The sequence below is a fragment of the Ciconia boyciana genome, chromosome 6 (genome assembly GCF_034638445.1).
Source record: "Ciconia boyciana chromosome 6, ASM3463844v1, whole genome shotgun sequence".
Classification (NCBI taxonomy): Eukaryota; Metazoa; Chordata; class Aves; order Ciconiiformes; family Ciconiidae; genus Ciconia; species Ciconia boyciana.
This window is the reverse complement of record NC_132939.1, coordinates 68,222,289-68,349,700: the sequence shown is the minus strand read 5'-3', so window position 1 is coordinate 68,349,700 and position 127,412 is coordinate 68,222,289. Positions and strand designations below refer to the sequence as shown.

Genomic DNA, 127,412 nt, shown 5'->3' with positions numbered 1-127,412 from the left:
GTCGTTTCAGTATCAGCCCTTCCTGCAAAGCACACAAGGCTAAACGCCCCTGCCACATCCGAGCTGCTTAAAGATTCCTTTCCCAACAGTATCTCACCTTATACAAAGCACAGAGACAAACTGAAGGACCCTTCACGGTCCCGTAGCATTAAAACTTGTGGAAATACTGGTGAAGCGTAGTGGTGGCATCCCTGGAACACGCTGCCGTGAGACGGCAGCTGGGAGACAAACCGTGTTTGCTTTGGAAGCGGTCTGTCCTTCTTTGCAAATAGGTCTAACCATTTCCTTACCGAAAGCATGCCTAGCAATGCTGAAAGTACATTCATTTATTTTTAAACTGAAGTATTGGTTACTTAAAAGTAATTATGAATGTGAAAATAATTTCTGACAAATCCTGCAGCATTAAACATTCTGGAAAGTTATCGGAGCAGAATATTGGCATTTTCAGACTGGAAACTGCATGCTCCTCATTTGGCCTTTCAGCACGACAGAATGGGAGCGGGATGAAAAGGTGGAAAGATAAAACGGCTGTGCACATTTCGGAGGGCTCTTATCCTGCAGAGATTTTTGCCATTTTGCATTTCCACGCCGATTCACAACGGGAAACACCAACCCCGGGAGCCGGCGGGGGAGCCTGCTCCTGCCCAGCCAGGCTCCCGGCGACCAAGCGCAGGGCTTGTGGCAGCCCCACGGCAAACCGCGGCGACGGGGAAGCCCCACGGCCCCGGCGTGGGCTGGGCTCGGCAGCGCCGGCCAACTCAGCACCCAGGTTTCATCAGCACCACCGCCCTGGGACCGCGTCCATTTACGCCAGCTCAGCCTTTGCCCGCCCCCATCATTCACGATTGCCTTTTCCACTGGTGAGGGTTAATCGAAATTGTCTCTGTCCCCAGCCTGCTGGGTCCTTACCCTGCAAAACCTGAATATTTGGAGTTCAGAAACCTCAGTGCACGTTAGTGACTCAGTTCTGAAAACCCAGGCTGTGAAAATACACCAGAGACAATGTGGTCTGTCAGCCTCTTCCCAGTGGTAGCACAAACTCGTTTCCAGTTTTGGGTAGGGGTGAGAGACAGCAGTAGACGCAAAAATATCACAAATTCAAAATCAGCAGAGCTGCTCTCCTTTCCTTTTTCCCGTGGCTTCGGGTTCCAACCAGTCTGGGCTTTGCAGGCAGAAGGGTATGAACACCACCACAGAAAACCAGAATTCAACCCCAGTGTGATTTCTCTGTTCGAGAGATTCAAGGGTTCAGTGCTGGCAAACCGGCAACCTAAATGCCAAAGCCTTTTATTCCCCCACATAATCCATACTATACATATTCACCTAAGAAAAGGTAGGAAGAGCAACAAGCACTGAAGGCACTCAGAATATGATCCCAAACTTGCTGAAGACCTTTCCTTCAGCGGGGTTGGGATCTGGCTGTTAGAGGAGTAGCATAAGCAGGACCACATTGGTAGCTTGAGGTGGTCTGACACATTACCAGTGATACTGTACCAGAGAGAAAAAAATCTGGATTCATAAGGCACTGGGTACGATTAATTTCTACTTGACACAGCTATTATGAGTTCAAAACCCAAGCTAAAGGAGCCTTCTTATAAACTGAAGTAGTAAAACCCAAAAACCTGAGATGCTTTGGCACAAACACGCTTGAAAATCGTGTTTTAAAGTGGAAGTCACGGATCTTCTTTATCAAGGGGTGCGGTGAAATGGTAAGACCCTTTAAGTAGCTGCTCTTTAAGTATGGGACCACTCTGAGGTGAGATACTGACTTTCCAGCAGATATTGAAAGAGCCATAGAAGCAGCAAGAACAACAAATTAGACGTGGGGTCCTTGGAGCTCGAGCCCCTGGTCAGGGCTGCAGTCTGCAGAGAAGTTTGCACTTCACCTCTCCCATGCCCATGCTTACAATCAACGAGGCACCAGGGAGCGGCAGAGTAGCTGCAAGAAATGGTATTTTATTTAAGAAACAAAGAGAGAAGTTAATCTGTGGCAGATGCCCGCAGAATTGTCAAATGAAACCCCTTCTCTTTGGATAAATCAGCGAGGATTTCGAAACCACAAGGGATTGCTTCTGGGACATCTCATGTTTGCAGGGGACTCGTTGACTTGTCACTCTTGAAGGGGAAGGATTGGCCAAGGCCTGCTAGTCCAGAGCTGCTGCAACCGCAGCTGGGGAGACGGGGCCTTTTGGGGGGAAAAAGCTGATGTTGGAATTTGCTTTCTGATGGGACCAGAGAGCACTAACCTCCAGGGCGATCTGGAACTTGCACAGCCAGGCATTTCTCTCCATGTATTAGGACTTCTCCTCTTATTCCTTGGAAGAGGAGACGACGTCAACCCACTGTCAGCATCAGGAGCTGTGCATGCAGTTTTAAGTGCTTCTGCAATGGCATGCAGAGAAACACAAAACATCGTGACAGCTATAGCGAAGTGTGGGTCAAATGGGCCTCAAGGGATGCAGGAGGATCCCAACGAGCAAGGATCCAGTGTTGGGAGAGGCCAGCCCAGATCCACTGCTCACTAACGTGCCAAAATTCATTGACAACGACAGGAAACGCTCAGTCCCAGCGTTAAGCTGACTGATGGAAGACACAAACGCAGTGAAGAGACAACATGCAAACCCATCCTGAAAGCTGAACACATCCATCTGGGCTTTGCTGGCATTGAGCTTTCAGGAGAAGTCTCCGGGATCACGGCGGGAATATGTGCCCGGTTTCAAATGGGTTTCAAAGTTTCCACTTTAAGTCTTGCGGATGCACAGGCCGTGCTCAGACAAGCAGTCTTGAAGCAAGCTTCAATTCCAGTGGACAGAAATCAAAGCAGAAACGGAAGCCAAAGGCTTCAGAAGAGCCTTGAGTGCAACAGGTAAGAGAGAAGCTGTACTAAGAAATACCTATGGAAGAGGGAGGGAAAAGCTAAACCAAGAGAAAGTTTGATTTTGTGGAAAATGGTTATTAAATGCAGATCAAACATGGAATGCAAGCAAAATGTCAGGCTGAAGTCCATCCGATAAACCAGAAAATGGGATTGTCACACGGGTGACATTTTAAAACAAGATTTTAAAGCTTTTTGCAAGATCAGCCAAGACAATAGGCACGGACTCTGGGGAAGCAATGAAAAGCGGTTGCTACAATTGCAGATGGAGAGCAACCAGTAAGAGAATGCTTGGAAAACTGAAAATAACTCAGTATGTGTCGCAGTCTATTACTGGGTCTTGGTGTGTAAAAGCTTACTGAACCCCTGACGCTCACTGAAGATGTATGGCAGAGACTGAGGAGGTGACCCTGTAAAACACCATGGGTCAATCACCTGCAGTCCCACTTCAGCAGAAAAAAATGATGTGCGGAGGCAGAAACCTAATCTCCAAGCTAGTAACGGAAAACCGGGAAACAACGACTTTCAAATAAACTTGCTGGGCAGAGGGCACACAAATATACATTAACTATCTAACTGCAAACAGCTGACGTAGTGATTCATGAACTCAACTTGGGGAAAAAAAAAAAATCAATCCCCAGCAATGTAGCCATGGGCAGAGTCAGCTCGACTGACAAGCGGCATGGGAAACGAGCACCAGGACAACAGAAAACCATGACGGAGGAAGAGGTGGCAACCAGGCGTAATATATATATGAGAATGTGAAACATGCTTCAGTTCAGCCTAATAATACTAATTAGGAAAGGAGATAAAATAATTGACGTTGGCCAGCTAGACTATCACAGTAAAATAAAGCAAAGGGCCTCTAACTCCAGAAAGATGGGCAATAAAAGCAGAGAGAGCGCATATACAGGGGAAGGGAGGTTGTGCTAAACCATGACGGAATAATTAGGAGCACAGGAATGGAATTCAGTAAAAAGAGGGGGGGGGGGGGGAAAGCTGATTATCTGCAAAAATGACCTCGCAGCAAAAAAACTGTAAGCGTCAAATTTGGACAAAGTACTCAAGGACAAGTTTCAGAAAACAGCTCAGTATCAGTCAGAAAACTGACAACAGCGCAGTACATTCCCTTATCTCGGTTTCTCAAGAAAAACCACCAGTCAACATGGCTTATAAAGCTAAACATCATTCCTGCAGAAGAAAACAAGTCAGTAATTGGAAGCCAGGTCGTTCCAGCTCTATATTGTGCCACAGACCATCTGACCAGAAAGTTTTAAGCGTGAAATTTAGACTCTAGCATGCAGAGACGTGACCCTACTTGAATCTTTGCTACACTGCAGAATAGAAAGGGGGCAACCCTTTTTCTAACAACTTCAAAATTCAATTATCAAATAGTATTTCATCTTTGCAGGAGGAGAAGAGATCTTTTTGGAGGATTAAAAAGATGAAAGTCTGCCCACAGCATGCTGAACATCTTTGCATACACGTTAGAATAAATCTCCATTTATTCTTTCGAGGTGTGTTTTATCTTTGTAATTACACTTGGAGATTAGGAGATGCTCCATGAGGTTACAAATTAGAACAGAACCATCTATCCATCCATTAACTCAGGAAAAATGCGAAGCGATGAACAGGTCTTGGTCCGTATTATCCCTTCTCCTACCAGCGATATGGTTTACTTCTCAGCTCTGTCTTCCCCCTGATTTACCAAGGGGTACGTACATAAAAGTGGGATCTCCTCCGTTGTGTAGAGCAGTCTGCAAGCGCCAGCATGTTCCGATGCGAGGGGAACAGCTATTCCATAAATCTGAAACATGTTCTGGACAACAGCGGAGTTTACACAGACCACAAGAATTATAGGAATTAACCCCCTTTTGTTTACAGAGTTTAAAAAGAGATCTAGTGTAGATCCAGTCGTGTAAGGGGATATCACAGCAGTGACACGATCCAACTCGAGAGTACTGAAACACAAACCACGCACATTTGGAAATGTTTTGCGTGTTCTAAGTATAAAAGGAGATTCTCCTTTTATGTTTAAGTTCTCCTAATTAGGAAGAGCTGATTAAACAACTTATCTGGAAAGCCGGCAATGCAAACAAAAGCCTGTTTTCTGGAGCAGAAGTGTCAAGCTTCCTTCTCTTAGAGGGTTGATTTTAATTTTTTCGGATTGTTCATCAACCAAGGTAAACACATCAGGCAGGAGAGTTACAATTCACCAAGGCTAGATGGATTTTTTCAGAGATCCACACTGAAGCATGGTCTTTTATATCGCCTGAACATCTTTCTTTGTGACTGCTTCATTGCATTGACAGCAGTGCTCTTTCTGGCATCGTCTTCCCTTCCCATTCCCCTCCACTCCTCTTCCCTTTTTCTTTGCATTGTTTTTTCCCCTTCATAATTATTCCTAAATCTATAACCCCAACATACAGGCCTAGCTCCCAGTTCCTTCCCCATTGCACCATGGACTGGGGAAAAAAGCAACAGCCCGAGTAATATTATTTGGGAGAATAATATTCTCTCTCCCCCCAGAATTTCAGAAAGGGACGTCTGGGTGGTTTCCACATCTCCGAGCCACCGGCTGAGGCTGTCTGCTGGTGTGAGCTGATGTTGTCACATCTGTTTACACTGAGAACACCGCTATTCACCAACACCACAGCCTGATTTTTTTTTTTATAAACAAAAGTTTACATTCTGCAGCTTCTACATATACCATACAGATCATAAATACCTCAGCCAGTGGCAGCTCAGAGGCCATGTATCTGACACTTCTACTCCAGAGTTTTAAAATCTCAGCAATGACCTTTTAGTGTTTCATTTGGAGATTACTCCCTTTCATCACAACACTTCTCTCTTGACTTCTCCTGAATTAGTTTCAGATACAAATCTAATCTAAGCTCTGGCATTCTTAGGCCTCACCAAGTTTATTTTATGCTGCTCTCTTTCCTCTTGATAGGTTCCTTGCGCATAAATATACATACGTTTGTATACAAACGCGCACACACAGATATACATTTAATAACAGTAAGCAAAAGAGAGCTGGAGCCTCTGCAAACCAAGTCTAATGTGAAGTCAAAACCTTCCTGTGCCTGAGAAACACTTGGGACCTAAAAAGCAAAGGCAGTTACTTACCTTTGAGAAGAACGTGACCGATGTCATTTGTGTGAAACCACAAATATTTATTTTTAATGAAAAAATACTTAAAGTGTGCCACAGTGTCCATATATTCATTTGAATAGTAGTACAAAGATATGTATTTCTGAGAAAAAGTCTTAACACTGTAGAAAATAAACGTGGTTCTTAAATTATGTCAAAAGAAACCAGTAAAAAAGTAATGTTTTATACACTGGAATAAAATGAAACGATTAGAGATAATAATAAATTATAATTACAGTATTTCAAATATTTGCTTCATGCTTTTTTCAGCATTAGTTTCTAAATGTGTCACGTATAATACGCCCTCGGAAGCCAGCAGTCAGAATGGTCTTTCAATGGTACTGTGGATAATAGGATGTGGAGCTGAATAAAGTCCTAGAAAAATGACACCACCGTTTGTTATTTACTGATACATAAAACATCAGAACATGGCAGTTTTAGGTTTGTATCTAACATATACTTTTCGTTAATGGAAATTAATTTTGTGTGGTTTTTTTTGTTTTTTTTTTTAATCAACTAATCTTTTATACTTTAATGAACTAAACAGCAATTATGGTCATTAACAAGTATGTCGCCCAAGCACACCGCACAACCGTGCTTACGGGATGCTACACGTCGTATTGGCTTTTTGTACAGTCAAAGTTAACAAGAATTTGGAATCATTTCAGGTCTAATTAAGCACTGCAAAATGTTTAAAACTATAAAGTGCCTTTAAATACAAATCATTTTTGCTCTTTAGAAATAGGAAAAAATCCAAACATGCACTTAAAACCTGAAACCTCCATGCCATACATACTGCAGTTCAACGGTAAAACATCAGTTTTGTGCCATTTGTTTTAAAATTTCCTTTCCCATCCCGCCCCATCCCTAGTCAAAAATTCAAATGGTGTCTAAATTGGATTTGTCGGTATCTTCTTGGTCGTGTTTGTACATGAAGGTTAGAAGGAAAAGAGCAATATCCAGAGATGACCAGTAGGCAGTGTGCGATGTGACTGCGGACCAGTATCTGCTCTCCACGAGACCTTCCCTGAGCTCGAAATCAATCCTGTGCTCCAGTTCCACTAGAAATGGCACAAGAAACAAAAACGTTGTTAGAATTGTATGTCAGCAGAAGAAAAAACACTGGCATGTTCTTCCAGCAGCTTTGGATTCTACTTGCTGTATGTAAAATGCACGTAATAGCTCGGTGTTTACATTGAACAGTACGCTCACCTAAGTCAACTGTGATTTTTAATAATATGTACATACATTTTTATGCACATGCATTTAGCATAAACCTGACCTAAGAGCGGTGCTTGGTTCAGGGGGAAAAAAAACCCCAAACCCTAAAGCTTGGAAAAAGCTGGCATTTTTTAAGCAGCTGTTTTCCTTACAGTAACTATATAAATAAATTTATTTATGCTTCCTTACGATGACTACACAGAAGCACCCAGCAAATGTTGAGGCCCCATTAGGAAACATTGACTTTCAGAAGGTGGATGCTCAGAACTTTCTGAAATAAATGGACTTCTCACATCTTTAGCAGCTATACAAGGAGACTACACCCAATATTATAAGCCCTTTCTGAAAACCAGCCGTCCCTACACAGCACTAGCCCTTTTCATTTCCAGATTATTCCAAATATATTTCAGCAGCTCTCCTTTCATTTGAATGGCTGCTTTGATTAATACCACATTCAAAGCAATTTTCACTGCATGTTTAACTGGGCCAATGGCTAACCTATTGTTAAGGCCCTTTAGCGGTTAGAAAAATCTCTACAAGGAGCAATAGAATAAAAAGGACAAAACTAAAAGCCTGCCTAGCTACAAAAGCCAAAACCCCATATTGAGTAAAAAATGCAGCCATTTATCAAAGCCAGTTTCAAGGAATTTTAATTCTTGGCTCAAAGAGCGCATAAAGGGAGCATCGCACAAGCGCCGCCTCGGCAGTCGCGGCACAGCAGCGCTCGGGGAACGACGCGGCTTCGTCCTTTCACAGGAGCATCGCGCCCCTTTGCCAAGGCAGCAAGGAGAGGGAGTCAGAGCCTTCGAACACCAGGAGACGACCGCAGTCATTTCCACTAAGACGCGTATATGCAAAACCCAGTCGCCCCGCAGGAAGGACGCCCCAAACGACTCCCTCGCCCTCTGACGAGAGGCCGTTACAGGAGCTTGGGAGGCAGCCAAACCCCACCGCAAGCCGTGCGGTGCGGCCGCCCTCTCAGAAGCAAATACTTTGGCGGTGGATTGCATCATTCAGCTTGCAGCCTCGCTGGCCTCCGCTCTGCGTTCTCCTTCTATGGAGCAGGGACGGGCTTTCAGCAAGAGAAGGATGCAGGAACCGTGCAGAAGGCTCTCGACGTGCCAACCCCCCCCCCCCCCGAAAGGACCTCATCGGCAGCTCCGCAGTGTTCACTGTTGTGCCGCTCTATTTTCCTCAAGTTTAAAACAAAGTCTCTGTCCTCAAATACTGACTCAGACAGGTTTATCTGTTGAAATTAGCAGTGATGAACAGGCAGCAATGCATCATGTGAACACTATCACAAGATACAACATACTTGTGACTCCTTAGATTGCAAAAACCCCCGCCTTGCAACACTGCCAATGAGAAGTTTAAAAATAAAATCAAGTATGCATTTCTGTAAAGGAAGTACCTATACTTTTCCAAAAAAACGGCTGCTAAAATGGCACTTTCTGTTCTGAGTTGTTCAAATCAGGACAAGGGCAGCTTCTGTTTCCAGTCATACCTACCTTTAAATCCAGATTTGCTTCAGAATTGCAAATGTATGGGGAAATGGAAATAAATCCATTTTATGATAAATGGTGAGTGGGATTCTCTGCAGCAAGTACATTGCTTTTCCTGGTGGGAGTCTACAAACTACTGATATGCAGACCTCATTAGCCAAAACTCATACATGCATATATATGTGCAAGTGGTGTACGTGTATGTACAAACACATACACAGATAAACCTCCTTTAAAAGAAAAAAAGCATAAAAGGGAGAACAAAGAGCCAGTCCTTGGACAGTCTTAAGAGATTCAAAAAGCAGGCATGGATTCGATATTTATCGCTTTAGAGCAAACCAACAAAATCACACAGTGGCCTACGTTGTTATGGTACTTCCAGCCACCCACAACACACGGATGCAGCCCACGGAAGGTCTGGTTTCCGTGGGGTTTGTGAGGTGGACTCGTCACTAACCGGTGGGTTCGAGAAAGCCCGAGCTGCTGTGCGGCAAAGGCGGCGTCCCAACGGTTGTGGCCTTCTTGTCGTCCCCCTCGGCTCCATCTTTTCCGGTCTCGAGCGTCTGCGGGGTGGTTGTACTAGATCGACCAAATCTCGAAAAAAGCATCCCGCCGAGGCCCTTTCCAATACTCGCAGCTCCTGCGTTCAGCACGGAGAGAAAAAAAGCAGCACGGGCAGCTAAATCAAACTGCAAATTAAAGTCGCTGTAGCACGCATCAATTAGAGTTGAGTGACAGACGAAGGAAAACACTATTCATGCTTTTCTAGGGTGGGAACAGCTTATCTGACTTCAGTGTACACTGTTTATCGTGAGACTAATCTAGCGTACAAGCAAAGGTTATAAGTTGGAAACTGTAGTTACGGGAACAGAAACACATGAGAACACTTCTGCAGCAAGAAATCTGGTACTTTTACGGATATGTTGTAATCCCTCTTTCATAAAAATTTTAAGATGAAGACAAAAAGGCTTTGTAACAATGTTAGTACCTTCTGCACTTGAGAATGCCATCAGGACATTTAAGACACCCCTCCATTAAGGGTCCTTATGTTGGCATAACCCTTACAGATGTTTAGAAATGCTATATCATCCTTGAAAAGGACTATTTTGGTTGCTCAGGAGGAGGGATGTAAAAGTTAAGAACAGATCTGTGATGTTTTCTCCCGACTTTGCTGCCACCTTATGGATGTGACATTACAGCTACTATAGTAACATGGCAAAAAGCAACCCCGCTTTGAAATACCGCCTATTTCCACTTAAGGACTAAACTGTTTTTATATACTTTACTTATTTGATTGGGAAGATTCCTGGCACTAGATCACATTAGCCTTCTTCCAAATTCCACAGAGAGAGCTAAAGAAAAGCCTTGAGTCAACAAAAACTGCAAGTGCATGCTCAAATATAAGCTCCAAGTGAAAATGAATTTAAGCTCAGTTAAACCAGGGCTTATTTTGAATCAGAAAGCCAGAAGGGGACAGACTTCTTATTAAAACAGCCTGAATTTCCTATTGTAAAATCATGAGTTAAATGGAACTGTAATAGCTTACATAGAGTGATTTTTCTCCTATTTGTCAATACCAGAAAATGTAGTCACCAAACAAGCTTTAATTTTTTTTTTTTTTTTCCCATGAAGTAGAATGGAAACTATTAAATCACCAGGATGTTACTTCAATAAGGCAGACAACAATAAAGCAGCAACAGCATAAACTCCGTGACCCGCATCCTCTCCCTGCAAGCCTTGACTCCGGTGTACGTAAACCATCTTTTCTTCAAAGTAAATGTCAGCTGGGATTGAAACAAGCCATATACCTATACAGAACAAACTGAAACAGCTAGGGATAGCTGGCTTACGGTTGCACCTCAAACAGCAAAGCTCTACAAGAAGGTCCTATTAAAAAAAAAAAAAAGACATAAAGAACAATTACCTAATATACTCGCTTTGCCTATGTTTGTTATAGACTCCCCGTAGTGGCGTCGAACCATGACTGGTGAAGTAGTTGGGCTCGGTACAGTTGAAACACTTTCGCTATCGGTAACTGAGGTAGGTTCTTTTGTTGGGTTGAGAAAACTTGGCTTCATATGCTCATAAGGTAGAGGGTTTGCGGTGTTGTACCAGTGGATCTGGACAGGCGAAATGTTGCTGTAGTGTTTCAGAATTAAAGGTTCTAATCTATAGGCCTGCAAGAGTAATTCAGAAAAGAAAATCCTGACTGTCGAGACTGAAAAAAAATCACATTCCCTTCCCATACAGAGTCCTCTTCAACCTCAAATCCAAAATATCTGTAACGAGTGAAGCCTAGAAAGTGAGAGAATGGCGGCGTTATGTTCTGGCTCACTTTTATTTTCACAGCCTAGAAGATATATTAGCTGCCTAGTTGCTCGTGCACTCAGGTTTGCACATTTCCCTGCAAGACTTCTACTACACGTTGTTACGAACACACCAGTTACGGTTAACCGATGTCTGCTGTTACGCATGGACAGAGCAAACTTTATATACAGTTAAACTGATTCTGCACAACACAACAGAGAGGGAGGAGCTGGCTATGTAAACATTTTATTTGATGACTCTTCATTGATCCCTGTGCAAACCCTGAATTGGTGTGCTTATTAAAAAAATCATTTTTCTATTGATTCTTTATTTGTCTTTGTTTACTTAGACGTAGAAAAGCTTTCTGCTCTTCTTTATCTTAAAACTAGGTAAAGTTACTGTTTGCAGAGTGGGACCACAGACTGCAGCCTGACCGATCATCCTAGATGTCCCAGGAAAATTCTGGTTTTGGAGTAGCTGGAGCTGAACAAGATCTTGAGATGAGCAGAACCAGCGTGTTTGGATTGAAGTCTGAACATACTCAGTTTCAGGTAGAGTTTAAACACAAAAGTATCCCCAAATTACTCTTCTACAGCAAGCATGAAATCCCAAATCACGCTTGCATCAAAGAAGTTGCGAAGGTGATGCAGACCAAAGGTCCAGCATCCTGCCTTTGATAACAGCGAACGCTGGCTGCCTGTGGAAGAGTAGAAGGACGGGGCAAAGCTATACCAAACCCGCCCTCCAAGTACTATCCCACTAACAATCTGTTACTCTGGACCCCTTGGGAAAAAAACACTGTCTTTGTTTTTCTACAGTATCTTGTAAACTGCTCGTGAAGCCTTTTTTAACAGCAGCAGTATCTTTGGACAGATGATGTTTAATGCAAGTCAGCAAGTTAAACACAAGTTGGAACTTGACTGAGAAGGATTATTTCTTATCTCTTTGCAAAAAACAACAAAAAAGGCAGAGTAATCATGAATCTTATGCTTATTAATATGAAAAGAGAAGCAAAGTATATGGTATTTAAGGCAATTATTTGTAGAAACTGTTATTCTACAGTTACAAACCCCAAGACATTGTAGAATAATCAACAAACAAATAGTCCTGTGCTGGAACACACTTGCGTTGATTCACACGCTTTGAAGATCGCACATTATCACACAGCTGATGCTTAAAAATAGACAAGGTAAAAGCTTGCAACTGCAATTAAAACTCACCACTGGATCTGTTGGATGAAAAATATTTAGTAAGCGGTTACAAATTGTTCTGGGCAGAATATGATCTTGACTACCGCTGTTTCCTGGACGGATGCCACGCAATGCCAAAAACACTGCTAATGGAGATCCCATACAGAAGAAATTCTCAACCTAAGGAGAGATTTCATCCACGTTAATAAGGACGGAAATAATGTTTTGTAACATGGCTGGATTTGGTTTCTCTCTTTCAACTCATTTCTCAGTTTCAACTGAGGGACTACATGTATTAGTAAGTTAAAAGGGGGAAGACCACTATAACATACATACTATAGCATGAAGGTTACGTTTCCCATTTCCCTTCGCTGTGAGAAGAGAGTTGCATGTTGTGGTGCTACATAGTTGGAAAACTGAAAAATAAGTTGGATATTTGAACTGAAAGAGGTCTACCAACACTGGAAAGGCTGGAGTGAGAAGAATTTGGAAGACACTAAAGAAATGTGATGAGTTTCACAAGATTAAGTCTGATTTCTCATAAAACTTCCCAAAGCTTACCACAGCTCCTTAATCTTACCCTAACCAAGTACTCCATGATTTGTTTTGCTACACGCACCCATTGATGAAGTAGAAACGCAAGCCACACTGAGTGTTAAAGACAACCTAGAGAATACTGACAGCGGTCACACACACATACAGGCTGGTGTTATGCACAACCTCTTAAAAACACCTAGTGTTAAGTGAACAGAATGTTGCTCATCAAAAGTGCCACCACGTCACACGTCAGGAACCACTACCCAGGACAGGTACGGCACGCCGAGCGACTCTGCGGGCTACTCTCACGCCGACCAAAGCTACCGTGACTTTGCTCTGAAAGCACAGCCTCTAACACCGAGAGGCGATTGAGTAAACCTGAACTGCAACTGCTAACCCATCTGACAAAGGTCACTGAACATGCGGCAGTGGTAACGACTTTTGGTCACTACCAACCTGGGCCGGGATGCAACAGTGACCTAGAGGTGAATGGCTTCGTATCCCATTACCAATCCTCAGACATCGTCTCCTAGAAACATCAAACGTAAAACTCTGTAGTCAAAAAGATTTTCATAAGTGAAAATTACTTTTTAGCCTTCAGAATGTTTTCTTGTAAGAAAAATTAATTTTACCATTATCAGACCTTCACTGCGACTTTCCCAATAGTAGTGCCCAGTTTGCAGGGCACTACAACTGAGGAACTCCCAGTGTGCTGCTACTTAACCAGCAAGAGAAATTGCTGCATTCTTGCTAAGCGCATGTGGAGGACGCTTGGATTCCCATGTGCCTTCGCTATATGTCAGCGCATGGAGCGAGGGTGTAGAAATAATGGTCCATTTCATCTGTCAGATTCCAGCACTGCACAAGACATTCCTCCTCCTCTGACTTGGCACTGGTAGCCCACGTCTTCCATCCAGAAGAATGCGCAAGTCCCAGATCAATGGAAAAAAAAAAATAATCCAGGTCTTCAGCAAAGCTATTCAATGTCATATGCTGCAAAGCACTGCTCTGTCATCTATATCGTTACTCTAGTCTAGATTATAAGAAAGCTGCTCTCCTTTCTTAAAATCGAGCTTTACAGAGCCCCTTACATTTTTGCGGCTCGGTCAAAAAGCTTTCTCATCTTCAAATACAACAGAAACAGATATTCACAGTGCAATCCTTTAAACTGAATAAGTAACCTTTAACCGTGTCCATCTGACATTCCGGTGTGGAGCGCCTGGAGTACACAGTTGCAGTCCTCCTGCTTTAGAAAGAAATCAGAAAGGGACTGCCAGCTTACACTGGCTAGCAGATGCTTAAAAGACGTTTTCATGAATTCACCTTAGGCCACTACAGACTAGGCAAAAATCTCAAAAGGTAAATCATTCCAGTGCTTACATGGTGCATGGCTTTTGTTCCATTGTTTCTATTGATAAACACAGGATTAACAGTGTCCACAGAGAGATGCTTTCTTCTTGGAGGCCACTGTTCTTTGCTATGTCTTTTCTTACAAGCTCAAGCCTTTCAACGTGGTCTTCCAGCTCTGGAAATGTTTACAAAGGCAAAGTACCAATTGGTGGGTACCTTAACGGGTGGCACCAGACCAATACCAAAGCAGTGAACACTAAAAATCAAAAGTAAGTCTTCCAAAAAGAAAGTCCTTTAAATTGCAGCCATTAGACTCTCAGTGCTGTTGCAAAGTGGCTGAAGAGAAGACTGACGTGCCATGAAACCTACTGGGAATAGAGGACTAAAATCTTTCTAAGAAACATTTATTAATTTTGGTGTTTCTCCTAGAAGCAGGAGTGGGGTACTTCACATATATTCCTGTAAATGTTTAACAACAGAGAAGAAATGTTTAAGAACATGATCTTTCAGGATAGCACTTTTCTCCTGGGTATGATTCATAAACGGAAGACTTAATGAATTTATTTGTATTTTAAGCAGAAGCTGAGCCAAAGAGTCATCCATTCAACTTAAGACTGCACTATTTTCAGAATTTAAAAAAAAAAGCTGAATAAGCCAACAGAAGTGAGGCAGCATAGCTCTTTTGTGCATAGGTAAGTGTGGGGGACAAATGAACGTGTTTAGTGGTGATGTTAGAACAGAAGACACAGAAGGTGATTACAGTTTATGTTTCTGTGCTGCTTTTCAGCCTGGAGGATCCCAAACATCTTCCCAGAGCGAGGAAATACAGACCTCTGCAGCAGCCTCTACCCGTTCCTGCCCCCAGGAACGTTCTGCAGCCTTAGCGGACAACGGGAACAGAGACTCGTCCCAGTACTACACAGGGAATTTAACTGGGCGGTTGTGTGTTGAACTACTACGGCACATTTCTGCATTCAGTTAAAAGGCTTCCTCCTCTCAGATAAGGCTGCACGTCAGCATCCCATTAAGCTCTCATAGTTCTTGTACACGTGGTAAATCACTAGTATCTTAGAAATAATTTGTGATGGTTGTTATCAACATTGACATCACTGTCAGATGATGCTACATAGAAACCACAAGGTCAAGTACAATCTGGAGCTTCTTCCAGAAGAGTTTCTGTAACCTTGGGTGAATGAGGAGTGCTAAGGAATCCTAAAGCACTTTGGGCCAGCACAGTGTCAGGTCTAGATTTAAATGAATTTCCTTTTCAGTACTAGGCAGCAACTGCGGTATATCCTGCCCTCCTCTTCCCCACCATGATTGAAAATCATCCTACAACACGGTTATTTTCACGCACCACAGAGTCATAAAGAGGTAGGTATCGCACCATTCCCCATGTTTTCATGTTCTTCAGCCCCTTTAGCCTTTAACTCCAATTCCTCCTATGCAGCTGGCAGGGAGAAGGCTGCCCTTCTAAGCTTTACATTTACAATGGGGTGTTGGCTTTGCTTTTAACCCACGCAGGTCCTAATGATTTAGCAGTTCATTCAATTGTGCCATCTAAGGAGAAGTAGAGAAAAGCACGCCATAAAGATACCTCATCCTCAAGTTCTCATTCTGATGGCTTGTTTGATACATTATTAGAGTACAAGACACTCCATATCTTCAAGGGTTTTTTTTTACGTCCCCAAAGGGTCAGTCAAACACAGATCATTTCCTCTAATATTAGATAACAGCCAAGTTAGCTGCTGTATTTATTCTTGCCTTGCCAAAAGCTACCTTTGTGCTTGCTCAACATCAAGCAAGCGTAACTCTTCTTAATGTAGGAGAAGTGACTTTCTCCCATCCTGGGAAGCTTAATCTGTTTCAGTCCATAAAAGAGGCAACACATTGACAGTGGCTAGCCTTTTTCATTACAGCTGTACATGCCCATTCCGTGGTGTAATAACAGCTTAAGGAAACCAGTGACCAAAGACTCCAGTGTCCTGCATCGCACAGACCAAAGTAATTTCTGGATCAAGCACGTATGGTGAATAGCAACTCATGATCAAACCAGAGCTCTGGCCTGCCATGAAGAGCCAAGGTGCAGGTAGTCGGTACCTACAAAGCGGTTACTTCTCTTTCAACAAGCTAGTCACCCTCAGTAAGCTGGACTGGCTTGCTGATGAGCAATCGCGTTTCAATCATCCTGTTGAAATCCTGCCTTGGCAGAAGCGCTTTGCCATCACGTTCATGGAAAGCCTGTCTCAGGCATGGTACTCAAACGATGGGAGTCACTAGTGTAAAGCTTCACAGAAACAAAACACCTTCCTTTCAGTAAGGGTAAGAAAAAGGATGTAGTGCAATGGAAAATTACAAATTACCTAGCAGTAATTTGGATTGATACAGTCCTCTTTGCTTCCCCCTTTCTTTTCCCCTCCTTTCCTGCTCCCTCTAAAAAGCATCTGTTCAAAAAAATCTTCAGTTTAAACACAACTGAGTGAAGAATAATCTTTCACAGAGCTGGAGGAGTATCAGCCTGACTCCAGCTTCCTTGATGGGAGAGATAATAGCACGATACATGCTTTTAAGCAGTGATGAAAAGGAGAAGGCTATGACAAATTGAATTATGGTTAGTTTCCTCTTTTTTTATGGCTCAAGATTGACCTTGGCTTCTAGGAGTCCTTCTGAACTCAGAAGGAAAGAAAAATGCCAAGCTAAGAAACAATAATCTATTTTCTTCTCATCTATCACGTCACATTTTTACGGTTTAATATTTCAGGATATAGTCAAGCAAGTAGAAAGTAGTGTTGCACATCCCACCGAGAAGCTAGAAAAAGCCTTTTCCCAATGATATGAAATCGTAGCAATTTATACAGCTGAATAGCAAGCAATCTATTTCATGAGACAAAGTAACTTGTGCTAACTGTCAAACCAGTGTAATTTGGAAGGAAAATCCACTGCTGGAGGAAATTCAATCAGATTTGCTCAGAGATGTGACATGTTAGAAGTAGTCCCCAAGGAAAATGGATTAGCCAACAAAGTAGAAGTGAAATTGTTTAAGATACGTGATTAATGTAATTTGCCAAACGGCTTTCACCTTCCCACAGAGTTGTACGTGTGTGTGTAATATATTAATAATCTATATACAGGTTTCTATATTTACATATAAACATATATATTTGTAATAAATAGTAATATATGAACACAGTAACATGTTTACACACACGTACACACACTTCAACTAATACATTAAAATTACTCTACCAACATCATGTCTAGGGACATGATTAAAAAAAAGTAAGTAGAATAACTCATATTGCAGATATATTTTTATAGCAAGTAGAACATTCAGTAAAACCCCCTCGAACATACATACCTTAAATTTTAAGACAGGTGGTTTTGATATGGTGGATGCCTTTAACTCGTGTAACCTCTCTTCTATCTCTCTCAACCTAGAAAATAGAGATCTTTCTGAGATCCAATAAAAAATGTAGCTTTAACCTCTCTGATCCAAACAGGCATTCCTGTGGGGTCCAACAGTTTTGTCTGCTGGGAAGAGAGAGTGATGGCGTCAGTATTTCTTGGAGGCAGCCCAATTGATTAAGAATGAAGGTAGGTGAAATCCTGTTTCTCTGACCACAGAAGGAATCAATCAAGACATGACAGTCTCCTTGTTCACCACCCCAAGCATCTGCCCACCCTCCCTCCTTAGGAGTAAGTGACTCACCTCCTGTTTCCTCGGTGTTTTAGCAACCAAATCACCTTTTTTTTAAAAAAAAAAACAAAAAAACAAAAAACCAGAGCCACAGGAAACTCCACGGCCCAAGCATTATGGAGTTCTGTATGGTGGTGGAATATCTGGAGGACAGTGTCCCACCCTTTCAACTATCATTAAAAAAGGTTGTTCACCTGTTCTTCTAGTTAGCCTGAATTAAAAAAGAAGCTACAATATACAGCACCTCATATGGACTGGTAAAACTGTCCAGCCCCAGCACTAGAGCATGATGCCCTCTTCAGAGCAGGAAAACACCATCTCCTCAAGTTCCACAAAAGCATTATGGAAACAAATATGCTAAGCTTAACCTCTGCTACCCTGGTTAGAAAGAAGCAAGTCTGGAGCTGAAACTTCCCAAAGAGCAGTACTTTCAAAAAGTTTGTATGCTTTAATGAGCATGATTCAGTCTTAAAAAAGAAGGCATGCAGAATTATTGACTCTTGTGAACCCTTGTCGAAGGGTTTTGATACACAACCTCACATGCTGTACGTATGTTATTTTACAATGTAGAATATTTATACATGCTACGACACACCCTACTCAGGCATAAGCATTTCTGGAAATCCACTACGTGTTTGCCATCTTTAAAACACTAGAAATCCAGAAGTTATAGCATGTCAGTAGTATATTTTCTATTATTTCAGACTGAATTGGACTAAGATGGCTCACGAAATGGAGAGCCACTCCAGCTACACAGAAGTGCCGGTGTCAAATGATACTTGGCTGACTGTGGATGCAACCCGAAGCACTTCAGAGCATGCTTAAGGAGCTGGAGCATGAGTGTGAAGATGGTAATTTTTCCCTGATCATATGCTAGTGATATGCCTGAAGGGTCATCTTACCACTGGGCAACTTCATTAGGTTTCTTACTTCCCTTCTCTCAGACAGATTGCACTTTATCCAGCCTTGCAGCTGATAGAGATGCCCTGTACCAATCCCTGACTACCCACTGTCCTGGTTTCAGCTGGGGTAGAGTTAATTTTCTTCCTAGTAGCTGGTATAGTGCTGTGTTTTGGGTTTAGCATGAGAATAATGTTGATAACACACTGATGGTTTAGGTGTTGCTGAGCAGTGCTTACACTAGCCAAGGACTTTCCAGCTTCCCATGCTGTGCCAGCGAGGAGGCGCACAAGAAGCCGGGAGGGGGCACAGCCAGGACAGCTGACCCCAACTGCCCGGAGGGCTATTCCATACCATACGGCGTCATGCTCAGTATAGAAACGGGGGAGTTGGCCGGGGCACAGCAATCGCTGCTCGGGGGCGGGCTGGGCATCGGTCAGCGGGTGGTGAGCGGTTGCATCACTTGTTTTTCCTGGGTTTTGTTCCTCTCTCTCTCTCTTGTTGTTTTTCTTTTCGTTACAATTTATTATTATTATTATTTTATTTCAACTATTAAGCTGTCCTTATCTCAACCCACGAGTTTTCTTACTTTTGCTCTTCAGATTCTCTCCCCCATCCCACCGACGGGGGGCTGGGGGGGTGAGCGAGCGGCTGCACGGTCCTTGGTTGCCGACTGGGTTTAAACCGCGACACACACATACTGATTTCAAGCACTGCAGGAGATCTGATGCTATATTAATGCTTCCAAAGTACCGCCAATACTAAGATAGGTTTCAAAAAGGAATCGAAAAGAACTGTGATCATGATTTATCCTCACCTCCCACTGGAAAGATCGAAGCTGAAACTACTATGATTAGATTCTCTATCTACGGGTGTCTCATAGCACCTCAATATTCAGGTTAGAACAGGAAAGTCACCGTAACACTGTGGAGACATCACGATGATCTGCAAGGTCCCCTAACACTGAGAACCTCTACCAACGCTTGCAAGGTGCTGAAACTGAGATCCAGTTTGTCACAGTGGGCAGTGCTGCTTCACGCTCCCAACAGCATGAACGCTTCTAGATGGCAGCAGGAAGAAGCTGGGAAATGATCCGCGGCAGAGTAGTAACCCCACAAACCCAATCACAGCAATTACAACAGCTGTATCCAGCTGGTGGAGCTCAATTTCCAAGCTGAGCCTAGGAAAAAACTTCTCATTTTCCTCTAGAAACTTAGGAATTCCACTGCTCAGGTTCTGCTCAGTATTACAGCTCACTGCCCACCTGCAAGCTACTTAGTTGTGCTTCTCCTCAAGTATCTGGAAGGCTAATGGCCTGACCTTCTCCTTTCTTCCTGGCTATGATCTGCTCCCAGTGCATCGCGTCAGTGAGCAGTAGCTAGTTGCTTGGTTCTGGTACAGCCCGTAAGATGTGGGTTCAGAGCTCCTATTAGCAGTGCCAGCTCCCTGTGCCTGCTCAGTCCAGCGTTTAGCATTTACCGCTGCCATTCATCACCAGCAGAACAACATCAGCCACAAAAGATAGCAGCCATGGTGGGTTCTGGAAACACTCAAACTCAAAGGGCGTCATCTAGGGATGTAGTTTTCTCCTTTAACAATCAGAAGTGGATGCATTACCTTTGTTTAGTTATGTAAAGTTCTTCAAGTAAACGTTGCTCCTCATAGCTCATCCAACGGTCTTCAAGCTCTTCCTCCTCCTTCTGCAGCAACTGTTCGTAAAGCCTGACGGGGTTCCAGCCAGTCATGATGTCGTAGGTGATGACGCAGCCCAGCGAGTGGGACACAATCGAGACTTTCCCTCCTTTCTCCTCAAACTCTGGATTTCGGGAGCAGAAAAGTGTGTATAGCCGGTTCAACTCTTGCTGCAGCCCTTTGACCAGCTGTTTCAAGAAGGTAAGGAAAGAAGTTTTAATATCAACATTTTATCACTCCTGTTCATGTGCTACACTGACCAGCTTCTCGAGCATGCACCTAGGACGAGCATGATGGTCTGTTTACTTGGGCTGAGAAAATGAGCAAAATCTTATGGTCAACAGCAACAGTTTGGTTGACATTGTCTGAGTCCAGTGGTCCATCTCTCCCCTCCAGACCCAGTAGCAACCACCACACAGGACACGTGGTGACCCTACAACTGCTACACTACACCGTCCAACGCATTAAATTGAAATAAACCCTTAAACAAATGACAGCTGTGCTTAAAGTACTTAGCAGCATCCTCTGAGGTGAGCGATAGCAAGGTACTTGGTTTTCACTAGCAATCCATTAGCCCAACAGCAAATATTAATACTATGGTACCTCCCTTATTGCTTGTTTCTCCCCCAGTTTCTCTACCTTTTCACAGCACTGCGTGTTTCTCCTGTGTCAGAGGTTCAGCTCCTTTTTTAACCTAAGGAGGCTGGAAGGAGCCACACATGATCTAGAATCAACTCACATCTCTGCCACAAGCTTGGCACATAACCCTAGACAAGTCATACTCTCTCTTCTCCATTTATCAAAGCAAGCAACAACATTCCTACCTTATTGCAGGGGACTGGGAAGATAAATCCACTAAAATGGATATGCTCAGATACTACGGTGACAGCCTAAATGGGTTCTGGGAAAACATCCTCAAATTGCTTTTGGATCTTCTTAAAGCGTACTTGAACTCACCAAATCTTTCATTATTCTGCCCACTGCTTGGCTACAAGGAGGTGCAGCTTTCTGTCCCTCCTACCACACCGCACCTATTGTAATTTCGTCCAAAGGAATCGGAATGAAATGATGCTGCTGAAGAATAAAAAGCCTCCTCTCGGGCAAAAGGAAGATATGCGAGGAGACAAAAGCACAAATGAGACAGGCAAGAGCCAGAATTTGAACTTTTGATATAAACAATGCTAAGAAAAACAGTTTACTGGTTATAAGTTTCTAGGAGGGTTTTTAGGGGAAAACCAGGAATGCAACGTGATTCTCAAACATCATAGGCTAATCCTATAGTACTGCTGCAATAAATATATATTGGTCCTATGTTAATTGAGTCTCTGAGAGGCTTATCTGCTTCAAATCCTACACCAGGGGACATACGCATAAAAATGTTCAGGTTCACAGAAAGCATTTTTTAGAGAGAAACGGTGAAAGCCATGAGATTTAGGAACTAGACAATACAAGAAAGGCAGCTTTGCTTGTGAAACTCAGCATGGTAACTGAGCAATGCTTCCAGGCTATGGTGTAGAGGAGGACAAACAAGAAATTGCAAATCATTCCCTTGTTAGCAACAGGAAATTAAAGCTATAGAACATGTAATTTGAACATGATTTTTCAAGAGCCTGAATCATTACTGACTATAAATATGAATGGCACTAGGACTGTCAGTGTTTGATACACATTTTACCGAGCGAGAATCCACACATCAAACCCTGTGCCTGAAGCACTGTGAAATGATTAACAAAGCCTTGCAACAGCTTAGAGAAATAAGTATCATAATACCTATTTTCAAGTATTTTTGACTGTGACACTGCTTATTATTGCGTTTGGCTCCATACAGACTTTGGGCACTACTTTCACACATGAACAAACAGGCAGAGGTTTTAGCAAGAGTTGGAGCCGAAAATAGAAATCAGGACTAGCTTTGGCTGGCTGGCATTTTCTCCATTGAAAAAGGTTTTGATGAAAACCCAGAACAAAACAGCAGAGATCTGTTGAAATCCAAGTGTTTTGGGATTCCTGCCAGGAGCTCAGGGAAATGAGGGAACGCTGATTTCCAGCAGTTTGGGTGGCTGGCTGCCGTGGTACCCTCCAAGGGAGCCAACATACAACGTCCTGCCATCGGGGACCTCAGCAGGGACCTCCAGCCATACAGCAGACACTCTGGATGGAGCGCTGGCTTCAGGTTTCAGAGTCGGCAGTGTAAAAAATGCCAAGCAAACTAGTGCTGGACTCATCACACCTTCCAGTATCCCTGTCAGTACAGCAGGGAGATGAATAATGCCATCTTGTTTTAAAAAATCCTAAGCAAGCTGTATTAAGATAGCTCAGTGTCCCCAGATTTTTCCTCCGGTGGGAAAAGTAAGACGCACATCAACTCAGCTGCTTCCCTTGGTTTCTTGTTGCATAAAAGCTATCACTCCCAACGTCCTGCCCAACTTGCTCAACAACCCTGTTCCCTGCTCAGCCTATTTCCCTGGAAAAGCAGATATCTTCCAGGAAGAACGATATTATGTCAGTCTCCCGCACAACCCATAGGCACACAGCGGGTAAGTAATCCCCTGGCATCACGGCATTTCATTACAAAGGTCTTGTTCTCTTGCAATCTGGGGGCATAAGACAGAATATTCTTGGAAAGTTCTGGTTGGCCACCGAGTCCAACCCTGTTGCTAACTGTCCTGCTCCTTAAAAACATGCCGTTACGGAGAAGTTAGGCAAAAACGTGGACAGCAACTAAGAAACTGCATGGATTTCCAAATAGCTGCATATTTGGAAGCTTGCAGACCAGAGTCCAAGCATTTAATTCAACTAAATCATCTGATGAAGATTGTTTCTAAACTCCAAATCACTGGTTACCTAACTTAATCGTGGAGTAGAAGCTCTGCTGTAGTAAAGCCTCCAGGTTTTCAGGCACTATGAATGGTCTGGTTTGCTGCTGCGACAAAACCAGAAGCCCTCCACCTGCAGTGAGTGCTTATGGATGTTTGTATCTTGCCAACAGTTCTGTATCAGTACTAAGATTAGAAACGGAACCTTTTGGTATATAGTAAGAAGAAAAAAAAAACCAAACAGAAAGGAAAAGAAAAAGCATATTCATTTTAAGTCCCAGCTAAAAAATTATTTGGTTAAGCAGTGTATGAAGTTAAGATAATATTTAATCCTGATTTCCTTTCTTAGTCTTAAAAAGCATACAATATTCTAACTTGTAAAAGAAAAGCTTGGTTTGAAAAGGGCTTTAGTCCAGCAAGTGTAACATGAAGTGCTTTCAAATCTCTTTTGTAGTTACAGCTTGATATATATCCTAACACTCCATATAAAAATGCCTTCTATAAACACCAATTGGCTTTACATTTGTTAAAATCAGTGACTTTTTTTATTGAAATTAAACATGAAAAATATAACTCCCTATGAAATTTTCTCTCCTAAACGGCATCACTGTCATTAAAACCAATTTTTTAAGAGCTGATTTTTTTTTTTAATCCACAGCTTGCCTTTCCACTCCCTCTAGAGGGTCTGTGGGAGTCAGTTTAATTAAAAAAGAAAAAAAAAAACCCAACAAAATAACACCTCGCTCCTCAGCCTCCCCAGAAGACACCACCCGAGAGGCTGCTCCATGTCTGTACCTCCTTGTCGGGTGGGAAGGATCGGGTGCCTCACCCAGGGCTTGCCGACAGCTTCTCCTGCTCTCGCTGCACCTACACCCACTGACTTCCCCACTAAGGGAGCCCTTTCCCCGCTGGTTTCCCCGGTGCTTCTGCCAACCCCAAGCCTCACCGCCTGCCAGTCCGTGGGATCTATTATGTGCTTAGGAAGCACTTGTTTCTGCCTGAAAACAGGAAAGCAAGAATCATCCAGGGGGAAAAAAAAAAAAATTAATAGTGGAAGGCAACATGACCTGAGCCCTCTCGCTCCTTCCATCTCCCCTCTTGCCTCCTCCCTCCCAGTTCCCACCTTATTTTGGGGACCAGTGGGACTGGGCATTCACAACCAGCCGCTTCTCCACCCCGCGGCAGTGCTGTTCTTTGGCAGCCCCCCCAGCAGGGCTTTCAGGAGGGCTTTCCCCACAAAAAGGCTAGAGTTTCCTCGAGTTTCTGCCCAACCCACTTTACCATCTCCTAAGGCTTCTCCCACAGACTGAACAAGCTCAGATATCTCACAAAAGAATAAATGTGGCAGCAGTTGATTGAGTGGATTTTTTTCCCCCCATGCAGCTGCTCCCACAAACGCTTTTTGCTGCTCTGACTGCTAATCTGCTGGCTGCTCTGCTCCGTTACCCTCAGCTCTTCCAGGAGGACCAGTGAAATGCAGCATGCTTCCATGGCTGTCACTGAACAGATCAAACCACCGTAACAAAGGGAACACTTCCTTTTTCTTCAAAAAATAGCCATATCAAATCCCTTCCTCCCAGCTGACCTTTCTACCACAGCATTAGTTTAGCATCAGGCTGAGGAGACTGCAATATTTGAAAGAAAGGTGCAGAAAATCTTCCAGTGTTCCTATTTTCTTCCCCAGAAAAGTCCTTTCTCCCTGTTCTGATTTTTAGGGAAAAATTTCCTTTTGCAGCCAATTGGTTCAGTGCAAAAGTTTAGTGCAGGATTAAAATGCTACAAGCCTTGTAGACGTACCACTGCAAAGACTCACAGATACCCTGAGAAAATGAGATACAAATAAAGCAGGACTTTGCAATGCCTGAAGCCTTTAATGCAATCAAAATTCCAAGACTGATTTTATGGCAAGTCATAATCAAGCACATGAAGCACCCCACAATTCGCAGGCTGGGGAGAGAGCTCTTATGTACCATTAAATTTTCAGACGTGCTCAATACCAGCAGAAGCACAGACGCTCGAGACGCAGCCTTTGGTACGGTTTGACAGAGCAGGATCCAAGAAATGGATGCATTTCCTACATGTTCTAGGCTGGTCCCAAAGGGCAAAGGAGAGACTTGATCTCCAGCAGTCAAAGATCTCAGCAAAACGGGGTGAATGGAGAAAAAACGCCGGAGGACGACCGAGCAGATGTGGTACGGTGCTGTTCCCCCGTGAAGCTCTTCTGGGAATGTGTTTCATTTTTGCTTAGTGAAAAGGAGATTGATTACCAGTTGCCTGAAGCTCCCTTTATCAGCTGAAGTTTTGCTAATAAATCTTCCATGCAGGAAACTCAAGCCCGCAGGATCAAGTTGCTCATCGAGTTGCTCAAGTCATCAGCTTATATTCTGACAAACTGAGGTTAAATGCTCTATGCCCTTCACAAACCAAATTAAAGGCGGAGTAAGGAATGGTCTTTCTGCACATTCACGGAGAGCCAGCGTGACAGCTGTGCAATTCCAGGGGAAGCCAAAAACCAGACTGTCGACCAAGGAACAGGCTGCTGGACCTGATCAGGCCAAAAATCCCCTCTGCTTTCCAGTTACAGGCCTGCTTGGCATATGGCTTCCAAGAAGTCAAAAAATAGCAGCCCGTTCCACCCATTCAGGAATCCTGGTGGCAAGGGCACATGTTTTATAAAGACAAGACGGGAGTCTGAGTCGGATGAGAGACAGCACTGTCATCTCAGGCAGAAGAAGGAGCTGTGGCAAGGCTCCAATAAGGGCAGAAGGATCACGTCTCTAATCACCTCTTGGGTCCTGGGTAGCCTGAACTGCTGGATCATGATGGGGAGCAAGTAACCACGTAAGCACTGAAACATCCAGAGCTGCTGTCTGCCTCGGCCGAAGCCCTTCTGTGCTGAACATTAACAGCATCCTGTGCTGAGCTGGGAAAAACCAAACCTCTAAATCCCCGGCACCAGCATCCGAAACAGCTGTTCATTCCTCCTCTGATGCAAAAGAAGCCTTGCGAGACAGCAGCGTAAATAAGCATGCCTGTTTCTTGCAAAGCGGAACGAAGTCGGCTGTGTGCACGGTGGACAAACACCTCCTGGACCTACACCGGGGAGATGCAGGCAGGAGGAAGAACTTCACCCCCTGCCCATTCTAGCAGGCAGATCGCTGGGGTCAAAGGGGCTTTTCAGTGCATGCCAAAAGTACCAGGGTAGAAAATGACCTTTTCCCTTCAATATCCAGGAAATGAGTTTTTTCAAGACAACAAGGAGTACAAAACCCCTGCTGGCACTCTGAGCACAGAAGTAATGCCGAGCTTGCACTGCTCTTGCTCAAATCCTCAGTGACCCGCTTGCTGCCAAAACTTGGATATAGCACTCCAATCCCAAGCTCTTTGATCTGTCAAAGCCAACAAAAACACTTCCTCTCCTCTTGGGCTCTGGTGATTGTCCTCTCCTGAGACTGCTCTCAGCTCTGACCACCCCCTTGCTGTAACTTTCAGAGGTCCTTTCTCTCCGCCATCTCCACAGGACCCTCATCCACTGGACAATCTTCTCACATGAACAGCTTGAAGCCCAAGAGAAAAAAAAACCAAAACAGACAGCTACATATGAAAAGGGAGTGCAGGAAACCTGACCTCTGCACCCCCTCCAGCTTGAATAGCATGGCTGTTTTAGTAGGCTTCGTGGGAAAGGAATTTTAAGGAGATCTGAGGAACAGTGAGTTTTGCAAGCAGCTCCCTTCAAATGTCAAGAGCATTTCAGGAGAAAGTGCAAACTCGTTTGAAACTCAGCAAGCAGGCAATAAGGTGTGTGAGCCAACTGGAGGTAAAAGAAGGTCCTTAAAAGCCAGTGAAAGATGTGCAGCTCAAGGATGGATTGTAAAGGACCACGAAAGCAGACAAGGAGTGTTTGCTTCACGTGAACCAGGAGAACGTGCCAGCACACAACGCAGGGATGGGGAGACTGCTGACCCTCCAGAATACGACGGTTGTCACGCTCCCTGATGGCATCACTGATGGATGCCAGAGGAGTGTCACAACAACAGATGAGAGGCCAGAACGAGACTTAGCGGTGTGAACAGACAGGAATGGCTGCGTGCCTTAGTGACGTGACAGAAGAAGGATCTGCGGATCTGCCCAGACCTGAGTCTCTCTCAGTACCCCTCTTTCTGTTGAAAAGCTGAGTCTAACCCATTTCTAACCAAGTCACTGTGTTCAAGACTAAGTTTAGGTTCAGGCAGATCTAGTAACCTATCACTTTATAAAGTTGAGAATACATTCAAGAACAATCAAACGAATTAAGCAAGCCATGAAAGTGCTGCCAAGCAGCTCCTTGACTATTAGGTTCAACAGAATAAGCAAAACCAGTGTTGAAATAGTCTCAGTTAAATATTTCCTGCTTCACATCCCTCTCGTTTTCAAACACACATAAAACAATTGCCTTTTACTGCTGAAAGAAGTGCATAAAAGAAGGACACTTCCATTGCAAAACCTCGTGTCAAAGAGGGATGAAAGCTCTAGTAAAAGTTAATACTTGCCCCAAATTTCAAGAGTATAGTCATTAACTCCCCTTTTTAATGTGTGTATAATAGCGAACCATGAAGCCGTTTCAAGGTGGACAGTGCAGTCTGCCCAAGGGAGCAAGGCTAGGCTGGCTGCGTTCCTCCTGGCCTCCTAAAGCCTGTACCGCACCTCCGGCAACCAAGCCCACAGCCACCACGTCCCAGAGCCTGGCTTCTTCGTTTCCTGACCTCAGCTGGTGAGAAATGTTCAATACCCACCATGTTTCTCTGCTCTTCAGCTGTGGCGGAAGTAATCCATAAATATCTCCTACTAATCTTCTGAGGCTACTGCAATATTTGCACTAAAATATTGCAGTGGTAAATATTGTAGTAGTAATCAGAAGATTAGTAGGAGATATTTACGGATTAAAATATTGCTACTGCAATATTTGCACCAAATCTTTTGAGATCTTGGGGTGACGGATGTAAATAATATTTATCCTGTACTAAAGGCATTTTCTGCCAAGACATGTATCAATAATTTACAGAATTACAATTAGCCTGCAAGTAAGTACAGTGAAGATGAGTAAAATAAGCACTTAACAATATAATGAAGGTGACAACACTAAATCTCCTATGCATCAATTAGTCTTTTTAATCTCAGTTATAGCCATTTATTATTAAAGAAATATGAAGCTACAGTGACACAGATGTGAAACGAAGACGCCCACTGAAGACACTAAAATCCAAGGTTACGTTACCACAGATGGCACTAGCAAGGTCAGAATTAAAAGGGTGAAATGATTGTTTGGAAATAGGCAGGTGTGCATCAAAACATCCGTTTATTGCTTTTCCTTGTTATCTGTGTAACGTTTAAGGAGGGATTCTGTTTTACTCATCGTGGACCGCTGTACGGATGAGGACCTGCACAGCACAATTCATTTGCAGCCACACAGAAATGCCCCAGCTGAATCTGCTGGCTGCAGACATCCTCCAGACTGAACCCTGAGACCTGTCTGAGATGTTCATAGGGCTGTGCTGAATTATGAATACCTGTCTGGTCTCACATTACATGTCAGAAGTCACAGGCACCTTTTGGATATTCTCCTACCACGCTGCCGAAGAAACGACACTTGAAATCAGAGTGCGGGTTACCCACCGTGCCCCCGTAATGCTTAGCAGAGCAATCCAGCTACACCTGAAACAGCTCTCTGCTATCTCATATGAAAGCTGATATGGCAAGACTTCTTCCCCCCAAAAGAAGATAGTGGCTACCCACTTGCAAATCCCACAACGAGTTGTTTAAAGACTGGTCAAAACCTTTAAGGAAGCAGATACATTACTTCTAGATGTGGGAAAAATCCTTGGAAGCAGAAAGAAAATTCCTATCATATCTTGGAATGATATAGGAATCATAGGACATGATTCCTATCTTGGAAGCAGAAAGAAAATTCCAACAATACTCAAGTATTGTTGAGTGTTGCCAGGTGAAGAGCAGCTTTACTCTTCTCTAGGCTGAGCTCGCTGCACTGCTCAATTTATTTCACAGGGACACAGTGAAGTTTAATTAGCTCCTTTGGAGATACTTTTAGGATTTCTGGATGGAAAGCGTTAGGCGTGCCCACAGTATTCAAAGAACCGGGTCGGCGTTAGAAGTGGCGAGCAGGAATACTAATTCTGAGCGACGCGTGACCACGTGAATACTTGAAGACAAGGCTCATTTCTGAGCTGGAATGAGTGCTCACAGCAAAGTGCCGCAAAACGGCTCCACATGGAACATGGGAAAAAAAACAACTGTTTTTCCAGAAGAATGCTCAACTTGATACTATTGTGGTTAAACTCTGCAAAGTTAGGTCACAGAAAATAAAATGGGATAAGGAAGAGTAACCAAAAAAACCCAAACCAACCCCAAGCCAAAATGAGTCTCCTTTCTGTAGGTAAAGGCAAAATAAAAGGTGAACAAATATGCAAAAACTATTTAATGACTATGAGCTTTACACAGCTCCTAACCAAACGAGCAGAATCAAACAAGAAGTCACATCCCTGAAAACTCACTGGCCGAACACAAGCTCTGTAGCTGAACGAACAACCAGAAAACCTGCATCCCAAACATTTTGGCTGCAACACCAAAGACGCATTTCAGAAACCTGTTCTTCAAGGTTTTAACATTTCACTTCCAACAGCGCTTTCTTTTTTGGACAAATACTTGCAATTCAAATTGTACAACTTTGCTTTGAGAAAGCGATAAGATTTATCAATGCAGTCTGAATATGGGAAGGTCGTGATCAACTTGTTGCAAATATTTCAAGAAAATTCACTTGATTCAGTGATGAAAACAACTTCAGTCTTTTGTAATCAGATCTAAGCACAGCCACAGCACACTCATTTTATTTGTCAATTCTTGTACTTGAGGGACGGTGATATACCTGCAAAACTACACTTCTACTGAGCAATGAATTAAATTTTTCATGCATTGTTGGCCAGCATACCTGAACTTTACTCGCTAATCCATTTCCCGTAAGATGCCCACAGACATGCCAAGCCTTTATAATAGAGTTTAAAAATCTATTTTAGAGCTGCCAGAGAAGTTTTCATCGCTCGCCACAAAAGTTCATGCTGGCCTCAGTTCCACAACAGACACAGAAACCCGATACACAGCAGGGAAGCCAGGAACCCTGAAAAATGAACTTTGCATTACTGAGCACCAGGAGACGTACAGCTTTTGGTACACCTATCGCTAGTGCTGGAAGCTTAAAAGGCTCATAGCGATCTCACCACCACTGCTGCCACCAGGAAAAAAAGTATTATTAGGTTGTTCAGGGTTTAAAATTATGTTGCCAGTCTAAAGGACTTAAACATACCTAATTTTAATGAAAGGTAGCATCAAATCCCCATGTAAGCTTTGCAAGTCTCTCTCCCCTCACCCCGCCCCAGTCGAACTATGCACAGAGCACCAACGCTGCAAAAAGATTACCATTACCCCATACATAATGTAGTCAATACAGAAAAAACCTACAATTCCTATAGAAACTAATCCTAGCCATCCCCACAGGGGTTTTCCAGTGTGATACACAAAGGATGCGACTGGGGTGATGCGCTGTACATGTTTTACAGGCTATTTTATCATTTATTCAAGGCTTTTCCCCTCTGATTAATGGGGTCCCTCTACAGCTACACAGACTAAAGCACACGTGCCTACGCAGATGTGGCAGGGTAAGACGGGAGCGTCCAGTACAGGAACAGTCTCCTAACAAACAGGTAACTGAGGGTCGTCTTGCTTTTCCTGCAAGGCAAGTGTACACAAAGGCATTAAAACTGGCTTGGGCATGTTTGCACGTGCTGCCATCCCATCTGACTTCAGAACTGACAAAAATGAAATGACAAAAGTCCACGGATTTTGCAACAGGTAAGAAGAATCTCAGCTCTATGGAGTCCCGTTGCTCCGAATACGCAGATGCATGAGAACACCATAAAAACCCTTCCCATTTCTAAGCTGCTGATACAGACCCATTTTAGACAGCCATTTGGCTCTAAATAAATTACATTGATTGTACTTTTTGCTGTTTCTCTACTCCTCTCACTCCTAAAACTCTGTATTTTGATTACTATGGATGACCATTACATACTTGCAAAGAGTTAGTATTCTTTATGCAGGGTCTCTCAGAAGGAAACTTTGCTTACATTCCTAAGTCCAGTTTGTTTCAGCCTCTATGCCCTGCTCCAGTAAAGCTTACATAAAAAAGTAAAACTTACATAAAAACACACTTACTTCATCTCTGTAAAGAGGACTTGTATAATACATGATATCCATCGCGCTGCTGTTCAGCATATCCCTTAAACCTCGTACTTTATCTGGAGTAATGGAGTCCACAGTGTCTGAAAAGAAGGAAAAAAAAAAAAAAAAGAAACTTGAGTTACATGCAGGAGAATGATAAAAGCCAAACAAGGCACGTGCAGAGAACATGGCATGAAACTTCTAGGGACAATTTTGCAGACTGCAGCTACTGGACCAGCAAAAGAACCACGTAACGTACCTCCATCGAGGGTAAGTTTTGATCTCCATTCAACCGGAAGAAATTCAACATGCGTTGCAAGATTGGAAAAATACTTTTCTTCTATTTTTCTTGCAGTATCTCGCATCCTATAAAAAAGAACAAAAGAACATGTTACTGTAAAGACTACTATTGGTGCTCTTACCAAATAAAGCCAATGCATCCAGCAACAACACATTTCTTGCATTACTACTTTTCAAGTGTGCAATGCATGCTTACTAACACAGGGAATTACCTCACCTCATGCTTTTGTTATAAAGTACTTACTTATATTCTCATATAATGAAAAATTCTGCACATTATATGCTCCAAAAAAAAAAAAAAGAGTTTAAAAAATTTTAAATGTATTATACTATGGGCTTAACAGAAAGCACCTAAATTCAATTGAAAGATATCTGTTACCTATAGTGGGTTTGGAGTGGAATATGATCTGAAAATTAAGAATTTTACCACTGCCTTGAAATCCTGAATCCCCTGAAATCAACCACTTAGACCCATGTGTAAGGCAGACAAGTCAGTGCTTTTAAACACAAAGAAAACTATTTAAAACATTGCTTGAAAAGTCAGAATTGTATTTTAATTTCGTATATCAAATTGGAAGGCTTGAGAGCTCTCAGAGTGAGAAATAGGATCATTTGTTAGCATTTCAACTTGCAGTAGCAGATGGACAGGATAACTGTCCTTTTAAATTAAAAGACTTTTCATTTTAAAAGCATATCTGAACATGAACATTGATGCACCTCTCTCAAGGGATGCGAGAAACTTAAAATACCTAAACCTCAAAGTATATCTGACCCTCTCTGTTGTTTGGGGGAAAAGGGGAATAATGGTATGTTATATTCTTTTAAGAATGCTACTTTATTTGTGTTGCGTGAAAGACCCATCAGTAAAAAATGAAAACCAGCACGAAATTATACAAGACAGTAAAATATCCATGCGTTCTATCAAAAACGTTCAGCAACCACACTGAGAAAGCGTTATATTTCCCTTTCTTTCCTTTACATGAATCTGGGCTCCCAACAGTATTAGCATTTTTGAGATGAGCATCACAACCTAAATCCGACCAAGGGGCAGCAGTGCTGGGTTTCCAGCAGCTGGTTCCCAGTTCCAAGCGTCAGAGGGTTTTTTTTATTTCTGAGGCAAAGCCCAGAGTTTCAACACGGGTTTTTTTTTTTCCTATTTTCAAAGCAAACCCCTTTTAATGATTGCTACAACCACAGGCATGATGACATTAATCTCCCATCTGTACTTCTACCAGTCCAAATGCGGTTTAGGAAGTTTAACCCTCTAGCTGAGACATTTCCTTGAATATATTAACGCTACTCTGTCTCCTTCAATAGAAATGAGACAGTTTAGCTTAAATCACTGCCAACACCTGAGACAGTAATCGCTTAAGCTGCTCCATTTGATGAGCAAAACACTGTCTGCACCGACACGGCGATCCCCTATAGACAACTCTGCCAAACTCCTGTCTTGAGTTTCAGCCCCCTTTAAACCAAAGGCAGCAGTGCACGGCAGGCAGCTGCAAGACAAAGTCAGGAGCTGCCCAAATCTCCTCCACGAGGTTGCCACCACAGGCGACAATACAGATAAAAAGGAAGAAGTATTGACAGAATTGGTTCTTATCTCCCAGGGAAGCTGTCACAGAATCACAGAATCGCATAGGTTGGAAAAGACCTTTAAGATCATCGAGTCCAACCGTAAACCTGACACTGCCAAGCCCACCACTACACCATGTCCCTAAGCACCTCAGCCAAACGGCTTTTAAATACCTCCAGGGATGGCGACTCAACCCCTTCCCTGGGCAGCCTGTTCCAATGCTGGACAACCCTTTCCGTGAAGTAAAATTTCCTGATATCCAGTCTAAACCTCCCCTGGCACAACTTGAGGCCATTTCCTCTCGTCCCATCACTTGTGACCTGGGAGAAGAGACCGACCCCACCTCTCTCCAGCCTCCTTTCAGGCAGTTGTAGAGAGCGATGAGGTCTCCCCTCAGCCTCCTTTTCTCCAGGCTGAACAGCCCCAGGTCCCTAATGTCGTGCCCTTAGGACGCAGCTCACTAGCGGGATTTAGGCTGAAGGCAGAGGTATCTGGTGGAAGAAACACAGCGATGAATTTCAACCATCACCTTCGGCTCCTGAGGGCCGCAGAGGGATGTCATGGTGGCTTTGGGCAAAATGCCTTCTACGTTTTTACTTCAGCCTTATCAGCTGCACAGCGAGAAACACACTTCACTGAGGAAGGGGTATGAAAGCCAATGCCTTGCAAAAACGTTTTCTACAAAGATAATTAATTCTTCTTTATCGTGTTTTTCCCCGGGAAAGGAAAAGCACATTATGCTACGAAAAAAGCAGATCAACGATGTACCAAATTTCTGAAGCAGGCAGTCAAAACACTTCTCCATAAGTGACACCTACTTTCTGATGAAGGAAAGGAAAGGAAGAAAGGGGAGCATCCTCTACACGCTTTCTTCCAAAGCAGTTACTGATGGCCTGACCAAACAGCCAAGAAACGCAACTAATCAGCACCTCTATTTTTAAAGCCTGCTTCGATTGCACTCCTAGTTTCCAGGCCAACAAGATGGTAAAGGTTCTCATGATGAGAAAAAAAACCCCAAAACCCAGCAAGATCTTCTTAAATCAGGTTTTAAGGCCCAAACTGACCTAGCCTTGCAAAGCACAGAATAACCCACCCCCCCACCTCACGCAACATGCCTCTAAGGACACTTACTTGAGAGCCCAAATCCAGCCACACAGAATTTCTAGATTATCAAGAAGATAAAAGTTCAGTAAATACATTAACATTCCTGGAGTCCCTGAGTAAGCAAACCAAAAGAGAAACACACCCGCCTGAACAAAATCCGATGATTACTAGCACGAGGAAATGTAGGGACCTAAAATCTAAAATCTAAATGAATATTCTTTGGAAATGCTAACAATTCTTTGGTAGGTCCAAGTCAGCTTAACTTGCTCTGCATGAAGGAGGCTGGTGGCCAGCTGAGATGAATTCAGAAACAGTAAGTTTAGCAGGAAACCGGCCAAGCAGCAATCTAAAGCTGCTAGGCTTAAAAGCAGTAAAAGCATAGAAACAGCGTATGAATAGAGCAAAGAATTCTACACAGCAACAATTACTTTAAGTGAAAGAACCAGGAAATAACCTGGTCCTAATAGTGCAGGGAAAAAAAAAATCCAAACTATTTACACATCAGTAGCAGCTGAAACATTATGAAGAAATAGCTATTAGAGCTGCTGTCATCCCCATCGTCAAATATGACGGCTACAGGGTTTCTTCCCGTTCGAAAGGGTCCAGGTCTTACTAAAGCTATTCGCAGGCAAACTGACACAGAGGATTTTTTTACCTAAAAGTCTCCTTTCTAAAGCTAGATATATGAGTTTGGAAAAAACAGTGCAGCCTAGCAATCCTGCCAAAGCTTTTGGGAAAAGCTTCAAGTCTCCCCTCCTAAAAGCTGTGCCAGCTTTGTATCCTTATCCAAAATCTTGTGAAACGCAAAACCTATTTTTACTTGGATCTGGAGGGTTCCCCCCACGTCAGCTGAGGTTGCCCAGACATGGTCCAGCCTCCGGCAGAACGGTCCCAAACTTCTGCTAGAACGGATTATGGACAAACATTCCAAAGCACTCGGGTACATTAGAAAACCAAGCTCCAACTCTGCGTGCATCTTCCTTTATGCCTGGCAAAATACATTCTGGTAGAAGTGCACAAAAGGTCTGTTTCAACAAATTTGTGTTAACCGTCACTTCACCGATGTCAAGCCAAGTAAGCATAAATTGTATTTCCCAGCGCTTCCGTCTGCTCCTCGGCTACGATACGCTGCCTTGCACGCTCACCTTCTGAAACTGGTTAATACTACAAACTACTGACTGCAGCTTTGCAGATTATGAACTATGTAGCGACAAAAACATTTAATTTTTATGCCTTCCACTAAACTTTCTGAGGCCATCCAGTTCAGCGTTACTAGCCAAATACTGTCAGAGGTGCAATTATTCTCTCTCTCATTATTTGCCAGCAGCAATGTCACAGCAATCTCCTGCTCACAAGGATCGGGCATTAAAACACACCAGCAGAACAATTCCCAATGCAACGCATCTCATTTACAGCGAATGGCACTATATGACATCTCCCACTGATTTTGGTCAACAATTTTATATTATAAATTCTAATCAAAATTGTGCTGTAATTGCCAAGCAAAGTGGCTATGCTCACATGCGTGTATACCTGCTATATACATGCTTATCTGTTCTGCTAGAAAGTCTTTTTTTTTCCTTCTTCTGGCTTTTTTAAAATAAATATTTTGAGCTATTTTATTAGATGGCAAGTCCCTCTACTCACTTGCTAAATTAACACCAACTGAAGTAATATATCCTCATTTAAACAGGCAGAGAGTTCTTCTCCTTTCCAGTACAAATGGATGTTGAAATATTGACCCCAAAGCAACAATTACTTAAATCTATACATCAAAACACATGGTAAGAACTAAAATTTATTATTTTTCTAAGAAAAAAAAATCACTCGGGTGCAGATGCACCGCATGCCTTAGAAAACATTTTGACATATTGCTATTTTCCATGCAAGAAGTAATGGCCTGAAAATAGATACTTGAGACTCACCATAAATAAAAAGGCTTGGCTGCCTTTCTCTGATTAAAATAATAAATAATAAAACCATATTTTCACAGGTATATGTCCTTGCTTAAGCAAGTATATTCCAGAGATATATTAACATATCTACAATTATTGCTGTCTTATGCTACTAATTTTACTCTTGTGGGGCATTCACAACTACTACATTAAAAACCAGAGAGCTACAAACAAGTTAGCTTCAGCTAGTTCACAAATGTTATAAAATGACCTTGAGAGCTGGTAACAGAGCAAAATGCCTGAAGGCTTGAAGATGTTACTCATTTTATTCCCAAGTCATCTTTGCAGACTGTCTTCAGTCAGATGATCCATAGCCAAGAAAAAGGGAATGGTCTTTAATTTAAAAAGCATTATACCAGCCAACTTCTTACTCCAAACTTGTGATTTTAAGAGACAGGGCAATGGGATGTCCCCACAAAAAAACCTACACTCTCGCTACTGCCTGCAAAACCGTGTGGATCCATTCCTGGATTTTGGTCACACAGTGGTCACAATTTGGTAAATTATGCTCTAAAGCATTCCCCAACTGCTTTCACCACCCTGGAGTTCCCTCGAATGGAGGGCAGCACTCATGGCCTCTTTGAGGAAATAATACCACGAGTTCTTGAGGAAGCTCAGGGCTGGCTTGAGCTAAATTTGGTAAGGCAAAGTGAGAGTAGTGGGCATGACTAATAAAAACGGAGATCTGCTCAAGCCAGAGGAAATGAAAAGAAGGCTGTTTTCAAAAGCTTAGCTGCACTGCAGAAATGCAAACTCAAGCCTTACTCTAGGCAGATTTCAAAGAGCAACTGCAAGACACGAGCCATCTTCTGCCACTGTTCTTCAGGGATTCATCTGCTCTCAGACCAGAACACATTAAGACCGCTGCTGAAGGACATACGCAGACTCATTTTACTTCTAAAGACAGCAATTCTAGGATGCAACCAAAGTAAGCACCATCGTGACTCACACTTCATCCTTTTCAAGAATAATGGGACCCTGCATGATCAAAGGAACTCAAACTGCTCCGTTAGTTGATTACGGGATCCCTGAGAGAAGCCTGCGGAGATCCAGGTGCTCCAAGTGTGAGTGCCTCCCTCCCCAGCACTGCTTTCCAAACGGCGGCAAGGTCGCCCTTCAGGGAGATGCTGCCTTTGGCGTACAGCAGATGAGGCATTCCCTGTTGCCCTTGTCGGCCCCTGCCTCCTTGCCACTCACTCCCATCGTCCGGATGGGGTTCCAGTTTTTTGGACCAACTGCAGCGATCCAGTTTAGAACGGGACCATACAGACGGTCGTGCTGGTATGGGCAGGAGAAGGGCAGCACCGGGCAGAAATGAGGTTGGGGGAGGACGGGAACGAGAACAGATCTTGAGATACATCTAAGTCCTAAACAGGCTATTACAGCTTCCATCCAATATGCAGTCATGTGTTAGATAATTAATAAATGTACACAAAACAAGCTCTTACGAGAGTATTTACTGCCGTTTTACCTCTTGGGCTGAATTTCTCATTTAGCTTGCAAGACAAGCTCAAGTTGAAACCTGCAAGACAATTTTTACCATTTGGATACTTAATTTCCGAATTATTACCAGTGCCGAAGAATGGAAAACAAGCATGTAATATGTATTTCATGCAATGCAAGCATTTCAATGGAAAATAACCCAAACTACCAAATATCTGAAAAGCTAAAAATTATAGGAAAAATTTTACAGGAAATCTTGATTTAAGATTCCAGCAGCGCATATTTAATGCACTGAAAGGTCTCTGAGAGGCTCTGCACTCTGTAAGGGCTTGCACACCACTGGAAATTTACCAAAATAGCTATTCTGAAGTAATTATTATAATGATAATCCACAATTAAAATGCTTTCTAATGGGACTTGCAATAAACATGTAATTGGTGATTATGGAACGCCAAGATGATGTTGCTTGTGCAGACAGCAATTTTTGTGCTACGAGCAGCAGCACAGGCAAATATAATTTTTGAATCAAAAGAGGAGATTCAGACAGAGGCAGACGGATACCAGCTTCAGGGTAAGAGCAGCCAAGAGGTGTCACAACATTACAGCTATTATGGAAATACACAGAAAAGTTACTTCATTTTCAAGCACAGGAGCTGATGAAATTTGGAGGGCCAGCCTAAAGGTCTGACCTTTACCTAAGTCAAGTAAAACAACAAGATTTTTTGAAATGAGGTTGCAAACATGGATAGTAACATTCCTAAATTCTATCTCATATATGTAAGAAACCCCATCCCACCCACCGCCATAACCTAGAAGCAGAAGGTCAGCAAAATCAGAGATTAGGGTTCAGTGAAAAAAAATATTCCAGTTCACAGTATGAAAGTGTATAGAGTAAAATTAAAAGGATATCCCACTACGATTTTTTTAAAAGCTAACATTGTACCTTATCAGAAACCTAGTAATGGCAGAATACTGCATCTGACAGCAAATAAAAACCCCTCCAATTATGCTATAATATCTTAGTTTATATTACACAGGACTACAGAATATAGTATCTTCTGCCTTAAGCAATCATCCCTCTGCTACCGAAGCAGCTCACAGCACGTTATTCTGTTCACGTTAGGTCAGCTGAATCACTGTTCCAGCCTGGAGGAGGTCCCGTCTCTTCCCAGACGAGTTCTGCAGTTAATATCGGCACTGACAGGAGCAGCTTGTTGTACCAGCTGCCGTGCTACATTTAGATAATAAATGTGCTTAACCACACTGTGAAGGAACAAAATCATGTCACATCTACCAAAGACCTGTTCATTCAAGCATCAATAAAATGCACCTTTTCCATTTACCTACTTACAGGACGCCCTGCAACCGTAGCATCTAACCATGTTAATGATTAGAATGAACACCATTCCTTAATGAAATTAGCGCATATAATTTGAAATTACCCTGGCAGCAGAGTTCTGTTTTAACCTCTGTAACCAACAGGATCTGCCTAATGATGCAGATGCGTCACGTGAGCTGCACCAATTTCTTCTCGAGGTGGTAACCTGAGGACAGAGCTCTAGCAGGGTCTCTCACCAGCCTGGGTTACAGAAAGAGTATTCCATGTCAGGGTTATAAGCTGTATTTTTGCACTTTTCTTTCTTTTTCTTCTTTTAGGACCACTTGTTCAAGCGAGGCTTCGGTTTTGTGCTATGAACTGAAGTGTTGCTCTCACACAGGTTGAAATAAATACAAAAGTTTTATCCCAGGGTAGATTGAACCCCCAAAGAAGCAAGAATAACTGTACGTGGCAAAGACAAAACGCACAAGACAGTTTTTTGTGGATGGTAGAAAGGGAAGGCACCTGAACAACTATTCCCTTCTGGAGGTCCCAGAGTCCCCCCAAGCACCGTACCAAAAAAATGCAAGGTGTCATGGAGATTGCCTCGTCCAACCTGCCTCATCTCTGCTCTCTCCCCAGTGTCCACGGGGAGGACTGGTGGCTCTCGGCAGAGGAACGTGTCCTGCCAGACGTCCTAGGGTCTAAACCAAAAGCAACTTTCTGTTTCGAAAGGAAACACACAACACCTACCCCAGGGTCCCACACCAGCACGTGTATACCGCAAGCAACATCCAAGTCACAGAATCACAGAATCGTATAGGTTGGAAAAGACCTTTAAGATCATCGAGTCCAACCGTAAAGTCCTTCCGTAAGGAAGGAAGGAAGTTCAAACCGTAGAGTCCAACCGTAAGTCCTTCGAAGCTGCACGCAGCCCAAGGTAACGATGAATTTGGAAGGCTGATAGTGCCTTTACATCTGCTGGTGGTACCCAGATGTTGACGAGGGAAGAAGAAAAGAGTGGTGACACTGACGGGCAGACCTATGCCTTAAGTTACAGATTTCGCATGGCTGCTACTACAGGTTTCCTACTAAAGAACATGCATTTAAAGGGAAAAAACCACTGAGGTCTCATCTCCTTAGCTTCTACTTTAAAGTGGGAAGGGTCAAAAAATATTTCTCTTTATCTGTTTTCTCCTTTTTCAAAAGGCAACATGTGACTTCCTGTGTCCCTAATGCAAAAGAATGTAAAAAAAAAAAAAATTAAAAAAACACACACACATATCATGGATGAAAGTGCTAACAGAAAGTGCTAGTACGGCTTGTGAGAGCTGCCATTGTGCTGGCCTGGCAGACATTTCTTCTAAAATCTCTTCCTAGAACATATGGGATCTTCCTCACTGATAAGTTGTAAGCTATAAAAAAAAAAAAAAGAAAAAAAGAGAGACTTCAATCTAAAATGATGCTTTCATTTGCAGATTTTGTACAGAATACACAATTTATGCCAATAATTAGCATTTTAAAAGGCTATGCAATACTGCCTGATATTTCTTGAGGATATGAGCGAGATTTACTGAAGCACAAAAAGTCTTCTTTCTCTTTTAGATAAAAGATTTCACATAATGGGCTGCCAATTAAAGCAGGACTTCTTACAGACGGAACGCCTATGCACTGTGTCCTGAGCTGAAGTTAATCCACCCATCCAACCCCTGTATGTATGTTCAATGCAAAATGGGATAGGGAGAAAGAAAAAGCAGAAAACCTTAATGATTCCGAGGTGGAAGTTTTATTTCTCATCGCTGTTAAAACAGCAACTTATATTTAGGGTGTTTGCATTTCCAGTGTAATTGCCTCCTACAAAAATTTTAAGTTTTATATTTATTTTGGTGACTAATTTCACCTTTTTACCACGGGCTGTGGATCCTTTTCTCTTTGGTTTTGACTGCGTGCTCTTAAACGACACGAATAAAAGAGCAGTGAAGCGCCAGAAGGAGAGGAGCAGGGAGTAGCAGGTTGTTGCTTTGAGGTGACAAATGACACAGCAGTGAAATCAAGAGGTCTGCTCTACCACACCGGAGGACACCAGAGTGGAACAAGGAGCTGAACAAACGCAAGAGCCTGCTGACACGATGGTACACGCCACAGCGACGGCACGTAAGCACTGACCTACATTGCCATTCTGGATTTAAAGGCAGGTTCATAAAGCTCTTCCCACGAAATCAGCAATCCCAGCCCTACGCACACTTTCACAGGAGTCCCTGGGTATGTCGCTATTCCTGTCGACTTCGATGGAAAGTGGGACTTATTTGGGACAGACGTACTAAACCATCTGCGCGATACAGAGCTGCAATTCACACTTTTTTAGCCTCTTCTTTCAGCTAATGAAGTATTCCTTAACACCACCTTGTCCCACACAATGCTGTCATCACGACTTGATGATTTCTTCTAATATTCAAAAATCTTTTCAGGTACAGCATTCTCAACAGCTCAGGAGTTTCTCTTCCCATTCCCCAGCACCCTACTTGGCCTTCTGAGTTAGCTCAGGTGTCAAATCAAAAGCCATTTGCAAACCAGTCTTCACAAAAGACATTCAATGAAAAGATCCGGTAAGCTTTCAATCATGTTTTACTTTTTATCAGGTACCTATGCACTGATGAGCAGACTGACAGCAATAGCTTCCAACTGTATGAAGTAACTCTGTCCTGTTAGGAATGCCACCATCCCCGCTAGCTCCCTGTTTCTCCTCTCTTCCCAGTCTGCACTTCACTCTTCCACTATTCCGACAACCCGCAGGAACAACGGCAATTCCCCTTGATTTTGACCAAATGAAAAATCTCTCCCCGCTCAGCAAAGTCACTGAGCACAGGTGCTAGAATTTCACAGGCTGATCCCCTAAAAGTTGCAAGTGTTGGTCATGAAAACAGAATATATCTTTGCTCTTCTTGCTCTTTTGGCTCGCAGCTGCTCTCCCTAAGTCCATACATCTGAATTAACAGAGAAAGTAGTGTCCCCACAATATAAAGACTAATGACTCAGGGGAAGAGGAGGAGAAGGAAACAGGAAAAGATACGGCTTAAACCCAAGGGTCTGCTGTCATTTATAACGTCAGCCTTATATTCAGGCTAGAGGTTGGTACTGCAAATATTACGAAGCACTCACATAGCTGTATTTTTGATGATCCTTCCTTGGTCCATTTTCTGCCCAATACCATGCACAACAAACACAATGTGACTAGTTTGTGGTGGCTTGTCTTCTAACGTAGCTTCTTCTACATAGCCTCTATGTAGCCTTGTCCCACTACTTGAAGCTGTAGAAAAAACATTATCCTGGATCAGTTACATTCTACCAAGTGCAACGGTCTTCTATGTTGACAGAAGCTTGACTTGTCTCAGACCAATACATTAAAGTATTTTGAAAATAAGATTATACATAAAGGAATAGCATGTATTTTTAAATATCTACAATTCTAAACACCTGAAAGATTTGAGCAACGAGGTGATATTAATTGTAACACTCAGTGTATTACTAGGCCATTTCCACTGTAAAGACAACTAATTTCAGAGAGGTTTGGAAAAACAACTTTTTAAAAACCAGTTGTATAATTGCCCATCCGCTTTTACAACACAATACCCTTCTTCTGTGCGTCTCAATCGTTAAACTTCCTTACATCTCCACCTTACTTCCACAGCATGGAAGGACCACGGAAATGATCTGGCCACAAAACTGATGAGCGTTGTCATTCCTTCTCTGACCCGATTAAGAGAGCTGGTTGAAAATTTTACATTTTGACTAAAACCTATGTTTTATTTCAAGCTGATCCAACCTCAAATTTCCCCACTTGTTCTCCAGTTCAGTGGCCAAAGCAAAAAAAATAATTTACCCAGGGCAAATCTGGGTATCTCTCAGCGCTGTGGCGATGGCTTGAGAAACCCACTGGCACAGCGCGTCTCCGTCCCCCTCTAGTGATAGACCCACACAGGGGACCACAGCCTTGTGAAGAGGGCTAGCTGCGCATTAATCCAGCAGCCCCTTCGGACGGCCAACGGAGAGGAAGGCAGCATCATGCCCCACCACAAAAACTGAAACAAACAACTTGTTTTGTTTTTAAGGAGGAGGAAAAAACTACAAAAAGGCTAAGGGCAGTTTTTACACAGGACAGGTTTTGTTTCCCAAGTGGGCTTCTATTTGGTATTTCTCCCCCCAAATTATTTAGGACAGATCTTATTATTTACTACACATTATCCAAATTGTGTTCTGGATACAGAATACTTCATTTCTTCTGGAACTGAAGCACTGACTTATATTAATTCTTGGCAAACATTAATTAAGTATCCACCCAAGAGCCCTGTGGGGCAAGAGGGCATTAATTACAGAGCAGAGGCATGGAGATTAAAGCCAAACCTGTTACCTGACCTTGTCTCTTCAGAAACCAAGGAACAAAACAGATGTGTATGATCTTGTTTTTCTACTTGTCCATCAGCGCATAGAAGCACCACAACAGACAGGACAAGTTCCAATTTTCTAGGTTGGCAATAATCTGCCTTTCACTTGAGCGAGACCATCCTCTCTTCCAACCACCCCAGCCTTGCTGGCTTTATAACTGGTAGTTTTGAGCTTAAATGAGCCTGGATTCCTACTGGAAACAATTTCTAAATGCTTCAGGCCCTCCTCTCAGTTCATGTATTTGTTTAATGGACTGAAAAAAAGCAGGAGCTGGCGAAGGGGGAAGGTATGATTGTGTATTTAATAGGAATGCATCCCAGTACGCAAGTACACAGCGGTGAAGGTTGCAAAGGGAACTGTAATTCTTCTATCGTAGCTGCTAGACGCTGCCGCTGTAATATTTTAATATATTTATTACGTAATGCTAACTGCTGCATCCAAAATAAAAATATATAATAAGTCATAGCCTATTCACATCTAGTTACAATTATGTACAATAACCTAAGTACCCTACTATACTCTTCTGTAAAAACTGAAATGGCCAAAGCGGGCTAGTCACATATTAAAACTTCAAACTTGAAATCTCCTTCTAGCGTTAAAGTAACAAATTTAAAATACTGGTATTTACAATATTCTTTACAAACTCTGAGAAATATTACCTTTGGAAAACCCCAACTTTTGTGTAACAGTTCTTGCAATTTTAGATGTTGTTGCATCACTGTAAAGATACACTTCATCCACACTGTGCCAGTCCACATGGTTGCGACTCAACTTTAGACTATGAATAGCTGCAGCAAAAAGGAACAACATTTAATTTAGATGGGTAAGAGGAAAAAAAAGCCTCTTCAAACACAGAGAGAGAAGAGTAATTTACACATAGCTTAAAATCTAGAGCTCCGTTATACCTAAACCCGTACTACTTCTTACCTTGAAAAGGTTTTTTACATTTGGGATTAACCTGACCAGGACAAGCAGCAGTTTGGAGACCACCTCTGAGGACATTTCACATCGTTCTCCTCCCACCCTCATTTTGGGATGGTAGGTTTCCAAAATATTCCCTTAGCTGAAAACAAAAACCAGGGGGGCAGGGCAATGCATCCTGAAATATGGCAGGTTGGTGTGATGACCAGGGGGCTGCCCCATGCACTCTCATCACTAGAAAAAGAGCCATTTCACTCCTGTCTTCTCTCTCCTGTGTCCGTACCGCGAGATCCCTGGTTTTGACCGTACACTGCAGTAACACAGAGGCTTTCAAGGCTCCGTTACTAGAAGGCTCCATTGCATTTCTATCCTTTCAGAAATATCTAGGAGCTGGAAATGCAGTTCAATGAGAAAGCCTCTGAATGAGTAATTTCTGGCACAGAATAGGAGCTAGCTCTTTCAAAAGCCACGAAGAGCTCTAATGGTTTTTGTCCAGTTATTGTGTTTTCCAGATTCAGAACTGACTGAGCTCTGGCACCAACTCATGACACACAGCCTGACTGTTGGGATTAAGCACAGCAGGCACGTTATAACGCAAGTCAGAATCTCTCACCTAAGGCTTAGAGCTTGCTTGGGCAAAGCGGTACCACAGCTGTATTACTACGAATTTGGATTTCACCTAAGTTTGGAAATCCGCTGCTTAGGTCTCACCTAACGTGGGATACACAACATTCGGAGAGCTGACAACAGTAATAGCCCTGTGACAAAAAAAGTGTTATTTAACTGTCATTGGTCTTGCTAAAAAGTCCAAAATCATGGAAAACACCCAGAGGGATTGTTCTGGGTTTGGTTTTTTTCCCATAACGAGAGGAGCTCTAACCTGTCCCCTACTTGAAGCCACTCAAATGAATTTTTTATACTCTTCTAAAAACAATCTGAGAAAGCCTGAGCCATCAGGATTTCATATTTTAACTCTGCTACAGCACAAACCAGCCACGTTAAGCTAGATGTTGTGACCTTTCTCCTGTAGTATTTTTTGTTTCTTTGCCAAGGCAGATAGACCTAACATAGTCTGATGAAAAACTAAATGAAGTCTGTAAGAAACAAGGGGATTAGAAAAGGATTACCCCTTCTGTTATAGTAAACAACTGATTCACAAAAAATAACTAGAACTATATTGCTGTTTTACACTGACAGAGCAAGAAGAGGAAAGGAAGTAAACCTGACTTTGAAGAGCAGACATGTCAGCTTAGGCTAACGACAGGCCAGAGCAAGGAGCAATCTAGCGAGAAGTCAATGAACGTGCAAACTGATTTTTCATAAACGTCCCTGCAGGTGCAGAGACGAGTCCATGTCCAGAAATCTCAATTTAGAACTGGAGAAGGAGAGGAAATTCCCAGCAAAGCTTCCTCTTTCAGACTTGGAGACTGTGATGTCCTGAGACAGGCACGTAGTCTACTGGCAAAGGTAAGGGACCTCCTTGCAGGTGTCTCTGCAATCTCCTCCATCCTCAAATCCATGACCAATGTAGACTTTTTTATGCGTTGTCTAGCAGGTCTTTAAGAGCTGTTCCACCTGCATTCTGTAAAATCCCTCTCAGAGTATGTTCCTGGGAAAGAGGAGGGCTGGAAGCTCTCTCTTTGGAGAGCATGGTACTCAAGGTCCAAAGCATGCAGAGGAAGAGACGGAGAGGTCCATGGCTGAGTCACTTATTACCACTGGAAGAACAGAGTTTGGTGAGGAGCGATCCTCATACTCTTTCTGGAATCAGGTCCAGCCTCTCTATTGGAAAAAAAACTATACAGAAAGAGGTTTCCCCATGCTGCATGAATTATTCTCACTTGGGAAGAACAAATGCCTAACTTTTACGGTGTTCTTCAAAAACACATATGTTGAAGGACACATCAAAATCAACTACCACGCATGCATACACTAAGGAACTGCAAATGAAATACCCAATGCTATTTCTCTGCATATTTAGCAAGACCTTCAAAAGGGAACCTGAAAAATTTGGTCTACTGTTAACATAAGCACCACATGACACTACCAGTAACCCTCCGTAGGACCGTGCTTCCTTGTCTCTTGACAACAGAGTGAATTAACCCTCTGAGATGTGTTGTTAACATATGCATTGCGTTCAAGCTCAGATATATTTTTTACAGCACTTGGACTATACACCCTGCCTTTCTACTCAGCACCCAGAATAAAAATTTAAAAAGGGAAAAAAAGAAAAAAAAGTGTTTGTTTGTTCTTGCTTCTCAGTTTTCCTGCAACCACAAAATATCATGAGTTTTTAGGGAACGGGCAGGATCCAGAACATGGATATGGAAAATGCTTTTCAGAGAATCTACCGATTTGCCAGTAAGATGATAAATAAAATGTAAATATATCAATTAATTTTGCACCTCTTAGTGAATTTTGTTTACCAACACATTCACTGCTTTGCTTTTGAGTGCCTGTCCATGTGCACACTCCAGAGCAAAGCCCAAACCAGCAGCAGAGAGACTCAATCACTGAAAAACAGTGGCTGCAGGACATTTCAAAGGCACCACGCGCTCCAGTGCAGTATTTTGCAGAAGTTTGGATAACACTTACAGGGTGTTTATCTTACCAACCAGGACGAGACACATTCCTTTAAAAGTTAACAAGAGTCACCTGGGTCAAAACAAACGCTGCTGGGTGCTCTACTTTGGCAGTCTGTTTTGAAATCCCATGGGATGCATTGTTTAAAAAGTCTACCTGAGGATCAATGCACCCATTCCACAGACCAACCCACCCTCTTACTGAGGGAGGTCTCCCCTTTTTAAATTTATATAAACATTGGGATGTCTGTTCATCCTCAGACCCTGAATGTGATGTCCACCAGTGGAAAAAAAATCGCCTAATAAGGGCAAAATCTATCATCCTGAGCTCCAGGCCCTCTCGGTGTGCAAGAATACCCCTTCAAAATAGGAGTGACAACTCCACTCGATGACTATGGTTGTGTGTTCTCTGTCCTTACATAAGCATCTGTCCCAGTGATGACAATGTCTGGGGAGAGAAAAATGGTACACCCTTGCAGATCTGCATGGCAGAAACCCAACTGAGAGAGGAGCTGCCTAGCTGAGATCAGTCACAGGGATAAACGATCCACAAGCCATGTGTGCATGTATCTAGGCAGAGACAGGGGTTCTCTGTCATTATGCACAGGAGATACTCTTTAGGTAAAAAAAACCAACCCTGCAATAAGGTACCTCTTCATGAGGGCCAACGCTGCACCGAGGACTGGGAAGAGATTCTCAAGACTGTCAAGAGCCCAACCAAAAGGAGCTTCTGCTGCTGACAGCCCCAGGGTGTGTTAATAGTGAGGCAGGGAACAAAAAAAGTGTCTTTGGAGAGGATTTGATAGCAGTCTGAAAATAAGCATCCTAAAAAAAAATCAAAATATACAAACCGTGCTTTCCAGGTATGGGATAACAAGGGCTGCCATTGCTGTTTTGAAACTGGACACAAGGAAGAGAAAGTTATGTTTTCCTGAAGATGATGAAATAACATGATTTACATTCTCTTTTCGGAACAAACTGTGTCCTATAAACCTCTTGCACGCTGCAGAGGTGGTCAAACTGACAACTCGGGAACTGTTCACACCGAGGGATGTCACAGAGTGTCAAGAAGTCACCAAGGCATGTCGTAGCGTGGCTCAGGAAGCCAGTCGCAGAATTCAGATTAGCCAGTGGGTATGGCATAGGGGAATGCTCTTTGTGTTCATTCCTCTGCCTCTGGGTCCTTCAGGGGCACGCTTTCTATGTTTGCAGATTCTCTCCAGGGCGCCAGGCTAGGATGTTGCTGAGCTTCATGGAGATCTGACCGCAGCTACGGCATCTCTGAACGGCAGGCACAGAAGATGAAGGGTCTCCCGTAAAACCACGGGACAGGAATGTCCCTGTGGATCAGACTTCTTGCAGCTTTGTTTTCACATGAAGTAATTCTCTGACACTGACGACATGCACAGCTTGCTTAGCAGGCGTCTCCGTAGGTGCATCTTCCCCAGTTGCAGAAAACCCTAGGTATTCTGCACACTGCTTAGTTTTCTAGTTTGGGATTAAAGGCCAAGCCCATAGAAATAAGACCAAGTTTCGGTTTCCTTTGTAGCCAGAAACTAGAAATGAAACATTTTTCAGGAATACCAACCATGACAGACACGTAGAGTATGAGTACGTGGAAGGCACAACCCCACTGTAGATGGAAGACAGCCTGACACTAGACAGTAGCAAGCAAGCCATGCAAAAACATGGGGAGAAGCATAAGGGAAGAGAGAAGAATCAAGAAAGGACTTCTTTCAGCTGAAGAAATCAACGGTGACTATCACACAAACCTCCAGTTTCACCAAGACAGATGAACACAGCGGGAAAAGTCCCTCTAAAAAGTTTCAATATGAAAAATGAAGAGGTAAACATAAAATAGAGAATACATATTCATAAAGCCTTGAAGAACCTGATCTCAATTAGACTGCAGAAACTCATCTCGAGTCAAAATAACCAGAGAATAACTGAGGAGCAGAAAGCCTGCGCTATTTTTTATGCTTATAGCACAAAACCCGTGGAGAAGCTGGGGATGCTAGTGCAAACATCCTCCCAGCTCCAGCGCCTGAGGAGCTGAACCCCGCCAGCAGAAAGCACAGACACACAGGCACTTCACTTGAACATGGCATTTCACAGGGCCAACAGTTTAAAATTAAATACCTTTTAAGGTAACCGCCTGTTTTTTACTTGATACCTTCATCCACCTGCCAAGCCCAAAGCATGGGGTGATTCTCTTCTACCAGAGTTTGACTCTGCTCAAGGCAAAATCAATCTAGAGGAAAGCATCTCTGAAGTGCTAAGAGCTGATATTATCTCCACCTCCTCCGCAAAGGCACTGTCATTCCAGTCAGGGCTGAAGACCAGGGACACATACTGTCTGAAAACCTTCTCTGCCTTCTTTTTTTTCAGGGATTTTAAAATAAATCAGTAAGCATTAGTTTCTGCAGAAACCCCTGCCACATCATACCCAGAGCTGAAAGCATAATTTGGCCACTACTGTTCTTTCTTAAACAACTCTGAAGTTCTGGTATGTAAACCTGAGGTACAGCTGTGGATTTTAAAACCTTTTTTAATTTATTTAGAAAAGGAATGGAATGCCATTAAAAAGCCTATTGCTCTTAATTAAATTGGGCTGTTTCACATTGCTGTCATTTTTATATTGCACTTCACCACCTCGCAATTCATCAATGTCACTATTTGTTATATAAGCACCTACTTTTAATTTTTTTAATTCAAGCACATTCATTAGCACAACTGAACATGATTTGGAGAAAAAAATATACAAAATAATTTCAAAATTGCAGTCACAAAATAAAAGGCAGAAGTCAAAAGGCAAACATTTATGCATGTCACAATAAATTCTCATACTTTACAATATCCTCAGGAGCTAAAAGAATATATGGTATGACAAGAATAACTCTAAACCTACCATGTGCATTTACATTTTAAATCGAGGGTGCAGTTTTCAGAAGTCTAGTTCCACAGTCACTGAAGTCAGTAAAAGTTTAATCACTACTGGCTTTAACGGTGGCAGAGAAAGACCAGTGACAAGTGCTTTTGAGCCTTCTGCAATCATTAATGGCTCCTGTAAGATCTACTCCCACTTTCTGAAACAAATTTGCACAATATCAGCTGCTGCGAAGTTCAAAGTTGTTTTCTGCAACACAGCAGCCTTTATCACGCATTCTATACAGCTTCCCCTTTTTATATTGTGTGTCCAAAGTCTCATTTCACTCCTGTACTCATACAAAAGCTGCAGTAAAAATAATTTACAACGTAAAATTAAAGATGCATGCATTATCCATTAAAAAGTGGCAAAAACCCCTCCTTCTCTGACATAATTTATCTTGTACCAGGCCTGCTGTGATTCTAAAAAAGTTGCTTTTAGTTTATTGAAAAAGCCAAACCACATATAAAGAGTGTAAGAAACAAATGTTTACAGTTTTCATAACAGTTGCAAATAATTATAATAAGGACTACCGCATGATGCCGTTAGCATCTACTTTTCTCTAAGATTCACAACACTTCCACTTTTCTTCTAAGATCCATGACACTTTTTCCTTCCCTTTTGAAGGAAATGGCATGGATACAGCTCAAGAAATTGAAGCATGTAAATCTAACACATTTAGCTGATATAAGCAAACTAGAATTTAAAGCTTCCTAAGCCAGGAGTACTACAAAAAAGAAATCTACGATTACTGTACCTTGGGAACGCTTTCGCTTAAGACATGCAGCATCTGAATTCTCCTTATATCCTCTCCATTTGAACAAAGAAGGGAGGGAGAAGGGAGGGAGGTAGTAGAGAACTAAAAGTAAAAAAACTGAGCTTCAAAGTAAAATTTTTAAAAGGGGTGTCATTTTTTTCATTAGTATTACCATTTTTAGAAAAAAAAGTTGGCACATTTTCTGAGAAAGTATATACACTTCAAAAACTGGTTTTGTAGCAAAAGCGTCAGGTCACGTTAGCCAAATTCCATTTCTTCACTCTTCATGAACAGTTTGACATCACGGCAAAGCTAAAGGCATTAGTACGAGACAGCTGGAACACTGCGTAATCAGAGTCACCGAGTGTCTTTGCATTTGCACGTACAAAAGCATAAACACTCTATTTGTGTAGGGTAGAACACAGTAACCCTTCTTAAGTATACACTAAACATTTGGAAAAAAAACCCCAAAACAACTCAGTTTTAAGCACAGCTCTATTATTTCCCCCAAAGAGCGTAAGAGGATCATCAGAAGTTAGATTAGATAAAATATCCTACTGTTACCCTGTTCTGTAAGTCCTCAAGAAGCCGCTTTCCATGGTGCAATGCAACAGCACGCACGCTTTGCCTCTGAGCTTCCCCTTGATGGTAAGGCCAGTTCGTAACTTCTATTAGAATTTCAATGGCGTTATTTCACTCCTTGTGAGAAGATTGAAATATTGCACAGAGGTCCAAAAGATTATTTTTCAGGGACTTGGTGCTGTGTGATTATGGAAGAAATACTTTAAGGGAAGTGAAAGCGGCTGCTAAGAAGCAGGTAAAGTTATGGGAGCAGGAAGAAGCTGCCCTTGGCACGTACACAACAGGAGACTTTGTATTCACTGTTATCTCAGTTATGACCGATACTTTTTATGCTTCTTCAGGGGGTCCCGAGCAAGGCTCAAAGCAAAGTCCTACAAATCTACGTCTTCTGCATTAGTGCTCTGTGCGCCCTCACTCATACAAATAGTCTGAATTTCAAAATGTTTTCGCCTCAAAAACCTGATATAGTCAAGAGAGTGTGGTTAAATCCAACGAGAAATCAAGAGGCTCCAGCCTGGCTTCTGAATCCACAAAGTCATTAAGCTGGGATTACCTGAAATCAGTTAGCCTGCTGGAGAGTGGGGAGAAAGGCAACTGAATGACATCTTCCCTTACAAACACCAGGAACAGTTAATAATCCAGTAACTTATGCCAGTACAAGCGATATTCCACGCTTGTGTCAAGGGCTTTGGCTGCCACGGTTATGCTGGTCCAGGATCACACCTCAGCTAACAGCTCTGTCAGCAGATGCCTTAATACAGACGCAAGTGAAGTGTATTACTGTTGCACGTGAGTTTTCTGGAGGAGAGGAAAATTAGGCTCATAGCTACTGCACTTGGAACTTGATGGAATAATTTAGTCTACAGAATAGTTTACTGGCTGTGGTGACTCAAGAAGAATATACCCAGGAAATTCAAGTAAAATATAAGAAAAAAAAAAATCTTTTTTATGGTGAGGGTGATAAAACACTGGTATGGATTGCCCAGAGAGGTTGTGAAGTCTCCGTTGTTGGAGATATTCAAAACCCCATTGGAAACACCCTGAGCAACCTGCTCTCCTTGACTCCGCAGCTTTGCGCAGGGAGGTTGGACTAGATCATCTCCAGCGTCCCTTCTGATCTGCATGACTCTGATTCTATGCATATGACTTTCCCATCTAAAGGTTAACTTTGCCAGCTGTGACAAAAGTTCATTGTTGATATAAATTTTTTATGAACAGAGAAAATTTTATTTGAAATCGAAGGCAAAACAAATCAGCTTTTCCAAACGCAACTTTTATAGGTTTTGTGGCATCTAACCACATGCTGAAAATCCATAAGAAAAAGCAATAAACTTACGCAGTTTCAAAATCAATGCATTTCAAAAATTCCTTCTGATTCTGACTCACTGGGCTTTTTTCTACTTTTTTTTATCATCTATCACAGAATCAGAGACTTGATCACAGAACAATTTCTGTTGAAGGGACTGCTGGGGTTCGTCTGGTCCAATCCCTCACACAGAGCAGGATCAACTTTTAAGTTGGATCCAATTTCAAATTTGGATCAGGTTGCCCAGGCAATTTCCAGCTGAATTTTGAGCACCTCTCTGTGCAAATACAATGAACGATGTCTATTCCTATCTTACTACCACATTTATTAAGCTTTCAGCTTCACTTCATCTTCATTAAATGAATACACCTAAAAAAGATGATGGAGCAACAGATGATAGGTACTCAACTGTATTTATGGCAGTAACAGCTAACCAAGTATTCTTAAAGCAGAGATAGCAAAGCTTAAAGCTGTTATAGGATATTGTTTATACTGGGGACCAGTTTATCATGTTCCCATTGAACCGCTGGTCTCAAATGGTCTCTCAGTGGTCTCAAATAGAAGAATCAGAATTAGCCCTCATGCCAGCCTCGAGCAGTGGGAAGCATCCCCTGCCGCTACCTCCCCAGGGCACGCCGAGCACTTGCTGTTCCCGCTCTGCTGTTTGGCACCATTGCCGCTATACAGAAGGCAAGAGATGGCAGTTTTACCATGTACCAGGCAGCTGCGGGGTCCCACGGGTTGAACCTCCAGCTGCAAGTTGGGACTGTGTGACAGAAGCCGCTCCTCCATCCTTGGCCACCTCCCTGCACCTGAAGCGGTGGGCACCTGCCTGCTAACAGCTCCTCTGCGCTCCAGGAACCCACAGCAAAGGATATGTGGGCTTTGGCCCCAGCGCAAGAGAGAAAAATCAACACTGAAGTAGCGACATTGACCCTCCATCAAGAAGCTCTTGGTCTGAACATCACTACCTTTATTATAGTTAAGTACTCTTAGCAAAATATCTAGTCTGAGGACCCTTAAGAACCTGCTATGGTCTGAGTTCAGGGTCTTGTTTGATCTTACAATGGCCTTCGTATTACTGAGATCACTCGAGAACGATGCTCCTTTGGTAGACTACTTTAGATAGGTCCTGAATTCACTGTCTGCCTAAGTATGCTCAAAAAGCAGTTTCTAAATCTTATGTTATTCTGTACGTTTTAAACTTATTGACTGCTAAAAAGATATTATGATACCCTTTTTGTATCCCTTTCAGAATGGTTTCAGCTGAAATATTGCTTCAAAGAACAAGTGTTATAACCTAGGTCTTTCTCAGAAATATTTATAGAATTATTTTACAGTAGTAATATATTTAAGTGTAATCACTGGGTATATGCAGTACAAGGAAGGTCAGTATTTCTGCACAAAGGCAGTTATAAACCATTCTCAGTGTGATCAAATAAACAACCCAGATATTTCCGTATTTTAAGGGTTGAAGTTTGTATCATTCAAAATTTTGAATCTAAGAATTTAGATCAAAATGCCACCTTACATCTTGTGTTGATACTAATTTACATACGTTAAGTTTGAAGAATGAATATTCCATAAGAAGGACAAGCAAAGCCAATATACAAAAAAGCTTAGTTTACCTGGATGAAAAAAACCCAAAGTACTGAACAAATGAATTTGAGGGCCCCAAAAAACCCCGACATTGTCTAGCTATCAACAGAGTGGCAGAACAACAAATCACTCCTGGAAGCCCACATATACTGTTACAGCAGAGCAGCATCTCATTTAGGGGGCTAAGGTGTCGTCAGACTCGACTGTTTTTAGCAGAGACTTGAGTGGCAAACGTCAAGCTCTACTCCTCAATACAACTATAAAATGACAGTGGGATGACCCTCATTTTGCTCCAAAAAAATTATGTAAAATTACTTCATGTGATGACAAGACAGAAGATGCTTTCCTGAACCTGCTGATATGCAGATTTGCATTTGTGCAAATTTGTGATTTGCATTAACTCAAATCCAGGCTGCGGACGTTCAGTTTCACAACAAAGCGGTCGAAATGCAGCCAAATCTCGAATTCCTCATCCTAAGTGTGGTTTCCTCTTGTAGCTGTGTCGGTTACTCTGTCTTAAAAGACAGAATAGCGATGTCTTTTCCTGTATTCTGTGATTCTGTATCTATCAACTATAAAATGAACTATTTAAACTGAAAAATGTATGTGGGATTTGGCCGGGATCAAAGCAGACTCCGGGGTGATGAGATGTGACACAGAGTGCGGTCAAGCTATGGAGGAGGTGGGTGATGCCCTTGCAGGGTTTCCAGCAGCATTCGTCTGGCCTGGTTTTAGGCACCTCGAGAGGCAGAGCTCCCTGCAGAGTCGATAAAGAGAGAGGTTCATGCCCTCAGCATCCCCCCGCGACATGCACACCTTCTGCCTGGTCTGTGGTGGTCTGGGCATTCGGCCGTCACATGCCAACACCTCCTATGGATGCTGCGCTTCAGAGATCGCCAGCCAGGGTAGCCGGGCTTTTACAAGTGTTACAGATGCCAACGCATTCAGAACCAAACATCCCTCCCGACATCTCAGAAATATGACTAATTTCTACAAGCAGCAGATAGAGCTCTGGAACCTGGGAATCATGTCTATGAACTCCTACGGGACATAACCTTCTTGGAGACAAATCCAGGGCAACTGGGTATTGCAAAACTAAAGGTCACATTAATCTGCTTGGACAGTCCTAAGAACTAAAGTGCCTCATTTTTGCATTCTGCCGCAACAAATAATTTACCTGAGAAAGTCATGCCACTGCTGAGACCAACAGCTCAGCAGATCACTGAAGAGGATCAGACACCAAGGGGAGTCAGCGACATTAGGCAGCATAAACGCAGTTTATTTTGCAAGGCATGAAATTAAATACTTTAAAGGGTAAAAATCAAAATGCCACTACAGGCAGTTTGCTCAGAGGGATCTCCCACGGAAGCAGCGGTCTCCAGGCTGCCCCACGGAAAACAGAACTTGAGAAATCATTCACCTAAATGCCGTCATATGCTGTTCTGTTACCTTCAGCATTTACGTCTTCCTGCGGTCCCAAACAACACTGGAAGGCAGCATGGGCGTTATGTTACTTACAGGCCACAGGTTGGAGATCCCTATTCTGAAACATTTTGCACTTTTGGAGGAAGGTTTGCTTGGATTAACATTTTAATAACGGGGCATGTATAGATCAACCGCCTATCATCAACAAAAGCCCTGGATAAAGCTTAGTTATTTCCTTGTTAACATGCTACAATGCAGGAGCAGAATAAATAAATCAAATCACTGGAGTGGGACATCATTTTTCTAGATGTAAGTGTACTCTCCTAACGCGTATCCCACAACTAAAGACACGAGGAAAGAAGAGGGGCACTGCATGCTGAGCAGCTACCCTGCACAGGTAATGTACATAGTGCTCACTGTCAGCGTTCGCAAAGATGAACTCATCTGTACGGATGACTCCACACGCAGACGGGAAGCAGCACCACTTGCCCTGTGCTTAAAGAGGGTAATTCCATTGCCGGCAATGCACTGGGCAGGCTGCTCAAAAGCCGAGGGTGCTAAACACCTAGCAAACTTGCTAGCAATTCTGTTTTCTTCACGAAAAGATTTCAGAGGACAAAAATAAACAAACAAATAAATATGATTAAATTGCAAATAAATTGTCAACTGAGTCTTGGATACTAAGTTCCAGGATATCATACGTTGCCCTGAGTTAGCAGGCTGAATAAGAGAAAATTATCCAGAACAGGAGCAGCAAAGTGGAACCTGCTCCTAACTTTTCAGCCTACCGCCACCGTTCAGAGCACGGCTGGGGTCAAATCAAGAGCTGACGGGTTTGTCTGCTGCATATCAACAAGATGCTTGTTGACAAGCTAGTTTTTTGTTATTTATGATGCAAACTGGTATGTTCATATAAAAAAGTAATTATGTCTAACTACTAAGAGACTGGTACAGCAGATCCTCTTAATTTTGCTGAGGACTTAGATGAGATTGCTAGTTTTTCATCATTTACAATGCTTTATCATAGCATTGCGAACAGTCACTTTGCCTCTCCATGATATTTACGGAGCTATTCTAACTTTCACTAGTCTTAAATAACAGCTACCTGTAAACCTCGATGGGACCAAAATATGTTTCATACAGGATGTAGTTATAACAAAGTGTAGCAACAAATTGTAGCATTTAAGAAATTTATAAATGAATTCAGCACTTCTCCAACTAATTACGTTTACTTCATCAGCGATAATGCAAGTTGTAAAGCTTCTCCCAGTGCCACGTGCAGATGGCAATCATGGATGCCAGCTGTCAGAGATGTATTGAGAGGCATATTATAATGACAAAACCACTTATCACACTTACTGGTAGCTATAATTTTCCTGCAACTCTCCTATTACTACAAAAAAAATCTGCTGAAAGTTATTGGTGACTTTACATGTATTCCATTTTGAAGTGACTGCATACTTTTTTTTTAACTTTAGTTTTAGAAAAGGCACTGGTATCTGAATTTGGAGTTTCTTTTTCTGATCTTTTATGTTTTCATAAATAGCAGGCATTATGTCTTTCTCACCACTCTCCCCAATCTCTCTGTCCTGGTTTCAGCTGGAGTTAAACCACGACACTCTCCTACCTTAAATCTGAAAATTTCTGCTCCACAGACCAGGCTTTTTCTGGAAAAAAAAAAAAGAAATGAAATCCCTTCCTTACTTGATAAGGAGAATCCAAGTACAACTGAAGCCATCCTTCCTTCCTTCCTTCCGAAGTTAAGCTACCAAAGGCTGGCAGCACTCAGCAGCATTAAGACGTGCTTTCCACGTAAAAGCATACTACCCTACCGCAAACAGCACTGCGCTCACAGTGGGTACAGCTGTACTAACAAAGCTGAGCTTTGTACCAGTCCACTGGAACAATAAATCAGTACAAGCACACAGAAATACAGGTAAAATTGTACTGGCACAGTGCTGTGGCTCAGGGGTCACACCATTTTATGCACCTATCTGACAGAGCTGTTAAAGCAGAGGACTGTACTGCAGGCTTGGCCAGAGAAAAAGATATTTTAAAGTGGTATAAATAGAAAAAAAATATTCACAGAGTCCTCGTTAGCCTTGAGGGGAGTTAAAAACTTAACTACTCTCTGGACTGTTGAAAAATCTCCCTAAGTCAACAAATGATATTCTGGTTTTCCTTATAGTAATTGCAGAAGTACCCTGAATACTGCCTTGCTTCCAATTTATTAACAAGCTTTTTACTTGTGTGGTCATGTAGTTCACACATAAGAACTCCTCCATGCTCATGGCCAAAACCATAGGCAGTCCTACATTCTGCAACTGTTTTGTACAAAGTTGTAGTTTGAAGAGTTTAAAAATCAAGTTGCATTACAAAGAAAAACACAACCAAGACCCTACTAGAATATATCGTGAGGCCTCTGCACGTGCAGCTCTTGGTTTGTAGATTGTTCATCAACTGACAACCAACAACCAAAAGTGAAGTGTGAAAGCCAAAACCGCTGAACTTTCGCTGTGCTATACTTACCCTGAGCAACCAATTCAACTGCGTACATTAAATAACAGACCAGTAATTTCAGAAGGCTATTCTTAAAAACGTTACACGCATTTGACTGAGGTTCCCAGGAACACTAACTGAATGTCCTCAGCCTGGTCATTAAAATATAAGGACTTCCATTACAGAATGAATGCCCAAGATTTACTATAGCTGAAAACTACTCCAATAAAGTCACAGACTGAAGTAGAATGGAAAATGAAACGTGACCTGTAAAACTGATACTCCCCTGAGGCCGATTTAGGAATGCTGGCCAGAGAACTAATAGCCAGTTTGCATTCAGACACTGACTCTTCTTGTCCCATCAAGAGATTTCAGTTTGAAGGGAGATTTCAAACACAATTAAAAGATATAAAGCACGAAGCAAAATGGGAACAAGAAGTTTATCCATGAATATAATTTTACAGTGTTCATCAAACGTGCTGCAGCAGGAAATCCTACAACATCAAGATGCACTGAAAAATGGGAGAGCAAACTGATGCCTATAATAATGTTCCCTGCTAAGCAGGATGGAAAACCATCACAGATCACATTCTTAAACTTAAGAAAAATAGATCCCAACTGTCCAGAGAACGTACTATAAAAATAGTGACTGAAACAATCTTACCCTCCTTCCCGTCAACAGGTTTTGATACTTCCATATCAAAGCTCTCTTGCAGCTGCTGGCCTTTGAAGCGGTTGAGATGCTCCTGTTCTATTAGGTTACTTTCCTCCTCTTCCAGAGGTTGCCACGTACCATCAATGAACCACTGTCCACGCATTACAGGGATCTTTTCTGTTTCTGAAAATCAAACAAGAGATTTTTTTTTTTTTTTAATGCAACAAATCACAAACTGACAGCGGGTCAGAGGGAAAGGGAATTCCGTTTGGCATTTTGATGAGAGTTACACTCCTGCTGCTGGGACCCCTAACCAGGTAATCACAAACGCCTCAAGAAACACCACCGCCTTTTCCCCTGGGGCTGAAATGAGTAGTGAAAGTTGTGTTAATCTGCAAACAGCTGAGCTAATGAGGCCAAGTTTTCAGAATGTGTGTGAGGATGTGAGAGAGATGGCCAGAAAGATGCAGATTCTTCAAAATTTATTAGGGGTTAAGTTCAAACAACTGGCCAACCTTAATGGGGTATACTCTTCTCTACCCAGTTACCCTGAATTTTCCAAAAATTAGGAACTTCGTGAGACTCCCGCTCCTCGATAAAATCTGACTGATAACAACCCGTGGTTTCAAAGCTGTTGAGAGGATGCAGAATGAGAAAGAGACACCAAACCACTCATTTTTACCCTGACTGCACATAGCCTTGTTTCCTTTGGGAACTGCCCTTACAATAACCCAAATTACACATCAATTAGCATAAAGGGTGATTTTGAAGAGGAAAGGTGGGGTTTTTTTTAATTAAAATCGGTCCTTCCCTGAGGGCTGTTTTTGGGCACTGTCATTCTAGTTCCAGTTTCAGCACTCCAAAGAGATAGCTGGGTGCCCAGTAATTGCTGTCCACATGACAAAAGAGAAATCTCTATGAAAAATGTCTTCTGGTGCTTATTCTTCATCAAACTCTGCTTGATGCCCAAACTAACTACCAGGGCTGTAAGGAGCAAGAATTCTCCTCTTATACCCATCCCTGCAAGCAAGCTGAGACAATAATATCCATTGTAGCTCAGCTCAAAATTTCTCCTCCTATATCTGGAAAATCAAGAAGGAGAAATACTGTGTGTGCCCGTGCTCCACAAGCCTGTAAGACCCCAACCTCCAGCCTCATGGGACCAGCACAGACACAGCTCTGCTGAGACCCCAGAGCAATCAGACCACTGACCTCCAGCGCACGCTAACGTGCCCTGCTGTATACCGCAAACATATAGAGAGACTTGGCCAAATGCACACATCTCATGTGCACGCACGCTATCCGCCCAAGTTTAGCTCTCCAAAGCAGCGAAGAACTCAACCACAAAAGGAGAGACTCAAAAAAAGGAGATGGGGGAAAAAATAGGTTTTACTACTCAAAGATCTGTTCCTACCCGGAAGGTGGGAATAAAGCTAGTAAGGAGAGCTTGGAAAAGAAACAATAGATGCAAAGAAACAGAAAGGGAAAATTAGGTAAAAACCAAACAAGAAACAATAGAGAGCATGGAGATTTCAGAGTTACTAAGCAAAGGAAATTGTATGCTGTATCAGCAATAGCATGGCCAGCAGGACTGGGGCAGTGATCGTCCCCTGTACTGGGCACTGGTGAGGCCGCACCTCGAATGCTGTGTTCAGTGTTGGGCCCCTCACTACAAGAGAGACATTGAGGGGCTGGAGCGTGTCCAGAGAAGGGCAACGGAGCTGGGGAAGGGTCTGGAGCACAAGGCTGATGGGGAGCGGCTGAGGGACCTGGGGCTGTTCAGCCTGGAGAAAAGGAGGCTGAGGGGAGACCTCATCGCTCTCTACAACTGCCTGAAAGGAGGCTGGAGAGAGGTGGGGTCGGTCTCTTCTCCCAGGTAACAAGTGATGGGACAGAGGAAATGGCCTCAAGTTGCGCCAGGGGAGGTTTAGACTGGATATTAGGAAATTTTACTTCACCGAAAGGGTTGTCCAGCATTGGAACAGGCTGCCCAGGGAAGGGGTTGAGTCGCCATCCCTGGAGGTATTTAAAAGACGTTTGGCTGAGGTGCTTAGGGACATGGTGTAGTGGTGGGCTTGGTAGTGTCAGGTTTACGGTTGGGCTTGATGATCCTAAAGGTCTTTTCCAACCTATACGATTCTGTGATTCTGTGAAAGGAAGGGATCTATCTGATCTATCACCAGACCAGTACAAACGCAGCTGGGTGAGGTGACCCAGCCAAGAGCAGTGATTTTTAGCCCAGCGACACCGCCGTGTTAGCGCAGCCATTAGCTCACGCCACGCAAGCATCTGCTTCCCAGAGCAAGCACCACACCGGGACTGGGCACGTCCCACTAAGCTCGACGGCAGTTCAGAAGTCTCTGCACTGCTCCCCATTACAGATACGCTGCTAGTGCTTGTTGTGCCCGTGGACACAAGAAGTATTATACACCAGAAGTATTTTTTCATACTAACTGCTTGCAGGTGAGAATGTAATAGAGAATTGCAAGCACCTCCATAATTTACTTGGAACCTCTAAACTATTCTGAATTCTTCATCCCTCAGACCACTGCACCTACAAGCTATGAAAGTAAAAGGAAAATCTCCTTGCAATAATCTCCCCACAGGGCAAGTAACACTCAAAATGTTCCAAAGCCAATTTTGAAACCTTACCCATAACAGATTTACAGGAAAACACTGTTTCTACAGTACCAGAAATGATGATAATCTCTTAACGCCCCACCTTCGTAACAGAAGGAGGGCACACTTGCAGGTGACGGCATCCTTAAGTTGGTCCTGCAGCAATCAGCAAGGGAAAGCGAACAGCAGGAAAGCTCGAGGCGGGGAGGGAAGCGGGCGCTGGATGCAGACGATGTGGAGCAAGGATGCCAGATTACCACTGAACTTCCCTCACTTGGTGCTGGCACACGTGTTCCCCGGTCACCCAAGCGTTCTCGTGACTGGGAAACCTGCAGGCAACCCTGTAAAACAGCCCCTCTGTGCACACACGGCACAGCTCGGAGCGTGAACTTCCCAAAACAACAGCTCCAAGCGCTGCCAGCCTCTCCCATCCCAACTTCCCACAGATCCCAGTTTTCTTCGGCAGGCATCGGGCATGCTGGTTCATCCCTCCCAAGTCCCCCAAAGCCCCATTCAAACTCACCGGTCCCCCTGCATCCTCAGCTCTGCCTATATATAGCACAAACGACTCGGGTCTCGTTGGCCTGACCAAAATGCAGACAGAAGTAGCACAAGACCTGGTTCTGCCATTCAACTTCTGTTTGCACAGCTAAAATAGTTATTCCAGATAGGAGCCAATTGCTATGTGCTGAATTTCTAATGTTTCGGATGCTGATGAGCTGCCAGATGAATAAAGAGGTTGGGGTGTTCGAAGGGCATGGTTATTTAAGGAAAATGAATCCCAACATATCAGAAGACCAAAAGGTCTGAGTGGCTTTAAACGGCCGAAGTTAATAGTCACTACAAATGACACAGAAAATTCAACTGCCTATGAAAATTTAAGCTAATTTTGGAGTCTACATCCCATCAATGAAGTGTGAAACACGAGTATTTAGTTTTCATGAAATGAAAATTAACCACAGCAATGTTAGTTGTCACCATAGGCAGTAGCTTCTCATCACGCCCTTGTCTTAACCCTTGCTGTATTCCCCTACATTTTACACCTGTCAGATATCCGCATTTTTCAGTCGAGCCAATGCACACAGATCCAGTTGGGCTGCCCTCACAAACAAGGCACTGTCTGCAGGAAAAAATGAAACGCACATAATATGTGAGCGTAGATAAAGGATCCCATTGTTGCTGAAGCAATGACACAACTACGTCAGATGTTAATCCTTACTGGGAAAATCTGTAAGCAATTCCTTAATTATTGACTAAGTATTCTGATGAGGCGCCATTCATCAAATCCATAAAAAGATCTTATTTTTTTTAAATAATAAATCGTATGAATACTACTTTGTACTCCAAACCAAATGAATACAAGACACCTCTTTTTCAGTCTTGAAGGGCTTTAAGTTTTTCACATGGGAATTTCCACCAACAGATTTCTAAAATTCTAAACATAAAGCATTAAAATAAACATTTTCAGGCTCTTTTTGCCTGAGAGAAAATTTCCCATAGTGGTTCTTTACAAGAGTAGACTGTAGCACTCAACAGCAGCTCTCAAATAGAAGATGGGCAGTGCCTTTTCCAGAAAGGCTCAGCCAGGAAAAATTGGCATGTTTGAAACAAGAACATTTTTGTTGTAAAATCTTTACAGGATAGTTTAGTTTGGGAATAAACTAATATATCTGGCTCTGGGTCTGGAAAGGGCATTTATATGGAAATATAAATCACTTTCAGATCCAAAGAGAGCTTATTATAGAGCTTTATTTTCAGATAGGGCTTTAAAACCTGAGTGAGGCAATTGTTTTCCAAAGTTCAGTGGGATTTTAGGGGGACCCAGGAGTTGCTTTTTTTTTCCCCCTCCTTTAAACTGTTGCACACTATGCGTGCAGCCACAGCACCCCAAACTTGTCTTATTCCACATCTCCAGCTGGATGGCAGGTTTGACCACCGGGCTACGGGGAAACCTCGAGAGAAAACCGCCTGGTAGAGGAAGCGAGGAAATGACATTGCCTTCCATCAGAGCCACGGTTTGGTTGTAAGAAAACTAAACGCTGTCTTTCGGAACTGAAACAATCAAATTTGTGATCACGGCCGACAACAAACCATTTCATCTTACTTCTCATTAGGGAGGAGGCCTGGTAAAGTGGGAAAGACCAACTGCCCATTAACATCTGTGTTTTCAAAGTTGAACAACGATGGCATGGTATTAAAGCGTCTAATGGATTTCAGTCCAGGTCAAAGTCTAACTCCAATCACGATGATGGCGACAACCTACCGATGCTCCAAAAGCAAGTGACATTTCAGTTATGAAGGAAGAGAGGTATATTAACAGTAATTACCCTGAATACTCTGGACTGGGTGGGGAAACGAGGCGACCGCAACACGATAGGAGATTTTTCAGCATAATCTGTTGACTGTGGGAAAGAGTAAAGGCATGCCTTGCTAAACACAATTCCTCTGTTTAATCTTGGACAGGTGCTGTTATTTAAAGATTTCTCTATGATTCATCCAGAGAACTTGATGCAAGCTATTACAGTAATCCTCATGAAAAAGTGATGAACCAAAATTGCTGGTTTAGCACCCAATTTCACTCACTCCTATCCACCTTCAATAAATTCATTCATGTCTTGGATATTCTGATGATTTTAGAAAGCTTAAACTACATTCTTCCAGTTATTTTTGTTTTATGGGACAATTAAATACATGGATATTTACATCATGTTGTAATTTAACTTTTTTTTTTGCAAATACAGAATTCCAGATCTATAATATGAAGTGTTATTTATCTTTGTCCCGACAATCTTGATCCCTAGGAAAGGATTTGCCTTGATTTCTTTACTGCCTTAAGTCTTACACCATATAATCTGCAGTTGGCAGTGCTTCAAACCAAAAGATACCAATATATTTGGCCAGTTATACACTTGCATGGTTTATTTATACAAGAATTTCTAAATAAATTTGAATGGCAGAGATTACGAGCTGATGAAAGGCACTTTATTCTAATTAGTCATACATATTTTACCACTTTTAGAGGAAAATAGTGAGATCTAGACTGCAACAAAGGATTTATTTATTTTTACTAAAAAGGTCTTTTTTTCCTGAAAATTCAGAGAATAAAAGAATACAAGTGCTGATGTGAAGGACCAAGAAAATGAGTGATTTGCATTACGATAATCACCTAAATCCTCCGAAGAACAAAAATTATGTTAAAAAATTGTATGCAACATATAGTACACATATGCAGTGATTTATATATGTATACCCCAGCTACTCCTTTTTTGGTGAAGATCTTTAAACTGTGTGATCACACCCATGGAGGTCTCAAGAAACCTCAGTGAATATAAATTGCATGAAAAAGCTACGTAATCCATCAGAACACAGTAGGAAAAGCCATAACTGAGCAGAATTTGCCTCCGTTTTTCTTCTTGTACTATGACATGAACACTATAACTGGTTTCCTGCCACGGCATTGTATACCTTAAATTAAACAGTGTATACCTTAAATTTAAATATTGCACAGCTCAAACTGTGGCTCACGTAAGCCTCTTTCACCTTACTTGATTCGGAACCAAGAAACTGTTGCAAAACTAAGACGATACAGAGATAATAACTAAAGGTTAACAAACAGAGCTTAAACAAGAAGCCAAAAGGAGGTCTGTTTTGGAAATACCAACACAAGCAAGCATGCGACCTGAAGGATAAGACAGAATAAAACTGTAAGAGAGCAAGATTCAGTAAACTTCTGTTTCATTGCGTCAAAGCCAAGGTCTGGTTCAGATGGCTTGATTGCAAAGTTAAGGCACTTCTGGCACTATTCACTCATCGGTCTCAAGACAGCCGTAACTATTTACCCACGAATGAGATCTAAAAGGTTAATATAATATTCAAAGGCTCAGAAATTTAAATTAAAGCTTGTGTTTTGCTGAATTGACAATCCCAATTTCCCAGCTCTCCAAGCCCAAAGCCAAGAGGTTGGACAAGAAACACAAGCTCATAAAACGCAGTCAGCTCGAGACACTTTTCAGTGTAGTAATTTCAGATTCCTGCTTTTCAGTGTAGTAACTTCTGTTCCTTAAATTGGCCTTCCTTACTACTACAGTTGCAAACAATTTGCAGTGCGTGAGGATAACATCTGCACAAGCTGAAGGTAACTGTGAGGCTACCATATGTGACATCTAGAGCTGAAAGCTACTTAAATAATGAAGAAAAGTGCCCACGCATTTCCCAAGGAGGGAAAGAAAAAAAAAAATCCTGGGCAAAAATGGTCTTTTTTTTTTCCAAAGGCCTGCTAAAAGTGCTGAACATCATATATCTTGGAGCACAGCACTCCCAGCAATTGTAATACACACAAGAACCTGAATGTTGACCTGAGCCACTGAAATGTATTCCAGAACAATATCAAGAGTACTGTTGGAGACTTTTTAAAATTTGCTACCCATTCCTGTTGTATCAGACCTAAAATTATATTTTGGGTATATTAACTATTGCCCGGCCCGTAAGACTTTTTTTTAGTGCAAACACTTAAGCATAAGGACAGGTATTCCCCGACCTCTGCATCATCTACCCACCCAGCAGCCACGGCCACCACTGCCTCTGCAGCAATAATGATTTGCAGAGTCTATTTTTGCCAATGCACAGAGTGCAGTTTGGGGAACAAGATCGGCTCCTCTTGCTTAGTTCCCACACGGCTGAGTTTGTAGAGTCTCGTGAAAGAAAAAAGTATAAAAATTCACAAGGATAGGAAACTTTATTATGAGAAGAGCTGGTTACAGAAACCGATTGTGAGATTGAAGATTCTTACATTTTACTGTCAGTGACGTGATCACGCATACCGGGTGAGCAAACAGATGTTACAATAAAATAGCCCAAACCTAAAATTTCATTATTTCATGTTTGCTAGGAAACATAACAGACTTTTTTTTTTTATAACTACAGCTTTCTAGCTATTCCCCAACGTATTATTTCAGAATAGAGCAGGTTACTGACATTTGAATAAATGGAGCCACTCGTTTAATCACAGCCCGGGTGACCTTCCTTTGTTTAACCACAAACCCATGCAATCTGTTCTGCTCTTTCAGAAGTAACAACGTAACCTGGAGAGGAGTTCAAGGGTGAAATCCTGGCCTCAGAAAACTTCACAGAACTATGTGAAGTTACAGAGCCAGACTTTTAATTTTTTTATTCAGTGTCTGAGATGAGATTTAATTCACAAAGTCTGCCAAATAATTCTAAATTGCTTTACTGAAGCAATTTCAAAATTACAAGTTAAAGTTACTTTTGAGTTTCACAGAGGCTAAGCACGTGAAGAGCAATCCGATTGGCATAAAGGGGATTTTCTTTTGTGCTGGTTTTGGCTGGGGTAGAGTTAGTTTGGGAAGCAGAAGGAAGGGGGGAACATTCAGAGTGATGGCGTTTGTCTTCCCAAGTCACCGTTAGGCGTGACGGAGCCCTGCTTTCCTGGAGATGGCTGAACACCTGCCTGCCCATGGGAAGGAGTGAAGGAATTCCTTGTTTTGCTTTGCTTGCGTGCATGGCTTTTGCTTTCCCTATTAAACTGTCTTTATCTCAACCCACAAGTTTTCTCACTTTTACCCTTCTGATTCTCTCCCCCATCCCATCGGGGAGGAGTGAGCGAGCGGCTGCATGGGGCTGAGCTGCCGGCTGGGGTCAAACCATGACACTTTCCAGACTCAGATCTACAGAGCAGCTACACGTGCAAGCCTCCACGTTTGCTTCAAAGTTAGATGCAGCAAGGGAGGAACACGTGCTTTGCTCCACTGCAAATGTGAAATTGTCTGTTCTACCAAGACTGCCTGAAGTATTCAAGCAACAGCTTGTAACTGTTTTTCCCCCTGAACCATTTTTAATTGGATTACACTACGAACTGCGCAATCCAAAACAATAGCGAAAGGCTGATTTTGGGGGGTTGGCTCAAATGTCAAACACAGAAGGAACTCCCCAAAAAGAGATGAATGCCCTCGAAGTCATCTCTCATATCAATTGCTGTATATCACCCCAAAATATAGTGTGTATCATGTTTTCAAGAAGGATTTTTTTGTGGTTTAAGATAGTAGTTTAATCAACATCTCTACAATTGCTCTTTACACAGACCTGAACCCTATGGTCCAAGTCAAAATCCTAAAGCTCACCTTACTAGCCGTGTCAATGATGAGCAGGAAAAGCTCATCAAAAAACCTTGGACTACTGAAACATGAAGTGGGGCTGCAGTTTTAAGTTTAGAGCTTTATTTTTATTGGATTCTTATAAATTAAAATAGTTTACCAAATTTCAGTACTAGTACTCTGAAGCGAAGCACGTCCACCACCAGCGTTTGCTGCTGGAGTCCGTAAGCCGTAGGAGCTAGTCCCTTATCAGCTCTTTTCTCACCCAGAGAAGCTTGCGTTTTTTGAAATAGCACTAGGTGAAAGGTAAATCAATCCACAAAAGAATGACTGTGCCACATGACAAACATGTGAATACCTCCTAAAATGTAAGCATGTGCTCAAATCCCACTGAAAGTCACGGGACTTTTGCACAATCACACCCTCAGCTCTGAGTGCGTGTGCTCTCCTGGCAGGCACTCCTCCATCCATCTTTTGTTCGCGAGCTCTCGCCAGCACCAAGCAGCAACGATCACGCGTGTGCAGCTTGAGCAAGTAGGTTCCTGTACAGGAATATCTTTTAAAAGAAGAGCAGTAAGATTTTTCCTGTGCATACCTCAGACCTACCAGTAATGAACAAGATGAAGATATTCAAGGGCACACTAATCTTTGCTCTCAACTCCTCCTCTCTTCTCCTCTGCTGGGATTTTTTTTTGCACTCTCCTAACTTCACTTCCTTTTTCTGTCTACTCCACCCCAACTCCAGATTCCCCTACACTTTCATCCCCAGACTTCACTTTTTCCTTCCATTTTTTTACCCTATCGGTTTTTTTTCCCCCCTTGAAAACCAGCACGATTTTAGTTTCTTTCACCTTAAATATCACTGCCTAGGACCCCTTGCCCCTTCATCCCAGCGCTCACCAGCCATGCTATTTACAACCTCTGGGTCTTCTCCTCTCCAGTTCCACATCAGGCATGCTCTAGCGTAGCTTCAGCTACTTGCAACCCACTCAAAGAGATCATACCACACTACTCACCTTTCCTCTGGCCAACACTCAAAACCACTACTTCATCTTCACTTTCTTCAACTTTACAGATACCACCGACAGAACTGCTCATCCTTCTTATTTTAATTTCTTGCTCTTTTGCAAATTTTTCTTCCATCTAGTCCTTCTGCTTACTAACTTACAGAGTGTCAGCTCTTCCAGATTCTTCTCGTGCTCCTCTCAGGGCAAAGACGAGCTCTGCCCAAGGTCTCTCTTCGCCTTCAGTATCATTTTTTCCCCTAGACAGCATCTCCCTCTCACACACATACACACAGAAATTCACCTGTCATCTACCTTTAATCTAGCCCTGTCACCTCCAATTTAAATCCCATTTCTTTGACATCGCCACAGTCAAATCAGTATTCAAGCCTGAATTAAGTCAGAAGAGAACTCCTGATCCTTCTCATCCCACAAACATTTTCTGCTTTCTCAGCCACAGCAGATAACACCCTTCTACCCTTCTGCTTGTCACCCACAACTTGTAACCCAAGTATTCCCTGCATCTCTGCCTCCTTCCTTCTTGACCACATCCAGCAGGAAAAGTGCTGGACCACATCGAAGGGCAAGCGCAACTCGCTTTCTAAGCTGAGTCCATCCTTAGCTGCTCTGCTGTAGCTGACACCATCGGCTGGAGAGCAACTCTGCGATTCTGCCTTCGTTTACAGGAGTAAGAGAACAGATTCATCTTGCTTAAATAATGCTTGTAAATCACAAAAATAAAAGCTGAGGACACGGAAGAAACTTGCCCTCAAAGACACATCCAAGCAAAGTGCTGACATCTCCCACATGTTCTAGTAAAAGCATCCTAAACGTCACAAGTTCTCTCTACCAAAAGAAGGAAAGGTGCCAGAGACCATAAACAGAACATACATACAAACAAATGTAATTTATGATTTAATACACGGAGCACTGCAAATCTAAAAATTGTTCCATCTATGTGTGTTAGGCCTTCTGGTCGGGAAAGAGCTGACCAAAACTAAGCTACAAGATACTTTTGGAAGGATGACATGGTAAGAACAGAAGCAAAAAAATAAAATCCAGGAAAGATTTTGATTAGCAAAAGTAACACTTTACCTTGCCATGTAAACTATCACTATTTTATTTGCAAAAGAAAAACATACCTGGAGAGAAAAGCAAGAAAATAGTATTCAGGAATTCAGCCTTTGATCAAAAGGTCCTTTACATAAAGGAAATTGTATCAACCAAGTTCAAAGGCTGTCCAACACACCAAAAGCAATGTTCTAGGCATGCTGGAAAGCAACTGAAAATGTGTTTCGCTGCTAAGAACAGACTAAAACAAATGCAAGCCACAAACATACTGATAAACTCTTGATTCCAAACCCTTAATTTTCCTCTTGCCTCATGAAATCTGTTTTAATACTATTTCTGTTTCAGAATACAAAACAAACCCCATAAACTAAACACGCCAGCCTCAGAAGAAATATCAGACATTGATTAAAGCAGCCAGGCAAGAGGTGTAGTGGGGCCTCAAGATGGGTTTAGGGTTGCCAGTCTGTAAAGCGTCAACAGATAAATTTATGCTGCCAGCTCTAGGGAAGGGACAAGCACCCAATGCTCCTGCACAAAGCAGAGAGCAGAGAAGCACCTTACAGCTCTGAAATGTTGATTTTTAGTCTTGACAGTGCAGCCCAAAGAACTACCAGTGGGGCTGAGGTACAAAAGGCTTCGTATCTTACTGCTGACCTCTACCTCCTACATCAAAACAAGCACGTGATAAAAAAAAATCCACTAAGAAAATAGCCTTTTGTAATCATCTGGTGCCAAGCATCAACCACTATACCCCAAGACTTCTCAGTAGTCTTGACCGACTCGAAGTTCAGAGGGCAGATAACACTGCCCTGGCATTCGTGTCTCATTTTGCAATAGCTCAACCGGCAGAAGCTTTTCACAAGGTGCTTATGACTACTACTTCTTCCACTTTACAAAGCAGCTCACAGAGAGCTTCCAAAAGAAAATATAGGATATTTCTTTCAGTCCAAGCTTAAAGACAGCTGATATAGCTTTTAAAAAGCTGCCCAATTCCAGCCTGAGCATACAAATTTTAAAATTAAGACCCAGTGGTCCACTCTGTATTCACAGGTATTTCCAGGCTAAGGTCAATAAAGTATCTGTTATATCAGTACAGCAGAAGTTACTCTTACAGCTTCATTCAGAGATGGTCCTAGTAAACAGGTGGTTTTTTTAAATGCAAGAGGTATTTTACTTCATAGACTTCTGCAACTATTAGGTACAAAAACATACATGTTAAAAAAAAACCCAAACAAAAAATCCCTTACCAAACCTGTGTGCGGGAGTGGAGTATTTTATCCTTCCCTAAAAGACAATGCTCCACAGACTCCCCAAATGGCTGTAGAAATACACATTTTTGTGGTTGCTGCTCTCCACATACCACCCAATTTTACAAAAGTCCTGCTTCAATTTTTAAAACTACCATTGCAAGACAGACGTCAGCCGCGGTGATGAGCGTCCCCAACACACAATCAGAATTCAAGCTGGAGAACATGCTGGGATGAAGATGACTACCTGGAAAGTGAAAGCGGACTGATTTATTAGAAAACACTGCAAGAACTAAATTCAGGGAACTTGACAATGTAACCATCAAAAAGTAAGGGAAAAGCAAGTACAGGACAGTGCAATAGTTGCATGGGACAAACTCACAAGCCAAGGAACAGGAGAGAGTCACCCAGAAGTCCACAGGCTGTGGATTTAACAGACTCACCCAGGACTTTGAAAACTAGACTGAGTAACTCTATAGAAAAATGGTTGTAAAGCAGCCCTCTTCAACTGAGAGGGCAGAAAAGGGCTGGATAATTTAATAAGATTCAAACAGAAGACCGTTGTATAAAATATCACTCATTGTTATGTCCACAGATGACAAGAAGCCGCCGAACTCCAAGTTATTCACTTATCTGGAAGCCTACACTAATAATTTTAGTCCTCTTGTGCTGTCTTTGCTAGTTCTACAGAACTAATTAAATAAATCCCAGAGGTCACAAGGTAAGGTATAAAATTCTCAGTAATTAATCTGCTCAAATTGTAACTCAGTCTGATATTCCTGATGTTACAAACGAATCCTGTGATGAGCTTAAGATTTCTGAAGACGTGGAGTGAAGAAATATTTCAGCACATGCCAAGCTATAATCAACATTTCCCTGTCATTAAGATGCCACAATAGCTGAAGAACTGTCAGCACGTTCAGTATTGTAGCTGTGAGACAGCAGCCTTCCCTGAAGTACAAGCACATACATGACACAGAGCAACAAAACGGGCAAGAACAAAGATAAAAGCTTTTGACTTTTGCTCCGAACTGAAAACATGAATCAGCAAAACCCGATAGCAGTTTCTGTACTCTTTAACGTGCACATCAGCATATTTTAAGTCGGTTGTACTCATTATACTTCATGCTCGTGGGATCAGAGGGCAAGATTCTCCTCCCTTACTCATGGGCTTCGCTAGTGTGAGAACAGGTTTGCCATCACCGGCTCTCTCCCACACCACGGTGACCCAACGTAGTAGCTACCCTTTGGATCCAAAATTACATGCACGCTATCAAATGGGAATAATTTGGGCATAAAGGCTACAACAAGGCCTTCAAAAGCACAGGTGAGACTGAATCCTTGGGATCCGACCTTGCTGTCTTCTCAGGTCTGGATGCAGCAGCTGGGAGGAAAGAATGGGAGAAAGGCAAAAGTGCTCATGTACACAGGGAAGAGAAGCAAGGAAATGTGTACGTGAAGGAGTTAGACCTGAAGACACTGACAGACCCTTGAAACACCAAAAGTTTATCTTATCTTGCGAAGGAGTGGACTTGCTAATAAGAACTTGAGCACTCTCTTTAATCAGCTTTCTGAAGACTAAAACACATCCCCGTTGTTAGCCTTCTCAGGACCATGAGTTTATTTCTCCCCTGCCTAGCACCGCTTCTGGTGCTAACCTCTGGGAATCTCTCCTTCCAAGCACTAGAAATCATCTCTGCACAGCGTATGTTGTCATTTGAAACATCTGCTCTTCAGGCTTAATGAGACTGAATCAGCTTCCAAAATGGACAAGGCACAGGGTCAAGAAATTAAACCTTTAAGCTGCTGATTAATACAGCCTCTTGCTCCCATTACCAGGAGCAATCCTGCCTCACCTGACAGCTCTGCTCACTCGCTCCCCTCTCTGCCCATGGCACATTTGCAAGAGGGATGGCAGCAGTTTCCTCACCACTCGGATGACCTGCATCTTCTCTTTCCACTAACCACACGACAGATGCATCAAGTACCAAGAGCAGGGGCTTCAGGGTGGTGACAGGGAGAACCACCTCCACTTTCTGCTCAAGGAGCTGTGCCCAGGCTCCTCTAACTCAAAACATGTGTGGACAGAGATCTCTGCTCGCTCCTCAAGCTCAGCATCTGCCTGCTGGGGCAACAATTTGAAAGACAAATTTTCACACCACAAGTAAATTGTACCACTTGGTATTGTCATTTATGGATCTCCCTCCCATAAAGATGCTGATAAAGAAGAGGGGAAACAGCCAAAAGCCCTAGTTTTCATATCTGAAACAATTCTGCTGTTCCTCTGCGACTCCCACCTGAGTCTCAAAAATATGCAGAGGAGACGAGAGAAACCTGCCTGCCCCTCTCCCAAGTCCACGCCAGGACAGCGTCTATTGCTTGGCTACTCTGCATCTCTCTCTGCTCCATACCATCTCCCTTGTCCTTGAAGGAATGCAGTTGGAAAGCAAGTCCTCAGGGACAGAGGGCGAGCAGTGGCACGGCTTGTCTGCTCCAGGAGAGCAGATGCCCGCTTGTCCAGTGAGACCCTGGGAGACATTCCCTCCAAAGGAAGGGCTAGAAGAGCTGAGGTGCCTGCTCTTCTTCCGTCTCTGTTCCCCAAGGTCCCCCCTCCTCCAGCAAAGCACAAACAAATGCAAAGGGAAGGGTGGGAGAGGGAGTGCATCAGCACCTCGTTTTGAAGTTGAGGGAGTGAAGCAAATTCCCCTCTATTGGAAGGGCAGGAAGTAAGGACAGCGTGTGTATCTGAGATGCCTGTTGCATCCTCTTCAATAGAAAGGAGAAGTCCCATTTCATGCCCCCTCCCAGCGGGCAGGTGATGGGGAAGGGAAGATGGAGCACAAAATCACCATTTTCCTAAGGGCGAGGACGAGGGTAGCAGAGGGGAAGCCAGGTATCAGCCCTCTCTTCCATCGTTCCTCACTAAAGAAGAGGGATCAGAAGCGTGCGTGTGGCAGGGAGGCAGTGGACAAACAATTGCTGTTTCTACCCTGCCCCTTCTGAAGGAAGGGCGTGCATATTGAGGGGAGGGGGGAGAGTCGAAGGCAAACGTCCACCCTCCCTCACCCTTTGTTTAGGAAACGGAAAGCATAAGCAAGAAGGTTCTTGGACACCTTCCCTCCCACTTTCACGTGCTGAGAAATGAAAGGATGGACAGACCTCCCCTTCCCGCGTCTCTGCATGCCAGGGTGCGAATGCCCAGATCCCCCTTTCCTCCAGGTGCATGTGCACAGGGGGGCGAGAGGGAAAGCTGCCCAGTTCCCTTTGGAGCTGGAAGCGGGTGAAGATGTGCCCAAGTACACCCTTCCCCCATGACCCTGTAGGGCAAGTGAGGGGTACCCAGCGCCTCTTATCCTCGGGGGGTGGGTGTGTGTGTGTCCCCAGTGCCCCCTCTCCCAAGTGCACGCTGAGGGATGCCCACACCGCTTCCCTTATGAGTGTGCCTGGGAGGGGGGGATGCCCAGTGCCACGTTCCCCACGTATCCGAGACTTGGAAGGGGAATTGCTGGTCCCTTCTCGCTCAGGTGTGTGTTAGAGATGGGCACCCAGCGTCTCCTCTCCCTGGAGAATGTTTTCTCCTGTATCCCTCATGCCCAAGCGCACATAGGCAGCAAGCGGTTCCCAGTCCCCTCGGCCGGGCTGGTGTGCTGGGAAGTGCTCAGACCCCCATTTCCCTATGGGGGTGCGCTGGAGGGGCAGGAAGGGCTACCGGCTGTCCCCACGGCGGGGGGGGGGAACCCAGTGCAGGGTCTCTGTGCACACCGGGGATGCCCGGCGTCCCTTGCTGGGGACAGCGGGAGGCGAGAGGCTGCCCGGCCACTCCCAGGTGCCCCCCACGGTCTCGGTGCGAGGACACCGGGACCCCCCGCGGGAGGGGAAGGGGAGCCCCCCCGGTCCCCGCGGGAGGGGACGGCGGCACTCACGGTTCCAGTAGACGGGGTAGCTCTCCGCGCTGGCCACGTCCACCTCGTAGAGCCCGCTCCGCACGCACACCGGCTCCACCGCCGCCGCCTCGCCTTCCCGCGGCTCGGCCGGCCCGCCGGCTCCGAGGGCGCGGTAGGCCAGCTCGATCCGCAGCGAGTCGTAGCCGATGAAGGGCTTCCAGGTTTTCCGGTCCTCCCGGTAGAACCAGCGCACCTCCTCGGCGCCCAGCTCCCGCACCACCTCATAGCGGGGCCGGCCGCCGCCCGGCCGCCTCCTCTCGGGCAGCTCCGCCGCCGCCAGGGAGAAGCCGCTGCCGCCGCTCTCGCTGCTCGCCAGCCCCGCGCCCTCGCCCTCGCTGCCCTCGCCGCCCGTGCCCGTGGAGTAGCGCAGCGAGGCGCCGGACTCGGCCGAGTCGAAATCGCGGCCGCCGGCCTCGTCGCTCAGGCTGGGCTCCCGCGGCAGCGCGGCCGCCGCCTCCGGCTCCCCCTCGGAGGAGGAGGTGGAGAGCGCGGCGCGGAGCAGCGGCGCGGAGCGCTGCTGGAGGCGGCGGGGCGGGCGGCCGAGGGGATGCTGCACGCCGCGGCTCACCGCCTCCTCTGCCGCCGCTTCCTCCTCGCCGCGGGCGGGCCGCTCGTAGCAGCCGCCGCCGTAGCCGCTGGCTTCGCCCGGCAGGTCCCAGGCGCCCTGCGGCGAGCCGGGCTCGGGGTAATCCATGCCGCAGCCCGCCGGTGCCGGTGCCGCCCGACCTCGCCCCCGCACCGCCCCGCTCACGCCCGGCCAGGGGCTGCCGCAACCGCCGCCGGCTCCGTCCGGGCGGGGGCGGCGCCGCATCGTCACGCGCGCCGCGCCGCGACGCGGCCGGGGGCGGGGCGGGGGCGGGGCGGCGGCACGCGGCCTGCGGGCCCGCGGGGGGGGCGTGAGGGGCGTCCTCGGGCACGGCGGGAGGAGCGGGCGGCGGGGGCGCGAGGCGGCGGCGGGGAGCGCGCGGCCCCGTCTGCGTGTGTGAGGCACCGCCGGGCACGGCCTGCAGCCGCGTCGGCCTGTGTGAGGCACCCTCAGACACAGCCTACAGCCCCAGCTCTGTGTGTGAGACACCCTCCGACACAGCCTACAGCCCCGTCTGCGTGTGAGGCACCCTCAGACACAGCCTACAGCCCCCGCTCTGTGTGTGAGGCACCCTCAGACACAGCCTACAGCCCCAGCTCTGTGTGTGAGACACCCTCCGACACAGCCTACAGCCCCGTCTGCGTGTGAGGCACCCTCAGACACAGCCTACAGCCCCAGCTCTGTGTGTGAGGCACCCTCAGACACAGCCTACAGCCCTGGCTGCGTGTGAGGCACCCTCAGACACAGCCTACAGCCCCATCTGCGTGTGTGAGGCACCCTCAGGCACAGCCTACAGCCCCGTCTGCCTGTGAGGCACGCTCAGACACAGCCTACAGCCCCCGCTCTGTGTGTGAGGCACCCTCAGACACAGCCTACAGCCCCGTCTGCCTGTGAGGCACCCTCAGACACAGCCTACAGCCCCAGCTCTGTGTGTGAGGCACCCTCAGACACAGCGTACAGCCCCGTCTGCCTGTGTGAGGCACCCTCAGGCATGGCCTGCAGACACGTCTTCCATGAGGCACCCTCAAACACAGCCTACAGCCCCAGCTCTGTGTGTGACACCCTCAAACACAGCCTGCAGCCACATCTTGTGTGAGGCACCTTCAAACACAGCCTATGGCCCTGTGTGTGTGTGCGAGACACCCTCAAACACAGCCGACAGCCCCGTCTATGTGTGTGAGGCACCCTGCAACACAGCCGACAGCCCTGTCTATGTGTGTGAGACGCCCTCCAACACAGCCTACAGCCCCAGCTCTGTGTGTGAGACACCCTGCAACACAGCCTACAGCCCTGGCTGCGTGTGAGGCACCCTCAGACACAGCCTGCAACCCCATCTGCGTGTGTGAGGCACCCTCAGGCATGGCCTGCAGACACGTCTTCTGTGAGGCACCCTCAAACACAGCCTACAGCCCTGTCTGCGTGTGTGAGACACCCTCAAACACAGCCTACAGCCCTGTCTGCGTGTGAGGCACCCTCAGACACAGCCTACAGCCCCAGCTCTGTGTGTGAGACACCCTCCGACACAGCCTACAGCCCCGTCTGCCTGTGTGAGGCACCCTCAGGCATGGCCTGCAGACACGTCTTCCATGAGGCACCCTCAAACACAGCCTACAGCCCCAGCTCTGTGTGTGACACCCTCAAACACAGCCTGCAGCCACATCTTGTGTGAGGCACCTTCAAACACAGCCTATGGCCCTGTGTGTGTGTGCGAGACACCCTCAAACACAGCCGACAGCCCTGTCTATGTGTGTGAGGCACCCTCAAACACAGCCGACAGCCCTGTCTATGTGTGTGAGACGCCCTCCAACACAGCCTACAGCCCCAGCTCTGTGTGTGAGACACCCTGCAACACAGCCTACAGCCCCGTCTGCGTGTGAGGCACCCTCAGACACAGCCTACAGCCCCATCTGCGTGTGTGAGGCACCCTCAGGCATGGCCTGCAGACACGTCTTCTGTGAGGCACCCTCAAACACAGCCTACAGCCCCGTCTGCGTGTGAGGCACCCTCAGACACAGCCTACAGCCCCAGCTCTGTGTGTGAGGCACCCTCAGACACAGCGTACAGCCCCGTCTGCCTGTGTGAGGCACCCTCAGGCATGGCCTGCAGACACGTCTTCCATGAGGCACCCTCAGACACAGCCTACAGCCCCAGCTCTGTGTGTGACACCCTCAAACACAGCCTGCAGCCACATCTTGTGTGAGGCACCTTCAAACACAGCCTATGGCCCTGTGTGTGTGTGCGAGACACCCTCAAACACAGCCGACAGCCCTGTCTATGTGTGTGAGGCACCCTGCAACACAGCCGACAGCCCTGTCTATGTGTGTGAGACGCCCTCCAACACAGCCTACAGCCCCAGCTCTGTGTGTGAGACACCCTGCAACACAGCCTACAGCCCTGGCTGCGTGTGAGGCACCCTCAGACACAGCCTGCAACCCCATCTGCGTGTGTGAGGCACCCTCAGGCATGGCCTGCAGACACGTCTTCTGTGAGGCACCCTCAAACACAGCCTACAGCCCCGTCTGCGTGTGTGAGACACCCTCAAACACAGCCTACAGCCCTGTCTGCGTGTGAGGCACCCTCAGACACAGCCTACAGCCCCAGCTCTGTGTGTGAGGCACCCTCAGACACAGCGTACAGCCCCGTCTGCCTGTGTGAGGCACCCTCAGGCATGGCCTGCAGACACGTCTTCCATGAGGCACCCTCAAACACAGCCTACAGCCCCAGCTCTGTGTGTGACACCCTCAAACACAGCCTGCAGCCACATCTTGTGTGAGGCACCTTCAAACACAGCCTATGGCCCTGTGTGTGTGTGCGAGACACCCTCAAACACAGCCGACAGCCCTGTCCTGTGTGAGACGCCCTCAAACACAGCCTACAGCCCCAGCTCTGTGTGTGAGGCACCCTCCAACGCAGCCTGCAGTCCTGTGTGCATGTGTGAGGTGCCCTTGAGCGCAGCCCTGGCTCCGTGTGTGCGTGGGAGGCACCCTCAAACGCAGCCCTGGCTCTGTGTGTGACAGGCGCCTTGGACTACAACCTCTGTACATGAGACCCCTAAAACCCAGCCTGCTGCCTCGTGGACATGAGTGACGCCTGCCAATGCAGCCTGCAGCCCCCCGTGTGGGTGAGGCACCCTGACACGCAGACAGGCACACTAAAGCCCAATCTGAGGCCCAGCTTGCGTGAGACACCCTAAAGCACAACCTGCGGCCTCGCAGGTGGGCGAGACACCCTGACACACGTCCTGGGGCCCAGCGTGTGGGTGATGGGCACCCCTGAAACGCCAGCTACAGCTTGGTGTGCTTATGGCTGGCACTCTTAAAACTACCCTCTGTGAGTGTGGCCAACACCCCCAGACACAAACTGCGGCCCCACGTGGGTGACAGACGCTCTTAAAGCACATCTTGCACCCTCGTGTATGCGTGTCTGTGAGAAAACACACGTCCTGCAGCCCCGCGGGGGATTGGTGTCTGTGCACGAGGCACCACCAGCACTCATTCTCCTGCCTGATGGGATTGTTGGCGTTGGTCTGTGTGTGCGTGTGTGTCATTCCCTACAGCCTGCTGGGGGGTCACTGAGGTTTGGCCTGTGAGGGTGGGTGTCAGGCCCAATGCATACCTGATAACTTAACAGGGCAAGGGGGGTACACACGTATGCAAGAGAGACAACCCTAGCCAACACCCTGCAGTGTGCCAAAAAGTACTGGGGTTCATGTGTGGGGAGAAAGTGGACCCTTCATCACACCCCCCAACACCTAACAGGGGGGTAACCTGTCCACCTCCATGAGCACCAGGGATGTCACACCCTGCAACTACCAGAGGGGAACAGGGATCCCTCCTGTGTGTGTGAAACCCTACCCGCTACGCCAAGGAAACGCTACAGGCTAATGGTTGACAATCATGCAGAGGCTGACGCTGTGCGCGAAATGTCGTCCCCCAGCTAAACACCCCGACAGCCTGGTAGGTGGTCAGGTTTGACCTCTGCTTGTGGGTGTGACACCCCTTTTCCCTTCAGCCAGGCATTTCTCGGTTGTATAGGGTGGGGTGTGAGACAGGCGTACCCCAAACACACACTCTGCAAACTAACAGGGCGGGCAACAACTTGGGGTCACCTTTGTGTGAGAGAGACCCCACTCCTCCAAACACTAGCTATGCCCCCCAAAATTGAAGGGGCTGGGGTTCACCTGTGCTTGTTTGAGCTTGTTACGAGATTACACCTCGTAATCAACATGAGGGGGTGTTGAGATGCGTTATCTGTGTGATAAAACACCTGGCAGCCTGTAGCAGGAAAAAGGATGAGGGAGGGTGCCCGGGTTTTACATATGTGTGAGACAACTCTACAGCCGAGTAAGGGGCAGTGACAGATCAACTCTGCGCTGCCAGTTCCCCCCCATCCTTTCTCATGGGTTGAGGGTTGTTGTGTGTGTGGGCAAGAGAGAGACTCCCAGAAACACACCCCGGCTTACTGGGGTGGGGTCATCTGTTTATGAGACACCCCCATTTTTTGCAACATGGCCAGGAGGAAGGAGGCGGTGAGAGGGTATGTGAGCGATACTCCTATCTCAGTTACACCTTGAAGGGCGAGGGAGCCGATACTTGTGCCTTTGTCACATCTGTGTGTACAACGTCTCCGCTGCCTTACCCATGCACATATCACACGCGGCAGGTCAGGGTGCTGGTCTGTGACCTCTAGCCATATACACCCTGCAGCCTGGTGGGGTGTCATCCCACATTGTACCCCCAGCCCAACCTTCATACACACACACACGCGTTCGCACACTTTTTCCTAAGGTAAGAAGAGGGGAAGGGAGGGATGACTGGATGTCACCTCTGGATGTGAATTACCCCAAACACCCAACTGCCTGTGCTGGCCTGCGGTGGATGGTGTGGTTTTACCCCACCTAAAAGAGGCAGCTAGTGTGTGCGTGTACAGTCAGAACGCAGGAAGGAAAGTAGTTGGTTGAGCGTCGTATACATTTGTGTGCCCCCACCCCTGAATGTCTGTGTGTGTCATTCTCCTTGATTTACAGCAAAACCCCTCTCACAGCCCTGTATATCAGTTGTGGGGAAAAAAAACAGGGTACAGTGCATACGTTCCCTGATTCCCTTGTCTCCTACACGTTCTGCTTGTCTCCATCCTACAGTCTCCTGTGACAAGGGGACTTCTGTGTATTGCATGGCATTGTATATCCAAAAATAGGTTTGTGCCCTACCACCTTCTCCGCTTTCAGCTGGGGAATCCTGTTAATGGAGTGTGTTAAAACACAGAGAGAGGCCAGATGAAGTTCAGGCTGGAAGGGTAGGTGAAGCTTTTAAAAATGTTCACTGCTGGTGTGCTGTTTCCCTGAGTCATTAAAATCATGCTGAAAGACTGCACACGGATCCTCGAATGCGTTGGCAACACTTTTCAATCCTAAAAGCTCCGAGAACTTTGTTAGCACTCACGAGTCCCCACCACAGGAGCTTTGTGCATGCTTGTTCTACCTTTCCAATTGGAGAAAGAGAGGAAGAAGAGAGGAGATAAACAAGGTACAAGCAAGAAGTCAGGGGAGGAGGCTGCACTAGGGTGTTTGACCACGTTGCTCCAGCAACAGGGACATGATCTGTTTGTTTAACTTACCTTTTGCATTTCTAATGAACTCCACAAGGTAATCTCTCCATGAAGCCTGTCCCGGATTTTTTCTCCACAGTGGGGAAGAAAAAGAGAATGTTATTTACCTTGTAGATTGCTTTGAAGACACAGATTGTAGGATTCTCACTTTTTATCCTCATTTCCATCAAAGCCAGGGGGATTTCACCATCTTTTCTCATTCAACAAGTGTTTCACCCTTCTTCATGTCGTCCTACTCAAATTCTCCCTCCTTTTGCTCTTCTTAATATATTCTTTCAGATGATTTGATTTATTTCTTCATGTGCGTTTCTGGAGGTATACGTCTGCTCTCCATATGCAGACGCTACATTCTTGTGCGCAATCTCTCTGTAGACAATAGGCAGGAAGAGTGAGCACTAGTGGTTCACATCATCAAGCTGAACCACAGCATGGAGAGTTGCAATGTGACTGTTCTTTATTACAGCTGTCTTGGAGACCTACGGAGACACATGGCCTGAAAACTGCTTTATTAAAGGCAAAGTGAAGGGAAGTCCAGAGCCTGGAGCTCCTCCCGAAACAGTCCCAATGGCTTTCACTTTGATTTTGTGAGGAAGATCTTTGCTGAGGTGGGCTGGTATGAATGGAGTTGAGAGCCCAGATCTCTCTCATTTGAGCTCAAAAAAGGAGTATTTTCCCCTTTTTACTGTTAGCAGCTCTGAGCTCACAGGTGTGGAGTAGCTTGAAAGTTTCTGGCGTGACACAGGACTCAAGTTCCATCACCATGGAGTTACATGAAATGAAAAATAAGACTGAATGTATAAACTTCATTTACCATCAGAGGAGGAAAGTTTCTTTACAGTGGAATAAATATGGAAGAATGTAAGTGTCTATATGGAAGTTTTAAAGCAACGTTGCCTTTATTTTGAAATGTCATTTATATAGCACTGTGAATTTCCGTGCAGACTAAGAGCAGCAGATGCTGTGATCCTTCTGCCATAAGACCTTCACAGAAGAGTTCCATAGCCATATATGTATACATGTTTCCTTTCTGCAGTTGGGAATTTCCTGGAAAAGAGGTAGGGAGGTACCATGAGGAGCTCCAAAGGACCTCCCGTTGTCCAAGAGAAAAAGAGGTACCGTGAAGGTAGGGAGTAATTGAGGGTATGTGCGTAATTGAAAGTATAATGCACTGCAAATCATCTCTGAATATCCTCCAGTTTTTAACATTACTTAAAAAAAATGTGCGCACAAGAAACAGACTCTGAATTTCTGTAGCAACTTCACCAAAAATGAAACCCAGCAATGCCTCCTTTTTATCCTGTTTGTTTGCCCAAGGTTGCTGTTAGCTCCAGTGGCCACAGCATTGCGCTGGAGTTAGCTCGCTGTTAATGTCCCTGAAGTACAGTTTCCCACAGTGCACTCTGCTGCTTTCCAGGGTATGGACTAACCAGAGGCACTTCTGCATTTAGAGATTATGTCTATATCACCCTGCCCTGTGCTGGATATTTGTTTCTAAGTGTAGGACTTCGCACTTGCCTGTCCTAAGAATTCCTTTAACTAAGCTCATTTTACCCAGTTCTCCTAATTATCCTCATCCCAGCAGTCTTTGTTTGCAAGACAAGCTACTGCCATTAGTGCGTTTTTAAATAGTGTAGTCAGTTTTGAAACTCTCTCTCGCAGTTCACGAATGATGCAATCATCTTGTATTTTCTTGCAGATCCTAAATAAAATACAATGAATAGCAAGAGTCCATTAGAAACAGGCTTTATTCATTGATGAATCCTTTATAACAAAGCCATTTTAAGATCTTTCCATTAGCTCTTTTTAAACTATTATGCACTCATATTGATTTTGTATATTTTTTTTCTCAAATCTGGATGCTGTGCAGCACTGAGTCAACGCAGTTACTGCTATCAACCGTACCCGTGATTTTATTAAAGAACAAGATGACATTTGTTCTTTGACAGGAACCATTTCCCATGAAAAGTGCCGATTGCTGTTTCATTACATCCCCACTCTCCACCTCCTTATCTATTGGTACAAACCACTTCATTATAGTGGTCAGGAGCGATGTTGGACCAGCCAGCCTGAAATTACATGGGCTTATCTCAGTCACACTTTTCAAATATTGACAGAACACTGTTTTTCTTCTTAGAAATGGTCTCCTGGACCATTTCTAAACTCTCACATTCCCACCTTATGTGAGAATGGTCATCTGAAGAACCAGCTCTCAAAATGCCGACATGCAAGTTCTCTAGACCCGCTGCTTTTAAAATGTTTAATGTTCTTTTTTAAGTTGCTTGAATAGGAAGCGTTTCATCATCATTATATAATGTGGAAATGGCACTCAACTTCGTCCCAAATACGGGCAGGAAATATTTATCAAACACTTCTGCTTTTTCAGTTTCACAGCTATCCAAATATATTTGGATACACTGAGAGTATTAGTAATTGGACTCCACTAAAATATTGTTCATCAAATTAAGCAGGGTTCCAAAAAATCTTTGCTTACAACATGATATTTTCTGCACAGGGAACATTAACTCTCTGGCTCTTTTAGAAGGGATGTTGGTCAACTGGGTTAAAAATCCCCCTTGCCGGTGTTGTACCCTACTGTCAGACTTGGGAGGCTTGTCTGTTTGTTTACGTTTTTCTTTTCCTTGAACACCAACAATATTGGTACAGCTCTTACGCCAAGGTCAAAAGTGCCTTTCACTAGATCTGAAATATTCTTCCAAAACCACGGCTCCAAGTTTCTTTACCCCTGCTGCAAGCAGCAGCAGAATATCCCCCTAGCTCTAAAAGACAAGAGTTAGGGGGCAAGGAGAGGGCCATTTCTGTGGTATCAGATACTGCCTCTCTCAATGCAGCATTGTTAAATTGTACAGGCTTTTCCCCCCCTTTTTTTTTCTTTTCCCATTGTTCCAGGGCAAACAAAGGAAGAAAGCAAAGTAACGATCCCTGGCAGAAATATTTACCCTTTCAGACTTTGATCTGGTGAAGTCCTAGTGTTAAGTGTTCACCTACGCATCGGTGAGACTCGCAGAAAGCCATGCACAGGCAGATTGCTGGCAGCGCTTGCAAAGAAAAGGCTGAACTGGAGCCGTGCTGCTGGTGTGGGCTCAGCCACCGCACCTCCTCCTGGCTCCTTCTTATCTCTTTCTGCATCTCCAGGGGTACAGATTTTGCCCTTCTTGCAGGAATGAATGAGAAGGGGGTAAGTTGTTCAACAAGTCAAAGTGGGGTTGATGGGACTAAGGAAGGCGTTTCTGATGGTGAGTCTGTCTGTTATCGTGCAAACTAATATTGTCATAGAGATGCTGGACATGAATTATTGCTCACTCTTTCTCTAAAAAATAATCCTGGCCCTGCACTTGTCCCCCTGCTAAAGAAGGGGGCAGAGATGTGAAAGATATAAAAGCATCAAATGGAGGGGCCACACTCAGTCTTCTAGCCAAGACTCCTACAGCCGCCTTCTGAGGAGTGTTAAAAAAAAATTAGTTGCAAGGTAGGCTCACTTACTAAAATAATGTTCTGTGTGTGTGTGCACACGTGCGTGCGCTCGTAGAGGTGGATAAAATGCCTGTCCCATAAATGCAATTGCAATCCAGATGCATGTCCGCACCAGAGATAGTCCTTCAAACCCAGGTGCTTCCCACAGAGCATTGACATAGCCCAGCTCCAAGGATGCCAACAGCTGCTCTGCGTCACACTGTCCCGTAAATGATGCCATCTCATTTCTAGGATATTTCCCTTCCTTCCAGAATACTCTTCCAAGAGAGTTTTGTCACATGTCCCTTGGGTCTGGGATTGGGGCAGTTCCCAGTATTAGAGGTGTCACTATCATTGATTTTTTTTTTTCTTTGCTAGAGAGGTGAGCACATGGAAGAAAATAATGTAGAAAAGGTAGTTCTTGTGGTGTTTTCCCCCCCGAGTTGTAACAGGATGCAGAAGGTGCCTGAAGTTCCACTTTCTCCAGGTCTTTCATTTAGCCAAAGCCATTAAAATATAATCTGAGAGTAAACATATTTCTTCCCATGGTTGTTTTGGTTTTTTTTTTCTTCCTGATGAGATACTGTGAGTGTGGGCATATGGGAGGCAAATGAGTTTTGTAGATCCAAAACCAATAAAGTTGACACAGATAACTTTTGGGGGGGGGGAGAGGGGCAGGGAGAGGGGTGTTGTGTAACATTCTGGTAAGTGTTTAATGTGGTCTTCACCAGATCAAGGTTGAAAACAAGGGCTCTGTATTCATACTGTGCCAACTGCTATGCCAAGAGATGAAGCACAAAGACCTTCCAGAGGAAACCATCCCAGAACTTTGGGAAAATGGAAACCTGGTTCCTTTCTGTAGACACTGAAGTAAAGAGTAGGAGGCCACTGTCTCTCCCACACACCTTGCAGTTGGCCATCTGAAAGGATACGATACACATAGCACAAGCTGGAAGCAACACAAAGAGAAGAAAAAAACCCCCTTTACCCTGCACAAAAAGCCCTGTCTGGTGAGTGGCTGAAAAGCCAAGAACGAGAGGTGGTTACAAGTTGTGAAAAACTCCTGCACATAGGGATTATAAGGGAACAAACCCAAAATACTCCCTCATTCACTTGGCAGAGGGTTGGGTACACAGGGCCAGGGTAAGGAGGGGTTTGTAGCAGCGTGGGGCTGTGCTAGAGTTCACAGGGAGCTGGGTCAGATGGGGAATGAAGACATTTTAAAGGCCTCTGTACCTGAGTTACAAGGTCTGCAGGGTTACACACAAATGTTTTGTCTCACAATAACGCCCGAAAGCATTTGTTGGAGTTGCAGGACCTTGGGAACACTTGGCACTAAAAGTAACTTTGAGGGCACTGTCAGTGTGATGGCGTGTGAAATCCTGGCTTTACTGAGACCGACGTGAGTATTGCCATTGATTTCAGCAGGGTTAAAAATTCACCCGCTCTCTGTGGTTCATCCCTTCCCCTCCCAAGTATTTATTATGGTCAATTGATCACAATCCACTGGATGTATTTCTGGCTCAAACTTGAGATAACTGTTACGCATGATGATTCATAAGAGATACAAAATATATTACCTAGTCCTCACAGTACATGCTGTTCTGGGAAAGCAGGGTAGCAACGCTCGTCATTGCATCCTTGATGGAAGTACTAAGGGACGTACTTAACTTCAAGCATGAGAGCAGTAATGGAAATACTCACGTAAAGTCAGGTCCTGTCTTAAATATCTTACTGAAATAGGGTCTGATTGAGAAGACCTTTAAGGCTGCCCATATCTGCAGAGATGCAGATGTTACCTCTTGGTGAGATGGTAGTAGGTGAGGGACCTTGGATCATCTGACTGCGTCATACTGCCCGCAGGGAACATCCTTATGACTTGCGTTGTAGTAGGTAAAATGGGATCTGTGCTGCCTGTGGCTGTAGCGTGTGTGAAAATGTGTGGGGAGGGTTGTGGAAAGCTGCTATGGTAGTGTGCGGTCAAAGACACTGCGCTGTCATCTGGCTGGAGCTGACTGTTGGTCAGGTGACAGCTAGGACCAGATTCCAGCTATAAATATATCACATTTTATTCATCACGTGGAAGCGCTTTCATCAAAAGCCTCCAATTCCTATGGGCCTCAGGACACTTTGGTTTTGCTCTTTGCTGCATATTCCAGCTACTTTGTTCTGCCTCCGTTGCCAGATTTATTCACTTCTCCTCTAATGTACCGTTAAAAGGTCTCCTCTTTTATGGCATGTCTGGCAGATGGATTGAACTGTAGTTTTGCAAGCCTGAGAGGGACTGAAGGCCAACTGTTCCTACAGCCCAGGCCAGTGGTGCAGGCAGGAGATCTCCTCTCTATTTATGGTGGAAGTACTGTTATAGTAAGTAGTAAAGGGCCTGGAAAGGAAAATCAGGAGAGGGGCCTCGGAGAGTGAGAACTTTCCAGTTAAACTTATTTAGCCTTCACATTATCCAAGATCGCTGCTGTCTTACGGGCAGAAATGAGACAGTCTGTGCTCATATGGTACAGGGGGATCAAAAAAAAAAAAAGAAAGAACAAGCATCTGATGTGGAAAATCTTCCTGTGGTAGAAAATCTGACTGTGGTAGGAAATCTGACTGTGGTGGAAATCTTCCAAGGACTCAGATTACTTAAAAGGCCACATGACGGAATTTCTTCCCTGTTTCTTTGCAGATGTAGACAACCGTCTAACTGTGAAATATACCTTTTGCTTCCCAGTGATTCACATTCTTTTACATGAACCTACCATCCCAAAATTTCCCATTTATATAATGCATAGAGCATATACATATAAGAGCATTTCCAGCACCTCCTGCCTGGGCGGCGTGGATGGGGACCCTGTGGCTGCGTGGGGGACTGGATTCCTCCTGCTTCTGACCTGTGGATGTGTCCCTGGTCTGGCATGAATGCAGTAACTGGAACCTTTCAGAATATTTTCCCTTCTTCAGTAGGTTGAATCATAGCCCTTTCCAGAGTATCCCGGCTTTCCAAAGCCTTCCTAGGAAAAGGCTTGTTGGCTATTTAAGTCCCAGGTCACTGTAGCCCTCTTACCCCAGGTGAACTATGTGAGTTAGAAGCTTACAGTCATGTACACCATGTTTATAAAGCAAGCTGTAATGGGTGGATCTACAAAACAGCGGTGTCTTTAATGATCCTTGCCCTGTTCCCCAAACAGGTACTTGCACTGGCAAACAGGTGCCTGCCCTGTCACATTGGGCAGTACAGGGATGGCATTTTAGGTGGGTGAGGGATGAGCAAATGTTTTGTGTCGCTCTCACTGCATCTGATTTTACGCCCTGATCTGAGGGTTTGTTCTTCCTACATGACTTTATCGCTTGGATATTACACAGGATTTGTACTTCATACGGGAGATTCTGGTAATAGAGTCACATATCCAAAGCTGGCGTCAGCACTGCAATTGGCTTGCTGAGCAGCACGAGTAAGGACAGGTTTAATGACGTGAACATCCGTATTCAGACAGTAGTGTCCCGTGCCCCATTCTCTTTTTACAGTGATTTTAAGTCAGCAGTTCCTGATGGAGGGGGAGTAATATCAGAACCACATTCTGTATTCTCACCCCTCCTGGCCTGAGTGGGTGGCCAGCATTGCAGATCATGACTTGGGAAGGTAAAGCACAATCGGCCAAAGTGGATATGCTGCAATTAGACCTCTCCAGGCAGATAAAACTCCGAGCAGAGCTTCTATTTGTCCATTGCTTTCTGTTCAGGTCCTTAAGAAAATGGAGAGAAGAACATTGCTGGGGGGGAGGTATCTGGATGGCATTGCGTAGGCTTTATCATCGTGGCTTCCACATCCATGAAGTTCTGGGCCCCTAGCAAGTGTCAAGATGCTAGTATTGGACCTTTCATTGCCTTGTATCTGAGACAGACCCCAGTAAGAGTAGCCCAGCAGAAGTGACTGTCCTTTCTGCTGCCTTTTACTATGCCCTGAACGTTGCTCAAAATGACACGACTTCCCCTCTTGCTGCTATTCTTGTGAGGTTTTTTTTTCTTCCCCATCAGTTGCATATCCTTTCTTCTCTCCTTTCCTAAGGCGTAGAAGAGCCAGCCAAGAATCCACATTTTGCAAGTGTTGTAACTGTTGTAACTGTTTCTGATGCTGACAAAGCAATATCCCAGGAAAGAGGCCAAAGCTAGCAATTATGTGTCAGGTTTCAGGGCTGCTGATAAGATGGGGAAAGTGTCTGTTTCCCCAGCAGCCAAATCACAAATGACAGTTGAAATCAAGCAGCGATTTCTGTTTTTATTCATCTTTTCTCTCTACTTTACCTTGCATTCATCATATCTTTTTGTAAAAAGAAAGCAAGAGCCTGTTGCTTGTCCTGCCTGGGGAAAGCCAGGGATCTGGGCTTTTTTTGTGGACCCTCTGTCCCTTTGTGGGACCAAGAACAGAAGCAAGGACATCAGCCTCCCCTATGGATTACATGGCAGACTAAATGCCTACAACATAGGCTAACTCTGACAATCTGATTTTTGTAGGGTTTGGTTAAGTCTCATATGATCACTTCACCTGGATCAAAATATTAGATTGCTTTTTTCCCTTGTGGCTCTGATCGTTAAACATCCAGGCTTTGATAAGAGTCTGAGCACCTTCACCAGGTGCTTTTAGGCCAAGGATTGCAAAAACCTCTGAGCAGTGGGCTCATGGCCACAGTTTTGGGTACAGCTACACAACCAATTACAGGTACCACAAACATGCTATCCCTCCTCCTTTATTGGTCACTTCATGGCAATCACTGGTGCAAAAAGCCTTCGCCAAGTCGTTTTCCCTCATTTTTGTGGTCTGCTCCAGCTCATTTATTCCATCTAAATTAACAGCAATGCTATGCTTAGAAAAAACAACCCTCTGCCTTGTGACTTTCTCTTAGGGCCGTGCTGCCTCCCTTTCTCTTCCATCCAGCTTTTTCTCTTTATGTGGCTTGTGGATGCTTCGGCTCATGGACGTGCCGGTGAACAATACCCAGCTCTGTGTCTGTGCTCAGCATGAACAAAACACTCCCCGCACACAGCTCAGCTCCCACTGGCGTAGGCTGGTGCTCGCGTTTTTGGTGGTGACCTCTTCCTCTGATGAGAAGCTTGCCCCCTTCGTGGGTTCACTCCGTCAGGTCAGCTTGAAATTGCTTTGCTAGAGCAGCCAGGAGAAGCTCCTTGCTTTCACCTCCAGATGCTGGTGCCTGTCATAAATCAGTGGATAGTGCTGGAATGGAAGGATTCTTTGACTTGATGTGAATTCATTAGTGAGCTTCTTAAGGGTTTGATTCAGTCAAGGCAGCAGGAGCCTTTCCAGGAGCTTCTTTGTGCTTCGGCACCAGCCCCTCTTGGTTTATTTATTTTACTCAAGTGTTGGTACCTGAGGCACCTCTAGCTGCTGCCCTCTCCACCCTGAAGATGACACAGGGTCTTTTCTCCCTCCTTCACCCGACCTTGCTGTGGATTTTCCTCCAGCCATGCTGCAAAAGTCAGAGCAGGCCCTTTGCAGCCATCCCCCATCCAGCGCCCTGGAGGCATGAAACTGGTGGAGGAAGGGTTGCCCCACACCAAGCACCCAGCCCTCCCACCGCCTCTGCTCCTGCGAGATGAGACAGGGGAGCCCAGGAGCAGGGAGGGCTCCCCTGGAGCTGGCAGGCACCAAGCTGGTCCGCAGTGCCAGGGGATGGCGGGACGGGGCAATGCAAAGAGCAAATACAGGCACCATGAAAACAAACCTCTTCATGCCATGGATCAGCACAGATCATGAAAAGCATCTCCACACAGACTGCTCCTTCCTTAACCCCACAGCAACCCATCAGAGATGACCTTAGTGTATGTAGAAAGATGACTCTAGGCAGCAAATTTGGGGAATTCAAGCTTCCTTCAGGGTTGATTTCAGCCTGGCAGGTGAAGCGCTGCTTGGTTAATTGTTCTTTAGGAGCTGAAATGGCTTTTGTATCACAATTTGAGTTGCACATGAAGATGCTCATCTATTTTGGATCATGCTTTCCCCCCTTTTAGCAACGACACAGCTGACGATCCAGAAATGCCTGGTCAAGTTGGAACATATCTAGCTTGTCCAGGAGGCTTTAATAGCTCTTAATAAAAATGATTATGAATGATTTAAAGGCCTTAACCAAAACAGAGCACCACTGTGCTGGGTGTGGTGCCAAAGAGAGAGGTGCAACCATGTTTGCCCCCCAAAATGTGCAAGCTCTAAGGAGAAACTGAAAAATCAAGAAAAAGGAAGAATTTTAACATGATGTTGGCAGAGAGTAAAGTGAGGCTTTGCATGACTGAATGGTTTGTGGGAGGGCACATGGGGCTCTTGCAGAGTCTGGACATGACTCCAGATCAGAAGTTATCTAGCTGCTCTCCAAGCCTCCTGGCCGTGCGAACTTTGCACAAATAACAGCTGTTCCCTCTCTCGCATCTGCCTTTAGGGCCCCTCTTAAAGAAGGAGTGGGGAAAAATCTCCATGATGAAAACACCGCTACGAGAAAAGGCTGAGGGAAAGGACTCATGTCCCCTGCAGCCCCACTTCTGGCCCATCCTTATCCTCTCTTGGCAGAAGGAGGACATTAATGCTGGGGAGAGAGGAGATTAAGGCACAGACCTTTCAACCAGCTCAGGGAAGGCACAACTGTGTCCATGCTCTGCAAAAGGCAAGTTCAGACACATGTAAGTACAGCTCAGCTGGCTGCATTTCTGAGTTAGATAAATACTGATTGATAAAAAGCTGCCAAGTGTTTAAATAACTGGCTTAGGAGTCTTTTTTTTTCCTGGAGTTTGCTACTTTTTCTGCAGCAAGACCATCCCAAGCATTTGGGACCCAGCTGGAGCGACCATGCATCCAACGTTGTCCAAAAGGACGTGATGGAGGAATCAGAGATTTAAACTTCCTGTCCCCTGTGGCTCCTTACAAGCATCATTAAAAGCAGTCTTTTCAAACTTACGCTGCGATGATGAGCCACTGCTTTTTTCCCATCCCGTCTCCATATTTTCATTTCCAGATTCGCCCACTGGTGGAGAGAACTGCTCATGGAAACACAGCCCTTCATCACTCGTGGTAAAATGCCAGTTTTTTCATGTCATGTAGCTTCTGTGAAACACCACCAGGAAATAATACAGTGAGTGCCTTTAGAAATCCATATAGAAATTTTAGTAATAGGTCCAATTACAAAAAATCAGTACTTATCTGAGCCTCACACACAAAATCTGTGCTTTTCAGATGTACGTTTGGTCTCTGCAGGAATCTGACTGTTTAAATGAAAGAAAAGATATATATAAGTAATTAGAACCATTCTTTTTGTGAGATGTTTTCTTCCTAAGACAAGTAATGTCCTAAAGACATCCTCTGCAGTGTATAATAATGAGAAATACATAGTAGTCCTGATGAATCGCAACCGCACCCGAACCCTTGCTCTGCACACAGCATCTAGCTTACTTTCAGTGCAAAAATTCTATCATATGGAATTTCTTGAAGATCAATGACCGTAGATTGAAATTTTCTTATTAAGCAATGTTAATCAGATTGAGGCTGATCTAATCAAAGATTTGAGGAGTTGGCTTTGGCTTTGCTTGGCAGCACGAAGCCTGCTAATCCAAGCGCCACAGATGCTGAGACATTCCTTCACATGGTATGAGCCAAGTTCTGCAAACTGCCAAGTGCTTCCTCTGAAATTCATGGGAACCAGGCATGTGTGGCACCTGGCAAGACCAAGCTTGCTACAAAAACCCTTTGGAGAGGACGGAGTTTGCATACCAGAACCTGGTGTAGTAAACTGACTGTGGCCCCAGTCTTGCCGTTTGCCAGCACGAGCCGAGAACAGGATCATGGTGTAGGGAAGCTTGTAAATCAGGGTGGGTAGTCTGCAGCCCGAGCATTTGCAGACTGGAATTTCATTCATACAGCTCTGATCACATGGCTCATTCTTCCATGGTTTTACAATAAAATCTTGGCTAATGTGTTAGTAAAGCCTATTTTGCCCTGAGAAAGGAAGAGGTTCCCCAGCATTGTTGCTGAAAAACATCAGATCCATTGCACAACTCTGTTGGGAAACATGCAGAGGCGCTCAGCAACTACTTAGCCAGCCTATGCCTAGACTTGGCATTGACTTTGTAAGCACCGCAAGAGGCCTGAACTTGATTAAACCTTCACACCAAATCCAGACAGTGAATGGAAAAAAGGCAGATTTTCCCTCTTCCACCTGTGAGTGCAAACTTTTTAAGCTCCACAGTCCAGATGCACAAAGCCAAACATGTGCTGATGAGCTGTGCACCCACATCTTAAGAGAAGGTCCTCACAGCTCACCAGCACCTCAGGTCTGCAGAAGGGTAGCTCATGTATTGCTGGAGTTGTGGTAGTGGCTAGGAGTCACCAGGAGAGAATGAGATCTCATGGACAAGACCAACGGCAGAACAAAAGAACCAAAGGACAGAACTGCCCTGCCAAACTTTTTTGCTGATATTTTGTGTTTTGAAGGTTTGGGTATTGCCCTGAAGCCAAGTTCACTGGTGTGGTCATGAGTGGTTTTTTAATCATTCCTGCAGCACAATGCTGCTACAAACCTAGCTTACCTGGCAGCTGACATCCTTTCTAACTGGTGATTCTCATCTCCGAGTTGAGCAAAGTACATGAAATATGCTTTCATCTGATCTGGAAGCAGGTTGAGCTAAGAAGGAACTGGTTGGCCACTGTGAGATGCAAAGGAGATTACAGAAACCTTGCATCGGCCCTGCACAAAAAGTGAGCTGGCTGATTGAGCCTGCAAGAAGCAATAGTCAGGGCTCACCCCAAAATGTTTGGTGCACCTGGTTTGCTGGGGATGTGACTAAACCTCTGGCACAGAGGTGTTTATAAGCTTTGGCACAGATCCCTGGCTATTCTTCCTCCAGTGCGCACCTGGGTCCTGGCGTGGGCAGCCGTGCTCATACGGCTCAGCCTGGGATTGTCTGCTCTGGGCGTTTGGTTGGGGGGACCCTGCTCCTGCAGCAGAAAGCAGATATTTTTGGGTGGTTCTTCATGGAGTCAGTGTGGATCCACACAGTGGACCCTATGTTACTTGGATTTTTCCATTATCTCACCTACTCCAGCCCCCATGAGCTGGACAATGAAATTTGACCTAACACTGAAGACAAGTAACAGAGCCTAGCTCTCTGGGGCATTAGAAGTCAGTTTAAACGACCTCTTCTCTCCTTACATATTTACTGCCCTATTTCAGCCTCTAGGTCCCATTAATCTTGCTGTTTGCAGATCCCACAGAATCACAGAATCACAGAATCATATAGGTTGGAAAAGACCTTTAAGATCATCGAGTCCAACCGTAAACCATCCCAGTTTTTCAGGGAAAAACTTTTGGATTTTATTGTTATCATGATGTGACGGTTTGATCCAAAATCTACTCCAAATGAGAAAAGTGTATAAAAGGAAAGCGGCCTCTTCTGATATATAAGGACCTTACACAACACAGCCATGAACATTGTGTAGTAATGGCTGGTCCAAGGGTCCTACTGGGACGTGATCTTTGCTTTGCTTTTGAGACACTCAAAAGAAAAGTGCTCTTTTGAGGATTTTTTGTAGGCCTGGATTGACTGACAGGAGATGCAGGTCTAGAACTTAAATTTGGTGCCAGCCTTTAGCCCTTGGCATCAGAGATGAGTCTTGTCCCAGGAATTAAGTGGCACTTGGGCAGGTGTTACATGACTGGCCATGCACCATCATTTAGTTGTACGTAAGGAAGCAATGGTTGAAAATGGCAAATGCTTGCTGGACATTGCCTGACAGCTAGAGATGCGGTGAGCCACATCAAACATAGAGTGTACCAGTGGAAAAGCTCTTCCTCATTGCCTTACCTCTCTAAGACGAGACACAAACACCCCATCTTGGACTATTTCTTGAGTTACTAGTGTGCTGCATTTATATCAGTGTAGTCAGCTAAGGCAAGCCCTTCTCTAGACATCCATAAAGTAGTATTGCAAGCAGGCTTCCCTTCCTCTGCACTCAAGAAAGTTAATGGAGTAGATTTTAAGTTCAAAAAGAAATATTTTGACAGTTTAATCTGATGGTACCCAAGCTTCTTGCTGGACTTCAGATTTTGTCAGTGCTGGGGAAGGACCTACTGCTCAAGTTTAATTTCTCTATAGAAAACCCAGCATGTCCAGTAACTCTGGATCATCTCGGCATGCTCTGCACTACACAATGCTGCCACAGAGAAGACATGATTTAGGGCAACCTGCTGCCTCTAGGACTACTCAGGTAGCTGGCATTGGACGCCAGCTTTGCCACTGCTCTGGTACAGATCTATAGCTGACAGACCAGAGATAGCCAAGAGATGATGGTGGGAAGCAGGATACATGAACTTTTGTAGGAGTGATGGACCATGCGCAGGACTTGTGTTCCCTTTGCAGTTGCCTCCAGAAAGTACCAGCTGAAGGAAGCGTCTTGGTGGGCCATCAGCTATTTTTTAGATTGTACCAAACACATCTCACATCAATGGACAGGCATCATGGACTTATTTGGTGTACACAGTGTCTGAGGAAGCCAGGGCTTTACAGTGGTGACCACACAGATGTCATTAAGCACGAGGAGATTGAATTGAACCGGCCTTTTAGTCAGGTGGTTGCTGGCCACGATGACACGCAGCAGGACAAGGGAGCAGGGTACGACACGGTGGTTATACACATCAGCTAATAGCTAGACCAGAGCAGCTTTGGGAGTGTATCTTACTTTATGCACAGAGTAACCCCATGAGCATCTGTAAGTCCCACTGACCCTCTGAATCACATTGAATGAGTCTGGAAAAGAGAACAGGGACAAAAGCTTGGTCCTGCTGAGAAAAGCAGCCAAACTCCCATCAGCTTCGCTGGAGCCAGGACATTACCCTGGGACTCTCTGTACCGCAAGCTGTTCTGTGCAGATGGACCTCTGATTTTGTTCAAAGCTTCGCTGGTTTTCTCGGGGCTGCAGATGGCTCTGAGATCTGCTGCATGGAGCAGGGCTGGAGCAAGCACTCAAAGGAAGGAGCCAACAAACAGTGTTTCCAACTTGGAGGGGCTGCAGCGTGCTGTAGCTTGGCCCGCTGGCTTTGCAGACCCTACAGCCTTCTGAAGCCGCCCTGCCTGGGCTGGGCCAGAGGGTATTAACCAGGAGTCAGGGGAAGACAGCAGCAAAGTTCAAACCCGAGTGTATCGCTGAACACTGCTTGAAATTCCCTGGAGCTTTCAAGGATGACAAGTAATGTTAAACACCCCCCTCCTCCCTTAGAGTCCTCCATTTTCAAATGTCACTTGGTGGAAAATGAAGTATCCTCTCCAATGCATGGTGAAAAGGTCAAAAACACTGCAATTCGGGAATATGATGCTTCCAACCAGGGCTTTCCTGGGGAAAACATTTCCCAGAAGTTTTTGACATTACCAATCCTGGAAAAGTACTGCTGGAACCACGGGTGGTGGTAGATCAGAAGGAAAAAATAGGACGATGTCTCATTCGACCACGAGATGGCAGCTGGAGTCTGGGAAGTTTTTTGCAAACACAGTAGCTCCCGTGGAAAACTGAGTCATTTGCCAACCCAGTTTTAAATCGCACAAGACAAGAATCTGCGTTTGGGAATATGCACCTGCGCCGCTTTGGCTTTGAACATTTCGCGTGCGTGCTCAGAGCGGGCGAGCTCTGGAATATCTGATTACCCCGTCCATTTCCCAGCTCCTCTGAGCCTTCCTCGATTAGTCAGTATCAAATAAATGGTTTAACCCATGTAATCCCTGTTGATAGGAAAACAGCGGTGCATCTGGTTTAACACTGCTGTTATGATCTAGTCTGCTCCAACACCTAATTCAACAGAGATCTGTAGCCAGATGCTCTGACCCTCGTGCCACGACCACTTCTGTCTGCAATTTCTCCTGAAGCTCTACTCTTTCACTCGCCGCTTTAAATGGCCGATTGTGTGTGTTGTTAATCGGTGATTGTGTTTCATTCCAGAAGAGACCACATTTCAGCAGCAGTTTAAGCAAGCCCTAGGATGCCCTTCGCCTCTGCGATTCGATTCAGTTGGGCTCTGGCTCTACAAAGGTCTGTCATGTGGAGCTGCTCTCACGAGTGCTGCCCTCACCAGGGGCTGGGAGATGATCCACACGCAGAGTTAAACACCCCCCAATGCAGACAGTGTGAGGCCTGAGATTTCTCAGCCTTGTTAAGATCCTCATGGAGACCAGAGAAATGGGAACTGGAGAGTGGAGTTTTAAGGCAGAAATTAATTATCCTGGTAGAAGAAAGGAATGAGCATTTACAGAGATGGATTTTAAGACCACAGAAGAAGCACATGCCGTGGTTAAGGTAGTAATTTGGAAGTCCTGCTATAAAGCCACTTGGTCTAGAGCCAGCGTACTTGAAAAGTGTCAATGCATTTGGCTGCTTTCCCCAGAAGTGACAGCATGGTACGCTTGATCCCCGCCTTTCGCAGCTGCTCAGCATATGCCAATGCCGCACGGGAATCCTGTCCTTTGCATAACGGAAAATATGCTAGTATTTCCGTATTTCTGCCTGTGGAAGATCTCCACATGATGTGCAGCTATCTTCACTCTGTTGCAGCTCTCTATTTCCCTGTCGAGCCGTTGTTTTCCCAGTTGGGTCAGTGATAATCATGACACAGACTGCTGCAGCACCAAACAATTTCTCAGCTGAGCCAGGCAACAGCGCCTGCCACTTCAGAACCTCCTTAAAAAACAAAATAAAAAGGTATTTGGTTTATGATTTGTGTTATTGTGGCACTCTGAGATGCTGGTTGACACAACTAGAGCTAGAGGAAGGTGGAATGATTCACCCACACCCCAAGCTAGGACAGACCTGCCCCCCGAAAGCCTGGTACCCCCCCAAGATGGCCACGTTGCCCATGATATCTCCTGCCAGAAGAAAACGTACCTGCTCCTCCTCCCCGTACCATCTTGCTTTTACATGCCACGAGCAGATAGTTCCTAGGAGCTGCCACGCTTCTCGCAGGAGCGGGAGGGATTTCTTGGCAATCGGGAGATGGTAGGAAACAGTCGCAGTGGGAACGCTGAACAGAACAAGGAGGAAATTGTTATCGGCCGCGGAAAAAGGTGAAGAATCATCGCAGCAATTTCTGCGCTTCTTGAATGGTTTGGTTTGTGGAATGGAAACTACCACCGCTCTGGGCGAATTTGTTTAGTGAGCTTTCCTCTTTCTTAAGAGTGTGAGCTTATTTTATAGGACAGGGGAACACAGCCAGATATGAGCTGTTAGCTTCTTTTTTCCCTGACCTATCGTGAGTTATTTACAAAGGTTTAGACCGAGTTAAAGCAAAGATGAATTTCTGAGCCTGCTGGTTAATATCTTGCAGCTGCTCTTCTGAGGCCTGATCCAAAGACCAGTAACGTTACCAAGCACCTTCCCTCTGACATCAGGGGGCATTAGGATGGGATTTATGCGTTTGGCAGAGGTTTTCTAATAATTTATTTAAACACTGAAGAGAGCAGCAGTGATTCAAGTCAGGTTGAGAGTTCAAGATTAGAGCTCTCTTGAGGGCCAAGTCTTGTGGACTTGCATGTTGTTGGTAAATGGGGCACTAACCTTGTGAATGATATGGTCCTCATGAGAAAGGGACAATTCCTGCCCCACTACCCCCTCATCTTCAAAGCTGTTGTATCCCGATGATGTCCCCTTGCTGTCCCTGGGGCTCTGTGGGCTCTGAGGAGCCAGGTAGTAGAGCTCATATGCTGATGGGTTCACACCGCTCCTGTCCCCTTGCTTTCTGAGCATTATCTGTAACCAGCAAGCTAACTGTCCATGCATGCAGGCAAACATCAGCTTCTCGAGATGATTCATCTGTGCAATCTGATGCACTGGGTCTGTGCGTCTCGATGTGAAACTGGTTCTGCAACCAGGAGCTAGAATACCAATTGATGTACCATGCAGAAGAAAGAGGGAATTAAGAGAACAGGAAAGTGATCTGGTAGATAGCATTAGGGGTGGTGAACAGCAAAACTTGAAAGCCAGGAGGTGGTTAAAGAAGGTACAGAAGCAAAGGATTCAATGGATAGGAGATAATGGAGGTTTGGGTTATGTGAAGATTGAAGGAGACATTGAGAAAAGTTAACCAACATCACCTCTTGGTCATTGCAGAGGGCAGTATCTCCCTGCAGTACAGCTGTTTGCAGGCTGCAGTGATGTCCCTGGGAAGGCAGCTCTGCAGCTTGCTGGGCAGTGCCTGCTGTGAGATGGGACACTGGAGAAGGAGCGGGCCTTTGCTCTGCTAAAACATACAGATCTTCTGAGGCTTTTGGGTCCCCCTCAGCGTCCTCTAAGCCCCCATCCCCTGCTGCCCAGTACAAGGCAGACACGCATGGTGACTCGTGCATGTGTTCCATCACAGCGGTGCACGTAGGTGTGAACTCACAGATGCAGAGGGAGCTTTGAGTGCAGCAAAACTGGCCCGGCTCTGCTCCCACAGTGCAGATGCAGTGAGCAGATCAGTGGGAAGAGGCGTTGGCTGTAATGTCCCAATTATACCCACTGCTGGAGAGGACCCAGCGTGAGGCTGTTGGAGTTCTTTTTGCCTGGTAGAACCTGAGCTGAGGGTCCCTGAGCAAGCATGAACCTGGCGCAGAAGTGGTTGCATCCTTCACAGAGACAGCGTATGCACATGAACCCTTTTCCCCCTTGCAAAACTGCAACAACTGTGTGTGACTTTGTGAATTGAGCATGGATTTGGCAAACCAGTGGGTGAAAGACTGGAGGACCTCCTGGTTTTAAGACTCTTGAGCATGCAAAGAACAGCTCCTTCATGCAACATGCTCTCTTGAAGTTGTTGGGGCAGCCGGGTGCTTTTCAGCCACTAGCGTCTGTCTCTTGTTGGGATGTCGCTTCTGCAGCCTGGCTAAGGGAATTGCTTGCACAACTGCCAGCGCATCCTTTGGCCTGGCACGCAGAAGCTGGGCTGCTATGGGTCCTGCCTAACCAGAGGCGGACTCACAGCTGTGCCCCAGTTGTGTGGAGGCCTCGGGATTGTAAACAGAGCTGAAAATTGGGACATCCCTGAGGGTTTGTTTCCATAGTCACCCCCAGCCATAAATGGCAGCGCTGTGATTTCTAAATCACAGCCTCCAGATTTCTTTCTGGCGAATATCCGGGTCCTTTTCTCATTGCACTCTTTCAGTTTCTCAGTGCCCGTTCGCAAATTCCTGTGCACAGCATGGGATAAGCGTGTAGACCCAGGGTCTGCAGGGAGCAGGGCTGTGTCACCCAAAGCAGTTTAGAGGGGCTGAAAGCAAGAGGAGCAAATGGAGCCATTCCCAGCCTCTCTGGGAAACTGGTATCAGTCGATTTCTTCTCTGAAGACGTGCCCTTTGGTGCCACTCGCTCATCTCTTTCCAGCAACAATAAATAGAAAGATAAATCAGTGTTTTCTCAGCAGCGCTCATAGCCAGAGCGAGGTTCCCGGTGTGGAAATGGCACCCGTGTCATGATCCCTTCGGCCATCGGAGGAGAGTGCACTCCTGCCATCTCATGGACGTCTCGGAGAACAAGGAGGAATTTCTCAACAGGAAGAGGGGATTATGATGAATTTTTCTTCAAATCTATTTCAACAGTTGAGAATTTAGCTAAGTATTAAATAGATTAATTTTTTTTTTTTGCCTTTATGCAGGCTTTTGATTATGCAGTTGTCGTAATGAACTCAATGTGGTTGTTTCCGATTTGGCCCTGTAGCATCTGGCAGGGAGCCTCCGTCTGAATGCGAGTCTTGCTGCATCCAGATTTGATTCCTTTTCCTTGGCACAGCTTTCCCTCCTGCTGATGGAAGCTTTAAAGAAAAAAAAATACCATGACATCTGAAACACTGCCAAAAAACATCAACATGCTTTCTGGCTGCCATCTATTGTGCAATGCAAACCTCTTAAGATTTAATATTTCTAAAACTGCAGTGCACCTGCTTGCAAGAAAAACTACCTTGTCACATGATGACATGTTTTGTTAAATCACTTTTTTATTTATTAGCTTCAGAATGTGGGCTTCTCCCCTTTCTGCCCTTTTTTTCCTCCTCCACCCCAAGATTTCTCCATGAAATAATACTTCCTCCTAGAATCGCAGTCTGTAATTATATGATGCATTTCCCACCCTCTGGTTTTGATAGATCCTTGTCTTCTATCTATGGTGAGAGCTTCAATGACTGGGTGCGTTTGGTTGTGTCCCGAAGGCACTGCTGCCTGCTATACCCAAGCACCAGATAAACCCCAGCTTGGCCCAGCTGGGAGATCGCCAGTGCTTGCAAGGTCACGTTGGTTCAACCATCTCTTCACTACCCGCCGCTGGACTGAAGAGGGCTCTGCTGTCTGGCCAAAGCAAGCTCTTCTGGCTGCCACAAAAGAAAGTTTCTTCTTCCATTTGATTTTTTTCCAGTTGTTTTTCAAGGTAGATTTCAGCTCCACAGGTGCTTTGCTGGGGTGGGAATCTGAGACGGAGCTGGATGTCGCAGGTGGGCTCCGGTGGGCCAGGGAGAGCTCGGAGTGGAGAAGTCTCCTGAGAAACATGTGGGATCCCTTCATTTTGCTCCCACCTGGTAGATCAAAGTATAGCTCAGCGATAGTGTCTAGCAAGTCGCCTTCCAGGTGTCACAGAGATAAGGTGCTTTGCTCAGGTTACACTTACCTGTTGCTAGCGCTTGCTGTCACTAGAGCAAGCACAAACAACGTGTGCTCGCTTCAGGAATTCTTCCTGGAAGACCCTTTCCTAGTTTTCAGAGGGGTGGCAGCATGGTCTCACCTCACCTCCCTTTGTCCAATTATTTGTCAAGCCCCTTCGTGCTTCTTCTGCCCTCAGAAGGTGATACAGAGGCATGAGTTCTCCATAAATAACCAAAAAGCCATGTTGTTTTGCTTACCCAATATCTGGCAACCTGGCCCATGAGAGAGTTGGGACTGTGGGGTCTATTGAGTTACAGCACCTAGGGATCCCCATCACCTTTATGGTCACTGGGTTTTTTCATTGCATTTGCCTGTTGCACAATGGCAACGAGCAGAAACCCCCTGGGAGACACACACAGCCTCTTTTCTTGCATGTTTGGGCCCTTTCTGGGGTGTTTAAACAGTCGAGGCCATGTTGGGAGGCTCTCAGGGGAGTGTAGAACCTCTGGGCATCTGGCCCATGGCCGCCGAGCTCCTGGCTTACTCTGGCCTGTCAGCTCCTTCCTCCCACAACCCACAAACTGCTTTTGATTCTCCACAACTAGAAAGGCAAAAGTGCTTGTTCAGGTTTCTTCCCCTCTCTGGCTCCCTGGCCTTTGGGAGAAAGATTATGGGGAGTTTTTGGGTTGGATGCCTGTAGCTGCTCCATCTGAGAAAAAACCAAAAGTTCCCCATTGCTCTGAGGTGCTCCAGAGAGAGGATCTCAGCAGCTAAACGTGGCGACTGCAGGTTCATTTGGATGGGTCAGAAATAGCAGTCTTTCCTCCATTCATTTTACAGGTGAGGAGCTGAGACACAGAAGGCCAAGAAGACCTGCTCAAAGTCCTGCAAGAACCCAGCAGCAAAATTCGGTGTTCCAGTCCCCTCTGTATAGGTGTTAGCAGCTTCCAGTGTCTGATCTGTAGCAGCAAACTGAGGCAAGGAGGAGTTCATACTGCTGCTCTGAGCCTTGTGCCTGTGTTACCGGCCCCTGTGATATTTAATTAGAAGAGGAGGACACGGGCAACCTCTTCGTTGCTCTTGGCTGTGAGCTGTCGTAGGGGTGGGTGACAGCTTGCGGTGACAGACAGATGCACCGGGCTACCAAACCACCTGGTGCCTTCAGCAGCTGCCGAATAAATGGACACCCTTGCAAAGTTTGTCAATATTTATCCTTTCTGCATATAGCAGATGAGTGTTAGCTAATTACAGGCTGCACCACCATAGACAGGCAGGCTCTGGTTGCACAGAGCCAGGCTTGCCAAGTGTCCTCATTGATGTCGCCTTCATCAGCTGTGCTTGCTAGTAAATCAGCCACTTCAGCTCACTGTTTGCCTCTGCGGAGGGGCTGAGAATTATCTCGAATTGCTGCAGACATTCTCATGCAATCCAGAACGGTGTGGAGATACAGCGGTCATTGTAGGAAGATGTAACTTGCTTTGCAGTGGTCTGAAAAACACACTGGACCTCTGGAGAAATGCAGCCTACCCTTCTTCATGAGGCCATTTCTTTGAGTTGGCCAAATTCTCTTCCACAGGCTGAACCTGACCATTTTTGTCCCAAGCCAGTCCTCCTGGTCTCTCCTCCATAAAAGTGGAAAGGCTCTGCCTAGGTCCATGCTCAAAGCATGGCTGTTTGGTGTATATAAGGGGTCTGGAGATAACGTATGCATGTTATCTGGAGATAACATGACTAAAGTACCTACTTTCCCCATGACCAACTTTGGTCCCCCCAAAAGACCTCCCAGCTTCTCCCTTCCCCCTACTTGTGGAGAGCCCGTTCTGCTGCTGCTGGTGTTGGGACAGGTTGGCGGATGCTCTCTCTTGCCATTCCACGGGCATAAGCCTGACTCCTCTCTGAGCGCTCGTTGTCCCTGAATCAGCGCCTTCAAATGACAGTGAGCAAAAGGGAAGATCTCCCCTCCTGCCTTTTCCATCCTGCCCTCGAGCAGACACAACATTTCTCTTCATTTGCCACAGAACAGCACAGGTCCCGGTTCCCATATTTTGAAGCCCTCTGCCATAAATCAGGCTGATAGGTTTATTCTCTACGTAATGGGAAATTATGACAAATGCAGCTGTATAATCTAGTTAGTAACTCACCATAATGACTACTTCTGGGGTGATTTATGGGTTTTGTCATATGTGAGCTTTCAGAACATTAGAGATTACATTTTTCACACTTTTTGTTGGAATCTCAGTTTATTAGACTTTACTGCAGCATTAATCACTTGCAGTACAAGCCCGGACTTCACAAATGTATCAGATCAGCATGAAAAAGGCAGAGAAAACAAGAACTGTTGTGAATTAATGAGCCGGGTAACACATGTCTCACAACCCGTGATGAAACAACCTGTGTTCTTCCTCAAGCCGCCACAGAAAGCCCTGAAGTCTGGGATTTTTTCACGTGACGCCAGCAGCAGCAAAGAACCAAAACACCGCAGCCAGGCTTGAAACCTGAAAGATCTGCCAGGCTGAGTCTATTCTAATTAATGGTAAAATGATGTGTGAATCTGTCCTAAACATTCAAATAAAGAAGATTGATTCCCAGTTATAATATGGCTTATAAGCAAAACACTAGGATTATATAGGAGAAATGCATGTGTTGTGAAACAACCGATAAATCAGGCAGTTCCAAGGTCTACTGTGAAGGTCTGGGAAACTTTCCGAGTTGCCATCTAGGGAGTTTGGTGCAGGATAAACCTGACCAAAAGGCCATCGTTACCCAAGTTACTTTGGTTTATGCTGTTTTTTTGCAAGAGGCCCATTCAGACAACGCCTTATAATACTCCAGGAAATATCTTGAAAAGGTCACCACAATCCATCAGAAACAAGCAGAGGGGAAGGCTGGGGATGATGCAACACGTTCCCTGCACTGGGAGGGTGGACAGAGGGAAGGCCTGTTTTGGGGTAAATCAGCGTGGTTCGGGGAGGCGGCTCACACCCCAGCTCAAACCTTAGCTGGCAAAAGCCTTGACATGCACTGATGGGCAGCAGCACCCGGCTGAGTCTGGTTTTCGGTGGATGGATAAGATGATCCGCAGGTGGTGAGGAGTATCTCTGTTCCTCGAGCACCTGGAGAGCTGCAGACACTGATAACTGATAAGGGCACCGGCCAGGGGGGTGACCTGGGGTTGGTGAACTAGTCCTGGTGTCTCCTTTCTACTGCTGCTTTCTGCTAAAGATAACAGCCTGTTACCAAGCTCTTCTTGCTGAGGTGGTAAATGACTGGTGAGATCGGGTGCTGCGTGTCCCTGTTTATGCCTGCACTTCTTCTATGCTCAGCACCAGGAAGGATTGGGACAGAATGGAGGGGATTGGGGTCTCAGAGCTGGAGCGGAGATGAACAGCCAAGCAGAGCAGCTGGAGCTGTCACAACCCCTCTGCCAAAATACAGCCCTGCTCTGTTAATGTGAGAAGGGGATACTGAGCCGCACTGTGAATGTACTGATATCAATGGGATGCCACAGTGCTCAGGGCAGCGTATCTTCAGAGGAGAGGTCCTGCCCTGGGTTGAGCTTCTTTGGATGCTCAGGGAGCAGCTCAGGCACAAACCTTTGCACCTTCTGTGAACCAGAGCTGCTTTCTTAGCCCCTTTACTACAGGGGTACCAGAGGCACGGGGCTACACAGTCCTTCATCCCTCCGTAAGACTGCTAGTCCCATCGTAGGTCATGGTAACCCTCCATGGCTGCTGATACCATGGATGTTGTGGTGTTGGGACTTTGCGGGGAGAAGAGAAAGGCGTAAAATGAAGCTCCTGCGACTGGTAGGTGTCCTGGAAGCTGGCCAGGCCCCACCTCACTGCGGGGTGCTTGTTTGGCCAGCTGAGCTCATGACGATTTATTGGGCTGTGCATGGACAGTCATCTGTGGAAATGTGGACATGTGAACACCCATCGATGGGCATGAAATGCAGCCTTGTACTAGAAATAGCTGGGCTGAGCCTTCTTTAAAACAAGCCCCAGGTATGAGTCTTTGCTGTCAGGAGCTATAGACTCCATCCTTCATTAAACCAGAGCCTTTTTTTTTTTTTTTATTTTGAGGAACACCGAGGACCATTCTTGTTTATTTTATTAGCATTTTTAATTTGTATTGTTTTGGTAGCACATAACACCCGTTGCATGAGAAGCATGAAACATTGGATATTGCCAGAGTGTAGCATCTGCAATTAGATGTAAATGCTGTTGAATGTCTCTTTGGAGATTTGGAGATATGGGAGTCAGAGGCTCAGGTCCTCCAGTGACTGGCAGCAGACCAGCACCGCAGAGCCACAGAAGGTGACATATACCACGGCCAGATGTTCTCCAGCAGGTAAAAGCAACTTTGCTTGTACGTGTTGTTTCAATTTTAAAATCCACGAAAGGAGACAAAAATGTGCTCCTGTGTTTCCATCTTCAGCTTCAGGCTGGGAGAGACTTTTTCCATGAGTTTGATGCACCCGTTTCAGGCTTCAGGCACCGATGCTGGTCCTGAGCAGATATAACTCTGCCTCGCAGGAGGCCTCACCGGCTCGGGTGCAATTCAGTGCTGCCTGTGCAGAAGGGCATGGTTTTGAGCTGCCTGCAGAGGGGCTGGGCAGAGGCAGCCCTGCAGGGCAGGCAGGCAGGCAGCCAAGGGCATGTAGGCAGGGCTGGGAGCACTGCTTGTGTCCTGCTGGGAAAATGTAGTGGCAAGAGGGTGAAGGCAAGTAAGGAAACAAATTCAGTTTTTGGCAGCTCTTCAGCCATCCAGATTGAAGTGGTCAGTGCAGTGAGTGTGAAAAAGTGGAGACTTCAATGGATAAACTCCAGCAAGTCCCATTCTCTGTAGGTCTAAGACGATGTCAGCAGGGTCTCCATGGAAACCCAGGGATGATGCAAGCAAGAAGAGCATCCCAGTGACTGCACAGTTGCAGGTGCTCACTCCAGGACCACCTTGAACCCAGGGGACCAGACTGCCTGCCCCTCAACAGTGCCTGCCCCTCTGCACAGTACTCCGCACGGCCAGAGGAAGGACAGAGTCCTGCACCAGCTCTACCAGGCCATCAATATGGTCAAATCCCAGGCTACAAGATGTGGGAGAGATTTTAACCTTGATCAACACAGGCACATGATGGCCAGCTGGCTCTGGGGTTACTCATCCTCTGAGAGGCTGTAGGCTTTGCATCCAGAAGTGAGCTACAGAGGGAGGATGCAGGACATGGACAGAGGAGAAAACCCAAAAAAGCACCTTGCAACCTCAGACCTTTAAGTCTAAGCAGCGTGGTGGGGGCTAAATCTAGCTCAGAGCTTTTCAGCCTTTGCCCCTTGGTCCTCAGGAGGAGAGTTGGGCCAAAGATGGGGAGTGGGAGAAGTTCTCAATGTGCTGCTCTGGTTGCTGCTGGTGCAGGCAGCCGTGCATGTACCTCCCCAGCTCTCCCTTGGTGGCAGGAGCCCACCGGTCTTGCAGTACTCTGGCACAGGCAGGGAGGCCTGGGATGCTTTGGGCAGCTGCCTGATTTGCCTGTGCCTCAAGCTGGCCCAGCTGGATGCTCTCAGCTCCGACGCGGTCTGGAGGAGAGAAAACAAGAGGCATTCCTGCCGTGTGAGGGGGAGCACAGGGAGCAGAGCCGTCACACAGCACCGTACGTCATGTCCCGCTGACAGATACTGGCTGCAGCAAAGAGGCTATAAACCAAAAATAGCCCCTTCCCGCACACATGAAATAAATAGATGGTAAGGCGTACGTGCGCCCAAATCTCCACGTCTTCTGCTATGCGGTGCCCTGGCAGAGAAGCTCAGCATCGGGAAGGGGGGAGCACCCGCCTGCCCCCAGGAGCGGGGTGGATGTGGCATGGCTGGTGCAAAGGTGCCAGCCTGGCCTGATCCTACATCTCCATACCTTGTGTCCCAGCTTGGTGTAGGCCAGCACTTGGTCTGCAGCACCATGTGCATCTCCCATCTTCCACCACCTGGGGCTTGTCCCCATCATCTCAGACAGCTTCTCCTCCTGGAAGGTGTTGCTAATAAGTCCCATGCAATGTTTTACTGCTATTTTCTATGCAGCACAGAGCAAAATGTCCCCATTAGGCTTGCTGGCATCTTGCTATTGCTCTGCTGAAAGCCTGTTTCACCCCTGCTTCTTCCTCTCATCTTTCTTGGGGGAAAACTGTCTTTTATTTCCAGCTAGGGAAAATGGAGACCACTCCTCATCCCCAGCCCTGAACACTGGGGAGTACAACATAGGTGGTGGCCAGATGCCATTAAAATTGCTTTCTCCCCATGCCCGTGGCTCCACGTCTCTGCCCGCTCCCAGCACAGGGGTGCGGGGTTGCCTCCTGGGTAGCATTGCACAAAGAGTGGAAAATTAGGGGAGAACTGATGAAAAGGCTGCATTGGAGCTCGATGGATCTGCTCCGAGGTCAAGGAACTGCCGCTTTTGCCAGCAGAAAGAGCCCAGATGTTTTCCAATTTACACAGGCAAGCTCGCCGAATGCAGGTTAGCGCTATCGAACTGCACGTTCGCAATGGTAAAGACCCCCTCTTTGCAAAGTCCCTGGCATAAAACATAGTCTGTGAAACGGGAGGTTGGAGTGCTGAAGTGATTTAAGAGCCTTTGCTCCGACTCAAGGATTTTGAAGGGGTCTTCGTGTTTGTTGTGTTTCTGGGTTCTAATATCAATGAGAGAATTAAATCATTATATTAAAACATCAAAACACTAATGCTTTGTTTTCATTGGCATGAACCAAAATGATCTAACTCAAAAGCCATGAAATATCAGCCTTTTTTTTTTTTTTTTTTGCCGATGAATAATAAGATCTCTGGCTGCTTGTGATAGTAAATTTAATAATGTCAGTGATTTGAAAGGTTTGAATCCTAAACGTGAAGAAATGTGTTCTACCCACTCCACCGTCTCCCTTTTTCTCCCCCCCCCCTACTGTCAGGAAGTTTTGTGGCAAATAAGCCCAAATGCCTAGATTAGAGCCCATCGGTCTCACATACCAGGTGAGTGCCAAACTCTACATACCCGGTGCAAACCTCCATCTCCCAGGTGGTCTGAATTTGCTTATAGCTGGGTCCTGTAAGCAGATTTAATATTTCATAAGCACTGCTCCATCTCATGCCTATATTATTGACACCACATGGAAGTCAGGAAATTGGTTCTTTCTGGGAACAGTTTGCAGAAATATGCAGCCTGTCAGCTCCTTTCTCATGGGGTGCATTAACAGAGGGGCTCGCAATTACAAGTAATGAACCTTCTCCAGATGTCTGCAGTGACTCAGCTCCAACTTTATCTTCGATGTACGAGATGGACTTGACAAGATGGATTATTTGTGGATATAATATAATAACTTTGCAAAACGTGGAATTCCCAATTATTGCAAGGCAGGCGAAGTATTCGGTAGGAGAGGGAACGCCAAGGTTTATCCACTGGATAAACAACAACAACCAAAAAGGAAATAAGCTGTGCCATTTCCCCCTCTTGAAACTACAAATGTTCCCATGCTGTTTTAATTCTTCCTCTTTACGATACCGTTTATGTTACACACATTAAAGTTAAGTCATGTCTTTAATAAGATGGAAACTGGAAGTGAGATTTTGAAGGAAAAGGAGCTTGGCGTCCTAAATTTACTCTGTGCTTGGAGAGCACAGAAAAACAACAGAAAGGATGGGATATACCAAAGAAAGCAATTTTAATTGTCATCTTCCATGGAAAATTGAATCCAGTCATTCCCCACCGCTGTGAGTGCCAACGTACTGTGCTATATATGGCTGGGTGCTTATTTTAGCAATTCAGCTGTACAGAAAAAGTGTAACCAAAGTGAAATTTCTTGAGTAAAGTTCTGGCTGCAAATGATGCATAGGGTTTCTTGGGTTATAAATTTTAAAATGGGTTTTTCAAGGCCTGCATCAAATAATTGGGACAAATCTGTTTTACTTTGGGTTTGATTAAGAGCGATAATTTCATACTAATGCCCTCCGAAGGCATACTTGTCAGGCGTGGATAAAGAGATGCTGAATTATCTTTCTTTTAAATTACAAGTCTCCTGGTACCCAAGTTGTGAGACTGGGGTCTCCTTGGGGAAGTATTTGTATATCTTCTTGGGCTGAGCTGCAGGTTTGTTTGATGTGGATCTTCAAGATAAAATTACTGCGCTCCAGATGTTACAGTTTAAATGTTTGTACATAGGGATTTCCTTGGTTGTTGAAGAGAGGAGACTCAAAACAGACTCGATCATTCATGCATCTATTTCTAGCCCATGCTTTGCTATGTTTGAGGAGGCGAATGTCAAGAGGAGCTTTTATAAACAGGCCTTTCTTTCTCAGAGCACGGTTTGTTTACTGGGTAACGTGCAGAGCAGGCTTCTTCAGTGCTAACAGCAAACTGTTGATTTAAACTATCACGCCTCTCCCACCAGCTCCAAAAATCTTCCTTTCTGGGCAGAATGAGAAAATAAAGGGGGAAACTCTGCTCCCTACCTGTTGCCTGCCAAGGGTGAGATGTGCTCTGCCTTCATCCCCGCCGGCTGCTGTTGCAGCTTCTGCAGTGGCTTTTTCCAGGCGTGGGAAAGGCTGAGCTCTGGGGATGCTGGACCCTGCCCAGCCCGGGTTGTGTTGATCCAAGAAACCCTGCTCCCACCCCTGCTGCAGTCAGGCTTTTTGCTCCCCTCGGGGTCTCCTTGTGCTCCCCCGTGCCCTGCTGCTCTGCCAGCCCCATGCCATGTGCTGTGTGTCACCGGCGTGGTGTGGGGACCTGGATGGGAACGAGCGAAGCTGCGTATGCGTTTGCTGGCTGCATCCTCTGCATTGCGTCAGTCTTAGCATTGCGAAGCGAAACACAGACGGGACATCAAATTTAAAAATGCCAAACACCATGCCACCAGCCAGCTGATAGGAGGGAAAGACAGATGTTAGGAGTTTCTCTTGTACAAGAAGGGCTCGCTCAATTCATACCTGCAGGAGACAAGCACTGTTGGCACTTGTTGGGAAGCTAGTACCTATTTGGGAAGGAGCAGAGGCCTTCCGCATGCGGTTTCGTGCCAGGGAGCACGCAGCGGGGCCGCTTCACTACCGTGACTCTTCATGGGTGTCCTCAGCAATTTGGGACAAAAACGTGTCTCAAAGCAGCAGCAAGCATGTGTGGAGACACAAATGACTTCAAAGGGACCAAAAGCACATCAGCGTGGTTGATAATTATCAAAAGGAAAAGCCAGCCCTTTGTAAATAAGAAAAAAAAAAAAGCCCACTGCAGGAGGGGGTCCATCCTGACGCCAGTTTTGGTGGCATTGCATGCAGCAGTGGGGGAGCAGGGCTGGGTCCCCTCTCCTGGATGTCTGTAAGAGTCAACGTAAGGGGTTGTGCTGCTTACACGGGGACCGAAGGAGCCTGGGGCCAGCTCGGCAGTCGTTACTCTCATCTGGTCATTTGGGGTGGCCTTGGTGTCCCAAGTGATGGCTTTGTCAGCATGGAGATGCAGAGGAGGGGTTTAATTCTTCAATCCCATATGTCTACAAACCCTGCTTTTGACAATAATTCAGAAATTTGGGGAAGAACAGACAACCCTATTAAACAGTGGGACAGAGAAGAGGCAGAGGCAGGGGATGAGGAGCAAGGTGGTGGAAAGGAGACCTGCCCTGAAGTCTGTCCCAATCCTCTGCCCCACAGCAAGGTGGGGAAGAGTCTGTAAAGCCTCGTTTGAGGTGAAAGCACAAAGCAACCGCACTTCTCCCCGTCTTCCCAGGAAAGAGGGAAGGCATCCGGGTGTGAGCACCACATGGAGCTGCAAAACACATCCCCGCAGCAACAAGCTCCCCTCTCCCTCCTTTTCCATGCACGCAGCCAAGCAGCTCTAAGCCAGCACCGGCGGCCGCAGACGAGGTGAGCCTGCTGCGTGCAGCCACCTGCGCCCGGCGCATGCGGCGATTTCCAGCCAGAGCATCTGGGGCTCAGGCTGCCTCTTTCCGGGCACCTCATCCCTCTCCGTCTATGGTGGTGGTCTCGGATGAGCCTGCGGCTCCGTGGCGCAGCATCTGTCGGCGAGCAGGACCCGCGCTGCCGGCCCCAGGGTGCAAGCGGGCGGCCTCGTCGGATGTTTCCCAAGCGGCTCAAGGCGTTTGTAGTGAGAAAGGAATGTTCTTCCTGTCCCGCCCCATCCCCTTTCAAAGCCCTGCGTTTCCCAGCCAGCCATATGACCGCCTTCCCAATATATTCTTCCCTTCAGCTGTATTTTACTTTTTTAGGGTTTTCACTAGCCCGTAGTAATATAGGCAGCCTTTATGCTGCGCTCAGGGCAAATATTTGCCTGCAAAGCCCTGCGGAGGACAGCTCACCTCCTGCCACCTTGCCCAGGAGAGGGATTCACCTGCAAAGCTCACGCAGGCACCTCCACGGCCTGTTCGGATACAGCCCTCAGTTCATCCCGCTCAGGCAGGTCCAGGTGGGCATCTGAGACTTGGACTTTCATACCGCCATTTCCCACTGGAGTGGCAAGAAATCTGGTGGTTTGATGGTCTTTTAAATGGTGCTGCAAAACAGACACAGCAGTCTTCCTCCTGAGGAGGAAGGAAAGTCGAGACTGTTTGGTTTTGTTGTTACTACTGCAAAAGTTTGCATCCTCCTTCTTTGCAACGAGAAGACACATGTCCCCAGTCGAGGGGACAGCAGGGAGGGCAAGGAGAAGAGCTGCATGCTTGTGACCGTCCTCTGCAAGGTGACCTGGCGCGTGTGGTGACTGTGTTCCAATCCCAGCAAGCCGGTGCCTGGAGAGCTGGTCTGGCCATTGCTACGAGCTCCTGGGGTTTGGTCCAAGGTTTTTAGCAGTGCTATGGATGTCAAGCCCCGGCTGGCCAGAGGATATGCTTGGTAAACTGAAGGCCTGCGGAGAGTCATAGGCCAACAAAGAAGAACGAAGAAGAACAAGGAGGGCCGTAGCCCAGGGACATGAGCTTTCCATAGCTGGGCAAGGAAATCCTGTTGGTGCTGCAGGATCTTAAACTTACCTGCGGATGACAACAAGAGGCATTTTTGTTTGGTCTAATTCTGCCTTTTGCTTTCAGCTTGTGATGATTTTTAAAGCAAAAATATACAAGAATCTGAGCTGCACTTTTGCTATTCTGCACAGGGTCCCCAAAAATCCTCTATACAACATCACCCTGCGGTTCTTGGTATTACTGTTTTGGGTACGGAAATGTTTGGTGCATGCAGGTGCTGACAAAAACAGAGGGGAAGTCACAGCTTGTACTCCAAAACCTTGAAAGCTCCATTTTACAGTGATTATGGCGACCTTACGTGTGTGAGAGAGAGGAGGTTTGAACCCCTTCACAATACCCGCTCTCATGTGACTGCGGTTCCCCAAAGAGCAAGCTCTTCCCTGACAGACTCCCACAGGGTGAAATATTCCCAGCCTGCAGCCAAGGGCAGGGGTTGTATTTAAACAGGAGGGTAAGGAGCAGATTCACTCAGCTGTCCTGGGTGCACGAAAAGCAGCTTCGCTACAGATCTCCTTGACTGATTTTTCAGCAGCTGCACGTGGCCATGCAGTTGCTGGATGTGTTTTTGTGACCACCCCACCCAGAGCACTCATCTCGAACAATCCTCTTGAGGCAGTTTGCACAAGGGCTGCGAGCTCTTTGCTCACTGGCAGGAAGAGTGAATGACCAAAATAATCTGGAGGATGTTCAGGGTGAGCTTTGAGAGTGAAGCCCTCATGCATGCACACAAAATTGGTGCCTGCCAGCAAAAACCTTGGGATTTTTTGGATGGGAAGACGTATCTCAGGAATGCCTCATTCCCACAACCTGAGCGCTGCAGCCAGGTCAGAGCCAGCATGCACCAGAGCAATACAGGTGAGTACTTTGAAGAGAATGGACTTTGCAGCATTTTCTACACCTCCCACAGCATATATAGAGAACTGCCTGGGGTATATACCCCTCCTGGTTCCATCCATACCGACTGCTCAGTCACACCAGGCATTGCCATGTCTTACCTTGTCCAAGAATGGCTGTCTGCGGCTTGTTGGTCCCGAAGAGGACAGTCCTTGACTCCATAGCTGGGTTTTCTCTGCTGAGTGGATTATTTGGTTCACTCCTGAGGTGAAAACTGGCATATATGCAAAATGGGCAGCAAGGAGGCAAAATTGGTTTTGGGTAAAATCGGCCAGGGAAAGATGGGGTGGAAAATGGGAAAAAATAGGGGGAAAAGCAGCCTGGAAGTACAAATGTAATTCTAAGGGCTAAAAACGAGCATGGGACAAACAGGTAGATTTTTTCTGGGATAAAAAGAGCTGTGCCACTTCACATAGGGTAAACAAATTGCCCACAGTTGTGTGGGCTCCCTTGCAGTGCAGCACTGTGCAGGTCTCTCTTTAAGCCATCGGCGTGGGAGACCAACACCGCAGTGCAGCATGAAGGATGGTCCCAGGTGGCCGTGTGGCTTGTGTCGCTGTCCTTGGCCGGCTGGCGGTCCCCTTTGTTCCCCGGCACGTGGCACCAGAGGAGCAGACCTCGACACGGCCGCACAGCCGGAGCAGCAGGACTCCCACCGTCCCGTCCCAGAACACTTTGTCCTTGGATGCTGCTCGCGGTGCGGCTGCGAGGACAAAGACCTATGAGCCAACATAAATCATCGTTTGAAGTCTGCAATGACAACATGGAGAAACATTAATGGGATCGTTTAATAAAATCCACATTGTTTCCATTGGGAAGCTGTATAAACAGCACTATCAGGGGCTGCCTAAGCCAGCCCTTGAAGGCTGTGAGTGCGTGCTGTTCGGCTCATGCTCGTTGCATGCGGAGGGAGGCAGGGAGCTGGATCGAACGATTGATTAGTCAAACGGTAGTTTGGCTCCGGGGCGGCTCACGTGGGAGCTGGGATGCTGCACTAACACACCCTTCCCTTCAGCGGCAAGCTGGCCACCTCCTCCTTGAGCCCAGCTGTAGGTGAGGGATGCACAGAAGAATGCGTGACGTCTCTTGCTTGCGTTTACCCTCTCATCCAGCCAGCACCCATGGGTCTCCCCTGCAGCTGGTCCTGGCTGGGAGATCCCCCTCGCTGCTCTTTGTGGGAAAATCAGCTCAGTTAATCAACGCCAGCTTCATCCCTTCCTGCCCGCTGTTGTTTAGGGACTATGACCCTCCTGTCCCAACATGCCATGCTTGAAGTAAGGCCGGGTGTGGATATGTTCATGCATTTTGGGCTTGAGCCGGCACCCAAATTCATTGCAGCTTAATTAATCTGACCATGAGATGTATAACAATCCAGGGGGATCAAGAAGGTCTCAAAGCTTACCCGTGTCAGATATCGCCCAGGACAATGGACTCACCTCTCTGCCAAAATTCCCTTTAGGATCATTTTCTCAGCGCAAGGTGCACAAGCTGGCACAAGGTCCTTGCTGGAGGTTTTTCTGATGCCGATGTGCCGACTAATGCCTTGGCAGAGAGTGTTTTCCCGCAGAGGAGTGCAGGCTGGAGGAAGCATGGGCTGTCTTGTCCATATTTTGTGGAGGGATGAAGCGGTTTCCTGCATTGGCTCACGGCACTTGAGGAGTGCTTTGATTTTTCTGGTATTTTTAGGAACTGCAGATCTGAACTTGATTGCTCTGAGCGAAGCCTAAAGATGGGCAGAGCTGCCAACTCACAGGATTTTATTGCAAGCTCTGTGGTATTTCTTAAGTCCCAGTTCTTGGAGTCATGCGACTAAGTGAGACTTTCGGTGTTTGTTTAAAAAGTTTTCTCAAATAAGGTGTGAAACCTGAGATCACTTTCAAGACTCAGAAAACATAAGGAACAGAAAATGGGCTTTTAAAAAATATTGGGGTTTGAGTGAGTGTCGCGGTTTCAGGGAGCTGGACTTGATTTTAAATATGGTAGGTTATGCTGAGAAAGTGTAATTTTAGTAGCAAGGTAACATCTGTGGGGAGAGGGCAACACGGGGCATGGTGGAGCAAGAGCCCGAAAAGCCGTCCCTGGGGAGAGAGGCCCTGCTGGGTTTCTCCTGCCCTGAACTTGTCTCCTACCACTCGACATAAGTCCCTCTTACCTGTAAGAGAGGAACAGCCCTGGAAAGGGCGATATGGGCCACCCCCAAACCCGTGGCACTGCACCAAGCCTGGGTGCCCTCTGCAACACACCTCTCCTCTGCTCCTGGACATGGACCAGCATCCATGAAGGTCTGGCTGCATCTCATCACACTTTAGGTGCCTCCAGATGATTCAGTCCTCTCAGGATCCCTATGGAGTTGGTGGGCAGAAATAGCTGCTCCCAGGGCCCCATCCACCCAACATCTGCTGCTGCAAAAGGGGAAAGGGCACCTTTGATTTGCTCATTTCTCTCCGATGGTTATAAAGGGAGCCTGGGAGGACCACCACAGATGCAGGTCAGAGATACTGGCACTGGATCAGAGGAGTGGGAAAGGTGGCTGTCCTGGCCTGACAGAGGTGACAGCATGGTCCCCCTTGCTGGCAGGACACTGCTTACAAGTTCCCAGGGTACCCTGTAACTGTTTGCAGGTGACTGCAAAGCTATGTCACAAGTGTGGCTAGCAGGAGATAAAAAGATAGCCAAGTTTCCTGGTTTCAGCTGAGATCGAGTTAATTTTCTTTATAGTGGCTGGTATGGGGCTATGTTTGGGATTTGTGCTGAAAACAGTGTTGATAATACAGGGATGTTTTAGGTGTTGCTGCACTGGTCAAGGACTTTTCAGCTTCCTGTGCTCTGCCAGGTGCAGAAGAAGTTGGGAGGGGACACAGCCAGGATAGTTGATCCAAACTGGCCAAAGGGCTATTCCGTACCATATGGCGTCATGCTCAGTATATAAAGCTGGGGAAGAAGAAGGAAGGGGAGGACGTTCGGAGTGATGGCATTTGTCTTCTCAAGTCACCATTACCCGTGATGGAGCCCTGCTTTCCTGGAGATGGCTGAACACCTGCCTGCCCACGGGAAGGAGTGAAGGAATTCCTTGCTTTGCTTTGCTTGCGTGCGCAGCTTTTGCTTTACCTATTAAACTGTTTTTATCTCAACCCTCGAGTTTTCTTACTTTTGCTCTTCCTGTTCTCTCCCCCATCCCACCGGGGGGGAGTGAGCGAGCGGCTGTGTGGTGCTTAGTTCCCGGCTGGGGCTAAACCACGACACCAAGTCATTTCATATCTGCAAGAAGTGCAAGTCCGAGAGGTGGGACAGACCTCAGCCTCGTATCCACCTACGAAGAATCCTCAGACATTATCAGGCCAAGTTTCTAGACCCCCATTGCTACACCTGCTGCCATAAAACCTGGGGAGTCCATAGCCTCATCAGTGCCTACCCTTCACTTCTTCTGAGGACATCTTCCCTCCCTTTTCCTATTTTCCCATCTTAAAGCAGTAGCTGAGGGAGCCAGAGCCATCGCCGCTCCTGGAATTTCCTTGGCAAGGCTGGTTTCTCTCCCCTTTCTGCTCCCTGCTGGCTGCACCCTTTCAGCCCCTCTCCTACCTCTGGAGGTCTTGGTGGACTCCATTCCCCAAAACCTCAACTGGCCTTTCAGCAACTCTAGCGTTTCTTCCTGTGAGTCCTCAGGTGAAACCCTGTGGCCATCGCACCTTTCAGCGAGACCAAGAAGCTCGATTTATGTAGCTTCAACTTGTTCCTGCCTCCCGTAATTAGTTTATCGAATGTTGATGACCACCATCCATGCTGAATTACAGATCTAGCACGGATAGCTATTGCTATGACGTTCAGCGTATAAAGCAACCCACCAGTTCCTGACGGGCTTCTTGACTTTTGTTAGCATTTAGCTTCGGGCTCTGTGCTGGTGTGGTTTGCAATCAGATTTGTGGCTTTGTTGGAGTCAGTCACGGGTACGGACACCCCAGGGTGGATCCCTTCTCTGCTCTTTGGTCTTCTGTAGTTTCCTGGCCATCTCCAAGCCCATTTGTGTGGCAGCAACTTGCTGGGTTTTCTTCTAAAGCTGTGCATTGCGCTCCCAGGTGTCTTTGATTAGCCAAGACAAAACACTTAGGTGTTTTTATTTTCTTCTGAACTTGGCTTTTCTCCTGGATACAGAGTGCAGCCATGCTTGCTTAAGAGGCTTTCTTGTGACAGTACCACTTTTCTTCCTATCTTATGGACAACATTTTGTCTGTTAATTTCCACCGGGGTGAAACCTTGGTCTGGCAGGGCCAGGTAATTTCTGCATTTGGATCCAGCGGGAGTGGGATTTCCAGCTCCACCCTTCTTGGACTCTGGCACAAAAAATGGATCACAACATAACATAGAAGTGTGTTACTGAAGAAAAACCCCAAGCCATTCACCAACTCTCCTGCACTGTCATAGCCGCAGTTTTCCTAGGTCCATCGTTAAGCCCAGATATAGTCCTGGGCAACTGGTCAATACCGACAGCTAGCTGAAGGCTGCTTCTGCCCCTGCTACACCTCCCCGGTGCATTGGGAACAACACATGGCAGAATAAGATGATCTTTCTGAGAATTTGCTGGCTAGTTTGTTAACTGTTTGGCAGCCTTCACCCACCCAAAATGACACAGTAACTTTAAAGAGCATAAAGGAAAACAGAAGAGAGAAAGAAAAATCTTTGCTGAATCTAATTAGTTGAATCTAATCAAGGGCTACAAACATAACCATGCTTGAATTATAACTGCGTCATTATTTCTTGACTGTAGGGCAGAGTTAAAGAAAGAATATCCTGAATGAACACACCCTGGACTGGTTTCGATTTCTTTCCTGTTTCAATTTAATTCTGATTTTTCTGACCTTAGCTCCTGGGGCTTGGGATGAGTCCAACATCTCTGTAATGGTGTTACTCCACCTGCAGCCTCCACTTCAGCCTGAGTGCCTGTTTGAGACTGCATATTTTTTGAAATTGCAGCAATACCTGATGACCCTCTCCAGGACCAGACCCCATCGTGCAAGAACTTGCACCAACACCTACCAACGAGGTGGCTTCAGCTCAAAAGGCATGTGGTTGCCTTTGAGGGGGAGGTCCCATGCTTTAGCTGAGATTCACCTGCTGCCTTCAGTGTGCTCTCTTTGCTTCATCCTCCCACTAACACAGTGACTTGGATACTACCGCACCATTTCCTTTCCAGTTTGTCAGTAAATCCCACTTTGTGATTATGCTCTGGACAAAAGGGGCAGCAGAAGGGTCAGTAAAGCTGTAACTAACATCCTAGGATTGGTTTAGGTCTGTGTCTAGGTTTTAGGATTGGGACAAATGCACACAGAGAAAATACCAAGTGTGATCTGTGAGTATAATTTCTGGATATAAAGAAAAACATTTTCATGATGAGGACAGACAACCATTGGAGCAGGTGACCCAAAGCAGCTGTGCAGTCTCCATCTTGTCTCCTAGTCCCAGCCCAGCCATGTGCTGGGAACTTGCATGGTATCTGGGCCTGGAGATCAGAGTGCCCACCCACTGGTGGCCATCCCATCGCTTCTTCTTTCTCTGTTCTTCTACCCTTCGCTGTTGTCTAAGGCAAGGACAGGCCTCCAAGGAAGGACAAGGCAGGGTCTAAGGGGTCTTCACATCCCAGGGCAGAAGGTAGCTCTTAAAATGTGTTGGCGTGGTATGGAAACCTTGGGCTGGATGAGCACGACCTCAGAAATCAAGTCAGCATAGCATCCATAGCATGTCTCTGGGATCAGGGTACAGCTGCACCAGAGAAGGAAACAAGTCCTAGGAGACATCCTACCTTCTTGGGACAAACCTTTCAGGCTCTGAAGCAAAGCGAGGGCGTGAGTGTGAATTCATGACAGTATGTTTAAAGAGCTATAGGCTGTCTTCCTTCCCTCAGCAGGAACATGGCCCTGGGCACTCAAACCTCAAGGGGTTGCTTCTACCTTGCTAAAATTGCCAAAACTCAGCATGAGCAGCAAAAAGAGTTGTAAAGCAAAGCCAAATAACCTTCAATCAGAGAGGACTCTGCTGATAAGAAGAGACCCTGTCTGGGGCTCTGGTGCATTTGCAGAGGGCATACTGTATCAAAGGCTGAAGAGGAGTCAGCAGTGCTCTGCCTTTTGCAAGCAAAACAGATATCAAACTTGCAGCACTATGCGGAAGACATGCAAAGTTATCCATCTGCTCCCCACAGCCCCAGGAAGACCTCGGCTAGATATTGAATCCAGCTTTTGGCACTACACTTGAGAAAAGATGCGGACTCCTTGGAGAGGGTCCAGAGAAGAACAAAGAGGAACAGAGCTCTAGAAAACACGACCTGCAAGGAGACACTGAAAAAAATGGGGTTGTTTAGTCTAGAGAGGAGAAAACGGAGGGAAAACATGGTAACAGCCTTCAAGTATTTTGAATTTCCCCACTGGATAGGAGATAGGAAGCAGTTGTCCGTGTCTGCTGGGGCTAGCATATAAAGGGATTAGGCTAAGGGCAAGGGTGACTGAGGTCAGACTTTAGGAAACATTTTCCAAGGGCGAGAACTGGGATTCCTTGTGTGGGAGGTGGTGGAAACTCCATCACCGGAGGCTTTCAAGAACAAGTTATTTAGCTACATGTCAGGACAGACTAGGTGGATGAGAAGACCTGCAGGGATTAGGAGACCTCTTGAGGTCTCTCCAATCACCCCTGTCCCATGTGAATTCACAAGCTGACCTAGTCTAGCTTTATCCATGTGGACTTTTAAAAGTGCTAGGGGATCATCCTGTCTGCTGGAAATCACATCTACTGCTTCTTCCACTTCTCACACAAGTGCTACCCCAGCACCTCTGAAGAAGGAGCGAGGACAGGGCTTCCCAAAGCCCCAATCCTTTGGCTGCCTGCAGTCTATGGCTCCACGTGGGAACACTGAGACATGCAGAGAAGTTGGACATTGCTGCTGTGGAGCCGGGTGTTGGAGGAAAACAGTCGTGTCGGGGGCGGGAGGTACTGTGGGTGGTTTCATTGTAGTTGTTTTTGTAATTTATGGCTGGTGAGCCTGGAGTCTGGGAGGAGTGTTCCTTTTTATGCTCTTTTGTATAAATCCAAATAAATAAATTCAGGGAGAATCTCTTAGGCAACCAGGGCCCGGCCAGCATATAGCTGTTAAGATTAATATCTGCCTCTTGAACCGTGCCAGAAGACCAGAGAGGGAGCTGGCAGGGATCTCAAAGCACTTTGTAGGTTCTGAGTGTGTTGGAAAGTCTGGCGAGTTATATGGTGCTCCGGCGGGAACTGAGTCGTTGGGCAAAACCGATCCCAGTGGAGGGTGAAATACGGGACGTTCCAGCCCAAAGAGTTTACCTTGAGCAAAAGCTATGAGCATTTCTAGAAGGAGGGGACATCCCAGCTCTGGAAACCACACTGTTTTGCTCCGCCCTGAAAATGCTGCTGGTATGTGGGATGGGGGGCCATCACCCTTCTCTGTCCCCTCAGATGTGCTGGGAAGGGGAGTGAAAGCAAAGCCCACCCCAGAAGATAAGCCAGGGAGCCCCAGGATCACTACATCCCTGCCATGGTTTCAGCAGACGGAGGAGGACAGCAAGGGACCGGTGCGTTGGTTGATTAGCAGGACAGCCAGAAGGCCAACTTCTTTCGGAGGGGAACAGGGTGCCGCCAGTAAAATGTCACCGCCCAGTTGAAGCAGTGACAGAATAATGGATAGGGGTGAGCCCCGAGGAAATTTTGGATCCTGAATGCTCTCAGATGCTGCGTTCAATAATTTTATGACACGGGTGTTCAGGGGAGTTTCTCCCGGAAACATTTGTTTTATAAATGGCTCATTTTCTAATTACATTCTGCAGGGCTGAGCAGCAACAAGAAAAAGGAAGGGAAAAATAAAAAGAAAAAAAAAAAAGGGAGGGCCACGAGACTTGCCAAAGCTGACTTGATGCACACTTGCTGCAGCTTCCGCTTTGATGTGAATCAGAAACATCCACTGAACACAAGTGATAGCCCTTGCAGGAGATCTCCCACATGGGGAACCCTGCACCTGTGGGACCAGGAGCGATGGGGTGGCCAAGATGACTTTAACAGGGAGTGCCCAGGGCAGGGGGTCCTCTGCTGCCGGCCGTTGTGGCCGTTCTCTGCAGGCTTCCCACAGAGCCCTGTTTCCCTCCCACGCAAGCCAGATCTGCAGCTTTGCTTGCTCTTGATTGAAGAGTGCATTTGCAAATGAATCCCACCGTGGGGCGGTGAAGGAAGAGTTAACCACTTCCTTCCAAAAAAATAAAGGAAAAGGCCACTGTTTCCTGACATTGGGCTAGATGAGCTGAGCAGCGGGGGCTCACGGGGTGACCCTCGCCCATCCCCTTCAAAGAGGGGCAGGGAGAGGTTAGAGCATTGCTGGCTGGAGCGAGGGCCCCAACTGCCTCCTTTCGGCATGTGCCCTTATTTACAGGACTTTTTTGGCTTGGCGCTGCGAGGCCAGGTATCCCGTGAAGCCGGGCAAGAGCGACTTTAAAGCATCGCCCATAACAGGGGAAAAAGGGGAGTTAAAGGATGCGGCCCGTCTTCACGCTGGAAGGGAATCTGGTGGCCACATGTATCTACGTCCTCCGACTTGATGATGATGATGAAAGATGTCATGCTAGGAAACTCTGGAGATCAGAGACACGCGGACCACATACCGGCATTTCAACACGAGAACACAGCTTCCAGCGTCTGCCGAACCTCGGAATTTGCACCTTGTAACACTAGAAATGGACATCTGTAGACGAAAGAAAAACCCTTGTGTACACACGGATTTTATGAAGCAAGGGGGGGGGCTCTTTCATCCCTCCAGCACCGCGAGGGCAGCCCTGCTGCCAACTCTTCCCTTTTGGACATGAAATGCAAGTTTAGCAGCACTCGTGTGTGTGTGTGCGTGCCTACGTGCATGGGTGCATGTGTGCGTTATTCTGGGATTAGAAATCTTTTCCAGGCTCAACAACAAAGGGTGGCACATGGCAGCTATTGTCCCCGCTCAGCCAGGGTGAAGTTGGGGGAGGTCACAGATGTCCTGACCATATTTAGCTCTCAGAACAAGATTAATTTAGTTTAGCTTAATTTTGTTTTCTCTTCTTTTCTTTTTTTTTTTTCCTCTCTAAGGAAGAAATTGCTGGCTGGCAGGAATGCAAGTCACAAGTTTCAGGACCAGTAAAGTTGGTACTCATCCTGCGGAAGGTCTCAGAAAAAGGCTGTTTTTCAGAGGAAGGGCAAGACCCTGGTGCCCTCCAGAGCCAGAGTCCTGGCAGTCCGGCTCACCAGCCACCTTTGATAATCAGGGAGCTGTTTCATACAAAATCAGGAATTTTGGCTGGACCCTTTCTGAGCAAGCATGGCTATCTTCTCCTGACCCTCTCCCCTGCAGCCGTTGATGTGGGGGGACAACGTTCCCCCGAGCAATTCCTTCTACCAGCTGTTTGTAAGTCTGTCCCCTTAATGAAAATAAGAGGGAGAAAAAAAAGCCCCAACCCAGTGACCCTCCTTCTTCTTGCCAGATGAGCTGTTCCTCAAAAACACCTGTCTGGTAAATTAGAGTGGGAATTGTAAACGCCAAGCACAGCATATTTTCCTTCGCCACTAATATATTGAAGTTGCATATGGTGCCCTAGGGGAAAGACGATTGTTTCAAGTCAGATTTTCAAATCGTGAGCAAATCCTAGGGAGAGAGATTCGCTGATTTACAGTGGATCTTGAGAACATATCACCAACCCATGCCTCAGGTAAGGAAAACACAGAGCAGGAGCTGGGCGTATTTACCAGGACCAGGACCACCTTTCTGGCCAGGCTGATGCAGAGGAGGACGGTATCATAAGCACAGAGGCTGGAAGCAGAACCCGGGTGATTTCCAACTAAAACACAGACGTGACTTTTAGCCATTACAAATTAAAAACCATGAGGGGGTCCCCTCTGCATTCAGATGTTCAGGCTAAGGCTGGCGAAACACTTTAGCCACATGCAAATTGCCAGGCCCCGTGCAAAGGACAGAGAAGTAGCAGAGAGAAACCGAGGGGCTCATGGGGTGGTTTTATGTCCCCTTCTGTGTCCCCTTTTATGTCCCCTTTTTCATGTCCCCATTAGCGATGAGTCTGATTAACCCCACCACCTCAGAGACGGGAATTCCCACGCAAGAGCCGTGCACAAACCCTCAGCGTACATACGCGTAAAGGCAAAGCGTCCAAGGCTTCCAGATCATTTCTGAATAAATGTTAATACAAATAAAAAGCATTTAGGTAAGTGTTTTGTCATTTGGTCCCTTCATAGCTGGAATAAGTGATTGTTTCAGATTTATGCCCTACGTGTTGTTTTTCTTGGCCGTTTGTGGAGTGCCGTGGTCTCCAAAGGCTTGCAATTTTAGGGATACTTTTTGATATTTAAAGAGAGCATTTTGGCTGAAGTCCACAAACTGGCTATAGTCACAGATACTAAAACTTCTTCCCAGTGACTGCCACTAATCATGCAACACTTTTGTGCTTAACATCTTGCCCTCGGGTTGACCCAGGGGCTAACGGATCCCCATTCCTGCCTGCTGAGGTTGCAGCTTCCCCAAAAATCGGTGCGCGGATAAGTCCAGCGAGGCCGGAGCAGCCTGGAAAGCTGCTGCCTCTAACAGGTACTGGCTGCAGGAGTTCAATTAAAAAAAAAAAAAAAAAAAAAAAAAGATATAGGTGGTTCAGTGAAAAAAAGAGGAAAAAAAAAAATGCTGGCTGTTCCCGGCACTGTGCAAATGTTGACACACAGCAGAGGCACGAGCTAGTGAAGAGCCAGTGATGAGAAAAAGAGTTTTTTTCTGAGCAGGGGACATTGGTGGGGTTCAGCTACTAGTGGAAGGGAATAAATGAAAGGCAACGTGGAAATAATAATAATAAAATAAAGGTAGAGAGGAATTGAGGGAAGGACAGGTGTTTTTCAATGTTATTACCAAAAATGGTCCAACAGATGATTTTTTAAATTTTAGTTTATTAAAAAAAGGACTAACACTTTGTATGCCAAGTTCAGAGATTTATATCCCAGTTAAAGCCACCAAAGAGAAGGAGAAAACGCGGATGCTGCTCCCACCTGTCCCCTGCCCTGGGGAAGCGGGGCCATGCCACGCTGCTTCATACGCTCGTTACCAATCCTGCTAATTTTATTTCTGATTATTTATGTTTTTTCATGAGCGGCCATTAAATGTTCATTTGTTAAAGGCTTAACACATTCCATTACACCACAAAATTTATATTTGTAACCAAACGATGTCTCAGAGTGATTCAGAATTAAATTAATGTGACACGGACTATTTATCAATATGGCAGCTTGGCTGCTCAGGAACAAGGGATGATTTAGTGGCGTGTATGTGTGCAAACCTATAGGCTCTGCCCTGGTATTTCTCTCATACTGCAGAGGAACTGATAAAATAATCCTCCAAAGTACCTCAACATATGGTTTAGATCATCAAAGAGAAAAATACTTGTAAAAGCACAAAGAAGGAAACCAATAAACATGTACATCTTACCGGTTAACTCCCTTTGTAGGAAATGTAAACCATGAAGGATGGTGGGTTTTGAGTCAAATTCTGTCATTTGTGTATTTTTTTAATTACAGTAACATGCTGGCTTAAATTACAGCGTGTCCATTCAAACAATGGCAGTGCAGGAAGGAGGCAGAAGCTGGTGCAGATCAGCAGCGCTACGCTGATTTACACCAGTGAAAGACTGAGCCCGTTTCATTGCTGCCCCTCTGAACCTGCGTGGGTTTGTCAGTATTCCAGGCCTCGATGGGTTGTTTTTACTGGAAGAAGAAATTTATGATATAGTGCTAAGTATTGCACCTTTTTTTTTTATTTTAAAATAAGCATGGCTTCCTTGTATGTAAGATTTAATGTTTCTTTTTAGAGAGGAGCACGGCTAAATTCAACATATGTTTTGGCATATTCACATCAACACTTATCACAAATTTTATCAGTTTCATATTTTTTAAGGAAGTCTCCATTGCAAATCTTCGTATATTTGGGATTTGCTCTACTATATACCAGAGTTTATGCAGTGATATGGTACTCAGACTAAACATATTGAGATTATTTTTAAAAAATACATACACTTTTGCTACATGGCATTTAGACAGCAACCTATTTTCAAGCATGCAATTAAGTAAAAATAAAACTCTCCTTGCATTTGCTTGCAATACTAGCATTAAAATAAAGCAGTCAGTGTCTGAAGTGAAGCACATCCAGACATCTGAGGCACTACTATCAGAGCACTGGAATTAATAATTTCCTGAATTTTCCAAAATAAATTGGATGATTCTTGAACACTTACTGAATTTAAAGTGTAAGATAATGCTCACAATAGCAGACGAGTTCAGGAAAGGATGAATCTTTCCTTTGGTGGAGTTCTCTTTATTTTCCTATATCTTTTTAGCCACGTGGAAACTAATCTCACCTTTTGAATTTCCAGTAATGTATTGGAAGATCTGCTCTCACATTGTGTTTCAAATACTTTCAAGATCTACTCTTTTGCAAGAATATCTAGCGTTCTTCATGGGTAAATCAGCCATTTCCCAACAAATTTCTCTGGATTCTTTTATATTTTGTCGTGTCAAACTTTGTGGTTATAGCAGTGCAGGAATTATTTATTGCTTCCTTGAACATCCTCCATTTCCTAGAAGACATTGTCTGTCACCTGCAGTAACGTCAGGGAAATTTATGAAGTGCATCGATAGCTCCATTTGTGATGATGTCACTCTCTTTAAAGGGAATGACTCCTCCACTTATTGTCAATATTTCAAATGGAAAGTACCAAACTTAACCTTAAATGGATTCCAGTTGGATTTCTTTCTCATCGATCACATAGATAAGCTCCATAATTTTGTTATCCCACAGTCTCCGTCTTCTGAAATAATGAAATCGGCTTTCCTCCAGGTCTATTTTGCACAGCTCACCCTGAGCTCAGCCAAGAAACCCCTCCTGTGTACCCCTCCACTGCACCCCAAAGCCCAGCACGGATCGAGGATGCGAGCCCAGTCCTCACATGGACCCCACAACACATCTTGTCTGCTCGCTTTGCAACAGGTTTCATTGCATCTGGTAGCTAAACACGCTATTTTCAGATCATCCTCATCTTAGGTCTTTAATGTGAAACCTGCTGGTCCCTGGAGATGGGAAATTCTTGGGCAATGAAAGGAAATATAACTGAAAAAGCTTTTTAGCAGGAATTTACATATTTTCCATCAAATCTACTGAAAAACACACAGCTGTCCTAGGACAGCTTTTATTTACCCAGAATAACACTTACTAAAAGACCCCAAACTGAGGTATATACAGGTCTCAGAGTTTAGAAGCACAGTTTCTGCATTTACTGATTCCACACCGAAATGAGGAAAATACATTAGCAGCTGGAAATCCTCCTGACCAGGGAGTTTCACCTACAATTAGAGAAGACCGACAACTGTGTTAACCATCTGCTATTTCTTTTCTGAAGACGATCAAACACTTGAGAAAAATGCTCCTTTGTAAGGTGTTGTCGGGGGAACAAGTGCATGACGTGGGTCCGAATTTATCTAGGAAAGCAAATAAACCACTTGTCTCACAAAGGGAATTAAATGGAAACTCCCGAGGACACAGATCATGTGTGAAGTCAGCCACAAGACCTGTTTTGGGATATGCATGGCCTCAGTGTGTTTCTGTTGTGTTTTTCTTCACCGCACACCTAATGTGACTAACGTGCTTCAAATGCTCTGCAGTTGCTTGCTCTCCAGCCAGGCCACCACATCAATACGTGCACCTTGAAGTCTTTAAGTCCTCGCTCCCTTTTCATGTTTTTACTTTTGCTTTGTGCAATAATCTTGAGACAACTTCTTTTTGTAGCCTATCTTTTTGATAAAAATTCACACTCTCCGGCGCCATTCAGTGACTGCCAACTCTTAACATGCACCTGATCAGCTGAAGACCGTGATGCTGTAAGAAAACTGATTAAAGTTTGCTGGAACAAAAAGGGTAGCATGTATTTTTGCACCCAAACACCAGATTTTTCATAAATTCTTTCTTTTTCTTTTTTTAATTGAAGATATTTATTTATTCTTTGGAGGCTTGCTCTCCTTCCTCCAGGACCATGCCCAGTGCTTTGCCTTCTCCTCCCAGCTGCCCTCACCTGCCTGATGCTCCAGACAACCCCAGCTCCAAATGACGCAGTTGTTCAGCTTTTGCATTTTCAATCTGCTGTGGAGGAAACCCATGTGATGGTGTATGAGGTCATTCTGGCTCATGCTTTCCATTAGATGAGGGCTTTGGGCTGGGGTTTCTATTGTTTCAGCTCCTTTCTTCTGCCAAGGAGCTGAGCACCTTCCCTGG

The 127,412-nt window shown here is 45.4% G+C and overlaps 1 protein-coding gene across 2 annotated transcripts; it reads right to left on the bottom strand.

Annotated features, from left to right (window-relative positions):
• Positions 1 to 5,806: 5,806 nt before the first annotated feature.
• DDHD1 (DDHD domain containing 1) lies at positions 5,807 to 75,692 on the bottom strand. 2 transcript variants are annotated; one of them, XM_072865128.1, is made up of 13 exons: positions 74,874 to 75,692; positions 58,909 to 59,082; positions 50,834 to 50,935; positions 44,307 to 44,435; positions 42,364 to 42,511; positions 31,768 to 31,874; positions 31,503 to 31,609; positions 20,350 to 20,612; positions 17,494 to 17,569; positions 12,279 to 12,428; positions 10,676 to 10,928; positions 9,209 to 9,391; positions 5,807 to 7,089 (listed from the first exon to the last, which is right to left on the bottom strand). In XM_072865128.1, the coding sequence occupies exons 1-13, from the start codon at positions 75,586 to 75,588 to the stop codon at positions 6,908 to 6,910; spliced, it is 2,589 nt and encodes an 862-aa protein (XP_072721229.1). In that variant the 5' UTR covers positions 75,589 to 75,692; the 3' UTR covers positions 5,807 to 6,907. The 2 variants fall into 2 exon arrangements, with proteins under 2 accessions (XP_072721229.1, XP_072721230.1); XM_072865129.1 differs by lacking the exon at positions 50,834 to 50,935 and having other exon boundaries at positions 5,808 to 7,089.
• Between the last annotated feature and the right edge of the window lie 51,720 nt (positions 75,693 to 127,412).

Bases quoted from the DNA above. Each gene is read 5' to 3' on its own strand.
- DDHD1 (XM_072865128.1), bottom strand. From the start codon at position 75,588: ATGGATTACCCCGAGCCCGGCTCGCCGCAGGGCGCCTGGGACCTGCCG. The intron at 31,610-31,767 runs GTACGTTACGTG...CCTTCTTTTCAG, and splicing joins AAAACTTACCCTCGATGGAG to ACACTGTGGACTCCATTACT. The intron at 20,613-31,502 runs GTAAGTGTGTTT...TTCTTGAAACAG, and splicing joins GTCCTCTTTACAGAGATGAA to CTGGTCAAAGGGCTGCAGCA.